This window comes from Simochromis diagramma, unplaced genomic scaffold (assembly GCF_900408965.1).
Source record: "Simochromis diagramma unplaced genomic scaffold, fSimDia1.1 OVJJ01000802.1, whole genome shotgun sequence".
NCBI lineage: Eukaryota > Metazoa > Chordata > Actinopteri > Cichliformes > Cichlidae > Simochromis > Simochromis diagramma.
The window spans coordinates 15,485,240-15,629,418 of record NW_024387492.1 but is presented as its reverse complement, the minus strand read 5'-3'; the positions used below and the strand labels follow the sequence as shown (position 1 = coordinate 15,629,418).

The following is a 144,179-nucleotide window of genomic DNA, read 5'->3' as shown; positions in this document are numbered from 1 at the left end:
TGGCTTTGACCCCTGCAATTGTGTTTTTGTTGTTCTTTTCCTGCATTATGGGTGGTCTCCAGCTGAATACTCTGCGCGGTTCCATCCTGGAAGATGCTGTACCTTCGACGTCCAAGCATGGTCTAGGTCGAGGCCTGCCCCTCAAAGAAGTGCTGGAGTACCTCGTGCCTGAGCTCAATGTTCACTGCTTACGCCTGGCACTCAACACACCCAAGGTCACTGAGCAGCTGATGAAGCTGGACGAGCAGGGGGTAAGGAGATGCAGCGAGCACGTCTTGAGGTTTGATTGTGGGTTATGATGGGCCGGATGAATCTGCTTGATTAATTCCTTTGATTGAGCACATTTGATTACTGCTTTCCATTTAGTGAAAAGACAGTGTCATGCAGACATGGCATCCGCTGAATAGAGTGCGATCCTTTCGTGCATGCATTCGATCGGTCTTTGAGCCGAAGAACTTTTGCAGCTGGTAACCTGTACTATTGACTATGCAAAGCAAACGATTGTCATTTGGCATTTCATGAATTTTTTAGTGTGTGGGTGTTTTTCTGTGAAGGGGATGTATCATTGTTGAACTAAATTCTTTTTATTTATTTTTGCTGTATCTCTTTATTTACTCCCACAGACCGTTATGTGGAATTTATCTGAAGAAACTGTTTATATGCATGCTGTGTCGACGTGTGTCGATGCATGCACACACAACATAACCCTTAAAAAAAAATTATATATATATACTCAAAAGCTGATGCAGTTATCAGAAGCTGAATCTTCTGAAAATGTCAACATGATTTCTTAGGAAAATGGCACAAAATCACTACAGAACAACCCAAGGTTATTCTTAAAATGTCAACATGAGTCCTGCCTCAAATGTCAACATGGTTACTCTGACATGACTTCCACACAGTAATCTCCATTTGTTTCTCCCCTTTTCATTGGAATAATGTTTGTTCTCTCCGCAGCTGAGTTTTCAGCGAAAGGTGGGGGTGATGTACTGCATGGCGGGTCAGAGTAGCGAGGAGGAGATGTACAACAACGAAGCGGCTGGGCCTGCACTAGAGGAGTTCCTCCATCTGCTGGGCGAGAGGGTTCGTCTAAAAGGCTTCACCAAGTATCGAGCTCAGCTGGACACAAAGAGTATGTACATTTGCAAAAAACTGCAAAGTGCCAGTGAGGGTGTGAGGGAACCTTTATATTTGATCTTACGCTGACATTGATCCTGTCTAATCCAGCACAGCAGGTAGTAAATTAGTAAATTGGCACGCAAGAAATAGACGTTCGCATTGATCAAAAAGTGCTGAGTTCAGTTGCCCAGCAAGTATTTGATGGATTGGAGCATGCAGGGGGTCGTCAGAGTCTTTTAGATTATGTGTATACACACATGGGTTCAGTGCCTCAACTTGCATTGCGATAATCACATTAGATCTCATTCACATGTTAAAGGACTGGTCAGTGACTCCCTGGCATCTTCTGATTGCTAGAGAAAAATGTATACTCTCTGACCAGTTGGGGAGTGGTTGCTGCACCAAAAACCTCATTTAGATTGCTTTGGTCACTAACAGATAGAAGATGGCAACTTGCCTCTGAGTGGTAGTAAAACTTGAAAAATGTGTGATCCAAACTGGAAACTGGAGAGGGGAAACAAAAAAGCACAACTTTAACTTTGGAGATGATCAGGCTTTGTTTCTGGTTGCACTTTTTTGACTACTGTTCAGAAAGTAGTTGAAAACCGTTTGCCCTTTGTGTAGCACCGCACACCTTTTCTCATCCAACTTGGCCTAGTGGCTGTGGGCACCTTCTCGTACCAACTTACCAACCAGTCAGGGAACAAACAATTTTATGTAGTGACGTGGGGTTGAGGGGTTATTGACTGGTCAACATCTCAATGATTAGGGTTTTAGCAAATTATTTTATAGTTTGTCATCAATCTCCAGCAGACGCAAATACTCCAGACTGTGTTTTTTTTCAGGAGGAGAGCTGAGTAAAACTGAAGTCTGTCCAAATGTTTCATACAGCCATAGATCGTGCAGTGATGGCTAAATAATAGATTTTCTTCTTTGAGTACTGCACTAGTACTAAATACATTGTTTCCTTATAAAATGTTTATTACACTTTTTATTAGGATGAAGGTATGTAATGTAAGAAGTGAAATTAATTGTTGAGGTTGTAAGTTATTATAGCATTTAACTTGATTTAATTTCCTTGCCTTTGGCACCTAAATTTCTTGCAGTTTTCAAAACATTTAATTATGAGCAGATGGAATACATGTTTTAAAAATTTCTGATCCTGTTCCCCCCGTTTTCAACTCCAGTCCCATTAAATCCCCCTCACTTCCTTGACTTCGTTCACCGATTCTTAAGTTTCCTCAGATGTTTCTTCAGACATTTGACAGATGGCCTTTAGTTTCAGATTACTGTATTTTCTTTTGGACACTGATATTGATCCTCTGTGGTTGTGCCCTTCTCCTTTGCCAGACCACCTGTGTTTGTTCCAAACAGAATTGATGTCCACTTTATTTTTGCTACCTCTGTGACATTTCCAAGCCTGTGTATGATATTATGTTATCCATATTATCCCTGCATGAACTAAGCTATTGCCCAATACCCTGTGAGACAAAAACTGCCCCAATCAATTTTTGCAGGATGTGTAGCCTCTAGCAAATTAAATACAACCATGCAACGCCCTCCTTAATGAATGCGTGTAATTAATTGAGGTAATGTAGCTGTTTAAGTACGGCCTTTAAATACCTTGTGACTGTTTGGTTCTCTAAATGGAACATCAACAGCCTAGTGAGGTAGTGCAGTGGCTCCCTGACTGTAAAGAGGTGAGCGTGTTTTAGGGCCGTCTGAACAGCATATAGTAGAGACAAGCATGCGGGAAGAAGGTTTTAGGGTACTTGAACAAACCTGTCATGGTGTATTTTCCTGAAGTATGAGACATTTACGTGCAGTTTTCTCCTTCTCAGCTGACTCAACTGGCACCCACTCGTTGTATACTACTTACAAGGATTATGAGATCATGTTCCACGTATCCACCATGCTGCCATACACACCCAACAATAAGCAACAGGTATGTTAATTTACAGGGCTCAGAGCTTGGATACACTAAAATACCTTTGGATCCACCAGCAAGTTGTGGCTTTTCATTAGAGAAAGTAGTAATCCATGCTATGCACATTTTTAGAGTTAACATGATCCTGTTCTTTGTGTATATAGATGTAGTCAAGGAGGACATGCAGAGGTTTGGTAAGACAGAGGAGGATGCTAGAGGATGGTGTCAGATAGAGGCAGATAATTCACTGTGGCGACCCTTAAAGGCCGAAACAACAGTGGCTCAAGTGTTGTTGTTTTTTCCTCTAGATGTCTACTTAATTATGTTTTAACTTTAGCTTCTGTCTTTGAAAATGTTTTCCAGTTGCTGCGGAAGCGACATATTGGGAACGATATCGTCACGATTGTGTTCCAGGAACCCGGGGCGCTCCCCTTCACTCCTAAAAACATCCGCTCACACTTTCAGCACGTCTTTGTGATTGTGCGAGCGCATAACCCTTGCTCCGAGAACACCTCCTACAGGTGAGATTCAAGAAGTACACCAGAATAAACTGCGTGTAAATAAAAAATATAGGGCTGTAGAGGTCAGTTGGAACATTCCCTTCTATGTCTTTTCATTACATTAGAGGTTATCTAAGGCCAGTGCTTTACCTGCCTTTTCAAAATGTCTGGAAAAATACTGCATTTGAGGACTTGCATGTGATTTATGATTCACTTTTCATCACAGCAAAAACAATAATGCTCTCATCCTTCTGCTCAGATTGTTGTACGGCTCTCATTGCCTTTGCAGTTTCATCATGGAGTAGGCCGAGAGTGTTGAGAGCCCTCTCTACAACTCGCGATTTATTTCCCCGCTGTGAGAGGGTGTAATATTAAATACAATGTACAAGTCTGAAATAACTTTTAAGTAATTATTTATATTCTGCCTTTGCAGTCTTTCGTGTTCGGCGCTGTTCAGATTTGAAGGGCATTTCATTTAGCTCATTCCTGGCTCTGTCTTTTTATCTCGTTTTCTGTCATTCTCTCTTATCTTGCTCTCTAGGACTCTGCCTCCCTCTTCCACTAATGGCTGTTTTAATTGCTGTCAGAGCACATTGTGTGAGGACTTAATTGTCCGCCATGGGGCTACTTCACTACTAAACAACAGCACCACACATACACAAACACAAAGCAGCCAATAATGAATTGAATAGAAGAAGAGCAAGTACTATTGACATGTGCCTTATGCGACTCACAAACGCAAGTTAAGTTTTTTGAAGTGAAAAGGAGTTTTCTGCACACCATATAAAGGTGAAACATCAGCTTTCAAAAATAAATTATGATTCATAGTCACCACAGGAAATTGACTGAGTTATAAGATATTAAGCAAAGGTGACCTAAATGCTTTGAAGCTTTGGTTTGTTTTCTTAAGGTTTATGAAGACGGGGGCATACACACTTGGTATTGAACTACTTCACTGTTCTGTTCAATTTGTCATTTTGAAAGTGGGAAAATTCTGGGTTCACCTGGCCTTGCACCTGCTTTCAAGCATTTAGAGATCAAAACATAACTATTCTGCTCGCTCAATGTCTGCTCTTAGTGGAAGTGTAAAAAAACAATTTCTTTTGTTTGATATGAATAGAGCAAAGTACAATAAAATAGTGTGTAACCCCATTTAATGTAAACCAGGATGTGTTTTCTGTTCACTGCTCTAATGCTGCTAGTATCTTGTACAGTTAAATGTAATTGCGTGTTAATACAAAATAGGCTACTCTCAAATAATGATATTTTGATGGCTGCAACCCAAACTGAGTTTGTTATAAGACCTAGTGTATGAGCCAAAGGCATTAGTGTGCTGCCGAAAGTGATACTGTACGCGTAACTGAAAACTGATGGAGGATTTCCTTTAAAGGATTCTACTGGCATTTTCACTGTAATCAAGAAATTAGGTAATTTGAGTTCACTCTGTGGAAAAAAAAATAAAAAAATAATGCAGAAATCTACAGATGTCTTCAAGGCTGAAAGCCTCTGTAAAATACAGCTGCAGAGAAATGATGCGTCCTCACTGGAGAAGTGCGATACTTAAGTGCTCGAGTAACAGTTTATTTTAAAGGTGTGAAAAATGGTCTCTTTCCTACACGGGTTAAGGTCAAGTGGGCACAAGTGTATTTACAGTACAGTGCAAAAATCTTGAATCACCCCTCGTTTTTTTTAATATCTTGCTTCTAAGGAATAAGACTTAAGGCACATAACTGATGGGGCTTGACCAGTATTATGTGTGCACATAACATAAATCCTGATACTTGTTTTCACACCACAGTTTGAATGTGATCTGACGTTGCGAGTTTGAGCTAAAAACTTCCCGTAGCCACGTATGCTTTGCATTCTGGGATGCGGTAAGTTACTATAGATGTGTAACGGTCAGCATGGATGGGTGACTGCTCGTGCTCACCAATAGTCCAGAACACAGCACCTTCTTCCTGTATTTACTTTTGTTGCTCCCGCCCCAGACACATCTGGCCAATGAGCGGACTGAATGTTTGTAACGGCGCATTTTGATGCACCCTTTGAAGAAGGCACAGTTTCTCAAGTGCATCATCTTCTCCTGACAGATGTTGCACGCTCACTGAGGCTGTTGACATTCATGCCCCAGCTGGAGCCATGAGGCTGGCAGCCGTCAGTTTCCTCTCGTCTTTAGGTGGTGGTCCGTAGTTGTGTTTTGATCGACACAATAAAATGATTCATTCCACAACTCGCAGCTGTTGTTATCATCCTCACAGTCGAGCGTAAACTTTGATATGTCACACATGCAGGAGCTGCCTGAATGGCTCTTCGATATGTCTCAGCACTCCATTTGGAAACTACTAGTGTGGTTACTTATTTCCTCTTCAATGGTAAATTCATCTGCACCTTAACAATGTTGTTCTTGCGTCAGCATAATGTTGCCATCCTGGACTGTTGGAAATTGCAGCTGACCAATCACATTGTGATGTAATAGCTTTGGAATGCGAAAAAAAAGGTTTTCATAAAACGCATAAAACGGTTAGAATTTCTCAAAAAGGTTTTATCCCCACAAATCTGAATTCTTTTAAACTCTTTGCATGGCTTTTAGCTACAAAGTCACTACATAAACAAAACCTCAAAACTTTTAGATAACAAAAATAGTCCTTGCTTTGAATATTAGTTGCCTAAAGTAGACAAAAACATAATGTATACCTTCCCCATATCCACACTCTCACAATCTCGCACTCCATCAGGTATTGACATGTTCTTTTTCTTGGCCTGGCTCAGTGGGCAGCAGGTCATAGATACTGGAAGAGCAGAACTGCCCACACATTGGATATTTATAAGACCACAAATCAGTGAAAGCCACAGGAATGTGCTCTTTCATTTCTTTTACCAAACCTCCTGCCATAGGGATCACATAGCAGCCTCACAGTGCAGCAATTCCCCAACACTCCTTTTCCTCTCTGTCTTCCTCACTTGCTTTTCTCGTTCCTTCTCCTTATCCCCCCCCCTCCACATTCATTATTTCTTAATGCTCTTTCAGTCTTTTCCTCTTGCTTTCATACCTCTACCTACCTCTCTCCATCACTTTCCTCTGTCCTGCATGAGTCACAGGTCTTTGGTTGACTGACTCACAGGTGTTTGAGATCAGTACAAGTGCTTTTAGAGCTCCAATATAATGCATTGAGTGATGCTGTAGTGATGGAGAAGAATAAGAATAAAAGGTCACATTTTATTGTAACCATTTGTTCTCCCATCGTATAATCACTTTAGCTACCCCACTCTCAAATACCCGGCATGGTTCATTTGTTATCGACAGAAGCCCTGGCTAATAGAGCTATGCCGCTGCCAGTCTCTCATCAGATTTGATGTTATTATTTTTTCAGAGTTGGATTATATGCTAGTAACAGTTTTAATAAGGATGCTACAGGGCAAAATACTTTCATGTAATGCCACTTTATATCTCACTTAAACTCTTTACTGCTGCACTTTATTGAAGGATTAAAATAAACATAGAGAGACATCAGAATTAGGAAGAATTATATTTTTTTAAGATGTTATTTTAAAAAGAACTTTAATTAATTTAATTTAAATTAATGGAATTTTATTTCAAATTACATGTAATTAAATTTACCTACAAATACTTAAAGGTGTACACAGTAGAATGGGAGGTAACAAGTTGTATTATACTATAAATGAATTTAAGTTGTCTGTAAATAAATGTAAGTATTTACATGTAACTAAGTTTATTTAATAACCTTCGGCATATTGCAGGAAAGGACGGATAAATTATTTTGTAGGTAATTTCATGAAAGTCCATAAGTAAGTAACTATGTAATTCCTTGGTAACTTTGTGGCAAAATGAATAGTATTTTCCCAGCTTACATTGCAAGTGCACTGTACTTTTTGGAGTGTGTGCTGTGGACAGTAGTGGCTAAACTTTCCCTAACTTCCAGGTATTTTACAGGGAAAGAGACACTGTGCACTTGTTTGAACAGTTTAAAACAGTGATTTTTAAAGGGTGCTGTCATTATAAGGTCACACAGGTTTGGAGATTTTAATGGCATTTATTTATTTATTTTTAAGTTGGTAAAGGGGATAACATTTCTTATCATATTTATGTTGGTAAAATAAAATAAAGCTTGAATAATAGAATACCCAACATACTTATTGACATAATGAATATTAAATAAAGATGTGAAAAAAGCAATATTAATCCACTCCATAATACGTGCGCTCCAAAAATTACAACACATTTTCAACATTACCATGAAATGAAACACTACTCAAAAGAAATTATTAACGCAACATTTTATTTGCTTACAGTAGAATTATTTTGCTCATTAACCCCTTTTTCTAATCTGCCTACCTTCAAAGTAGTTGTAGGTAAATATATAAATATTGTAATTTCAAATAAAATAATTTAAATTCCGTTTAATCACAGGGGAATTATGTCTTTAGTCAGAGCCATTCATTCGTTTTTTGTTTTGGGTTTTTTTTTTTTTTTGTTGTTGTTTTTTTTTTTAAATAAATGTGGGGAAAAAAATCCTGTGATCATGTTAAACAAGTCAAGCCGTGAACTAACAGTGTGATGTAATTTTCCCTCCATTGTAAGGGTCATATTGAAAACATACACAGTTAAAAGAGTGAAAACTGCTAAACCGCTAACAGCAGAAGGGTCTTTGATGTTAACACGTTTGCATGCCCTGACACCTACGCATGTACACGCTACCTGCTTTCCTTTTCCTTGTTGTTTTCAGCACAAATGCCAGGAAGGAAATGGAGACAATTTTATTTACTCTGTTTTTTTTGGGGTTTTTTTTTTTTATTAATACCTATATTGAATTAAAAACATGCTCTCTGTTGATGGGCAGGGTGTGGTTGACCTTCAAGTTAGATTAGAGAAGCTGTGACAACGTGGGCACGCTGGGTTGATGCGCTGATCTCCTTTTTGGCACAGATGATATGTCTGCTAAAATATGTTGAATTATGTAGTAACATTTAATTATTTCTAATTCACTCTTTCTCATACGAGGGACTTTTCTCTTCTGCACTTGAGGCAGATAAAGGCCCCGTCCCTATTTGTAGAAAAATGGCACTAGAATTCCTGTGAGTATTCCCAGGATGCACTTGCCAGCCTTGCACAATAATAGCTTGTGTTCATTCTCAAAGGCAATTCTGTCTAGAAAACAATGCTTCTTCTCTTACCTCGGCCCACCTTTCCATGTTGCAAACATGGGAGATGAGGTGTCAACGATATGATGGTTAGGTTAATTGAACACCCCATGTCACCCATGAAGATAGGGTGCCTCTGAGGTATGTTTAGAAAGATGTGGGTGGCACAGGTATCGCTAATTAGACAAAGCTATTAATCCTGGTGTCAGCATGTATGTTGACGCATGTCAGCGGGGAAGTGTGTGTGGGATGAGAGCTCCCATTTCTACAGCTACTCTTGTCAGCTGGCAATTATCACCTGTGATTGAGCACATTTGGTTATGAAGAGGTTGAGACGAGGACAGGTGGCCAGCGTGCAGCCACGGAGCTCTGTAGACTGTTTAGAGAACTGTTTCACTCTCAGACATTTTAAAAATAGTTTTTTAAAACTTTTGCCAGTATGCAATAATTTCCTGATGTTTCCCCTGCACAGACCTCTTTTCTTCCTTTCTTAGCCACATATTCCTTTTGTGTCTCACACTGTGTTTTCTGTGGCTTTGGACAGCAGATTTAAAATAGCCGTCTCCCCTCATCCTCCCCATCTTTCCTTGCTTTTCATGGCTGCTCAGCTGAGTTCCTGACATACCAGAGAGAGCAAGTATCCTCAGATGGACATTCCAGGGACTTAATGAAAGGAGGAAGGAAGGAGGGGGGAGGAGGTGTAGGGAAAAAACGCAATCACACAGCTCCTTGATTGAAATGAGGTTTTATTTACACCTTTGATGCAGGTTAGAGGCATTCGGTATTTCACAGGTGACTCGACAACCCGATAAGAAGTCACAAAATTCTATAAAAACTATAAAAATCATTTTAAAATGGCCTGTAAGGACACTAAAGTGTATCAATAATAAGAAACTAAACAAAAGGAATAAAGAAATTATACATTTCTGCTTTTATAGCTTTACTCTAAACTTCTCCATTTCAACATCACAATAACAAATGAAAGAGAGATAGCTTTGTTGCAGTTTGTTGCTTTTAAATCTGACTAGTCTAAAATGGCAAAGAGTTCAAGCTTTTCGTGGGACATATTGTTTTCATTTAAAGTAAAATAATCTGATGTCTGAATAAAACACAGACTCTAAATTGGCCCAGTTCTTGGCCTGGAGTTTTTTTTTTTTTTTTTTTTTTTTATCTGTTCTTTTCTTCTCCCATTTTTATTTCTCTTCTTTCTTTTAATTTCTCTGCCTGGTCTCTTCCTGTCCGTTGTAGTGTGGCCGTCACCCGCTCCAAAGACGTACCCTCTTTCGGCCCCCCTATCCCAGAGGGTGTGACGTTCCCCAAGTCATCGGTGTTCCGGGACTTCCTGCTGGCAAAGGTCATCAATGCGGAAAATGCTGCCCACAAATCACACAAGTTCCGAGCCATGGCCACCCGAACGCGGCAGGAGTATCTGCGCGACCTGGCTGAGCGGCACACCACCAACACCCCGATTGACCCCTCTGGGAAGTTCCCTTTCATCTCGCTTGCCCACAAAAAGAAAGAGAAGACCCGGCCATATGATGGGGCAGAGCTGCGCAGTCTTGGGGCGGTGACTTGGCCAGTCCATGCTGAGGATCATGGGAGTGGAGGAGAAATGGAGGCCCTGCTGGCCATTTCCAATGACTTTTTAATCCTGTTGGACCAGGAGGCCAAGGCTGTGGTGTTTAACTGTGCCACTAAGGATGTGATTGGCTGGACGCTTAGCAGCCCCGCGTCTTTGAAGATTTTCTACGAGCGGGGTGAAAGCGTGTCTCTGAGGAGTATCAGTAATAATACAGAAGACTTCAAAGAGGTGGTCAAACGTCTAGAGGTTAGAACACACACATAATACAATACACATAAGAATGGTGCTTGTTGGTATAAACAACAGTCGATGGAGGGAGTTGCAGTCTGTGTTCTGGATCTTATTGAAATTAAAAATAACTTTTATTTTCATGAGTGACCTGGCCAAGAAGGAAGCCGACATCATTATTATTGTAAATGATAGCTGAAAATATAATTAGGTTTTCAACCTTCCTCTCAGTGGTAATGAACAAGTATTTGTTTGTTACCCTTTCACAATGAGTCATCCATTAACAATTTTTTCCGTCTTCTGCCCTCTGCTCTCATGCCCAAGAGCTACGTATTCTAAATTAAATTAGGTTAATTGGTTTATGCGCCAAGAAAAACTGTGATTTGTTTTTCGAACGTCAAGACGAATATTGTTGTGTCCCTTTTGGACGACACCGCTCATGCTTGCAATGTTAACCGCGCTCTTTGTGTTTGTTGGAAGTCCTGAAGATGGCAGAATTATTTATTCATATTAATAGTAGAACTGTACTGAGAAACCAAACCAATGGAAAAAAACGCCGCTGGCTGCCATTGATCAGTTACCTGGCCCACTCACAGTCTCGCTTACTATTCAGTGTCGGCTGTCAGTCTGCCAGAATGACAACATTTCTGCATCCACATGCCAAAGCTGCTGTCTCATTACTGGTCTCTGCTTATTGAGGGAGTTTCAGAAACACCACTGGACAACATACTCCTTAATGGCTTATACACCTACACATACAGTGAAGTGATGCTAGTTCGTCCTTAGCTGTTTCCATGGAAACTGGTCGGAGGAAAAAAAGGTGTTTTCTTATGTAATCATCAATGCTTTAGAATACATTCATTTCCTCAGCCTCTCTCTGCCTTAAAACTGTGTGTGTGTTTGCATGCGAACATATGTGATGTGTTTCTGTAGCCTGGGTTGAATCTGACATCTTTCATTTGCACACATGCATACAAACATATTTGAACACTTGCACTTCGTTACTTGGCTCGGGACTCAGAAGTTGATCACATGTTGCATTTTATGCATCTGGCTTTAATCTTCAATCGCTTGGACTACCTCAGTGCCAGACCGTGGAAGGGAAGTGGCCTCGGGCCAGCTGCTTTTTGGAGCCCATCTCTTCTACTCTCCCTCTCTTTGTCTCCCTCTCTCTTTCTCCTATCCCCCTATTTTTTCTTCTTCTTGTTTTCTATTTTTCCTTCCCCTTTTTTTTTTCTTTTCTTGTGCTCGCTTCCTCTCCCACACACACGTTCAGAAACATCAGAGGGCAAAATAACAATTCCTGTCAGGTGCCAGTCTGCATCATGATTTATTCACACTTTCTTGTGAAGTTTGACTTCTGCAGAGATTTTTGCTAATACGCTGTTCAGATAGAGAACTGAGAGGCACCCTGAAGCCACCAGGCACATCAGCAGAAGGGCTGTGACTGACCACAACAGGATAAGTTTGTTGGGAATAAGGATTAGTATTACCACATATTTTATCAACTTATTAGTTGACCTTTAGAGTATTATGGGATCCAAACTCTTGTATTTTCACTTTTCCGTAACTGATTTTAGTTCTTCACTGCCAAATGAAAACAGTGACCCAGAAGTTTACCCAGTTGTTCTCATACAGCAGGAGACAAACCTGCTTTTATTCTTGTTGTTTAACAAGTTTGTATATATGAATGCTTGTTTTTATTCATGCAAATAAACATCCTAAGGATCACGCAGGTTGTTTAAAACTGCTTCTTAAGTGGAAGTCCATTATTCGAGTATTTCAAATATCCTGCAAAGTTTTTTCCAAATAATGACTTATTTATGTTGAACCAAAATACACCCCGGGGGATGTTTGGTTCTTTGCTTTAGCTTCTGTCCTCCAGTCGTCCCTGTCCTTTAATGGCTCACATCCACTTTGTGCACCTCTCTGCCCTTCTCTATATCCAGTTCCTGACGAAAGGCTGTGAGACATCAGAGATGACGCTTCGTCGAAATGGCCTGGGACAGCTCGGCTTCCACGTGAACTACGAAGGCATCGTAGCTGAGGTACTTGTCCATTCACAATGAAAATGTGTGTCTGAGAACTGTGAAGCGCATTCGGGGAGAACACTTGCTTATGCGCAGTTTGAGAAGCTCCTAATTTGTAGCCGTAAAATGTTTGCTGGTGATGAAGCAGCCCCAGGGAGATGATTTGCATCACAACATAGCAACTTGTTGTTGTCATGCAACAGATGTTTGCACACATTTCCTTTCTCAGACAACTTGAGATTCAAATACACCTTTATTTTTAGTGACAATGAGTATTTTACCAAAGCGATGTTGTATAATTTAATAGTTTAATGTACACAGATGTGCTTGTCCAGCAGTATGAAACGCCAAGTTATTCAGTTTTTATGCTTTATTTAAAAAATAAATTCTTTAGCGTGATATATACGCTGTAATATACTGTGTAACCCGACGTGCACCTCCCCAAAAATCTAACTACACATGGAATTGATACAGCCCACAACTACTGTGACTGGCCTGTTCAGCATCATCGATTCCTCTTGTGCATTTCTGCTTACTTCTCCAATGCAGTTTTTGTTTTATGAGTGAAATAATAGCAATCATCACCTCATAATCATAGCATCAATATAATGATTCAGAAATAACAGCAATTTCCTGGAATGAGATTGCTGAAACTATTGGGATGGATATGAGGGAGTGTGCAAGAGAGAGAGAAAAAAAGTGGGTACCCACAAAAGGAAAAAAAATCCCAGCATTCTATTTTTCTTTTCTGTCAGCTAAGACTGCATATAAAACACTGAGACATGAGCACACAGGCATAAATGCGGGCAACAATATCAAAGGATCTGCAAAGATTCCCCTGCAGAAGTCAAAATCAGGGATTACTGAAGATAAAGAAAATATTCTGGCATTTTTACTTTTTGTAACTTTATTTTTAGGTGGAGCCATACGGCTACGCTTGGCAGGCAGGACTGCGGCAGGGAAGTCGTTTGGTGGAAATCTGCAAGGTTGCTGTTGCAACTCTGACCCACGAGCAGATGATTGACCTCTTGCGGACTTCGGTGACAGTGCGCGTTGTTATCATCCCGCCACATGATGACGCCACTCCACGCAGGTAAGTGGAAAAGAAAATTATGTGTGTGTCATAGACTTTTCATAGAAGTTGCATGTAGCCACTTTGATGTCACATGTTGGTTTGTGTCCAAACTTGAAACCTTGAGTTTGGTGTTTTGGCCCCCAAATTTTGTGTCTTTGGAGCCAGAGGTGACCAATATTGTTGTCCTAAGTCCTGAATGTTATGCCAACCCTTTTCAATATGGGTTATGCAATATGCAAGCCCTTCTTCCACACAGACACATGTGAACTAAACTTCTTTTCTTTCCCTCCACAGGGGCTGTTCAGAGCTCTATCGGGTGCCTGTGTCAGAGTACAAGGGCAGCAGCAGCGACAGCGGTTCCTTTGAGTACAAATTCCCCTTCCGCAGCAACAATAACAAGTGGCAGAGGACATCAAGCAGCCCTCAGCAATCGCTGACTGCCTCGCCACAGCCCCACACACCCAACCGAGCCATCAGCCTCGGTAGCTCAGTGGGAAAGACGCTGTCAGCCGAGAGGCTGGAGAGGGGTGGTGTCATCCCGCGGAGCGTTAGCAGCGATGGACGACCTCTAGACACTAAGAGGTTAGAGCTTGTTGGCTCTTTAAGTATGTATGATTGAAAAACCGTATTATGTTGAAGGAGACTGGGAAAGGTTTGCTAAAGAGAGAGCAAACTGGAAAATATGTGCTGCGAAAGCCAGAATCCTCCAGCTGTTTAACTGATCAGTTGTATTACAGTCCATATTTTCCTGGGTAATAGATTTTATTTATTTATTTTATTTTTTAACCTTTGCTGAAAATAAACAAAACATTTTTACATATAATGAGCGCTTCTGTGCTTTAGAAGTAGACTTTTTTCCCCCATATTGATTGTTTGGGACAAATAAAATCCATCGAAATTTTCCTGAACTTTGAAAATTGAACTTTTATAGTCTTTTGGCTTAAAAAACAAAAACCTTCATGTTTTCATGAGCAGATAAATTCTTACTGTTTCTCTGTCCTACACCAGGATGTCTCCAGGCAGTGAGAGCTATAGCCTGGCCTCATCTTTGGCGCTAGGCCGTTCCCCTCATAACCGCAGCTCTCCCAGCAACCTGTCCTGTTCCAGCGACGCCTCTGGGAGCTCTGCTCACTGGAGACAGAAGTCCATGCCTGAGCAGTAAGGAAGAATATGTGGTTATGGATGCGATTTATGGATAGTGACTGCATATTTTATGTACAAAAACCCCCAGTTTCTTCTCACTACAAAGTTTTATGCTGCCTTTAGGGATTTGTGATTTCATTCATCAATGATAGAAAGTCCACTGCGCTGTATGTGTACTCTGACATATGGTCAGGTATTTATCGCTTCTCTTCTGTAGATAATAAAATATGTCTTAAACCAACAAAAAGCAACAGGTTGATATACCGTTTTAAACAGATGTTTAAGATGCATTTACATTTAAGAAGCTGATTTATGCATTTATGCATCGTTGTGACATAAATTATTTAAATTTTTTATATATATGTGTATATATTTTTTGCTATATACAAAAAAGTTGGCTTGAAGTATAATCTTTTTACAACCGTAACAGCATATGGCATTACTGTAGGAGAGTGAAATGCTAGCATTTAGGTCTTTGTCTCTGTTAATGCTCTTGACAGCCCCCCTCCCCCACTCCCCCCTTTCAATTTCCAACCACTGTAGGAAAATGTATTCTGTTTCAAACTCTGTTTTTCTATCATTCCTTCCCCTGTATTTTTAATCAGTAAAAACACATTTAAGTAAATTTAAAAAGGGGGGTTTAATTTGGTGCATGTGCGCTCGTTTCCTAGATTTGCAAGCAATCGCCACTCTCCGATGTCTGGGGAGAGACGAGAGGTGGCTGGAGAGAGCGGGTCAGGTGGAAAGTCCTCTTCCAGTTGGTCCAGGATGGATGAAGGGGGAGGAGCCGAACGCGGGTCAACAGGTATGTTGGGATTAAGTGCGCTGTAAAGTCTTGGCAAATTGTGGCGTATTTTAATACTATCAGTAGTGTAAACATAAAACACAGCATAAATGTGAGCCTGTGTTTTTATAGACATCAGGGCAGTTGGCTTTTCAGTTTTGAGGGCGGAGGAGGAGACAGCACTGGAAAGAAATCATCCATATTTATCTGTGGTGGTAAATTTCTTTGAAATGACAGGTATCTTGAAGAGTGTGTGAGTGGTGTTTGTGTGTGTGTGCGCCTCATCTACCTCGTCTGCCGGTGACATTTTTTCTTCTTCTTTGCAGCAGCAGCTTTTTCATAGAGATAAAAACTCTGACAGCAGCCACAGCGCTTCCCTTCCACTCCCCCCTCACTCCACTCCTCTTCCACCTCCTTCGCCTCTGCAAGCTGTGAATTATATTGCCTTCACTATGAAGATCTTAATGTCTCTGCAAACAAAATGGTGGAAACGTAATGAGACAAATGGCGAAGGAAGGGGAGAATTATTGAATAGGGATCAGAAAGGTGTTCAAACGGTGACATTGGGTACAATAAGTGGCTTTTTGTTTGTCACTTTCCTTTCTGTTCTATACGACTTAATACGAAGAGAAAAGGGAGAAATTCCTTTCTTTCCTGTCAACACAGTTGGCCACCCTAGTCACTGTGCGCCTTTCCTTCCCTCCCTCCCTCCCTTCAGTCTGTTCCTCATTCTCCACTGCTGCTTGTTTTTGCCTCTCATTCAAACTTCTTTTTGTTATATTGTACATTCCCTTTCATTTAATTGAAAGTATTCTCCCATGCACTGTTTTTGGGACCTTTCTTTTATTAAAGGTCCAAATCCCACAAAGGCTTCTCTCCCCCCTCCCCCCCCCCCCCCCGCTCCTTTGATTCCCAGCAGGATGTTGCTTTCGTTGATTGTTGACCAGCCTAGTTTCAGTCATGTTCTCAACCTGTTCCTGACCGCCACAATCACAGTTAAAGGCTTTAGTCTTTCATTTTGTGGTTGTTCATAGCACTTATGTCGTTACTGGTCAGGGTGGAACAATGTAAACTGGTCCAGTGCAGCCAGAGTCAGCCAAGTGTCTGGCCCTGCACTGTACAGTCTGCTCTCTCTGTGGTTTAGGGATCTGTCCTTTTCCTCTTCCTTCCATTTTCACCCTTTGACCTGCCAGTCTTCAGCAACGATTATGTGGTCATGTTATGTCCAGAAATAACACGAGTCACGCAGCGGGCAGAATACATACTTTTTTTATTTTTTGTTATGCACACACACAAACAGGACATTTGCTTACCCTTTAGCTTCAAAAAGAGCTTTCCACCAGAGTAATTACATGGTTAATTCATGGAGAAATTACTATTTGTCATGACTTTTCATTTAGCTTAAAAGGGTAACTCTTCAGAAAGTAAACAATACACAAATACCCACATATGCTTGTATATAAACACGTGCACTCCTGAAAAGCAGGCATGCACACGTGCTTACATCCTTTATTAGTGGAGAGCCCCGTGGGCTGTGGTGCAACTTTGCAGATTTATGTGCGACTGAATCTACATTTCTAGATTCATTCCAGCAGATGTTATGATATCTCTCTTTACTCCCTCTGTCATGATGCTGTGGTCATTAGCAGCCTTCTCTGTAGGTCTTGTTGCATAACATCCACAGGATTATACAATAGTCCCAATTATACCCCAAGTTTTGCTTCGGGACACATACACACGTTTTCTCACGCGGCACAGCTTGCCCAGAACAAACAAAGCCAGCAGGGACCATCTGGGGACAAATTTGTGTTTGATGTGCTTGGCTTTTGCTGACAAGTGATGTGGGTTTTTGTTCATGGACATGGCAAAAGCAAAATAAAATCCGTGTCAGTGTCGTGAACCTCTCGGAAGCGCAACTGCTGTAGTAGTAAAATATATGCAAATGAACATAACTTCTGTGTGTATTCATCAACTATGTTTGTGCCACAGGGTGTGCTCTCATGTGTTTGTCACCAACCCCAGCTGTGTGTAATGGTCTATTTATTGCAGAGGCGCCAGTCTCGAAGTCTGGTCAAGGATACTCGGGAGCTCCTCGTATCCAGAGGCAAGAGCAAGTCATCCACCTGTCCCCGAAGAAGGGCAGCCAGGTCAGGCTTTACATGGTTTTTGACATGATGGTGATGTAACATGAACATTTAGGCTTTTTTGTATAACCAGAATATTTTATCATTTTCCCTGTACTCGTCCCTATTATCTGTCGTTATGCAGTCGGATGGCCCTTACTCTGGTCACTCCAGTAGTAACACACTATCCAGCACTACTTCCAGTGGGGGCCACAGCGACAGCGACAAATGGTATGATATGGGGACTGGTGGGGGCTCCAGTGGTGACCAGGGTGACCCAGAACCCAATGGCCTGGGAGGAGGTGGTTACCTCCAGGGCGCCTCGGCCGACAGCGGCATCGACAGCGGCTCTTTTGGAGCCTCTCACCACGCCCACCCCCACTCTCACCACGGCAGCACCACCTCGCTGCTGGCTCCCAGTGGAGGCAGAGACAGCAGGGAGAGGTCAGCGTCCCCATGGCACAGTCCAACCGAGGGAGGCCGCAGGATGCTCGAGAGGTCGCCTGCTGCTGCCGAGTCCCCTGGCCCTCCAGGAGAGAGAAGCATGGATGGAACAGGTCGAAGTCCACCTACTCACCTCCTTGTTAGAGACAGCAGCACCTACAGCCTGAGTGACACTGGATCTCACTCAAGGTGTGTGTGGGTGTGGGTGTAAAACCTAAAGCTTCACTATTAAACTTGTCCTCTAAGGCAGGGAGTGCAGGCTTAAGGGTGGAAGTTTCCAGAAAAATGTTGTAATATGATTAAGACTCCTGACAGAAGAAAAATGTTTTAGCTTCTTCTTAGAAAACGCTGGATGGTTAAAGCTTTTGTAAAACACTGAAGAAAAACAGATTTGAGAAGAGATCCCACTTTTGATTCAATTGCATACAGCTAATGACCACAAACACTGTAATCCATTTGTTGTTTCTCACCTTGAAGCCTAAGAATTGCACCTAGAACGTAACGTGATGACATGATCATACCTGAGGTTGAGGTAAACTGCTTCTAGAAGCAGATGGCGAAAGCATCATCATACTGTTTTCAAATAAACACATTTCACTAAGAAGCAATTGTTTGAAAGACCTGAATTAAATCTATTAAAGTAGAGAGTTTGACAGCAAAGTCCAACAATGGTAGGAAGTAGACCCAAACCCTCCCCTGGAGTCTAAATGCTGGTGGTGGTGGTGGTGGTGATGAAGCATTTTGGAGATTTAGGTGATGATCTCTGATCTGAAATGTTTAAGAGGTGGGTTTGATGAATGAGAGCGTGAAACGATAATTCAGAAGAAAATGATTGGGTCAGAGTGACAATGACACAATTGAGTTTGACAGCTTGGGAAAGCAGAAGTGATGTAATGAATAGACTGAGTAAATATAAATCTACATGATTAAACCTGCATTAACTGTATTTGTGCAGCTCACTCAGCTTTACCACTTTTGTCCTGTCACTCTTACCTTGATAGGATAAGCAACTGATCCCTTAGCCACAATACACTAAAAAAAAAAACTCAAGTTGTTTAACATTGATTGATTGACAATGAATAACATAAATTGGTTCATTCAAAATATGTTTCATCTCACAGCTATAACTAATCGAGCTTCAGTTATGCATTGAGATCTGGCCTCATCCATTTCATAATTTATTATCTCAGTATTTGTCTGATTGCTGCAGTCATTGTAGTGCATGAGATAACAGAAATAATCTTTTAAATGTGGATACAAGCACTGAAGTTTGTGTGTTAGTCCCTCTGTTTGCCATTTCCATCTTAGGAATCAGCTGATTAACTACAGAATTTCAACCACCGGATCGTTTTTGGTGGTTTACCAGTTAACCTGAAAAGCAACTTTAGACTGGTTCAAACCTAGAACCTTTTTTACCCTCACCTAACACTCTCAAGTACTTTTATACTGCAAACTGCATCCACAGACACGTTTTTAAACGTGAAGCCAACCTTAAAGAGTAATTTTAACTCCCTCTACACATGCCAACTTTTTTTTTTTTAAGTTAAGCTAATGTGAAGATCTGAAGGAACTCCAGTGACCTGCTCTTCTCATTTGAAGAGTCTTAAATCACCAGTAATGATAGTTACACCTCATGACCTCGGTATCATGTGTCCAGCATTAAAACTACATTTGTATTCTGTCACAGTGATTGAGGGTAAAAAAAAAAAGGGGAGGGGGGGCAGAATGAGCTTGCCAAGATTGGCTTGACAGCAGGTGATACTTTCATATAGTTTTCCCATTTATAACTGAATAATATATGCCCTACCTCAAAATTCCTTGATAAAAGATGTCTCACTGCTGAATTTTGTATTACTGCTTGACCTAAGACCAAGCTTGACTTCTCTCAACGTAAAAACATTAAGATTCTTGCCTAAATAATGCACAGATCTGGGTTTAAAAGAAAAAGCCTGTCTTTGCTTTAAGATGTATTTTTGTTGTTGTTTTTTTAGTGAGGATATTGATGCAACTTGTGTACATATGTTTCATTACTATTTCCACATCCTGTTTGTTTCCTCTGTCCATCAGTGCTCGCCACTCGGGCCACAGCTCTCCCAGAGAGGAGTCGTCCTCTTCGGCAACCTCCCCTTCATCTCAGTCCTCAGTGTCCCCTGGGCCCAAGAGCTTCTACCCGCGCCAAGGAGCTCAGTCCAAGTACCTGATTGGTTGGAGGAAGCCCGGCTCCACCATCAATTCTGTCGACTTTGGAGACACGCGCAAGTAAGGATGAAAGGACTATACAGAAAGTAGAAGACAACAAAAGTCTTGAATTATTATTCAAACTGTGTATTTGAGGTGTGAAAAGTTACATAAATTATTAAAGTTATATGTTATCAATAATTCCTCTAGAGGTTTTTGAGCTTTAAATGCCTCGGTAAAAGAGAGTTGGATGTTTTTGTGTCAGCTCAGTGTTAACTTTCACAAGAAGTTATTGATCCTGGTGATTTTTTTTTCAGGCTGTTGGTTAATACTGAAGAAACAGAACAAATTAACAGGTGAAAGATGTTCCGGTCGGATTTTTCTAAATTTGGCAGATCCTTCAGATGGTTCATTGGGCATAGTACAGTGCATTAAAATTCACTTTATTCCCAACCACATTAGTGTCTAATGAATGATGCCTAATGTTGCCACTGTGGCTGTCTTTTCCCCCTGCATTACTGCATTTATACTCATCGTTTCAAATTGAACTTTCCTCTGATTTATAGCAGTGCTTTCATTTGGCAGACTGCTTTTAATCCTACTACAACTAGTACTACAATTTTTACATTAACGGTTTGCATGTAATATCATGTGTATTACTTGATTACCCCCTTGTGGCTCAAGAGAGTATTGCATTAAATGCAGGCCCTGAATGTGATTTTTTTTTTTTTTCTTTTCTTTTTTTTTTTTTTCCCCCCCATTGAAAGGCTACATGTCTTTATTTTCTGTGTCATTATATAAAACATTATCAGTGCAACATGATTTTCTCACAACCGCCTTTTTACTGACTGTGTGTGTGTGTGTGTGTTTGTGTCTTAGGAAATCTCCAGGAGAAAGTGGAGTAGACGTGGTTCCAACCCCGGCAGCCAGGCCATCTCTGAGGGACATGCACTCGCCCCAGACTCACGCAAAGTCTACAATGGAGGAAGATGTGAAGAGGCACAGTGCTCCAGACAGTCCCCCGCCACCACGAAAACATAAAGAAAAGGTACGTCTGCCATTAAGACCAAAAGCAGCTACTATAAAGGTTTGCACAGCTTTCAGAGAATTTGTCAGGTGAGTGGAGTGAATTCACTTGGAAAGCTCAATTTGCAGTCTTTGCTTGTTCCGTCCACCTTCGCAGCCACTTCAGCTTTTCGCAGGCAGTGTTACAATTGTAAAAGCAAAGGTCAAATATCAAACATAAAAATCGGGTGTTAATGCTCGTCTGCTTGTAGCTAGAATAGGTCATTCACCTGCACATCGTTGGGGGGAAAAAAATGTATTTGATGTGTGGTGAATGTTTTTTGGCAGCAGATCAAACAGGAGAGAGGCTGTAGCTGATGTAGAGCAGCACTGCAGCCCCTGGTCTCACACAGGTGTCAGAGCAGACTCTGTGCAGTAGTAAATGTGATCATTAAAGTAACACCTGCTCACTTTCACCCTGCGCAGCATAGCCAGAAGTCGCCGCCAGAGCAGCCTCTCAGCCGCCGTCGCTCGCTCCATCGCACTCTATCAGATGAGAGCATTTATCGTGGCCAGCGCCTTCCCTCCCTGAGCGACACCATTCCTGAACCGGCTCTCGCCGCTGACGTTCTCTTCAGCTGCTCCACCCTTCCACGTTCGCCCACCACTCGTGGCGTGCCCCTTAGACGGCCTTCCTATAAGCTGGGAGTCAAACTGCATGGTAAGCTTGAGTAGAAGGCTGGCAGCGCGCTTTATATACTGAAGACATAATTTGTTGCTGATAGTTGTTACTGTTATGCAATGGGAAATAACCAAATGCATTAGAAAATAATTAGCAGGTAAATAAGGGTGCTTTGAATAAATGCAACGCAGCTCATTATGTTTTCTGCAGAACTAAGAGGTGCTTATATTTGCCAAGGACATATTTGGTTACCATATCTCTTAATATTATGTGAAAATGACAGCGAAGGCTAAACCTAAGTTATTTTATTTTTTTCCTGCTGTCCCCTCTTTTCAATAAAAATGCTCAAAAGTGTGGAAAAATCACTTTTCAAAACTTAATTTAACAGGTGACCTTTCGGCATCTGACACATCATTGGTGGATTTGGTGGAGCGTCATCGTGGACCTCTCCCTCAGGAGCTCATGCCCCTCCCCTCTTCAGACAGAGACAGTCCCCTCGAATGGACACACCTGGTGGATGTGGCCAATACCTTTGAGAATGAGCGAAACACACATTATGGTATAGTTCTCCTGCTTTTACTAGTAGTTAAAGCAAACGCTTGGTATTCTTTGCCCTCACGTTTCTGTCTTCTTTTAGTCCAGAGAAGTTTTGTTTTTGGTGACTCAAACCACCGGAGCAGCGGCACCTCCAGTCCACAGCAGTCTCACATAGAGCTGAAGCCTGTTCCACTGTCACGGCCCTCGTCTAGGTACACACAACACACACGCTGTAGTCTGTGTTAAATGTTCACATGGAAGATATGTGCAGCGAACACACATCACCTCAGGACTGCAGACAAAAGATAAAATTACTGTCCTATTTTCCTTCATGAAAAACAAGTTCACAAAGCAAATGAGCCAAAGCCATCCAGCTGCACAGAATGAGAAATTACAAGATCCAGAGGTGCTGAGCAGGTTAACGGAGTACTGCCTACCTGTAATGTTGCATATACTATGTGACAAAGTTGGTTTGGTTTGGGAATTAGACTTTTTAAAATGAAATTGATTAACTATCAGTGCAACAAAAAGAAGTTTCACGTCTAACCAGATAATACAAGAAGCAGATGGTGTGTGTACATATATAGATTAATAACTGAATTCAGTATCGAGTAGAACTGGAATATACAGGGTAAACAAGAGTTTGTTGCTAATAAAATTCCACTTCAAAGATGTATGCAGTGTTTACTCAGGTTGACTTTCTTTTCTTGCCGCAGTGAGGGACATATAGGGCTGGAGAGGAAAGTGACTAAGCTGGAGGCCATGGTGAAGATGCTTCAGGAGGACCTGAAGAAGGTGAGACAGAACCTAAAACATGACACACAGTTTGAATAAATATATACAGTCAAAAAAAAAAAGAAGTCCCAACATTAGGGCAGTGCGATATAACCAAAATCTCATATCCCGATATAAGAATTCTATCGTCCGATAACGATATAAATCACAGAAATGTAACATTTTCTGTAAATTCTGTGAATCTCGGGCAGCTCGACTTGCAGGAAGTGTTTCCAGCTGCGCGTTTATGTGGAACATAAACAAGCGGACATGTGATGGTGTTACCATCATTGTTGCTAACGACAATGCATAAAAACAGGCGCTTGTCCGTCCGTAGTGTGGTTATATTACATATAAGAGAAAGAGAGAACTTTAAGAAATGAATGTAGCCACTACAGTGACCATCAAAACGATGAAAAAATATTGCCGTAAACAGTTTATTTTGCGACACCACGAAACAAACGATAGTGTAAAATGAAACGATAGACGTTTTTATATCGTCATCCGATATATATTGTTATAACAGCCCTACCCAACATGTCCCATTTTATTCTAATCTGTCTGAAGGACATTGTTCCAGGAGTGAAGGCTTTCATTTGGGAACCCTTCCAAACAGCCATAGATGTTGAGTCTTCTTCTAATTGTGCTGTCATGAACTTTATCATTTAACATGCTAATTGAGGCCTGTAGCTCCAGGGTTTTTCTCTGAGCGTTACTCGGTCTGACCTTGAGGTGAATTTGCTGGGACGTTCAGTTCTGGGAAGATTGGCAGCTGTTTTGAATGTTTGCATTTGTGCATAATCTTTCTCACTGTCGAGTGACGGTCTTCAAATTGTTTGCAAATGGCATTGATGGGCAGTAAGAAGTGCTTCTCTAAGATCATTGCTGATGTCTTATCAGTGAAATGTTTGAACGCTCCAACCCAGCAAACTGTCAAAAATCTGCTTTTCTAGAAGAATTTATAGAGATGCTCAAACTGATGATCAGCCAATCAGATTTAGCAGCACCTGGTGACACATTATCCTCTTACTGTAAGGATAAACTCGTTTTTTCAAATGACTGCATTGAGTCCTGTGCAAACTTTTGCTCGGTGCTGCGCTAAAAGAATCATTTTTGGTTCCCCTCTTCTTTTGAAGTGTGAATGAAAGATACAGACTTCAGTTGCCTTTGTATACAGTGGAACGTGGAGCGGGTGGTGTAAATAAATATTTTGTTTTCAAAAGAATATACAAAGTCAGCAGTTGAGCGTTTCTATTGTTCTCTTGGGTCCACTCTGCTGCTTATTGTTGTTGCTAACTGCTGACTCAAGTTTCACTGCGGCCACTAAAATGATAACGTTTAAATCACCTGGAAAAAGTTTCCCATGTTTCCTGTTCACTCGTCCAGTGTTTTCATAGTTCATGTCCAGTAATATTTCAGTTACTGCTGTTTTTGCACACCACACAGGTCAGAACCTTATTCACACCAAATACTAACCATAAAGTCATGATTTGTACTTTTAATGCTTCATGTTTGGTAGTGAGGTTGAAGCGACTGAGAGTTACGAGTATGGTGAAATACCTCAAACGCCAGAGTGTAAGCAAATAGCAAAGAAGCAACAGAATACAAGACACCTCTGCCCATAGGCTGAAAATATGGCTTTTCCCTTAAAATTAGCCGTAAGGTTATTGATGATATGAATAAATCATAGTCCTGTAACTTTCGACTTTATGGAATATAGTATATTAACTTAAACATCACAGCAAAAAGCGACAAACTCTGATAGTCCTGTTAGGATAGGTAGGATAAAAGGTAGGATACCTTTTGCCCTATGAGAGCTCGCTCCAGCCTCCCACCATGCTTAATTGGAAAAGCAGTGAAGAAAAAGGATGGACTATCACTAATCACCCCCTTCTCCAGTGGTACAGTCCACTCAGGCTTTAGAAACGAGTCAGGTGGTTGAATCACCTTATAGCTCCCTCACCATCCCCTCTTTGAGCCTGACCTTTTGTAACGCAATTCTTGGGAAACTTTCAGCTGTCTTGTGAAATGTTGCAAAGCTTTTCTACATTTCTTACTTTTAACATAACAGGAAATCAGTTTGACACCAAGAAAGCTAATACGTACCTCTCTCACCCCAGCAGCAATCGACTGCAGCTGACTGACAGCAGCTCGCTCCAGTTTTATTGTTTCCTTCAGTGTGTTCTTTACCTTCCTAGACTGAGACTCAATATTTATGTTCATGCACCCAACTCGGAGTTTATTTCGTTGTGCTGTCTTCGGGTTTAAAATGTCAGCTGATAATATCTGTTTACAAAATCACAAACTTCTATCTAGCTGCGACTCGCTGTCTGCAGGCCCGAGATTTAGTTTACATAAACACAGCAGAGATTGAATTGATTGCTTAACAAAAACTTTGTCCACTGTTAATTGCTTAATAACGGGTTAATGAAAACGAGTAATTTAACCCCACCTTTCTCCACCTTCCGCAGGAGCGGGAAGAAAAGGTGAGGCTTCAGGCTCAGATCAAGAGACTCTGGGAGGACAACCAGAGACTGCAGGAGGAGTCCCAGACCTCTGCTGCCAAACTCAAGAAGTTCACCGAGTGGGTCTTCAACACCATCGACATGAACTGACTCCCACCTCCACGTTTTAACCTACACACATGCACACAAATGCAAACATGAGCGCACACACACGCACACACACTCTGGATAAAGAGGCAGAGGAGGATCGACACTCACGAGGAAACGGGAGATTGTTGTTGTTGGACTTGAATTATCCTGATGCTGAATACGTCAACCATCTTCCATTGGCTTCAGCCATCAGTGGGTAATGCCGTCAACCAGTCTCGGTCTCTCCTCGCAGACCCTCTGTTAAACTTAGGAAGATGACACTCAAGAAAATGGGTGTCATTCTCACCTATGAGAGCTGTTGAATTTGTCTTTCTCTCGTGCGACAAAATCTCTTTTCTTAAATTGCCGACAAGGAGAAAGCACTTCACACCCTCCACCTTCTAAAGAAGTCGACTTTGCCTCTTGCAGTTGTTCCAGCGGTGCACGCAAAGAAGCTCCGCCTCCTATCTGTAGATTTTGTTCCACATGGATGTGCTTCTCTTTTTAGGACATTTATTCTTGGGTTTTTTTTTTTTGGTTTTTTTAATATTTTTTCCCAGCAAGTCTTTTTAAATGATGCCCAGCTGCTCTAAAAGGGGACTCGAGTCCTTTATGCCAAATCTCAGCTGCCCCAGGATGGGTGGGGTGGGGTTACAGAGACACCAAGGTGATCTGAATGAAAGTCTCTTAAAAATGGTCCCGCAAAGTCAAGACGGGTACGCCATCAATCTGCCGGTCCAGCTACTGGAACACAAACGACCGCATGCAAACACACATACAGAAACGATCAATCTGAAACCACAAGAGCAGAGGACACGTGAGAGGTTTTCACTTCGTTCACACCTGCGTGCCCTCCCCTCGAAGGCTCAAACCACCGGACGGTCGCTCTGGCTGTTCGACCGCAGCCACCCACACGGAAACAGGTCGCTCTGCTTCAGCACAGGAGGGATTTGTACAGTTTCTCTTTTTCTTTCTCTCTCTCGATCTCACTTTCTCTCTTTCGTGTCAGTCAAATCTGGATTACAACATCCTGACAGAGGGGGATATTTAAAAGCCATCGGCAAGCGATGCCACTTAAAAAAAACAACAAAAAAACAAAAAATACAAAAAAACCCAGGACTGATCCGTAGTGCTTTGGTCCCTCCTAATTATATGTGTCTTAAAAGCAATAGGAAGAAGTCAGGACTCTCTTAAGAGACGCTTAAAGTGGGAAAAGATGATTTGGAGCTTACAAGGCTGCCGATTTGTGCTGCACAAGAGCCTTTATCCTTTCCCACTGAACTGTGAGGGGGGGGAAAAGGAAACTGAGAACTCTAAACATCATCCCACTGTCTGCAGAGACAGCTGCTGATTAAAAGTGACAGAGACATTAATGAGATGGAAAAGTGTTGTTTTTTCCTCCCCCAGGTTTATTTATTTCCTTGTATTATAATCCAATAAATACGTTGTTCTATTCGTATAGTACAACTGACATCAGTGTTTAGTTCCTCAAGACAAACGGTCACTAGCTATATTATTTAAATGGCTTTCTTTCTTAATTCTGGCTAAAGCCTGACTTGTATGGTTTTTATTCTGTATTCTGTTGTATTTTGTGGTGCCCAAGCCTGCTGTCGTGTTGCTTACAGTGCCCTCTAGTGGTGACCAGTGGAAATGTCATGATTTGTAAATGTGCTGCCAGTCACTCTGTATTTTTCTAACGCCTCTTCCGCAATCAGTCAGACATCAAACCGTGGAGGCCACACAAACAGGACAGGAGGAATAATCAGAAGCCAGCCTTGAGAGACAATCACAGGTGTATTTTTGATAAAAAAAGGAGCAGACCTAAGGTGTGTGTGTCTGTGTGTGAGTGTGTGTGTGGATGTTGTGTCTGCAGAGCATTTATAGTTTTCCTCAGGTTCAGTTTATGTCAGGAATGTGAGGAATCAACAGAAATTGCATATGTGGCTATCTGTTAGGAGGGGGCTACAGTATCAGCTGTACCCGTGTGTGTGTGTGTGTGTTGTCGTCGTGTGAATGTACATCAGTCAATCCAGCCGTGCCTACAGTCACTTATCTTGGTCATTTACTCCGAGGCAGAGCAGGGACATGCCTTTGAAACAGCACCTGGGGAACAGATAAAAGGGAAAGGCTCTTCTCCTTCATCCTGAAAGATAAGCACACCTGGTACAGTAACACGCACGCACTCACCAGATACGATTTTAATTCGAGTTCACACTCACAGTCGTCGACTCGGCTGAGAGGCTTCATCCTTTCATTTGCTCAAATGCTTATTTCTCCTCTTCAGTCAGTCAGGCCAGCCTCCCGACACAGTGACGAGTATTTGTGGAAGTCTGTCTGCGTGTGTGCCTTTGCATTCAATTACTTGAGCCACTGGCCCCTGTAATACAAGTGTGCCGGAAGACAGGTTTTTTTTTTTTTTCTTCTTCCCCCACATCACAAAGCTGCTTACAACACAAGCAAGAGTCACAGCTGGGTGTTTGACACGACAACAGGGGCGTTGAGGTCGAAGCCTAAGCGTGTCCATTTAAACTTGGCGAAAGCCTTAATTCCCCCGCGCTAAAGTTTTTGACTCGCCCCAAGTAAATTTGCATCTCACATTGATGCAATTAGAAGCCCTGCAGCGCACAGCACAAATGATCTCCCAGTCTGAATGTAAAGAGAATATAAACGAGCCTAAAGAAATATGATGTTTACTATAACCGACATGCTCATTAAGCTCTGCAGTTTCGCAGAGACATGAGTGGACTGTTAGCAAGTTTTGGTTCTGTTTTAGGAATCTCCCGTCAGTCTGCGTGGACGACAGTTACACCAGTAGATAGTCAACACCAGATTTGGTCTTTTTTTTTCTTCCTTTTTTTTTAAATTTAAGTTTTTCAAGCTGGCCAGTTGTGAGAACGAGTCATCCACTAATGTGAAATCCTTGAAATATTAATGAAAAAAGGTGAGTCCTCTGAACGAAATGGGCCCCTATCCGTAAAGTGTTGACTGTAAATTATATACCATGTATGGGTTTCTGTCCAAAACTATATCAATGATTAAAATGATTAAATTAACTAAAAGCAATGTTTATATTTTATTGTAAAAGGAAAGTGGTCAAGGTTAAATTTTTTTTTTTTTTTTGTATTTTAAATGAAGTATGGCCAAATGACAGAACGTACAGTGCAGATGTTTTGCTTGCATCTTTAAAAGTGTGCATCAACTTGGATGTTAGATTCAGTTTATACTAAGTCAGAAACAAACGTAAGCCGGTCTGGGGTTTCACTCGTCTTTGTTACCTTGCAGTGAACGTGGGTTTTCTCTCCTCAGCGTTGTTTTTGCTGCTTCACTGAAGGATATCACAAATTTGAATGTTCAGATGTTCTTTTTCTTTTCTTTTTTTTTTTTTTTTTTTTTTTGCAATATCTTATTTTTGAGATTCTTTGCACAACAATGTGTTTTACATTAAAGAAAAAAAAGCATAGTGTTTACAGGTTTTGGATATAAAAAGGGTGAATTGATGGATTCCTGTGCAACCTTGTCTAGAATGTTGCTCTGTAGTTTTCCCTGCCAGTGCAGCTCCTGACAAACAGGTGCTTTATAACTTTATTCCTCAAGCATCACTGATCAGACGAGAGGAGGTCGTACGTTGTGTAAACTGTAGGGATGCTGGGTTTCAGTGATTGAAGCAGGGGAGGAAGGTTTCCCAGAGCTCGGAGGCGCAGCCCTGCACTGCTGAGTCTTGATCTGTTTTGTTTGCTCCTGCTGGAAGAACAGAGGAAACGGTGAGGTGATCCGCTCTGACTGGAAACAAAGCACACTATTTTAAGAGGACCATACGTTTTAAACAATTGAAAATACTGTTTACATCCCAGATCCATTGTCTTTGTAAAATGTAAAGGTATGAATAAGACATTTGCAGTGATCACAGTATTAAGGTTTCTGAAATAAATAAATAAATAAATGCTGTGTCGATTTTGTGGTGCTGTCAGTTTATTTGTGTATCGTAGATATTGGAATATCCTCACTTGCATTTATCAGTTATCATTTTCCTCACTGATGCATACAGTAAGATGAACTCTAGTCAGCACATATACACTCATGCCACTTTATTAGGTACACCTGTTCACCTGCATGTGAAAGATGTCTAATCAGTGCATTTAGATATGAAGCTTGTGTGTCATTTCGGTAAAGCTGGGTAATCATGGACCTGTGCTTTTCTGGGTGTTTGGCTGCTAGTCTATTCTTTAACTCACTTCCCCACACTTTAAAACCCGATGCTGACATCATTGGTCTAGTCTAGCTGTTTCTTTTCTTTCCCGTTCTCCCGGCTAGTCCTAAGTAAAGCCCCTCCCTCCTGCCCACCTTTGGGATGTGATGGAATCGCTTCAGAGCATGTGGAAATATGTTGCAACTGTGTGATGTCACCTAAATTAGCAAGGCGTCCTCAAGGAAGTGGCCTCTAAGTGTAATGTTGTTTCAGAAACAGGCAGTCCCTCACAAATTCAACAGCTATAGGTACATATATAACTAAGCATCTGACCAGACATCCCCCTTTAGCTCGAATAAATCAGTCTGACTTTTGACAGTTTGAGGGCAGATACCAAAGGAACTTTTTCACTTTTAAAGCGATGACACGTACGCGACCACCTACTGCGGCAGCAGCACATTCCCTCCAACGGATCAGCTGATCTCGGCGCCTTTTGTACCATTTCCCTCTACGTTTTTGGAAAATCAAACATAGTATTAGTTCAAGCAGGGCACAAAGTGCAGCTTAGTCCTTTTCATGCTCTCTTTGAATTAACATCCTCTTTTAACTGCAGGGGTTCTGTGTGTAATTAAGTTTAGCGAATTGCACAAGCCAGTCTTCCTGGGGTCCAACATTAAAAACATACACCGACACATTTTAAAAGGGAATTACAGGCACTTTAATTAAAAGCACCACAAAAACAGTAATATGACAGTCTCATCTAAATTAAGTTCCACAGGTAGTCCGAATGTTTTGTTTATCACAAAAGAAGCGTGGTGCATATTTTACTGTAACAATCTGCATGAAGTGCAAACAACTTGCTTTTTAATTTATCATTAATAGTTCCTTCATGCTGCGTCCAATCAAATAAAACACCTGCAAAGTCTGAAGTTTACTTGTGACCAAAAAAAAAGAAGTATTTTCTGTGTTTCCTGTGAAGCTGCTGTCTGATTGTAGCTTGCAGTGAGTAACTAGAGTGAGGAGATGGTGAGAGGTCTGGGGTTTGACCTGCAGTTGCCTCAGGCTCCTGTTGTTCCCCATCACTGATTCACCTGATTGCATTTTAACCGTTCTCACAGCCAGAGCCAGAAATTGCATCAACTGTGTTTTCTTTTTTTTCCTCATTATGCTGTAGCCACTTCTGAAAGCAGTGAGAGGAAATCATAGTAATACAATTTAAGCCCCCCCCCCCTCTAAGATAACAGGGAATAAAGGTATTTCTGCACAACAGCTGTCCTGATATCCATCTTGGTTACTTTAGTCCATTAGTGCAGTACAGTTTCATAGGAGGATCTATTATATTGAAGGCTGTAATAATACAACATTAAGTGAATTTTCTGTATATGAAATTGCTTGATTTTAGTGGAATAAAGAGGTTAACAGACCTGGTTTCGAGCAGCATGAATGAAACATGAGTTTGTATCCTCGGTACACACTACAACCCTACCATCACCACCAAAAGGTTATCAAATGATTATGACTTCTTTTTTTTTTAAATAAAATAAAATTGCCCTGACATTTCTTTGCCACCGGGTAAGAAAAAGACGTAAACATAAAGCATAACGCACATTAATATACTGCTCAAAAGGCCTGTGGGACATTATGTATAGTATAGGTCTATCTGATGCAACCAAATGGCGCCACAGACTGTCCAGGAGCTCACTGGTCCCCTGATCCGGGACCAGAAGGAGATTGGTCGGGACCAATCCCAGATGTTTTCTCATTCCAACAGCAGTGACTGGGACATGAAAAAGGCAAACTGGAGTAAAATCAATCACCAGTGATCTGTGGCCATCACCTGCAAAAATTCTTACCTCTTTGGAGGCTGTCTTGTCGTTGCCTCTCCAGTGCACCTGTTGTCTGGAATGATTATTATCCTTGAAGTTTAACAAATCCTCTTAAAATAACATATGGATTTTGTTAAAAAAAAAAAAAAACAACCCATCTGTTTTATTGACACATAAGCCGCATCGTTCATTGTCGTGGTTTAACTGTCGGGTTTAGCTCTGTTTCCGTGTCATCACCACACTGATAATATACGTTCACCCTTTCATTCATGGCTTCTGTAGAAATGAGCATTTCATCTGCGCACGGAAGAAGTCACGCAGGTATAAGCAGACTGTGAAGGGCAAACTGCCTCGCTGGTAAATCACCTCTGATCCAAAGCATTTGTTTTCCTCTCTGTCCCCCTGCAGCGATGCTCGGGGCTGTTTGAGACCAGCGAGGCAGTCGCTGCAGTGTCAGAAGCGAAGACAGGCTGAGGAAAGGTATAATGTGGAGGAGGACACCGATTAGTCATCTTTGATAAAAATGTGGGGGCTGAGTCACCTGGACTTACTTTCAGGATTTGTTACTAAGAGAAGTATAGGAGAGCTGAAGTAAAGTCTGATGAGCGAACCCATCTGCTATCATTTGTACTTTTACTGTTGGTACATACAGAGAGAGGTCAGACCATGTTTTCTTTTCTCTTGTTTATAGAGTTCTTATACAAAAAGCTGAATATGAGCTGATATAAAGTCACCCCAAGGCTCTTTATATTGCAAGGTACAGACCGTAATGAGATGACATGCTTTGAGCAAGCGCTTGGCAATAGTGGGAAGGAAAAACTCCCTTTTAACAGGAAAAAGCCTCTAGCTGAACCAGGCTCAGGGAGGAAGGAGAAAAAGAAGAAATACATCCATTGGAGCGGGAGTCTGTGAACGTTAGACTAAAACTGTTTAGGAATAGAAAGAAAAAGCACTTATGTGAATGTGTGAATGCTCCCCCCCCCCCCCCCCCCCCACTCCCCCCACTATTTAACTGTTACCTTTTAATTTATAGCCACATTGTTAAAACTTAAACATTTAGAAATCTCTATTTTATACCACGACTGTAAAAGGAGCTTTAATTATAATGTGTTTGCAATCTCAGTTTCATTTCTCTACCATGTGACCCGACGTAGAAAATGAAACAGTCTCGGTTTACCAGCAGCATGTGCTCATCTCCTGACTTTTTCTTTTTCTTGCAACGTGTACGGACCCTTAATGCTTTTATCCCACACTCTCCAGCGGCCCACACAACGCCTTCATGTCTCCGTAACGCTCTCGGCTCTTATCAGGCGCTCGAGACGAGAGACAGTAGAAAGTAGAGGTGTTTTGTTCTTCAGCAGCGCAGCATTGTTGTTTGCTGTCATTCGAGATACAAACAAGCCCCTCTGTTTGTTGATTTACACAATACCTGTCAGTCTGCGCCGCTGTCTGTGATGGCTCTTGATATTCAGCAGACTGTCCTGGTGACACGCACACACGCATATTTTTCAAATCGTCACTGTTTCTGTTTTGCATCTCTGACACGAAACATAGCGAGGAGCTCTAATTAGTCCGTTTACAAAGACTTGCCTCATGGAAATCATGCCTCTTGGAAAAAGACGTTTAGAAACTTGATACAAAAGTCGCTCAGATGCTTTCTGTAGGTTCGGTATGCTTGTTAGGTTTTTGTTTGATAGATACTGCTTCACCCACCCAGCATGCAAGCTCCCTCCAACTCCCCAGCATCATCCTTTCCACTGAAACCATGAGGTCTGGGTAGCACCTGACAGTGTGAATTAGATACAGTATGAGCAGCTGCAACGAGATTCATCTGCTGCTCCTTTGCATTTGCAAGGTGTCCGTTCAGATGCCTTAGCCACCTGATTTGGATGCTTGCAAAGGTTTTCCGGCACATCCAGCATCAATGGGACACTGAGGAACACGCTGAGCACTTGTACTCCGTATTACATTTGGCCCTGATATCTGCTATGATATCCTCGGAGGAGCTTGATGAAAACACCAGGGAAGAGGGAGTTTGAGCTGCTGTGATCCCAGTGCATCAACCTTTAAAAAAGTGAATTATCAAAGGTTGATGCCTAATTTTTGTAGACTGAAGATTTCAGATTCAGTTTTAGTTTCTAGCTAATACACAGTTAATTTCTTCTGGTGTTTTCATTTACAGACACATAGATTCCCAAATGATCTTCCTATTACATTTTCATGAGAATCACGTTCATGAGAATCACGTTTCGTCTCTTATTGTCATCCAATTGGACGAAAGGACCAATAGCACTGTCGTACCCATCGAACACACCGGGTTCGCCTGATAAAAATAATTTCTGTTAAACTGAGCAAAAGTTAATCTCCAACCATGACTGTTCATACCTGAGACAGTTCACTAGTGTTTTAATATTACTGGGCTTTTGGAATAATAGTGGTGCGCTGTTGAATATAGCAGTAACTTCTGCATATAAAAGATAAACATGGCCTTCAGGTCTGAAAAGTAAAGCCGCGGCGAACCTGGGGTTGCAGTAAGAAGTCTAACTGCATTGGAGACTGTTAGAAAACAACCTTACTTCTCACTGGGATCGTGACCTCAAACGATAATTTCAAGTCTCATTTCATGCAACATGTTTGTTATTTCAAAAATAGTGTCCCACTGAAAAACAACAACGACAACACACAAATAAAGTAGGATATGCTTTACAGTGTGGCAACATTGTGATGGACAAGTTGCTGTGCCTCAACTGTGCCAGAGCCCAGCGTCCTTGTTCAGACTCGCTTCGTGCTTATGTCCTGTTAAATGCTAATGCCAGGCTTGAGCGTTCAAAACACGAGTTCTCAAAACAGTGATGTGGGTCGAACCACTTTTATTTGATTGGTTAGTTGAAGAAGGTACAAGCAGTTAAATTCACCAAGTGGAGAAAGTGGTCAGACAGGTGAGTGGTATTGGCAGGCTGAACGCCCAATTTACAGGTGAAGCTGGGCGTCGAGGATGACGGGTAAACCGTGGGGAGATTCTTCTATATCCAGAATTTGAGAGCCAGGGTGCTTAAAGCAAATATTAAATTACAAGTCAGAGCTGGAGAACAATCTGGTGGAGAATGGACGTGAGAGTCGGTCATTAAATCAACAGCAGTATGAGAAACGAGGAAAAGGTGCGACTGATGAAGCCCGAAGACTGAGCAAAGAAGACCTCAGAACCAGCTCCACCTGTAGGTGAGAAAAGGAGAGATGAGAGAGAAAGCACAGACAGTGTAGGCTGGTAGAGAGAGGAAGAAAGGGGGGTAGAAAAAGACAGTCTGCCCAGACCATGACATGCCTGCTCAAGACCTCCAGGCTACCCTTACCTCCCTGCATGCAGTATTCATAGACTATAAAATATGGAAGTAGCTATTATGGTTTTGAAATTCCTGTGAAAAGCCTCGAGAAGCATTTTTGGCTTTTTGAAACCACTTATCACCATGCTATAATGATCATATGTATTTATGTTTGTATGTTCTCTAGCTCCTCGTAGACGAGTGGACCGCTCTCAGTGAAACATAAACATTGCTTAGGGCTCTGTGAGTGGCAACATCTATATGGAGTATATAAATATTTTATACAAGTCCCATAATCATATGAATTAGGGAAAAGTCATGTCATAGAAAAGAATGGTGTGTCACTATAATAAATAAATAGATAGGATAATAATATCATGATTTTAGTTTATGTATGTTTGTATGTTCCTCATCTGTTACCCACTGGGTTTAGCTAATAAAACACACAATATATAGAACAAAACACTCATTAGAAATTCATAGATTCAGATCAGATTGGATTTAAGGTTATAGATTAAGTGACAGGTGGGGCCATGTTCTCATAGACTACACAACCTGACTTATTTTTGCATCGACAGGAATCGTCCCCTTTTGTAGAAAACGATAGAAAAAGTTTGGGATCATGACTTTTTTTTCTCTCAGAATTCAGATTATTGCTCAGATTTATGACTTTACCATTAATAACAGGAATAATTTGATGTTTTTTTATAACCTTTTTGTGAGAATTCTGAGATTATTCTCAGACTTTTAGAATTTGATTTTGATTTTAAATTCTGAATTTTTTTTCTCGTAAATCTGCTTGGAATTCTCACTAATCTCTCTAATCTCATCACTTTGCCCCTTGAATTCTTTTTTTCGCAGAATTCTCACTATTTTACTTGGAATTCTGCCTAATTCTCAGAATTAAGTTTCTCCTCGTTTCTCCTTGGAGAGAATTTCCTTTTCTTTTTTTAATCCCAGAATTCGATTTTTACCTTATCTTTTAATTTACTTGTGCCTTATTTACAGTGGTTTGCGAAAGTATTCGGCCCCCTTGAACTTTCCCACATTTTGTCACATTACAGCCACAAACATGAATCAATTTTATTGGAATTCCACGTGAAAGAGCAATACAACGTGGTGTACACGTGAGAAGTGGAACGAAAATCATACATGATTCCAAACATTTTTTACAAATAAATAACTGCAAAGTGGGGTGTGCGTAATTATTCAGCCCCCTTTGGTCTGAGTGCAGTCAGTTGCCCATAGACATTGCCTGATGAGTGCTAATGACTAAATAGAGTGCACCTGTGTGTAATCTAATGTCAGTACAAATACAGCTGCTCTATGACGGTGTCAGAGGTTGTCTAAGAGAATATTGGGAGCAATGACAGCATGAAGTCCAAAGAACACACCAGACAGGTCAGGGATAAAGTTATTGAGAAATTTAAAGCAGGCTTAGGCTACAAAAAGATTTCCCAACCTTGAAAATACCACGGAGCACTGTTCAATCAATCATTCAGAAATGAAAGGAGTATGGCACAACTATAAACCTACCAAGACAAGGCCGTCCACCTAAACTCACAGGCCGAACAAGGAGAGCGCTGATCAGAAATGCAGCCAAGAGGCCCATGGTGACTCTGAACGAGCGGCAGAGATCTACAGCTCAGGTGGGGGAATCTGTCCATAGGACAACTATTAGTCGTGCACTGCACAAAGTTGGCCTGTATGGAAGAGTGGCAAGAAGAAAGCCATTGTTAACAGAAAACCATAAGAAGTCCCGTTTGCAGTTTGCCACAAGCCATGTGGGGGACACAGCAAACATGTGGAAGAAGGTGCTCTGGTCAGATGAGACCAAAATGGAACTTTTTGGCCAAAATGCAAAACGCTATGTGTGGCGGAAAACTAACACTGCACATCACTCTGAACACACCATCCCCACTGTCAAATATGGTGGTGGCAGCATCATGCTCTGGGGGTGCTTCTCTTCAGCAGGGACAGGGAAGCTGGTCAGAGTTGATGGGAAGATGGATGGAGCCAAATACAGGGCAATCTTGGAAGAAAACCTCTTGGAGTCTGCAAAAGACTTGAGACTGGGGCGGAGGTTCACCTTCCAGCAGGACAACGACCCTAAACATAAAGCCAGGGTAACAATGGAATGGCTTAAAACAAAACATATCCATGTGTTAGAATGGCCCAGTCAAAGTCCAGATCTAAATCCAATCGAGAATCTGTGGCAAGATCTGAAAACTGCTGTTCACAAACGCTGTCCATCTAATCTGACTGAGCTGGAGCTGTTTTGCAAAGAAGAATGGGCAAGGATTTCAGTCTCTAGATGTGCAAAGCTGGTAGAGACAAACCCTAAAAGACTGGCAGCTGTAATTGCAGCAAAAGGTGGTTCTACAAACTATTGACTCAGGGGGCTGAATAATTACGCACACCCCACTTTTCAGTTATTTATTTGTAAAAATAAATAACTGAATCATGTATGATTTTCGTTCCACTTCTCACGTGTACACCACTTTGTATTGGTCTTTCACGTGGAATTCCAATAAAACTGATTCATGTTTGTGGCTGTAATGTGACAAAATGTGGAAAAGTTCAAGGGGGCCGAATACTTTTGCAAACCACTATATTTAAAACAAAATCACTATAATTTCTGAAGAGTGCACAGAGCACTTATCCAGTTTAAAATAATATCTTGTATTGTATACAGTTACATACTTTTGCCATGGAAAAAATAGAATTTCTGTAAGTTTAGCAGCTTATTGATCAGTGTATACATGGGTATGTATGTGTGTATACACGTGTGTACATGTGACGATGTACTGCAATAAACGAGCACATAAAATAGGGCATCCCTTGCTAAACCACTTATCAGCACACACACAGATATGCTCCAGTGGGATCTTTTCTTCCTGCTTCCTGTTGCTCAATAATTCAGTCGGTCCAGAGTGGAGGCTATAGTTTCCAACCATGAGAAGATGTGTTCGAGTGTGTATCCGCACGAACAGATGGGGCCATTAGTATCAATGCTGTTTTTGACGGCATTTAGCTTGTAAGTGCACGTATTGATTTTACGAGCTTATTGACGTCCATTTTTCCATTTGTACAGTAAACAGCGGATAAAAGCGAGAGAGAAAAAAAAAAGGAGAGGGAAACCGCTGGCTTTTGAAGCATGTGGTCCCCCTCACTCTCTGTCCCAGTAATGGCTTATTGAATTAGGACAGCAAATATTTTTAGTCGCCACCACCGGCTGTGAGAAAACGTAGCCTGAATTACAGTAAATGGTAAACTTGCTGTCTGTTGACACGTTTCATGTGAGACTAGGATGCACACACACACACATGCACACAAAGCGAAGAAACCTCTGCTGGCTGTAGTAAGCACCCAGTTTCCTCCCTTAGTCCATCATTGCATCAGGGCCTTTGATGTGCCTCAGTGCTTGGCCGAGAGTCCCCATCAGCTAAGAGTTTATCTGCTGGGCTTGCAGCTCGCTGGTTTGAAGCTGTTGGCCTTGCATATGTTGAAGATGAGAAATTAGGAGCAATTACACTAAGAAAGATGGGGAACGGGGGTGAGTATGGGGAAGGCTCGAAGAGCAAAAAAAAAAAGAAAAAGACTTAAGAGAGGGAGTGAGTATTTCAGATAATTTCCCATGTAGGGGATATTAGCAAGCTTGTGGGTGCATTTATTTCAGAAAGTGCCTTGCCGTGCATTTAAAATTCAAAGCTACAAAAGCACTGAGAAGAGTTATAAATATCTACCAATCATCTGAAAACTTAAAACTACTGATAACTGAAGAAAATAACAGTGATTATCTCATTATAGTGCAAGGTTACGCTGGGATATATTGGATCCTGGCATCCATGCGGATGTTAATTTGTCACTTGCCACCCCTGCACAATAGCAGCGATCTCCCCAGCAATGCAAAAACTGCTCAGGAACAGCTCAAGGAACCCAGCAAAGAGACCAGGATGTTCAACCAGAATTCCAAATCCACATATTTAAACTGGATTGAGCAACCGTTGGATTACCCATATCTAACAATGCTTTACCTGTGAAACCACAGAATTCAAATGATCTGCTGTCAACGTCTTGGTTGCCCCTCCCCCAGTCCAAACCTTACAGACCACACAAGGTGGGACCTTGGCAAAATTAAGCAGGTGGTTTTTTAAATGTTGTGCCTGATTAGTGCATTTTTCCCTATTCTCTTAGTTGTTTTCCCCATGACAACAGGCTAATTTTCTTATCCAACAAAGCCTCCTTTCTCTTCATTGAACTAATTGTTATCTCGAGACGGCCACTGACAAGGCGATGGCAGCGGCGGTGGAAGAGCGAGCTTCAAAACAGCATAAATAAGCAGAGAAAGCAAGAGAGAAATTGGATGAGGTGGTTCAAATTTAAATATTATTCATCTGGAGAAAGAAATGTGCAAACACACTGGAAGATGATGGTTCTTCATGTCTGGCAAACACCACTCAGGAGTCAGATTAATTCGAAACGTAAACATGACTGTTTTTAGCGGCGCTGAATTCTCCTACAGTCCACAAACATGATTCATGGAGGTCCTGGTGGATCGTTAATCTTTCTGTAAATGTTCAACTAGCTGCCTTCCATTTCCAGGTACAACCTCTAGCATCCATTTTCTTCCATTTATCCAATTCTAATTTGTTTTCATTTTATTTTGAAACTTCTATTCTATCATGCATTTTTTCCATAAAGTTGTGTCCATATTCATTTTATAGTAATTTTCAGGCTGTATTATCAGGATAATTATGAACAGTGTGAGTACAGTTCTTTGTCTGCATGTATGTTGTTTTCTCACATACAATTTCCTGGTTTTGCAGTCAAATCTTCTCATATCCTGTGTGGGCATTATGACATCAATGGATTTTAAGGCAAAGAGGGGAAACAGCAGCACAGGGACCTGTGTCTGCAGACAGAGGGTCAAGTATTATTGTGTAAAACCATAAGACCCTGCAGGGAAAATTCACAACTTATGATAATGGAACATATGAATATGACTAGCTTGACTGGACACTTTATGTGACACCGTGTAAATTATGAATACAAACAGTATACAATACAATAATCTAAAAATTGTTTACAGCCAACATTTATTTGATAACAGTGCAGATAACAGAGCCAGTACGTGAACATATCAAATATTGAGTTAACAGTATTTGTTAATCTTCAGGATAAGTGGTGCCTACACAGATGTAAAGCTGGCTTTTCCTCTATCCTACAAACCCAACCTAACCATGACCATAACCACAACATTCCCCTGACCCTGAAAAAAAAAACAACCACCTAATTTGTTGGTGAACCTTCATCGGAGGGGGGATTGACAATCACACACAATAGAGAGATGCACACTCTGCGTAAACTCCTAAAATCCCAAATTTGTGCAAGTTTGGGATTGCCCTGGAATACCATAGGTGCGATATTAAACGAGTACACCTACTATCTGAACTGTTGCAGTATAATGATTCCCATATTCCAAACACGGTCTCTCTCTCCCTCTCTCTCGCTCTCTCTCTCTCCACTGTGCGGCGGTTTGATGGGTCGGTCGGTGAAGCTGCTTCTTGGCTCCTGAGCTCCAAGAGAGAGATAAGCCGGCTGCAGAGGTAAGGGACGGGGAGAAGGGGGGAGAGGCTGGAGCAGAGGGAATACGAGTGGCGGTATTATTAGTGGTGAAAGATGCATGAAAGAAAACTGAAATGTTGTTGCGTGCGCTTTTAACGCTCCTACTGGTAAAGCCTCTGTTATTTGTCATTGCAACGGTGTTCTCAGTTTGCTGTGCTTGAGGTGTTGCTTGGCTGTTGTTGGAGTAATTAATATTTTGGAGGGTGACACGGAGGATGCAGTTTTCCCCACCTGGGATTAAAGAGACCTCAGGTGATCTGTCGGGGACACTTGAAGTGCACAAGTGCATGTTTGAAATCAATTTGCGCGTTTTCGTCCTCTGTGCATCTGTTGGGATGCGCACGGAAATTTGTGAGGAAGATAGTGAGAGAGGTGTGGTGTGTGTGTGTGTGTAGGGTAAAGTACGCGCGTAAAAATGCGTGCTGCTGGTTGTTGCGGACTGTGTCGTGTAAATTAGGCTGCAGAGTGCAGGGTGTGTGTGTTTGCGGGGGGGTGAAGCGGTTCTGAGAGGATAGAGAGACCACAGAAAGAGGTCGGAGTGAGACCGAGAGAGAGATCTATGTCACTGTTGGTATGCAGACATGCACGACCATCATCCATCAAACTCTGCTCTCCACACATTAAGACAGATGACGATTTGAGCCCGGTTCTGGCTATTAAGCAGTGATACTGATATTTATATTAATGCTGCATAATTACACGTTATCTTGATTTAGTTATCTGTGGACTGTCAGAGCATTGTTTACCTGATTGACTTCATGGTCAAATGTGGATGCACAAGTTTTGACGTCCCCATCATGCAAAAATTTGTTTGGTTGTAGAAGAAAATCAAAGATCTTTGAAGGTCGAGGATGAACTGAAAAAGATAAACAAGTGCCAGCTTTGGCCTTATCGGCCAGCACCAGTGGTTTATATCAGTAAAACGCTTGTGACTGATTTGTCGCAGCCTCACAAAGCATAGAAGTTTTTATATTGTGACCAGGTACTCACTCCTACATTGTTCTAAAAATAAATTCCCAAGTGATAGAAGATTTTGGACGAAGCTCTGGCCTTTCTTTGTGGGGTTTGCATGTTCTCTCGGAGCCTCCAAGATCTTTCTGCCTTCAGTCCAGTGACGGGTTAAATGGTGATTCTAAAGTTGATCCTAGCTGTGGATTTGGGGCTTAATAGTCTAGCCTAGCTTTGTTGTAGCTGCTGAACTCTTATCAAGCACGATCCAGCACTTATATGACCCCCAGTTAGGTTAGCAGTTAAGAAACTGCTGCTCAATGTTACTGAGACCTTGGAACCAACTTTTAATCAACTGCATGGGCAGGTGCTCGATTTCATACAGCTATGGGAATGGAGCTGAAAACACCTGAATTCAGAGATTAAGAGGTGTGGCACAATACTTTATTAGATTCATTTCAATGAACGCTACACTGTAATTTCACCGTTAAAGGTCATTCAGTCTCAAATCACTGTGGGCTCTCTGCTCGCCTATCTCCAATTTGGCTAAAAATTTTATGTCCAAAGTTTGTAGCTTTTTATATAAAATACTTTTTTTTAATATTACCTGCTTTTTTCACATTTTGAAAATCTGAGACAACCCTTGAACATGAATATCTAACAAAAAAAAGTGGGGAAAAAAGAACGAGTGAGCAGAAAATGTTCTAAAAAATGTGAAGATTTGTGTTGGAATGACCCAGTTGGCAGCTGGATTTAAAGTAATTAAGAATACTGTGCTTTAAGCTTTATGACATCATATTGTCAGTAGTGTGGATGAGATTTTACGATCATATTAGTGCTACTACAGTAATATAAAGAGGAACAGTATTAGAGCATAAACAGTTTATTACCCTAAAATTACCTGTGGGTGTCCTCCTCTGTGTACTCTGAATTCAGTTTCCTGTTATGCTTAAACTGTGTTTGCAGCTTGGTATTCACTTCTTGCCTCACAAGGTTACAGTATTCCTGACCTGCTCAAAATTGTATCAACCACCCAAGGTGAAGACTGGCGAATTTCTATGGTAGTCTCACTCATTGCTGTCTAAACCTCAGCACAGCTTTCTGCTACACAAAACCTGGTAACTAGATCACACGTGAAAAAACAATCAAGGATTTGAACTTGAATTTACATGATCACACAAGAAAAAGATACAGTACTGTACCATAAATATACAGAAGCTCTTAATATGTTTCGTATCTTAAACAAGATGTGAATGAACCATTACTGTGTGATATATGCTGTTAAATGCAGTCTGCCTGATAAACCACACACACAACTCCACACATTTGACTCTTTATAAGGTTGAATGGCTTCTAAACTGGTGGTGTCCCTTATATTTGTAGCCAGGCTTTTGTGTAAAATAGCCAGACATCCTCATGCAGCCCTCCCTGGGGTGGTTTTCGATGGAAGCTGAAGCAAACGCTGGGTGTGGGTTGCACTGTGGAGGGTCCAGAGGGAAAAGGATAGCGCAGACTTTAGACACAGCAAGAGATCTCACTCACCGCATCCACTTCCTGTCATCGCAGCGTGTTTTAAAGGAAAGGGGGGTGGTTAAATAAATGTTCACCTCTAAATGTAATCAGAATAATTTAGAGTATTAATCTGCGACAAGTATAAAAATAAATGTCATGTGTTTCTTTCAGTCATTTAATTTCCTGAAACCTGGGGCCTATTTTTATTTTATTTTATTTTTTTCTTCTTCAGTGACTTCAAATTACATCATAACACTTTCACTGTTGTTATTCCTTTGTAGTGCAAAAGAGGAGCGAGCACAAATGTTTTGACTGATGCCTTCCTCAGTGTTCATTTTTCTTGCAATCGAGTATCATTTCTGTGGCAGCGCTTGATTTGTTCCAATTATGTAGAGCTAAACGCTGAGCTGGTGAAGACATCAGCTGAAATTCAAGCGTGCTTGTTAGTCTTTTGCAGTTAAGAAGAAGAAAGATAAAGCTTAAGTGAAGTTTAAAAAACTGTGCTTTACTTGTAATTGTACGTAGCTAACACGAGCGGCGAACAAACAAAGGACTCTACACCTACAGGCTCTCACGAAGACATCACAGCACATCGATTGAAGCCTCGTAAACACCACAGGAAGGAGTTTCCTGAGCTGGCGGTTCTGAAGGAGTTTGAGGGCTTAACATAGGAAGATTTTAATTCTTCTGTAAAAACATGTTGTTTGCGTTTCATAAAATGAGACGCGTGTGGTCCCTTTATATCTTCTTCATCCTCACGTTCATCTAATTTTGGATAAATAGATTAGGCATTACATCAGAGGCTTTCAAGGTGACCAAAGCTGACTCTGGAAGTTCTTTAAAGCAATTAGGCCAACTAAAGCATCTCTATCAACAGGGGTGAGGCTCCCCTGTGAACCATTAATTAAATAACTGTGCGATAGAGGATGATCTCATGTGAATGTTCAACCTGAACATTTCATTTCTTTGCAAAATCCAGAGTTAGAGCGAATGTTGGAGGTATTGATCCCAGCCTACGCAACTTTACGACATTCCAGGAGCAGGATGGAAAGAAGATGGGAGTTTAAACTTGAGCAGTTCAGAGAAACAAACCAGGCATCACTTCTAAGCATTGACTGCTGGTTTGGAGTAGCAGTTAAGCAGACGGTGTCCCTGTCTTTTCTTCAGCACCAGAAAGCTCGTGGCCACATGGACACTTTGTACAGTATATCCTCTCACACATTCAGACACACACAAACAGCTGGTTAATGAGAGCGTCGACTTAAAAAGGACATTAAATTCACTTCAGATGACACAAAACTGCCATTTACTCTTAACCCAGTCAAAACCACTTTCTTAACTTTAGTTCGATTCTTATTATTTAATGTTTAGCTTGCTTGCACGGAAGAAGATGTGCTACCACTATGTGTCTTTGTAAACGGCTTTATGAGTAATACATGAACTAAATATAATACACAACCTAGGTGCACCTGTTTCTGAGATAAGCTAAGCTACACTAGCCTCTGGCTGAAGCTTCGTAGTTTCCATATAGATATGAGAGTGGTATTGATCTTGTCTTCAGATCTGTGGATGTTTCCCAACATGCCAAACCCAATCATCCTACAACCAGTCACGCTCAAGTCTGCTCTCATTTTGCTTCCTTTCTCTTTTCACTCTTTGGGCATGAAGCAGAAATTGCTTTGTGGAAGTTCTTTAACTTCTAATTTTGCTTCAGAATACGAGATTATGCACGATTGAAATAGCATATCAACACATGATGCTCACGATGATGATACTGCGGATGCAGGCACCCACACTGATTCTGTGTCAAATTTCAGCTCTGATACCTTTATTCTTTCAGCTGAAAACATGCTTACACGGTTAATATTTACAAATTGATTAAATTAGATCAATTTGATTTTTTTTTCCTACAGCAGGGGTGTCAAACATGAGGCCCGGGACTAGAATTGGCCCGGCAATGACTCCAGTCTGAGCCTGGACAGTTTTAGAAAATGTGACTTCACTTTTAACTGTATTTTCAAGTTTTGCTAGTTTTCCTCTGCCCATTCATACTGCACCAAAGTAAATAAGCAATAGATAAACATTTAAATGACTAAAAACACTGTTTCTTACAGTGAATTCCCAGGTAAAGAAAAAAGAACTTAGTTTTGCTCTCCTTCTCACCATTCATGCTAGCTTTTGGGAACTACACATGTGAACTACATTTCCCATGTACACATGGTTTATGAAGCACAGGTGGACACTATTAAAAACTATTTGCCAACATTTGGCCGAAGTTCTAGGAAGACATTTAGCTTTGATAACCTGCATCAGGCCTTCATTCACATTTCAGTTCTTTATATTTAGTGGTGAGTGTGATGGTCTTTTTTAAAAGATTTTACTGAGTGGAAACACAAAGTGGAAAATACTACTTTTCTCTGAGCAGAATCATCTTCCAGTCATACACCTAAAGTCTATAATTTCTTCCACAAATATTTTCTCAGATAAATGTTTCCAGGAAACCTCCATCTCACTGAGATTATGTGCAAAGTCTTCTGGTTTGCATTGCAAAAGAAATGAATAAATTAAACTGAAATGAAATAATGGAGTGTGTTTCCATTATCATGAGTGCATATTTGGCAGTTTCCAGGTATATTGTTGTAAGGATTCAGTTATCTGCAACACAAGGAAGAGCTTGCTATCATAACATTTCCTATAGATTAGATTTGTTTTGCATTTTCATTGCGCGGTTTGCAACCAGACTCATTTAATCGAGTGCAGAATTGTTTAGATTTCCAGGCCTGTGTAACGTTATTTTGCACATTCACTGTGTTGCAACCAGCAAAGAGACTAGCTGTCTGCAGATGAATCAGTCAGAAGCTATTATTTCTTTTACAATGGACTAAATGGAAAGGCATCTGGTCCCAGTTACGTTTGGGATAAAATCTTCTGGCACTGATGAGCACAGAGGAAAAGAGGATGCATAGATGGAGCCCTCATATAGAAACCAGGGTGTCAAGTGTGTTTCATTTCTCTTTCCAGCTGTTTGCCCACTATCTGACTTTGAACCTTCTCCTTCTTGCACCTAATCTCAGCTCAAGTGTCACACAACAATATTTTGACAGCTGTCAGAAGAGCACAGACAGGCCTGAGTAATGGGATGTCACAAGTGTGTGTGTGTGTGTGGAGTCACATATATTGCATGTATTGTGCATGATTCGGTGATCGGTTGTTCTGTAGTAAATTAAAGGGCAATTTTATGGGGTTTAAAATCAACCTTTAACCTGCTGCAATTTGTTTCTGTACTTTGTGAGTGGTTTATTGGAATAATGTGCAATCATTTTTGCAACAGTCTCCATGTCCTCCTTCGCTACACCCATGAATCTTATCTGTGCTCTTCCTCTTTTACTCCTGCCTGGCAACTCCATCTTCAGCATCCTCCACAGAGTTTCCACGCCGCTCGACCTGAGTTGTCCCTCTGATATACTCATTTCTAATCCTGTCCATTTTGGTCACATGTAACACAATTCATCTTCAACTCTGTCACCTCCAGCACGGCCTCCTGTCTTTTTGTCACTACTGCTGTCTCCAAACTCTACATCATAGCAGGCCTCACTACCATCTTGTAAACCTTCCCTTTCACTCTTGCTGCTATCCTTCTGCTTCTCTGAATGGAAATGAACGTGCAAATTAGTTTTCAAAATGAGATATTCGTCTGACTGATTTTCATCATTTGAATTAATTCATGCACATGATGCCTAATTTTAACTGAAGAAACAAATTTTTATTCCCCTTGTAAAACAAGACATCACATCCTTTGTGGGAAAGAAGCAAGTGACGCTCTTATATGCCAGGAAATATGATGTCCCACAAACTGAAATGATTGACTGGAATAATCAAGCAAAAACAGAATGTATTTTATTCTCCTTTAACTTCAGTCTCATGTGACGGATCTGGAGGGAGTAGCGTAGAAGGGATAACAGAGAAAAGTAGGAGAATTGATGACGCCTCCATTGCATCCATCCTGTGGCTGCTGATAGAAAACCAGAAAATAGAGAGACATGGGAGACTGGAGCCCAATGCTCAGTTCTATGGTCCAATTTATCACTTTGTTTCTCACTCTCTTTCTTTCCCTAGACTCTGGAGACAGCACAGTTGGAAATAAAGAAGAGAAGACAAAGAAGAGAGGATAATTTAACACACGGGGAAGGCGACTGTAAGGGAGAGATGGCTGAGGCACAGCAGCAGCAGCAGCAACAGCAGGAGGAAGGAGGAGAGAAGGAGAAGGAAGAGGAGCAGCAGCAGTCAAGCCCCGTGGAGAAGACTGAACCTGACGAAGGGGCTGAAGAACCGAAGGAGATCGCCCAGACGACCCCGTCTCGACCTCTGCTCTCCACGAGGTCCATGAGCATCGTGGACCCAGATGATGACACGCCCAACATGATTGTTTACAGAAAGGTAAGAGCAAGTATAATCTCCAGCATCTTTTTGCTGACTCACAGTGGTTTGTGGTTTTGTTAGTCAAATTTTAACCGGTTGCTGCTGGTGGTGCTGCAGACTTGAGAGAGTAGGACGGGGAATGCTTTTTAAGTGCTTCAGTGCAAAATGATTTTTGGGCTTTGCTGTCTGTCAAACTCGAAAGTAAGTTTGAATAAAAAATAAAGCGAACATTCAGCTGATCTGTGAGAGTTTTGGAGCAAATTTTATTAGTTTCAGGTGATTCTGAGATTTCTACGTTTGGCTGGAATCAGTGAGGCCAGTTCTGAAACTAGCTTTATTCTTTTTACATGTATTACATGTATGCATCTTTTACATGTATTTTAATTGGAGGAAGCCAGAGTATCAGCATAAACTCCAACAGGACAAAATTACTTTCTTTTTGATGTCTGTGTCATCAGAGATGGAGATTTACTGTATAGGTGGTATAATTATAGGTGTGATTATAACCCAAAGCTTTAGAGGTTTATTATTATTCCTCTACAGTAGTTACTTTATGCCACACAGAGCTGATTAAAAGACAAATGAATGTATTTCAAAGGCAGTCTTGCTCTCTCTTCTAAATGAATATGAGCTGTGACCGCATTACTTACCAGCAGGCAGCTGGTGCACACATTTAACTAATTATCATGCATAATTAGGATGCTACATACTAAAATTGAAGTTAATTCCTATTGGCTGGTGATGCAGCAATTTCCTCTTGGAGCTGCTGGAGTCATATGTATTTGAAGAGCTGCTGCTCTGATATATGACACTAGAAATGAAGGCTCCTGCTGCGAACTGAGATGGAAAGTTTTTGGACAGGTGGCGAAAAAAGTGAGAGATTGTTTTTCATAAACAAGCTTGCAGTATGTTTCTTTTGATCAGAAAAAACACACATCAAATTTATGGAGAGGATAGTTTCAGAAATAGCAGAGCGTCTTTGTGAGAAATGGGGTTTTAAAAGAAGTGTGAAGTGAAGAGACTACATAAGACGTCAGCTGAGCCACCACTGCAAGTTGACAACTGCATTAAGTACCATAGATAAATAAAGAATAGTGGAAAAAAACACTAACTCCTAAATGCTGGTCCAGAAGGACTAGCTGTCTAGAAGCAGCACACCACAAATGAAACTGTCCATGATAAATTAATGCCCAAATGTTGTACATAAAATATAAGGGAGGAGGCTCGGTTGCCATTTTTTGTAAGTTTCCACCCCGTTTAAAGGCGTGTTTTGTGGCTGACCCTGACATTTGACCTCATTGTGAAAGGGAATGAGAATATACTGTTTCTCTGGATGGAATCAATGCACTATGTCATGTCAGCCCAACCTGAATGAAAGACAAGGGGGAAGGAGATGAATTTACTCTGAGGGCAATCTCGCCTCCTGTGCTAAATGAACGTGTCAGTATTGTTTACCAGCAGGCAGCTAGTGCACATTTTTACTTATTTATCGTGACCACGGAAGTGTGGCTCTATAGGGATGAGGAGATGAAAAAGATGAGAAGAGAGTGATGGAAAATGATCTCTACTAGCCACAGCGTGTCTGTAATGCAAGAATTAATGGGTGAAATTGGCTGAAATAATTTCTCTCTGTCAGTAAGCACTAAATTCTGCGATCAGAGATGTGAAGGATATTTAATGGAGGCTGAGAACTTGTTTAAATGCTGAGTGGGCATTATCAAATTACTTTGCATCCTATTCAGTCTTGATGAAGTCTTGATGAAGCCTGGAAATGAATCACAGTGACAGCACTTGCACTTGACAATATAAAGAAGCAGCACTTGAAGATAAAACTTACTAGTGGCAAACACTATTTTTGCTTTTTGTTTGGACAGATAACCTTTTCTGGTTCAATTAGTTTAACAAGCGCTCAAATGACTCAAATCAAGAGCTAATTTCATATCTGGAGTGTATTCTACTCATTTATTTTTATTCAAGTTTGAATAAAAAGGTGCAGGAAGAAGAAAATGTCATAAATGTGGCCTTTCTAAAATGAATCGTTTACATTGGTAGAACACATACATTTAGTTGCATATTTGTCACACAGTAATTGCCCCCAATATTAACCTATGCATTAACTGCGATTAACCACATTTTTTTGAAAAGCTGAGTTCAGTTAGATCAGCCACACCCAGGCCTCATTGCTACCAAACATGTTAAGGAAAGAAATCACTTAAATGGAACAAAGTTATGTAGGCTAAAAGATCTTTAAAAAATCAACACACCATGTCAAGATCTAAGAAACAAAGTCACTGACATCTATCAGGAAAGGGTTACGAAGCCATTTCTAAGGTTAGGGGACTTGAAACAGTGGAAACCTTACCAGGAATGGCTGGCCTACATCAACAACTCATCCAGAAACAACATCTAAAGAACTGCAGACCTCATTTGAGGTCAGATTTCATGATTCAACAATAAGAAAAAGACCAGGCAAAAATGGCATCCAAGAGTTCCAAGGTGAAAACTACTGCTCACCCAAAAGAACACAAAGATCTCACATTTGCCAAGAAATATCTCGATATACCCCCAAGACTTTTGTTGTTGAACTTTTTGAAAGGTTTGAGTCCCGTGGTAGGTGGCATAAAACTAAACAGCATTTCATAAAAAACATTATCATCAGTCAAACGTGGTGGTGTGATGGTCTGGGACTGCTTTGCTGTTTCAGCACCAGGACGAGTTGCCTTACATGATGGAACCATGAATTCTGCTCTCTTTCAAAAAATCTTAAAAGACAGTACCTGAGCATCAGTTCATGTCCTGAAGCTTAAGCACATTTGGGTTTTACAGCAAGATCATGACCTGAAACACAAAAGCAAGTCCACCTCTAAATGGAAAAAATCAAGCAACTAAAGAAACAAACAAACAATAAAACCCAAATGAAAAAACAACAACCAGGTTTTGGAGCGATCTTGGCTGGACTCAAATCAAACATGAATTTTATGCTTGAAAACCCTCAGACATGGTTGAATTCCAATAATTCTCAAAGAAAAGTGGGGCAAAATTCCTCCAGAGCCATGTAGAGTTGTTCCTAGTAATTGCAAATGTTTGACTGCAGTAGGTTTGGATTTGTTTAATCTGAAACATTCAACAAAAGCAAAACAAATATACAAAAAAAGGAACTTAAGAAGGAAGGAAATACTTTTTCACAGCACTGTACATGCAGACAAATGTAAACATGCAGATGACTGCACAATATGTGTTCACCACCAGAAAAGAAAACAGTGGTATCATCAGGAAAAAGGCCATAGCTGGATATTGTTTTAGATACTACAGTTGGGTAGGTCTGAGTTCTTGCTGTAGGCTATTTAAGAAGAATGGTTTATTGATTTATCCAAGATGCTAAGAAAGTTGGGTTTGAATATCTGTATGAAGGGTCTATGGATGATTTGATGCAGGAGGATATCTACAGTATAGATTTTGTCCCGATTTGGATGAATGCAACTGAAGATGCACGTGTCTTAATATCCTGAAACTGGATAATGAGATTGCATTGTCTGATACAATGTTACTCACTCTGAGTGTCTTATTGTTATATAATAATTATATAATAAAGTATTTACTGGTGATGTTGATGAAGGATCTATAAATGGATATTTCCTGCTAAGAAAAATAATTTTAGTGAGATGAACCTATGTGTATCGATCAGTCTGTGTATTGATTTATGTGTTTTGACTCATCTGACCTACACATTCACCCTCTGTTCTCAGCTGCTTTTTCATTGGATCATTTCTGTGCGGTGTTTTTTAAGTGGATTTGAACCTTCTTTTCTTTTTTTAAACAATTCTTCTTACCTTTCCACGATGACAAGAACAACAATGAGACAGAAAAATCTGAATGTTGATAAGTGGTAGGACTGATGAACTCATGGTAGACTATTTCAGTATCTGTAGTCCATCTGGCTTTGGAAATGTCATTTATCTAAAGATGCTGGAGGTGGAGCTGGAATCGCAGGACTCCAATTGCCAGTAAATGAATAAATAAACGAGTTCCTGATGCAGGATAGAGACGAGAGTTTACAGATAGAAAAAGAAGCTGTGTGGAGAGATTGAAAAACAAGGAAGCAGAAAATAACAGATGGTATAAGTGTCACAGACCCAGTTCCTGGGACTCGGGGTCCGTGAGCAGTGTGGACTATTATTATTATTGTATTGGATGTATGTTTGCTGCACTGTGCTCTTGTGTTCCATGCTGGTGTGTGTATGTGTCTGTGTACATGTGTGTGTCTGCGGGTGTGGCTGGACAGCCACCTGCAGGCCTGATGGGTGTGGCCCTGCCAGCTGCTGATCACGCCGAGGTTCTCACACACCTGCTTCTGATCAAGCTCGTCGGGGGAGCTACTTAACAGAGCGATGGAGCTTCCTCCGGCGCAGGATCGTTGAGTTAGACTCCATGAGGAGAGCGGAACACAGTACAGCAGGACGCACGGAATACCAGCACTTAGGAGAAGGCACAACACAGGAGTTGAGGGAGCACATTGGAGATTTATTGTGTGCGGTACATTACCCCACTGTAAATAAACGCACTGTTCATTGCACTTAGTCCAGCGTTTGGGTCCTTTCTCCAACATCCCCACGGCTTGCCCTGGCAGACCGTGACAATAAGAGTGCAAAAATAGTTTGATAGCAAAGAAAAACAGTAGGCAAAGGGTAAGGAAAAGATAACAGAAAAAATACCAAAAAATATGAATCTGTAGAGTTAAAATGTATCTGAGCAGCAGCCTTACACATGCTAGTTGAAGATAAGAGCACCTGTCATCTAATATAATTTCTCCAGCAAAGAAGTCGTAGTATCACCAAGATATATTTTAAAACCTGCGTTCATCGGAGTGTGAATGTGTGTGAATGTTTATTAGTTTGCACTTGAGTTTAGAAGTGCTTGTGAATGGGTGAATGAGGCATGTTGTATAGAGCGTGGGGAGAGTAGAAAACACTATATAAGAATTAGTCCATTTTCCAAATCATAATATCCTCAGCTAAATTTGAAGTATCTTTTACCGTGGTTGAACCAAAAAAGCGTTTTGTGGAAAAAACAAAAAAAGACAGTCAGGAGAGGTTTTTATTTATCAAAAACATTTCTTCAATTTTTCAGATTTAGTTCAAAAAAATCCTCCAGAAATAGTGAGGTAGTTGTTGAAGGATGGCAATTAAACTACAAAATGACACAGGCACTCAGCAGCCTTACTTTTATGAATAACATAACCAGCTGACAACCAGCTGAGTTGAATCCTCCATTGCAATGAGACAGATTGCAGATGGGTCACAGATAAGTTGATTGGCACAGACTGACTGCAACTGAAATTTATTGACAGATTGTCTGTGTTTATGAATTATATGGTAGTTATGTACAGACCTTCACCAACCTGATCAAATTCAATGCAACCACCAATAAGTAGAGAGGTGGTCGTTCTATTTCTACTGTAGTATGACTGAATCATTAGAAGTATTACAGAAGAACTGGGCCACCTGGCAGGTGTGCTTTCTAATGACAAATAGATCAATTGTGTACAGTAATTAAGTAAATTCATTTTTTTAATAGTTCTAATGAGGAATGTCATGACAAAATTATATTTTTCATCATCATGTTTTTAAAGACGATGTTTGGCGTCCATTTAGAGAGCTGGTTGTGACTTGTTGTGTGTTGTGTTGTGTTGTCGGTGTCTTCACTGGCTGCTATGAAGAAGATGAAACAGACTAATGCACTTACAACCAGCTACATGGGCTGCATTGCATTTATATGCAGACAAAAGCTACTTCAAAATGCCATTCCAGTGAGTTATAGCTTTCACAGTCTCTCTGCATTACAACACTTGCTTATAAGCTGACCTACTGATTTACAATATTGGCCATTACACAAAAGGTTGCTTTGTGATTAAATATGTATTCCCAGGACTGCATTCCCATTAGTCTTTTTAGATGAGTCACCAATCATTATGCATGCAAATTGTGCTTCAAATTCACCGTTTCCAAAGCTCTGAGACCCAAACTATCGAACCACTTCAAATTAATGGTGAATTAAGGTGAATTAAGTTTCTCCTTTTTTTGTCTTATAGATAATTAACTTCCAATTTTATACACCGACTTTTTCCTGCAAGACGATTTTAGTGCTTGGAGAGTTAAATGCGGGTAGAACATGAGAGCTGATACTGGGTCAGTGTTTGAAGAGTAATTAGGATGAGAAGTGATGCCTCTCGCCCACAGGGACCCATTCATCTGCTAGAAAGATGGTGTATGACTTTATTCCATGTCTTCTTCTTTTTTACCCCTCCCCTCACTTTCTTATTCTATCATCTTAATGTCTGCTGTTCTAATTGATTCCTAATCACTTTAATTAATTCTCCCTCTATTTATTTTTAATGATTTTATCCTATTTGGTTTAAAATTATAAATCTATGCGTACAATAGATGTTTGTCTAAGAAACTGAACATTACTCCCCCTCTCCCCACTAGATTATTTTTCGTTGTCAGTATCCAATGCACACACACACAATGGTGTTGACAAGAGCGGAGGGTGTTGACTCACCTTTTCACCAGCACGAATTCAAACCTGTCAGCCAGCATCTGCTCAGAAACACTGTGTGTGTGTGTGTGTGTGTGTGTGTGTGTGTGTGTGTGTGTGTGTGTGTGTGTGTGTGTGTGAGAGAGAGAGAGTGATAAGAAAAGATGGTAGGAAGTGGGATACAGAGCATTTGTGCATGCTGCAGTTTGGGTGTGTCCTTGTGTGTTTGTAGAGCTGTTATTTTAGTGTAACACATCTTTTCCCACCCCCACCCCCCACGATTCTTTAATTTCCAGTCTGACATTAGCAGCTGTTGAAGTGCAGACCTGTTTACTTAACAGGCTGTTTATACAGATGCATTTTTCCCATATTCATCTGGGCCGCTGGAACATGCTTTAAAAGAGAGCTCAGAGGTTGAAAAGCCACCATGAAGCTACTGTTTGAAGAGGTGCATTGATTCAAAAACCATGTTTTTTTAAATGATGGGCCATTTGTTTATCTGTATGTAATCCTACTGAGAAACACACTGTGATAAAACTCTTAATATTCACCAGGTTCCTAGCATTATGGCATGAGTTAGGTTCCATCCATTCTTTCAATTTCAATTTCAATTTTTTTTATTTTTTTTATTTTACAGATTTTTTTCTGCATATGCAAATAGAAATTAAATGTAATATTTTAACAAAAATCTGTTTTTTTTAATGTACAGCCATCCTATGATGAAGTGTTCATTTTTGAGTCTCTCAACTGTTTTCAGCTCTTGCCACAGAACTCAGTCAGAGGCCAAAACATCTCATGATTTCAATGATGCAGACACTACTTTGGGAAATTGCATCACCCGTCTCCTCCCAGGGCCTCCCCTCAAAAGCTAGATATTTCAGCGACTACCTAAAGCTCTATTTGAAGCACCTTCCTCCTGACAAATCCTTATGTTTTTGACCTCATAATGTGCTTTAAAGCAGCTCAGCTGAGAGATTAGAGGAATCAATATCAGTAGTGAACCATATATCGTAACCACAAAGACAATAAATCCCCATGTGTTAATGTAAACCCTTTCTCCATATGCATCATCAGCTCTCTTAATGGAGAAAATATTGAACACAACCAATGAACTGTCAACAATGACTTACTGTAAGAGGAGCAATAAATACCAGAACAATCACTCAATTTAAGATCCCCTGCATCCTATGGCAACTTAAAGGTATAGTCGGTTGGGTTTTTAAAAAATATTAATTTAATAGAAAAACAATATTATAGACATAAATGCACATAGATTACTGTAAAATGATGTCTTCCAACAAGTGATGCATTCTTATAAACTAGGAATTGAGATATGTAAAATGTGGAAGCTGCGATGTTGCCCTGGCAACTTAAATACGGTAGCTAAGATCGCTGTTCTGTCTAATTGTGTGCTAGAAACCAGCCACATATGTACTATAACAAAGATTGAGGAGAAGAGAACTCCTCTGCACCTTCATACCCAAGATATGAGGGATCATACCTATGTTTTATCTATGTTTTTAAAAACACGTAGGAAGGACACAACAAGACAGCCATTTGGATAAAACGTCATCCTCTTCCCCCACACGAGCCTTACTTCCTAAACTGAAGTCGGGGCTCTATCTCATGAAAACTTGCATAACCGTACTTATTGTCAGGAGATTAGACATACAACCCTCCCCTCTCCGGACAACTGGCAATGAGGCGGCTAAATAACAACAACAGCAGCTGGTTATAAGCTAACAATATGCTAATGATAGGCTCAAGTGTTCGTTAGAATAAACCCAAATCACACTTTCCCATTGATAAACAGTTTGATTCCATTCTCACGTTGTATAGGAATTTATTCGGCAAGTGTCTGAATCGAAAAATGTTAGATACACTTCAAAGAAAGTTTCAGTAACGCTGGCTAACGGAGGCTAACAGAGGGTAATGGTGGCTAACAGTAGATAACAGGGACGGACAGCAAAAACAGCAGCACTTACTAACACGAAGGTTTAGGATAATCTCAACAACTCACCTCAGTATCGCTGTCATTGGTCAGAAATGTGTTTCGCTGACTCATTGTCTCATATCAAACCTCTTTCACAAAGTTTTCTAGCATTCTTCAGGGTAAATAGACATGGACACACATTGACAGCGGACTGACAGCCTACACTCACAACAGATGAACACAGAATAGGGAGTTTTTTGTCCTACAGTGGCTACCATAGGTAGAATTACGCACTTGAATTGTTAAAGCTAAGAAAACGGAATTCAGTTATCTGCAATCTGCAATATACTGACATCTAGTGGTGAGATTTTACACACTGTAACTTTAATACATTTTCTCTTGCAGAAGCAATGATTTAATCTGGGCATCAAACTACTGTCAGCTAAGCTTCATTAGACTTTTATTGCTTTCCCAAGATCCTTATTCTTGATCCTTATTCTTGAACCACTTCAGCGTAATGCCCATGTGCCACAAAGCTGGCACTTACTGCTCTCTGTTTAGAAATGGCTGAGTTCAGGGCCTATGGGAGAGGCTGCCACAAAACATTTGCTGCCATGTGGATGAAACATAAGCAATAGCAGTAATAAGTGGCTGTTTGAAAAGTTAACCCAATCTTCTGGTGTTCAACGTTCAGATCTCAAGCCTTTCACAGCAGAGTCCCCCCCCCCCCCCACACACACACACACCACCTAATTTAAGAAAAGGAGTATTTTTGTTGTTTAGTTGTACAGCCCCAGCAGGATGTTGTGCTCATTTTGTTGTTGTTTTGATGTGCCAAACGCCCTGACGAAGGGTTCAGAGCACATCAAAGAAGCGCCAAGAAGAAAATAAAATGTTAATATGCAAATTTTCAGGTATATGCTTACTTTTTCTTTAATGTGAGCATCCTCATCCATTTGAGTCTACGGTGCAGCTTTTAAACTAATAAACGAGTTCTTCTTTTTCTGCTCCACGTATCCTCTGACGGTGCAGGCAAATCACAACAACAGTTTAAATAGATTAAGTGATTTATTAAAACTCCTATAAACAGCATCCCAATTTAATTGCATGCATTTTTTTCAAATGTCCATGCAGCAATAAAAACAATTCAGTGTGATTTAACATTACTATTTAGGAGTTAATAACTATATTGTCTGTTTATAGTGTGAAACGCAGACTGCACAAGGTGATGACTTATTATATGCCTTTGAGCCTTTGAGCCCCTTTATGAACCATAAAATTCCAGTCATGCCTAGTCACCGCTGTCCAGTGCATATTTATTAGGCAATTTCACATGGCAAAGATATTCGCTAGTGAGCAAGAGTATGAATCATAGCTGAACCTTTGCATAGCTCTCTGTTGAACTCCAATGGCATCACGGTATCCAAGCAGATACTGCGGATCAACATTCTCACTTTGGTCACGTTCAATTATTTTTAGATTTTCAATCTGACTTTCTCAGTTTTCATTTATCTTGCTCAAGCATTTAGCAGTGTATTGAATGGTTTGGATGCTAATAATGTGGACAAGCACACAAATATAATTTATCTGTATGACACAAAAATTTAGAAGTATTGCAGGCATAAAATGTGTAAATGTAAAGACTTCCACTGTTGTTGTTCTCATCTAAGCCTTTTTCTGTGAGAAATGCAACTGTGTGTGTGGTGTTGTGTGTTCATGCATGCCTGCTCGTAGGTTTGTGTGCTCCCGCTTGTCACTTAGCAAATGACTAAGCGCGTCTAATCACAGCGCAGCCGCCCGCAGATATCTGAAGAGAGTTCATAATAACAGAGCAGGTAGAGAACAGCAGGCTAATCAAATCAAGGTGGCAGGGAGAGGCTAATTGGGAGAGTTTAAATTGCAAATTTTAAGGTGACAAGGTGATCACTCATCACTTTTTTAATTTTCCATTTTTGCTTGTTGCCACAATCCTGTGAACTTGGAGCATTTCACTCACTTGGAGGGCAGTGAAACTATCTGAAAAATACAACACGGGCATATATGATCGAATATTTTGTTTACACATCCAGGCACAAAGTACCGTAACAGTAACTGTTACAATTTAATTGTACTGGGAAACGCGTCTCTTTACCCTGCATATGGCAGTTAACTTTGAAACTTGAAACCATCACTTTTTTCCTGTTTGACTCATTTCATGAGCTGGTATCTAATGCTTTTCTGTCCCATAACTGAACACTTCTTAACACTTCAAGCCATGCAGCGATTGAATGCTGATTGGTTGATGAATAGGCTGAAACGGGGAAGGGAGAAATGTGGAGCCAGACAGTGGCTGCCATGGACACTGATGTTTCACTTCAGCTCTTTCTGTGTTATACCTTTGTTGTTCTCCACGGCTGACTGATGGACACACAATATAAGAAAAAGAGCATCCCCCAGACTGCTTTTGTACCATGTGTTGAACATTCCCACCCTATGGCAACAGATGCTCTTTGCAGGTAGACAGACAGAGATTAATCTTCCCCTGGCCTGTCAACAGACTGCCCATGCACTAACACCACTGAACTATAATTTCCCCATTACATGGCAAGATAAGGGAATGTTTATACTGAGGCGACTAACTGGCTAATAAAACATAGATAACACTAAAGACTCATAGGAAAAGGTACAAAGGCAAGAAGTAAAAATGGGGGAAAAAGTTAAAATGGAAAGAAAATTCTGAAAAAAAATCCCAAATCATGAGAATCATGTATTTGGGGTCATTTACGGAACAATAATGGACTAAGGCCCAAAAGAACGGTCGACAACTCCCCCGCAACCTCCAGTCAGACAGTTTTCAGGTAGCTGCTGGAGAATCTGTTGAATCGCAGGAACTGCAACACAAAACCTTTAATTGCTAGAGGATTGCCACAGTTGCCTGCAGCTTGCATGGAAGATGCCGAATCGTCTGCAAACAGCCACCATTTAGTATCGCCGCTGCACTGGAATTTGAAAGAAAATGCAATCCAAACTGGAAACGGCAACAAAAATAGAGAAGCTTGTCTTCAAAGTAAAAGTTGTGCTAACGCTAAAACAAGCACATCTCAAAAGGCACAACTTTTTTTTTCAAGGCCAATACCTGTTGTTTCCTGTTTGCGTCAGTTGCAGACAATTTCTATGTGTCTTCTATGAAAACTACCACTGACCTCAGCAATCTGCCTAAAACCAAAGCAATCAAAAAAAAAAAGATTTTGGTGCCGCACCCTAACACAACTTTGGAACTAATTTCACATTAATTATTGCCTGCAGCCCCTCGCAACGATGGTTAGCGCAGGGGTCAACTACCAACCTCTAGGCTTGTGTGACTAGGACAATAGCCATCGAATTTACAGCAAACAATCCCGCAATCACTTGCAACAGGTCGAGTAATACACATTTTTCACCTTTATCTGAGGATTGTTGACAGGTCTTTAACCCTGTGTGACTGAGGGTTAAGATAAATTTACATAAGATTCGGTAAGATGATGCCTTGAAAAAGGAAAAGGCAACAGTGCTGAACTTATAATGCTGTTATTGACTTGACCTGTGACCAAATCACTCACCTTTCCATTCATTAGCTGAAGCTAGATGCTATATTTGAAAATAGTGGGCTTTGTTTTGTTACGGTTTCTCTTGGATGGATATGTCCAAAGTGCTATCCCGCTGAGTTTTGTTGTTGTGACATTCTGCACGCACTCTTAAGTTTTGCACTTGTTCTTTTATGTATTTTTCATTTTTTTTATCTTGTAATTTTTGTTTCCCTATTATTCCTTTCTTATTTACTGTATAGCTTTTACTTCCAGCATTCTTTTACTTTTTACTCTTTTAATTTGAATTGCATTGTTTTGGTTTTTCTGAAGCATTTTGTTACCCTTGTTTTTGAAGAGGCAAACTGCTTTAAGGAGTAAAGCCTTCAAGCTAGTTCTCAAGCTGCACTGCGTCATACACACTAACATGCTTCATTCTCCTCACTTCACGTACCAAACACACTCTCCCAATTTGGCAGTGTATTTATGCTGCAAAGTTTTCCATCTCTCCCTCTGACATGTCAGTCCTGCTGCTCCCCTGCATGACTGCATGCTGTTCCACCACACCGGCGTCCAGCTGTAGCCTCGGGTGGGATAATTACTCATTATTCCCCTCTTTTATATGTATGGGCAGTGATGAACTCAGAGCCTAGACACCAAACTCTAATAAATCAGTCTGACTGAAATAAATGCCGCAACATGACAACGTTGTATAGTGCGGCAGTGTTGCTGATATAATTGTTTTGCTAGGTTTTGTTGGCGTATGACACAAACCAGATCTGTTAAGTTAAAAGAAAAGTTGAACTGCAGTGCTTTTTCCCCTTGTTTTAGAAATTAATATCTTTACTTGTGACAGGAGGGTTTTTGGTTTTTTGTTTTTTACGAGGGGATAAAGTGATCCCTGTTGTTTTCTTCTTGGTAATTATCAAAAGTAAAAGATAAGGGGAACTCGTGACAGCAGGTCTGGCCAGTATTAGCGATAGAATCTGGTTCTGACAGTGAAAAAGTGGCAGCAGTCCTTCAGGGAGCATTCCCTGTGCCGGCAGAAATAATAACATCCTGATTCCCCACTGAGTTCCTGTTTCTCTCACTTCTAATCCAGATTAATCCTCCTCAGTGTGCACTTAACTCCTGCACAGATTCAGTTTTCTTATTCTGTTATTTCTGGCATCAGGAGTGATTCTTTTACCACATCTAAGACAGAACATGAGAGGTTTTGTTTATTTTTAGTCGTAGTCTAAAATATATGACAGTGAATTCTTTGTTTGCCTGTGATTAAAGAGACTGAAGAGTAAAACACTGACTGAGCATTGGATTATTTTTAATTCCCACACCGTTTCATGAGACCTGCTGTGTGCCCGTGTATGTTCAAACATCAAAGCATCAGAGCCGGGGAAAAATGGAGTCAACTTTACAAGCAGATGCCCTTGATTGAGTCTGATCTGGACTAGTCTAAACTCCTTGTAAGGCCATTCACTTGTTTACTCCTATCTGGCAGAAAAGAGCCTGTTGGTTTTGTGAGTCTATTGAGGCATCAGTGTATTTGTCATGCTCTGGTTGTGTCGGACAGCAGGTGTCAGATGAACCCACTTGGCCTTGCTTCTTGTCAGCGTTTCCGATTTTCACTGGTTCATATGAATGTAAAGTGACTGCGACCAGATCTCTAGGTGCATATGTGAATATGCAAGCGTGTGTGTTGTGCTGGTTTTGACTTCAGATCAGTGAGTTTCCTGGCTGTTTTAAAGAGACAGATACAGATTGTGTGGCAGTATGTAAACCATGTTTTAAACCACCTCGTCTGAAATTCCACAGTGTAATCGATCAAAGTACATGAACTGAGGTGTTACATTAACGCAGAATTAACACACACTGACTTATTTGTAAGTCAAAACATTTACCTAATATTTCTATCCTCTGTATTACTATTTATTTGACAGCTCTAAAAACACAACTCACCATTAAAGATAAACCCAGTAGACCAGACGCTGTCTGTGATATGTCAGTTCGTCCTGTTTCAGGTGTTCATTTGGATGTGTTTGAAGCCAAACGACACAAAATCACCTACCATAGCTTCATTTATCATCCATCTCCCATTTCCCAGTGAATTTGTTCTGTCATTATTTATTTATTTCATCAGTATTTTGTGTTATGCTAATCTGCTATCTGTATTTGTATTGAAAATGTGCATTAGGTTAGATGACTCCCCACTGCAGACAAATCTATTTATGGGTAGAGATAAAGTAACCTTAACCTGAATTTGCCAGAGTAATAATTTTTCCTGCTCCCACCATTCAAAGATATATGGAACTTCTAAACACACTGCGTTGCATAGAAAGTGTGTTTTTCGTGAGGGCCATACATTTTTGGACAATGACATACTGTTATTAGTGTAGTGTAGTTTTACTTCCGTACATAATCACGCTGGATTTTAAATCAACCCATCAATATGTGATTGAAGTGCAGACTTTCATCTTTAATTCAAGAGGTGTAACAAAAATATTGTAATAACTGTTTCGGAATTGCAGACATTTCTAACGCAGTCCCTCATTTTCAAAGGCTTAAAATTGGACAATTGACAAGCAGTTTCACAGCCAGCTGAGGCCTGTTCTCTTATCAGCCTATGACAAATTAAACACAAAAAAGATCTGGAGCTGTTGAACTTGCATTTAGTTGCTGTTCACTGAAACTCAAATGTGAGGTCCAAATGACATGTTGCTGCAAGTGAAGGAGGCTATCATTCAAACTAATAACAATAATGAGAATAATAATAAAAAATAAACTTTTCAGAGAGATGGCAAAAACTTTAGAAGAGGCCAAATCAATAATATAGTATGAATATACTAAGAAGAATGAATGCACTCGCCAGCTCAACAACACCAAAAGGCCTGAAATATTATATAAGACAACTATAGGGAATAATCACATAATGATTTTGGGGAGGTAGGTGTATCACTTTCAAAGTCAACAATCAAGAGTTGTCTTCATGAATGTAAATACAGAGGGTTTATAGCAAGGTGGAAACTACTGAGTACACTCACGAAAAGGGGGGAAGATTATGTTCAGGTAAAAAAACATCTCAAACGAATCTTGGAAAAAAAAATCTGAATGATTGGAAGAGAAAACTGACAAAAGACAGAGAGAATTAATGATCCAAAGCATTATGTGTCAGACATGATTGAGGCAATGTTAAAGCATAAGTCTGTATGGCTGCTAGTCGAAATGGGTCATTAGTGTTGAGTGACGATGTGAGTGGTGATAGTAGCGGGATAAAGTGTACAATTTATATTGTAATACATAGTAAAGTCTACAGGGCTATACTCCCTGCTTAGGCTCCCTGCAAAAACTGACCGGAAAGTGTTTCACAGTGCAAATGGGAGCTGAACCGAAGCACACTGCAAAAGCAAGAGTTTCTCAAGAAAGGGGATATTTTCCAATGATGATGTCATTTGTTTGATTTCAACTCAAGAGAGCCTGTTTTTCAGCTACTGCAGTCAAACCTGAATGCAGAAAGATCTACTAACCAGCAGCTACTGAAGGTGGCTGCAGTGAAGGCCTAGCAGAGCATCTCAAGGGAGGAAACATTTGCTGATGTCAATGGGTTGTAGACTTCAAGCAGACAATTGTTTATCCAGTTTTTTTTTTAAAAACAGTCCTTATGATAAAAACCTCTTTTTCCAATTAATTTTGAAGCTCATAAATTGGGTATTGAGTATAAAAATGGCTGTAACCGCTAAATAATTAATGTTCATGAATGTTTATACTTATTTTGTGTGTGTAAAGAGGCAATCGCAAAAAGTGTCCTTGTTCAGTAACTTTTAGACCCAACTGTATTCATTTTTCCATCTCAAGCAGCTACACGCAGTGGCTACTTTTGGTTTTAAGTATATTTCCCTGAATGTTCTTAGCACTGCTTTTTTTTTACTTTATTTTTTGTTTGTTTTATGTTGTCTGTGTAAGTCAGGCTTTCCAGGTTTTCATGCGAGCTACTGATGCAAAACATCTGATTGTTGTCTCTTGTTTGTCCTTTTCTCCATGTTTGTACATACATATTTTCTGTTTATTTGTGGATTTTTGGCTTTTTTATTTGTTTGCCTGGGTTTTGTCAGGCACTTTTTGATTTGCACTTCTTTTTTTTTTTGCACTTGTGATACTTTTTAAACCTGCCTTTGGGTCCTGTTACACTTTCAACACTGCTAAAAATATAATAGAATGTCATGTATCTGTAAGCCTTTGAGACAATGTTTTCACATTGTGAAGTGAACAGCAAAAATTTGCATTTAAACAACGTTTGAAGTGACATCAAAGAACACAGTATCCCATTTCACTGGAAAAATGTCATCTCAACTTGTATTTTGATGCTATATTTGTAATTTCATTAATATTCCATAAGAGATTTGATGTTCAGCCAATGATTAAACACAAATCAGAAAAATGCACCAGTGAGGGAAAAAACACTAATCTGTAGCCAGAAGCATAAACAAGTAATATAAATACAAAACCATCAAGAAATATTAAAGAAACATTGTTAGTATTAGAACAAATATTAGCTATTGCGTAGGCGTACCAGAGTGGAGATTGTGTATGAAAGATATTTATGATGCAGATGGCAATTCATAAGCACGGGTGATATCATTCGATAACTGTGCAGTTTATTGTTTATCTGGGCTCTGTGCTGCCATAATTCTTTGTCGGTTATACAGCGGTCTTGTCCTGTGGGCAAATTGTTTAATCCCTAATTAATCCCACCGATATTCATGCTGTAATAGGGATTACCATATTGTTTTGTTAAGGAAACAATGACAAAAGCCTTTTCTATGCCATAATGAGACATAGTACAACCTCCTGTCGCTTTTTGGCAGAAATTACAAAGGACTGCATATGAAAGGACTACAGCAACACAAAGCTTAAACGTGTACGCACACATTCCCCGCACTGAGACACGATTATGAAAAAAAGAGAGTGTGAGAAAGAGAGAGAGCTCTTCAGTGTGGAAGTGAATATATTCAGAAAGGTGTTAATATTTGGATAGAAGGTTGAGCTCAACTGTGAATAAATACACCTGCAGCCATTATTGTGCTAATGCACTGTGAAGCTGCTTCAGCCCAATGTAGTGACACCTGTTTTGTTAATTCGTGGCAGCCAGGCAAGCAGATCGAGCCAAAATAATGAAGCAGCACAGCCCATTGAACGCAGTCTCTCTTATCCCCCTCCAGCTGGGACGGGATAGTCCCGACTACAGAGGTACAAAAATATTAAATATTTCAAATGAATAGGAAGTGGTTACTTGCAGGATTTGAACATGAATGAATCATCTCCACATTTACAAGGAGACATTATCATAAAGAATCTGAGCAACCACTTCTATTTCTAGGAAGACGAGCCTCATTTAGAGTGTTTTAGTAAACACACGGTGGCACGGTGGTTAGCATTGTTGCCTGAGTTCAATTCCACCATCAGGCCGGGGTCATTTCTGTGTGGCTACTTCGGCTTCCTCCCACTGTCCAAAGACATGCAGCTTGTGGGGATAGGTTAATTGGATAATCCAAACTGCCACTAGGTGTGAATGTGCAAGTGAATGTGAGTGCGAATGGTTGTCTGTCCCCGTGTATTGGCCCTGCGACAGACTGGCGACCTGTCCAGGGTGTACCCTGCCTCTCGCCCTATGACAGCTGGGATAGGCTCCAGCGCCCCCCGCGACCCTGAAAAGGATAAGCAGAAGCGAATGGATGGATGGATGGATAGTAAACACCTTTGACAGGGTTGCTTTAAGAGAATAGTACCAGTGGATTACTGGACTGCACATTTTAAGTTCTGATAATTTCCTAATTTGACCCAATCGGTTTCTGTCTATATGTCAGAATCCTTGGATTCAGCTCCCCAGGAGCCTTAAGGTTCCTCGAGAGCTCTAAAATTTAACACGTCAAAGAATTATGACAAACTTTTAATCAATCAATAGTTAAATGATCCATTTTTCCCAAGTTCTGGCAGCAAGATTTACTAGTATAAAACTGTTGTTTTACAATGCAGCTACAATTTCTAACTGTAACAAAAGTGAAGGCTTTCCTGTGTATGTGCTCTACAGTAATTCTGTACACTTAACTAGAAATATTATGTAACATTGCACAGATTTATCGCTCCAAAGTAAACCTTACTAGAACCAGGTTGCCTTTTGCCTGCAGTACAGCCTTATTTTTTTATGACACAGTTTCAACAAGGAAACGTTCCTGAGAGATGTTGATCCATGTTGACATGATAGTGTCATACAGCTGCATTATTTGTATCATTTATCAGCTGGACATCTGTGATGTCTCTGTTGTACTGAGATCTTGTGGCTTGTGGGAGCTATTTTAGTGCAGTGAACCCGTGAGTCATGTTCAAGAAACCAGTTTGATATGATTTCAGCTTTGTGACATGGTGTTATCCTGCTGTAAGCAGCCATCAGAAGATGTAGACTGTGGTCATAAAGGGATGGACATGGTCATCAACAATACTCTGGCAGGCTGGGGCATTTAAACCATGCTCAGTTTATATTAAGGGGTCCAAAGTGTGCCAAGAAAATACCTCATACCATTACGCTATGACCACCAACCTGAACCATGTTGTCTCAACCACATTCTGACCCAACCATTGAAAATTCAAGAAAATCAGAAATCAAGAATCACCAAGCCAGAGATGCTTTTACACTCTTACGTTGTTTAATTTTGATGAGCCTGTGTGAACTGTATCCTCAGTTTCCTGTTCTTAGCTAACAGGAATGGCACCTATTGTGGTCTTCTGCTGTTGTAATCCATTGACTTCAGTGTTTGACATGTTGTGCATTCAGACATACTTTCTGTGTGGCTAGTCTCCCCCGATCTCTGGCATCAACAAGGCGATTTCACCCAGGAAACTGCCGCTCACTGTCTTCTCACTTTCAGACTCATCTGCTCTAAGTATCCATACTAGAAGGCGGCACCATGAGGGTTTGTGTTGCTATAGACAAAGCGAGAGGCTAGGGCTGTGTGGATCTGGGCCATTATAGTATGTTGGACGAGGTGTAATGATACTTGAGTTTATCTGAGGAGCTCCAGGATGGCAGAAACCAAAGCAGCACAGGCTGCAGCACCAAGTGGCAGGTTATGATTAATGAATGTGATTTTTTTTTTTTTTTTTTTTTTTTTTGCTAGGTACACTCAGCATGTATCCCCAAGTCCATTAGAAAACTTAGATGGATAAACAAAAACCAGACATAAACAAAGGAAAAAGACAACCCACACTTTATATGGATGATATGAAAGTAAGACTGCACATTTTCTTCCCATGTTGCAATCAGTCCTTTCTTCACTTTATTTGTTCTCTTTGCCATCATCACAAAACAGCAACTTCTTTCATTGTCTCTTAAACTGATCTTTAAAAATATAGATTTTGTACTTTTACTAATTTGCTTCTCTCACACTGAGGGAAACTGCATTGGCCTGAATATACAGAGAGCTGAGCTTATCCTAGCCAGCACAGTTTGTATTTGATATTGGCATTGATGGGTACAATTATTTTAGTTTTCCCTGGTTTGGGTTTCTCTCAGCAGTTGTCAATTCCTGTGCAGACAAGTTACAACTATTTTCCAACTTTTATCATTCAAATATTCCAAGACGGACACTGTATGTGGTTTGACAAAAGCATCATGAGTCGAATGGGACCACCAACAATGTGTGACACTGAAGATGCTGAGATGTCATAAAAATGTTCGATTTGTATCGTAGTCTCACTTCATGACATCAGAAAGTCTTTTTGCATGTAGCTGATGTTATGTTTGTCATTAATTTCATTAAATAGTCTGAATATGCTACAACTAGAATTAGAAACATGCTTGACAGTCCCTCAGATTCCTGGATCTTATACCTGTCGGCAGGTATGGTCTGTTGATAGCATGATATTATCCACTCACACGACTTTCTTGTTTATCCTTGCTTGTCTTTTGCACCACACCCTATTATTTTCTTCTTCTCTCTCTTCTCCCCCGTCTCCTCTCTCTGTCTCTCTCTCGCTTCCCTCTAGGCTATCTGTGTCTTTACTGTGCGGTTTAGTTTCAGTGTTGGCTGAGAATAATACTTGAGCAAAGTGAGAAGTAGGCCAGACAATGTCTCAGCTCCACTTGGAAAAGAGCCAAGGGACACTTAGCAGCTCAGTGCGTGTGGACTTATTGGGGTTAAAACCAGTGTGTGAAGCACCCCATGGCTATTGGGGCATGTGATGGACAGTACAGTCCATAACAGAAACCCAGTATAGGCACACATTAGCCAACACACTAGCTCTTGTTATATAAGAACAACAGCTAGTGCCTTTTCTATTTTTTTTTTTTTTTTTTGAGTTATCATTTTATTCTGTGGTCCAAGGCCTGCTAAGGTAAGAGGGAACAGAAGTAAACACATTCTTTAAGAGAAATCAAGACCTTTTGTTTTGTAATGTGAATTACAGTAAGTAGATAAGCAGCATGAAGATCAGATGCATTAATTACCATGTACTCACACATTACAGAAATTTGAGGATTTTGTTTGTTTGTTTGATATCAAATTGGAACAGCATTATAAAATGATATCACAAAGCTATGGCATTTTATTAGTTCTCTTGTTGCGCTTTCCACAATAATTTCTTTGCTATTATTGCCATCCAGGCATAATATTACACATTTTACAGCTAATACACAGGCTAACCTTAAAAGATATGGACAAGAGAAGTCTCGGTCTGATTAACTCTGCTGATTTAGAAGAGATAACAATAATTGGTGAGCCATGGTGTGTCTCTTCTGCTTTCCACTTTCAATAGCAAAACATATTGATACTTCTGCCTGTTGTATAACTGCTTTCGAACTTAATTTTCATTCTCCCTTTCCATAGGGTTGGACATTTAAAGTAAAGTGCTTGCTATAGAGCTCTTCAGCTGCACCTGGTGCAGTGTTTCTCCCCAGACGTTGTTGTCTAGAGGACCCTGCTGTGGGAGCTGGCAGCTGAAGCACCAGCATAAGTTTTATTAGCTGCCTGTTGATTGTTGTTGGTATTTTCAGTGCTGCTCTTAAATTTTCTTTGGCTGTGAAACCAAAACTTGCTAAGAGTGTTTTCACTCAAAGCTGCAAGCTCACATTGCATTGGTTTCAATAATGGACAGTACTTGTGTTTTCTAATTAAGCAGCACTTACCTTGAACAAGTAGTGCCAAGTGAGGCTGTGCAACAGTGGGCATCTTGTAAAGCATATTCTTCTGTTAAACAAGAAAGTAAAGTAAATTGCTTCAAAGGCTGTGGATGCTTGCATGTGAAAACAGACCATGTGAGATCTCACGATCTCATGGTTTGCACACTAGTTAAAATTCTAGCCTAATCTCAGACAAGGAGAGAGCAGATACCCATGGGTGCAAGGACAATTTGTAAATGTGTTGGAGCAATAGGTTAGCTTAAAACTACTAAATGAAAGGTTAGGTTCATTCACACATCTATGAATGAACCCATCTCCCGAAGCTTTAATTTTTGCAAAAACACTCGTGGCATGATGCTACTTTTACACATACTCCCTGCTGCTTCAAAACAAGAATATCCTCTTTAGAAAACAAGCAGGGAGCAGTGCAATTAAATCCCCCCAAGGGAAACCTTTTAGAAATAAAGACCGCCCAGGGTGCATGAAAAGAAAACGGAATCAAAGCAGGTAGAGGTTGAAGAGGTCCTCGCTAACAGAAGAAGCGGCAAAACATTTGTCAAAATACAGAGTGAATACGAGTGAGGGTAATACTGTAATGAGGCTGAAGCCCGGAAGTGATATGTCATGGCTGTGACACTGAGTTTTGGTCTCGCAGTCATACAATGTTGTTTTAAATGCAACTTAGAGGATATGAAAAAGCATCTGCATCATTTTCCATCTCATTACTTTATATGGTAACTTAAGGGTAAAGTTTAAGTCATTTACTTGAATTTAGGCCAAAAAATAAATGTTCATGCATAAACTGTATAAAGTATTTAGAAGCATGTGTGACTCAAAAGCATCAGTGTTTGAAAAAGTCATAAAGGAGACGCGTGTCACCAAAGAAATGAAACATAACATTACTAAAGCCAAACACATTTACTTAGAGGCAACCAAAACCTCTGCAAGTCAAAAGCTTACATGAGTCTTTTGTCAAACTAGCTGTTCAAGAAACTTGTAGAAAATGTGTATACGTGGAGAGTATTAGGTGTGAAAGTAGGATTATTAAATAAGGTTGTTATTAATAAAAACAGATATCATGTTAGGTAAGATGAAGTTTGGAGCTTGGGTGTCAATTTGGTTGTAAATGAATTTAGATGAAGTGGATCAGGATGGTGTAGCCTGCTGATCTCAAACTTTTTAGTCCACAGTTTGAGATGATGTAATGCCAGAGGAGGTTAGGAGTTCTGCAGTTACCAATTCAGCATCGTAGTGGTAACGTTTACGCTACAATTTTACGACATCTGCCACATCACGATTAAGTTGCTGCGGTTCCTAAATGCTTCTGCTTTACAATAATACAGATTAGAGTTGATGTCGTAGGACATCTAGGAGGAAAAAGTTTCATAATATCACTCTTTGCAATGTCGCGTCCCATTATAGTACCACACTTGAACTCTTTGAGCTCTGAAGAGCGACATCATATTGTAATATAAAAAAGCCTGATTCCAGCATGTTGTGATTTAAAAACATCATAAAAGATCAAAGCTTTGGTACAGCCTCTGGCATTCAGGGGGAGTTGCACCATCTCGGTGCTGTTGTTATCCTGTTGCTGTGGGAAACAAATCATAAAATACAAAGAATTAATTTGTACTGTAAGTGAGGTTTTTAAAAGAAGACTATCCACTGTAGTTTGATCTGTGCTTCTGTGCACGTTGGTTTGTTTTTCCCTTTTTTGTTCAAACTAACAAATGAACACAAGTGTGTTACCATGAATTTCACTTTAAGCTGATCTGTCTGGAATGTGAAAAAGCCTGACGGATCAGTTTGGCATTAAACTGTTGTTTTTAATCTGACTAGATTGCGCTTGTTCGGCTAAAGGGAAATATGAAAAGCTAAAATAAAGGCTTTCTCTATGTAATCTGCTGTATTTGCTAATATCTTCAAATTTGATTAATTCCTACAAACTTAGCTTCACTCTGAGAGATCAGCTGACCTCTTTCCTACCTGTCAGCATTTCCTTCAGGGGAATCCACATCAACAACAGAGGAAGCGCAGGGAAATTTCACTAACATTACTGTTAACTCATGTGCTTCTAATCATTTTGATCTGAGAAAAACATGCACGACACTGCATGACTGACAGTTTTCATTACAGTTAGCTGTAGTCTGTAAAAGCTGACTGCCTAGCTGTACATTTGTCTTCTTTACAAAATAATTTAATGTGCAATTTTGTTTACATGCTGAACTGTGACCACACACATTTGATGTATGAGCTGCCATGCTCACATCTACACGTGCCTCCATCACTCAGTGGCAGAAAGTTGCAATATGTTTAATGGCTTTCATTGGTTCCCCTTTGCCGACTTGTTTTGCTGACCTTCTAGCAGGAGCACAAGTTGTGATGAAATAGCGAGCTGTACCTGTGAGCTTTTTATGACTGACAGCAAGAAAAAGCAGTGTTTAGGGATGCCTATAATAGAGGTGACACAATGGGAGATTAAAAAAAAAAACCCATCCCTGTCTGCATGTGTTCGGAATTTAATAGAAACCTTTCAATCTTCCACATCTTCTCTACATTTCAATTAGCTGGACTCGTGCCTGACAATATACATATTAAAAAAGCATTAAAATCTAGTTTTCCTCTTCGAGACACGTCATTAGATAAGATGTCTGCTGGCTTTACATCTGCGATTATTTAAACTGTCCATTTGTAGCAAGTGCTCCAATCTGAGCTGTCACATGTGAATGTGGGCTTCTATTGTTAAAAGTGACAGTGTGGAAAATGGCTACTTTCAGAGCAGTGACACTTTGAAATGATGTTTTTCTTTTAAAATTGCATTAGAAAAACAGCATCCTTTGAAATCCACTAATACAAATACAGAAACTCACTGACTAAAAACAAACTCTTATTAAACTGACAACAAATGGGAAAGATTGAAGTGCCAGTGGAAAACTTACAAAAATAACCCAAATATCACGCTGTCTTCTAATGCCTACATATGCCACTGGTTATTTTAAGATATCACCATGTGTTAAAAAACAGACCTTGCCATGAATATTCAGTTGGTTTGTAATGCAGTTCTGGCTCTGACCCTGTGTTTAAGTTTATTTAAGAAACTCTCAGCTCGTTAATTATTTTGCAAATGTTTTCATTCACTTGTAAAAGGTCATTTAATCAGCACTCAAAGTTGCTGATGAATAAATCCATATTTTTATAAAACCTGTCCAGCTCAGTCCTGTTTTTAAACAAAGCCTTGTAAAAGAAATGGCTCAGCAGAAAGGAACAGAAGAGACACTAATCTTGTGACAAATTTCTAGTTTTACTCAAGATGGAGAAAAACTTAAGGCTTTGTAAAAGCTTGTGAGCAAGGATAAGGACTACCAAAATCCTTCGCGCACACACTAAACTGTCTGAATAAGGAAAGATTAAACCTGAATACAGTTTTCTGTGCTTCTCCTCTCCCCCTTCTCCTCTATCTCTTCCTGTCAATATCCTCGTGCCTCTTCGAGCTGCCACACATCAGATTCCTGCTTCACTCTGCATCGTGTCCTATCTGTATGCTGTGTATTTCCGAGAGTGTCCTCACAGTTACCTTTCCATCTGTAGGTGGAGTAAAAGTAAGATTTTCTGCAAGAGTAAGAGAGGTCTTGGACAAGGCAATCCAGTGTGTGTAAAAATGCAGTAAAAATATAATCTGAATCTAAATATGAATGAAGTACAAATAAAATACTAACCTAAAGTAAACTGAAATGAAATAAAAGTATAAAATAAAACTATTGCAAACAATAAAATATACACTTAAAGTATATTTTACAACAACTACTAAGATGACAGCTTGGACTGTTAAAGTTTATAGTTTTCATAAAATCCGACAGGTTTTAGCTTTCACTTATATGTAACGGAGTTTGAGTGCTATCTAACATCTGGGTGACTGATTCAGGTCTGTGCTGTCTCATGTTGGCTCTGACACAGCCTCTGGTGACTCAAAAGGAGGTTAGGGTTAATATAGCACAAGCATGTCAGACATATGTGGGGCCCAGAACAACCGATTTGTAGACTCGTGGTAAGATATTAAAATTAATTATCCAAGCGACTGGTGGTTGGAAGACTTGGTATTGTATGATTGTGTTTCCTAGTTTTAGTTAGGACCCCTAAAGGTCTATGGAGTAAGTAAAATGTTATTTATATAGAACCTTTAAAGATAAATATTGCAGAGTGCTTCACAACAAAAATACTACAACATCAAAACGCACGCACACACACACACACACACACAGACCCAAAGTAGAGTTAAAAAGAAGAGTTTTAGCTGCATTTTAAATGAGATCAGAGTCCACAGATCTCAGGCTCAGAGGGGGAGAGTTCCAGACTTTGGGGGCCACTGGTGCAAAAGCTCTCTCTTTAGTTCTTTTTTTTTGCAGTTAAAAATGATAATCAGATGAAGGAGTTGCTGATTAGATATAGCTGATAAAATGAACTCTAAATAGAGCAAACTAAGTAAACTGTTGTCTAAATTTGAGACAACACCAAGATCGCTGGATGGATTGTTTGTCTCTCTATCTGTGCTCCAACGATATCTCTGCTTAGCAGGATTTTGCAGCACCTACTCATTGATTTGTTGAATGCAGTGCCACTGAGATTCAGCAGGAAGCATAAAAAGATTGAACAAGATGGGTCCTTAATGGCCCCGTGGAACCCCACAGGCTATAGCCATCTGTGCAGTGGCACAGTTTCCACTGCAGATAAAGGACTTTCTCTTCAATTAATATATAATTTGGTCCTTAGAGCTTTGCCTGAGTTGCTTTTAAGGTGAATCATTTAGTATCTTTATGAGTGCAGTGTCACTGCAGTTATTAAAGCATTTGTTCATCAATAAAAAGTTTCGCACCTGTTGGTAAACAACTTTTTCAGCACCTTTGCTTACAGCTGCAGTCTTGATATAGGCTGGTAGTTACTCCATATGGCCGAGTATCACTGGGGGCCTCAATCAATACATGTGCAAAACATAGCTCAAAAACAGGGATGTTGCTGTAATGGCTTGCTCAGCAACAAGAAAGCCATTACTTGTGCTGGTAGAGAGTGATGATGGTGATATGCATCATCAGTAATGGTAACATGATCAGCCAAGTAGCAGTGTGATTGGTAAGCAGCTGATATGCTGTAAGATGAACAATATGAGCTGATGACGAGCACGATTTACGCTGCCTGCTTAAAAGGAAGGATTTTAAGCCAAACCTTGGACCTTTTTTGCGAAATCAAATATTCAGAGTTCTTGTCTAACACCTGGTCTGTATGCTACAGCTCACTGTTGTTGCTTTTTTGAGGAACAGGATCACCATTTCATTCTACAAGCCACATACAGTGGTACATAACAATTCAAACTGCCTTCCAGCATTTTTAAAAAAAAGTTCTGATAGACTCTTTGTGGCTGTGGTTAATTTTGCAGTACAAGTGTGTCCCCCTTAAATAGAAAACGATTTCTGTAATGAAACCATTTTATTGGGCTGTATTATTTAAGATCTGGTTGGAAAGCTGATGTAGAATAAGCATTACAGTGGGGCAAAAAAAGTATTTAGTCAGCCACCGATTGTGCAAGTTCCCCCACTTAAAATGATGACAGAGGTCAGTAATTTGCACCAGAGGTACACTTCAACTGTGAGAGACAGAATGTGAAAAAAAATCCATGAATTCACATGGTAGGATTTGTAAAGAATTTATTCGTAAATTAGGGTGGAAAATAAGTATTTGGTCACCTCAAACAAGGAAAATCTCTGGCTCTCACAGACCTGTAACGTCTTCAGAAGCTTTTCTGTCCCCCACTCGTTACCTGTATGAATGGCACCTGTTTGAACTCATCATCTGTATAAAAGACACCTGTCCACAGCCTCAAACAGTCAGACTCCAAACTCCGCCATGGCCAAGACCAAAGAGCTTTCGAAGGACACCAGGAAAAGTATTGTAGACCTGCACCAGACTGGGAAGAGTGAATCTACAATAGGCAAGCAGCTTGGTGTGAAAAAATCAACTGTGGGAGCAATCATCAGAAAATGGAAGACATACAAGACCACTGATAATCTCCCTCGATCTGGGGCTCCACGCAAGATCTCATCCCGTGGGGTCAAAATGATCATGAGAACGGTGAGCAAAGATCCCAGAACCACACGGGGGGACCTGGTGAATGACCTGCAGAGAGCTGGGACCAAAGTAACAAAGGTCACCATCAGTAACACACTACAACGGCAGGGAATCAAATCCCGCAGTGCCAGACGTGTTCCGCTGCTGAAGCCAGTGCATGTCCAGGCCCGTCTGAAGTTTGCCAGAGAGCACATGGATGATACAGCAGAGGATTGGGAGAATGTCATGTGGTCAGATGAAACCAAAGTAGAACTTTTTGGTATAAACTCAACTCGTCGTGTTTGGAGGAAGAAGAATACTGAGTTGCATCCCAAGAACACCATACCTACTGTGAAGCATGGGGGTGGAAACATCATGCTATGGGGCTGTTTTTCTGCCAAGGGGACAGGACGACTGATCCGTGTTAAGGACAGAATGAATGGGGCCATGTATCGTGAGATTTTGAGCCAAAACCTCCTTCCATCAGTGAGAACTTTGAAGATGAAACGAGGCTGGGTCTTCCAACATGACAATGATCCAAAACACACCGCCCGGGCAACAAAGGAGTGGCTCCGTAAGAAGCATTTGAAAGTCCTGGAGTGGCCTAGCCAGTCTCCAGACCTCAACCCCATAGAAAATCTGTGGCGGGAGTTGAAAGTCCGTGTTGCTCGGCGACAGCCCCAAAACATCACTGCTCTCGAGAAGATCTGCATGGAGGACTGGGCCAAAATACCAGCTACTGTGTGTGCAAACCTGGTAAAGACCTATAGTAAACGTTTGACCTCTGTTATTGCCAACAAAGGTTATGTTACAAAGTATTGAGTTGTATTTTTGTTATTGACCAAATACTTATTTTCCACCCTAATTTACGAATAAATTCTTTACAAATCCTACCATGTGGATTCATGGATTTTTTTTTTTCACATTCTGTCTCTCACAGTTGAAGTGTACCTCTGGTGCAAATTACTGACCTCTGTCATCATTTTAGGTGGGGGAACTTGCACAATCGGTGGCTGACTAAATACTTTTTTGCCCCACTGTATATAGACAAAAAAGAAACTCTAGCAACGGTGTTGTATAATAGTTCCAGAGAAGGAAGTATAGAAAGAGCCTTCGAGACAGCAGCTCAAGGACAAAAATGATTGAAGAGTATGATAAATAAAAGACTGGGATCCAGAATAAATCTGCCAGGATAGATAGACAGGAGCTATATTCCTCACATGGCATTCCCCCATATTCTGAAAAAAGAAGATAAAGGTGTTTACCAAATCCAGATTAGTATAGATTTTATAGATCTCTGTCTCCCTTGGCTCGCCTATCAACGGAGTCCATTAAGATATAGACATCAAGCCATCCATCAATGGAAAACCTTCCTGATCTATAATGGCATGACTCTCTATTACATGAACCCAGTCTCTCTTTTGTCTCCCTTTTTTTCCCTACATATCTCTGTTTATCTGTTTTTCCATTTTGATCTGCTTATTATTTTTTTCTTTTCTGTGCTTCACAGCTTTATCACTCGCTCTCTGCCGTGCAAATCATACTCTCAGAGAGGAGTCAACAATTTCCTTAATTTACCTCCTGTGTAATCCTTTCTGTATCACGTTTCCTGAATGCCTTCAGGCAAACTCCTGTTACTTTGTAGTGAATCTGTTAATTTGTTGCCCCCATCCAAACAGCAAATTGAGACAAATTGCATCTACTTTTTTCATTCTTTTGAAACTTCCTATTTCAGGAAAAATGGTTGTAAAACAATCACAAGAAGCCTTTGTGTAGCTAAAAGTGAAAATCTGCTCTTTCTCCTGAGATAAACTTATTGTTTGTTTCATGGCTCAGCCTTTTCTCCTCTAGTCTTCAGTGACATGGGTGATTAAACTCTTTGCTTCAATTCCTCTCTTTGAAAAACCACAACCAAGCGCATGAAGGGATAATTCAGTATGCAGCTGTGTAACAGTTATTGTCTGCAACAAAATAACACCTTTAAGACTTTAATAAAACGCTTACTTGGATTTGAAGAAAGCCAAAAATTCAGATTCCCTCTCTTCAAAGTTTGTAGCACTTCACTCACCAAGAGGCATTGATCCATGAGATTGGCCTTTGCTAGCTGGTATTAATATTTAATAGGGTTAGGGTGGTGCAGTGCTTCAGATGGTTAGACTGACAGACAGAGCTTAAAGAAAGCAAGTGATCAATATCCATCAGGACTGCTGGGTGGAGAAGGACTGGCAACAAAGTACAGAGAGCTGACAGACATGCAGCAGTAGAGACCTGCAGGGCTTAGGAAGAGGAGGCACATTGTAATTCTCAACACATGGCCAGTCTTATGAGCCAACTGTACCTTGCGGCAAGCCGCAATATTGAATGCATTTACGTCATTAGAATGTTTGAAGTGGTTGGAAAGGATTCGGGAATTTGGTAGAACCTTTCATTCGGTTGCTGTACGAACCTGGTAGTCCTCTGTCTTCTGCTATTCTGCTGTTCAATAGTCTATTCTGTGCTTTGGCACAACTCTGTTACACAGAAAATTAACTTGTGACGAGGGAAAAGAATCCCTCGTCTGAATGTCAGAATCCCTCATCTGAACGAGGCTGAATGTTAAAAAATCTGTAATTTCATAGGTTGGGTAGTTACATTTAATTGATCAAAAAGGACAGACTTTAAGCTGAACGTTTGCTTTAGGGGGTTTTGCAAAACAATTATTCTAATTTGGCACTCATCACAAGTCTTTCAAAGATGGTTACCCCATTTGAATTATACCTTGTTGCATATAGAGTGGTTTGTTAATATGTGAAAAGAGATTCACACATGTTGTCTATGCCTGAGTTGATATGAGGGTTAATTAGGGTTGGCTAATATGCAATGCTGGGCACAGTTGCACTTTGTAAGAAGTTCACATTCATATAGCAGTTCCCTATTTTGAACTAACTTCCACAGTATGTCTGAAAAATGAACTACTTGATATTCATTTTTAAGTTTTTAAAGAGCAGTTCTGAACTATTTTCTTTTACTCACGCCCTTCTGCCACCCATGCAGCCCCCAGTTATCCAACTTCCCAAATTAACTGTCATTTAGCTCTGTAGAGAAGCTTGTAGCTGTTTGCTCAGTCTCACCCTTCAATAATGATTTCCTATTACAAGTCGACATTTGCAGATTTCACAGTACTGGTCAGTGGTGTGATGTTTCCCCAACGAACTGTCCCCAATGATCACTGGTAGCTGTGTTGTGTGAACTATTCCCGCTATTTTTGTTCTTTCTAGTATTCGTTCACTCTCAGAGGGAGCATCTTTTACTCCAGTGATACCTTCTTTACCTCAAAGGACCATTCATACAGTTTACCATTAACTGAAAACGTAACCACCTCACGCATCAACATGTTCATGCACCACAACACATATCTACATACTCTTCAGTCATCATTACTTACATTTGTGGGCTAACAAGAAAGTAGGTTATCCCACAGCCACAGGAGCCTAGAGACCGGTTGATGGCTCCTTATCAAACACCTGCCACTAGAAAAATAAGTGTTCCCTGACCAACTAGTGAGTGATGATTGCTGAATGTTGCTGCTGATACTTGGTATCAAAGAGGTATATAGGAAAACCGCCGTATGATTCTTTTGGTTCCTGGGAGTTGCTTCGGTCATCCATAGGTTGCATGGGAGGCCCCAACTTGTCTGAAGAAACGTGTCAACTAGCTGAGTGGTAGTGAGAGTTCCCTTTTAAAGTAAAAGTCATAACATTTGAAAATGCCTTGATGTATGCTCAATCATCCAGGTGAGGAAATCCCAGAAAGTTGTTTTTGTTCATCTGGACGTAACGTTTTCAGTGCGAGAAATGTTTTGTTACTCATCCAGGTGACTTCTTCAATGTCAGCTGACTGCAGGTTTCCCCAACCTTATAAACAGTACATTTGCATAATGAAAATATGCTGGTTTCACCAATAAGGTACTCCTTTTTTTCTTTAAAACATAGCTTTTTTTTGTTTGTTTTGCTACTGAGTGTTTGCAGACAAGTTGCCATCTTCCAAGTAATCTGCTAGCAACCAAAGCAATCACAATAAGGTTTTTGTTGTAACTCTACCTCTGGGCCAGTTTCCCATAGTGGCAGTCACAAACCTTCAACACTTTTACTCACCAAGCAGTCAGCAAATACACATTTTCACAGACTGGTTTCTAAACCTGTGCGACTGAGTAAGAACAGTAAACACGCAAACCTGCCTGAAAAGTAAGTGCAAGTGCTCAGCTTATTTCACTTTATTAATTTCTGTTGTGGTCCAACACATTGTTTTAGTTGGCACTGAAAGGCTCAGATCCCAACTTAAGTGGAGATATCATCTGAATTTCAGGAGCGGGACCACTCCTCCTTCACGACCCCTCCGGCCCCCCTTCATCAATACCTGCTGTTCTGATTTTCATGCCCCACCCTTCCCCCCCATTTTCCCTCTCTTCTCCTCTCTTCCTTCCTTCATTCACATCTCGTTAGTACATGGGGATCTGCCCGTCCTGAGAGTCGTCGCCAGTCCCCTTCGAGGCCTTCCCCAAACTGCAGCACCAGTTCACACTTCCTCATCCCTCATCGTTACCGAGGATGTGGTCCCAGCTAGTGAAATATCTTTCAAAAATGAGGCCAAATGATAGCCAAAATACAGCGAAAAAATAAACAAGCGTTAAACAGTACAAAGAGTTCAAAGATGAAATCTGTACAATAGCTTTGGCTAATGGAGACCCCTCAGTGGACCCTTAATGTTGAGATGTTCATCTGTCCGAGAGACATTTGTAAATATTGCTTTAGTTGCGGATTATTACTCCACTCTCTCAAGAGAGAGGTGTGCTTTATGTAAGGCTGACTCAGCCAAACACTTTCAGCCCTTGGGTTTGCTGGGAAAATGAAAATGTTCTTTTAGCCATAGTTTCACTTGTTAGTGTTGAGTCTTGTACCACTAGTTGACATTAAGCTGGCACCAAAGCATGAAAACAAGAAGACTTTCTGTTAAATAATGAATTATTTATGGGTATAAGGTCCTTGGAGCCAGTCTTCCTCCACAAAACACAAAGTTGATTAACTGGAGAGGGTCTTTCAGCTGGTTAGAAGGAGCTGCTGTTTGGGGCATATGGGACTTTACTCTCCTTTGTTGTGGAAATAAGATGTTATGGTCTGTACATCAGTGCGTGGCTGTATTTACATTTCCGTGCTCAAAATTGATAGTAAAGTTGTATAACCTAATTTCTGTGATGGTGTTTTTAGTCACTTGAAGCTATGAGTAATAAGCTGGTTACAGTTACTCTTTGAATACTCTTTAGGCAATGCTAGCGCAGAATAAAAAACAGCCACCTTCTTCCTCTTGGGGTTTACATCATGATCATGACTGAAGCATTACACTTATCAAACGTACCAGAGTCACAGTGCGGTGATTTGGGTAAATGAAATGCATACAAAGTGCAGCACTGTGACATCCAGGATTCACATCCTGAATATATTCCCTGAAGTTTAGTCAAAGACTCTGGTTTACCTTAAATGTAAATTACTGTGTATTTTTCTGTATTAAGCCTTATTTGGAGAGGCTTAGTATTAATGGAGGACCTCGTGTGTGTTAGAATTAATTGCGTTGTTTGTCCGAAAACAAATGTGCTGAAAATGAAAATTTTACTGTCATCTTAAACATATATTTACCAGCTGATTAACAATATTTTCTTGTTATGTTAAAGTGCCAATGTGCACTTGCAGAAGTTTCATTAGTGTGCAGTTGGCTGTAGCTATAACTAATTGTGTTTTTGTTGGCTTAGAATTAAGTCCTCTCATGCTGCACTCCCAAAGGCCTTTTGTGTTTTTTACACTAATAGTGACTGTTTTTATACAAGCTTGAGGAAGGAAAGGTAAGAAGGAATAGGTCTAATATTGTTGGTAACTTTTGATCAATCCGTTTTTGGGGGGAGGGGAGCTGTGGGCTTTGCCACTGTCTTGCATCATGACCGTCTTCGTCTTGTGCTTAACATTCAGGAGTTATTGCTCCATCAATCATGTCCCTGATAATTAGAATACGCCTAAACCATAACACTACCACCCTGTTTTTTTCCCTTACATGGCAGGCTTTTATGCCTGTCCAGCTGCTATTCATCAAACTGCAGATGAGGAACAAGGAGTTTTTTGGAGAACAAAAGCTTTCTATTTGCAATACTATCATACACATCCATGTTCAACAGTGGATGGCAGACTGATGTACATGGACGGGTCAGTGTCAGAGATGTCTTTAGGTGTGCGGAAGTTACTGCGTTGTGACCTCTCATCTTGGTCGACTGCCCCTGGCGTATCCAAACCTTTTCCATTCTGTTAAGCATCAAAGTATTTTTTGAAAGGCCATAGAGCCCTTTTAAGAAGATCATACTTTGATATGCTGCTTTTCTTTAAATAATGAAACAGAGTGCTGCAACGCCATTGATAGGAAATCCATCAATACAACTTTACTCATTCATGAATGCAACTCTAAATTAACAACTAATCCCAGAGGATTAGTAGTTAACTTTACTGATATTACTACTTACAGTGCTACTATACACTACAGTGAAAAAGTCTTGAGCCACCTCATTTCTTATTATTTTGCTCTCAAGGAACTTTATCATTGTTTCTTAAAGTGGTTTGAACAGTAGCTCCCCAGGTTTTCTGAAAGTCTCTTCAAGTTTTTCTTTAGATTCATTTCTTTGGACAATCCATGTACCTGACCATTTCAGTCAAATAGTTTTGTTTTAGTTAAGCCACTTATCACTGACCTATGAATCATTCGCGCATTAAAAAAAAAAAATCACCTAACTTAAGTGATGAACCAGTGTTGTGTCTACAAATAACAGACAGTTATGTGTTTGCTACAGAGCAGCCTATTGCAAAAACACATCCTTTGGATCTGGTGATTCATCTACTGCTTGCCAAAGTTTCATGAGAAATGGTTTAAGTGGAGCGGTGGCTGTCCATATTCATCCTCAAAGAGGAGAAATGGGGAGAAAAAGTCGAGGTACGCCAAATAAAACAAGAGCTCGGTTAAAAAGCTAAAGTTCTAATGGAATAATGAATTCATATTAGAAATGTTTGGTTTAAATTGTCATAAACATGAACTGAGGAGATCAGGAGAATGAGTGTCTACAGCCATCTGAAATCTCAGTGGAGGTTCTGTCTGTGGTTTGTGGTTGTGTGGATTTCAGCCAGTGGTGTTGGGGAAGCTTGATGGAATTATGAACGCAGAAAAGATCTACCACTATTTAAAGACTAACATGCAGCCATCACTGAGCTATCAGTCATGCACGGGCCTCCCCAGAGCCTGGGCCTCAACATTATTGAGGCAGCGTGGGATCATCTTGACAGAGAACAGAACAAAAGGCAGCCAACATCCAAAGAAGAGCTTTGAATGTCCTTCAAGAAGCCAGGAGATCTATTCTTGAAGTCTATTTAAAGAAATTACAAGAAAGCATAGCTAAGAGAGTTCAGACTATGTTCAAGAGTAAAGGTGGTCATACTAAATACTGAATTCCTAGCTCATTAGAATTGTACAAGAAAATTTAACTTACTGCATTTCCATGTATGTTTGCATATATTTGAGTATATAGGCTTGCAGCACAATGAACTACAGGAATTGTCTCCCTCAGTACATCTGCTCATGCTGCCTATGACAACGTGATAATACATCTATTCCCTGAACATTAAGTAAGAGAAAAATTCTCAGCGATATCCGCATGTTGCTCTTTAAAGCCCTGTGAGGCATAGCAGATTTCATGGACAGCACGCTGCCACAGCAATTCGTCCGGGGAATCGGCTCAGAGAGAATCAATGCTGAATAAAGATTGAATTCATCCAGCATTTCGTGGCAATTGACATGTGCTTTTGACAAACCGAGTAATCCTATTACAGTGTTAAACCTTGCAACAGCTCCCGCATGAGGGAAAAGAATGAACATATAGTTGTTTATACTGTAGTGTGAAGGTGCGCACATCCATGGATTCAAGACCTTTTCCTGTGGCACAGAGAGTAAATTGACCTGTCACTTCCTTTTAAGCACAGGCTGAATGTTTAGCTGTAATGAGACTGTCAATTTCCTTCTTCCCCAGCAGAACTGTGTCCTCCTATCCTGCTCTGAGTCACATGGGTCACTGCTGTAGAAACACTGTGTAGACATACTAATAAGAAGATCTGTTTCATTTTACTGATACCACCGGGAAACGACAAGCCTCTATCCAGCCTCTGCCTCATTTTTAAAACCTCATTTCAAAGCCTCCTCCCAAGTTGCACTCATTCCTCTCCCTCGGTGAAAGGCTGTTTTCATGTTGAGAAAAAATTCTGCTTGTAAGAGAGAAATGGAAACACACCAGAGGGAGTTGAATACGAGGGGCACTGTGGGTGAATAAACTGCAAGCAGGAATTAGGACATTTCACTAGATTGGAGAGGTGATTTGATAAACTGTGATGGGGACTTTTAAATAGCAAATTGGGATCTGTTGTAAATCACTTTAAGGAAGCTTCTCTAGTAGTTTAGAAATTATTTTTCTTCTTTAATTAGCTGATTTTACATTGTGTTATATTCTGAATATTTCACAAATGTAACACAGGCTAGAAATGTGTGCTTTTAGCCTCTCAGACAGATTCACACCAAACCCTGCCCACTCCAGGTGGAAAGAGCAGAAAGCGCTGTTCATAATCTTTCACACACTCCTGTAATTTGTTTAAACTGGTAGCTGGTTGAATTGCACTTACAGCTACATTAGGTCTCAGAGTTTGGAAAGAGCTCCAGAGAGCTGTTTCAGTAATTGGAGCTCTTACTCCTACATGTATGGTTTGTTATGTCTCAGGCTGCACACACACATTGCTCTGAGTCATGGTAAACTCGCTCCCTAAATTACAGTATGAAAATGGAAAAAAAGGAATGAGTAAGAAAGCATCGGGGGACTCTAATACTGTAGCTGACATTTGCTATTTCTCCATAACTCAGTGTAGAGCGAACTTCAATAACAAATTCTAGACAGCTGACACAAGTTCCTCAAGGCTTAAATTTATTTTTTGGGTTGAAGCTCTTTGCAGGTTTGGCACAGAAAGAGTGGGGGGAAAAAATCAAGTGATCAACTCTCATTTTGGTTGCTTGTTCCTTCATCTAACCCTATAAGACTTATAACCCTATAAAAACATACAGAACTAATTCTACATTAAAACAGCAACAAAGTCTGCAATATAGTATTGGGGATAATTCAAAATACAGTGTTACTCTCTTCCATTGCATAACTGAATGTGAGTTTATACAAATGCAATTAAAAAGGACAAAAATGATATATATCTATTTGCTGTTTGACTGACATAATAAGAAAGCTGGATATGATGACAACCTGTTACAATTTGTTTCACAGAGGTATTATCTTTGTCGTTATCAGTGTTGTGTAATTACACTGCATAGACCTGGATGACTGCAATGAATAGGCTACAAAACAGGCTACAGCTAAGGGTTGCATCTTAACACAGTAGCTTCCACTTTGTTAGGTGTGGCTGTGTGCAGACAGGAAAAGGACCCAAGGTGCAGACTCCGGAGACAGAACTTAAACAAAAACAGCTTTAATGCTGAACGCAAACATGGCATAACTGGAAAATGTCAAAAATAAACTAACACCGGTGGACAGGCAAAACACACAGCAAAATAAACGGTAGATCACAACACAGACACAGAGAAACACTGGGCTTAAATACACAGAAGGAGCAATCAGGGAATGGGTAACAGGAGGGAAACACAGCTGGGACAAATCAGAACTGACGAGACCAAAGAAGCGTAACCTGAACACATTGAGATAAGACACAGACCTTCAAAGTAAAACAGGAAACGCATAACACAGACTGAACAAAGACACAGACTCACATGCAGGCACTACAAAGGGAACAGAGACGTGGGAACAGGGCAGACACAAAACACTGACTGAACACGGGGATATAGGAACTAAAGATACACATAGACGCGAACTAGACAAGGGGATGCAGGTGATAGGGGAGACAGAGCAACTAAAGAAGACAGAGACCTAAGCCATAAGACAGAACTCAAAGAAACCAAAAACTAGACAGTATAAATAATATCATAAACTCAAAAACCCTGGGTCGACGACCCAGGCATCCTAACACACTTGGGTTTAAATCAGTATCATGAATCGAGCATTGAACCTTCCCACTTGGAAGTCCACCAGACTCCTAGTTATGCCATCGTCAACAGGTAAACAAGTTTCAGTGCATATAACAGTGTACCTTCAATGTTTTGTAATCATGCAGACTTGTTTACACATCAAACACATCCATATCCAAGCATGCTTCCTTCAGCAGAAAGGGCTGGACTTTTCTGAAAAGGAGACTGAGGCTGTCCACATGTACAATGTTTTTTTTTTAAAAACAAGTTTGTAAATATATCTGTCCACATGGTGATGCAAAAACTGATCTGAAGGTCTGTCAAGAGTATGCCAAAGCAACACGTGGCACTGTGACTTGAACCGTGAAGAAACGATGGCCAATCAAAAGCCAACAGACAATAATGATGCCAAAAAAGGCACACAACTTTGATGTTGTGAAACAAAATGTAAATGCAGAAATAGGGTTTTTGAAAATCTTTACTGTGGCAGGAGTTTTTAAAAAGCTCAATTTTCAGAAATCCAAAATTGCATTTATGTGAAAATTTAAATTCACAGTCAGTGCACATGTCCAAAATTAGTATATCCCCAGTTTTATGAGATAAGATGGAGTCATCACAAAAACACCACACGTTTTAGTTTTCCCTTCACTTGACTTTCACTTCGACTCTCACTGGCTGTTAAGTTAGATTTAGGTGCCCTCATTGTTTGCATAGGCTTATAATGTTTGGGGTTTGCAATGTGAAAGAAAGCTTAATATTAATGGAAACAAGCTCAATATCCAAGAGCTATAGGTGGGTCATAACAGCTTGTGAAAAAACAGCCTATGAAGTCATTTGGTGGAGGAAGAATAGTTAAAGGATTTTACACCCTTTCATATAAAATCTCAAACCTCAAGTGGTTAACCTTCAGCTGCTCAAAGGGTGATACACTGCAGGTCAACCTCGGCTCTGGCTTTTCTGAAGAAATATTGTACTGTTCTGTAGGAGGCAGTAAATGTTTGTGCTTTTAACATGAAATAATGAAAAACATTTCAAAGGAGAAAATCTTTTTATTTCTATATTCAATACCCTAACTCTGCTAATGTGGGATTTACTATATCGATTCCCTAGATGATGAAATACTATCTGGTGATTCACTTCGCAGCAGTCAAATAATTGCTCATTTTGTCTGAGTCTGAGAGCAATTTGGATGCAGGGAGTGAATTTGTGTTTTTCATTAGACTCCATTTTCAGCTCCCAGTTAAAAAGCAGTTCTTAGACTTGACTGTCTCACATTTGGTGATTCTTTGAAGAAAGTAAGTTGCTGTAGAGCTTGGTTAACCCCTTCTCATAAACAGGGTCATGGTTGGTAGCTTTCAGTAGATGGGCAGTGTCGTTGTTTTGGGCCTTTGACTGTCGTATTTGAGTTTTTGTGGACTTTGAATTAATATTTAATGCAAATATTTTGTTTTATCTTGGTTAGGGTTCCTATAATATGCAGTCATGTTTGTTAGTGTTTTCCAGTGTCAAGTTCCCAGTATGTCAGTGTCTTATTAGTGTTCAGTTAGTTACTTCCTGTTTTACTTTCTTTTGTTATCATTGATTAGTTTCACCTACTTTTTGTTACCCACCCTTCAGTGTGTGTGTGTGTGTGTGTGTGTGTGTGTGGGTGGCTGTCTGTCTTTCAGCTGAGCCTTGCCAGGTCATACTGTGTCCTTGCCTGTCTGTATCCCTGTACCTCATAGATTTTATTACTTTTTTATGCTGGATTCTTTTTTGCTTTCAGTTCTGGATTTATGTTTTGGACTTTATTAGCCTAAAAAATGGCTTGCTTAGTTTTTTTCTCAGCGCCTTGCAGTTGGGTCCTCATTTCTGCACACACCACACCATTACAGGCAGTTCCAAGTTGGTTTTGATCCAATGCCAAGTAAAATACTTTGCCAGATTCACAAATATTAAAACAAACATTGAAAGGTTTCTGTGCATGTAGACTCAACAGCAAAGAAGCAAAGAGTGCTCCTCATAGAAATCCATCACTTCATTTCTATCTGTACTTTTATATGCAGATTTGGTCCTGAAACACCTTCAGTTTTTGACATCAACAGTCCATCATCCCTTTAATGCTAAGTGTTTTATATTTCATGCGTACAGCTTTTCAGACAACCAAAAAAAAAAAAAAATGCTGGACATAGCAAATAAGCTAAAAACTCATATGATCTGTGATAAACACTGCAGGATGCTCCTATCAAGCAAGGCAAAAGCTTCAGTCTGCTCTCATCACTCAGTTTCTAATAAATCATTTTTCACTTGTGATTTTTTTTATCATATCTGGGAGAGTTGTAATTGCTAATATAGTCATTTTTGCCATCAAATGTTAGCTGTGAGCACGTAAGCATTACCTAAATGCTATCCAAACTATTGTATCCAAGGGGGCAGCCAATCAGGAGTAATTTGACTTGAAAGTCGAGGAGCTTAAGCACACACAGTGCATTTTGATGCTTGGAAGATAATGTAAATATTAAATTTTAATTCAATTTAAATCATAAATAAATAGTTGTCTCAAGGTGCTTTGTATTATTGTATTGTATTTACCTTACAATATAAAGAAAACAGAAAAAAAAACATATCAGTCACATGACCTCCTTTGAGCAAGCACTTTAGCAACAGTGGGGAAAAACTCTCACTTAACAGGAAGAAACATCCAGCAGAACCAGGCCCAGGAAGGGCCAGCCATCTGCCTCTAGCAGTTGGGGGTGAGTGGATGAAGACAGGACAAAGACATGCTGTGGAAGACAGTCAGAGATTAATAATAACAAATAATTAAATGCAGAGAGGTGTACTGCATAAACACATAGTGAGTGAAAAAGGTGACTTTTTCATTGTGAAGATTTTTCTGTATCTCACTGATATTCAATCCCACTATTAAGCGTGGCTGTGGTCAGTCTGGTGAGAAACAGCAGAGGTTAGTCACGGATGAAGCAGATGGTAGATCAGTGACATGCTTAATTAAAGTGAAACTGAGCAAGGATTTCATGCCCCACTATGTAACAACATGGTGTTGATGGTCTTGTTGATCAATAAAAGTAATAAAAATGACCAAAAGTAAACCAAGACAGGTTAAGGTTACAACAATAGGTATTATACTTACATTCCAACCAACTTCAGCATTGACGAGTGTTTCAAGTGTGCTATTATAGGGGAAACCAGGTAACAAGGCGCCGACTCCACCCAGTAGAAAAGGAACGCCATCTTTGAAACAAAGCCACCCGAAAACTCACCAGAGCCATCTTCCCCAAAAACACCTAGTTGTCCCTCATGTGCCTGGAGTTTGATGATAGTTTCTTTCATTCCCCCCCCCCCCAAGAGTTGTATCATTCCCTTGGTGAGGGATTTCACTGACTCTTTGAGGGTGGCATTTTCAGCTGCTGCTGACTGAACTCTTTAAAAAATCTTTATGGAGGATTTCCAGGAAGGCAGGTATGTGTCAAAGCTGGACAGTTTATTATCTATGGATGCCAACCTGTCCACAATATCACTGTTTTGTTGGAATACCAGAGAAGGTTGAAGAAGACCTGGAAAAACCATGATTAATTTCATCCAGACTCACCTGAAATAGAAGATGTAGTTAAAAATATCTGCTTCCATCAGGTTTAGTAAATGGTAAATGGCCTGTATTTGTATAGCGCTTTTCTAGTCCCTAAGGACCCCCAAAGCGCTTTACACATCCAGTCATCCACCCATTCACACACTGGTGATGGGTAGCTACATTGTAGCCATAGCCACCCTGGGGCGCACTGACAGAGGTTTAATCAGCAAAGCCTGGTTTGTTTGTTTTTTGGTTTTTTTAGGTTTTTTGTTTTTTAGGTCACTCAAGATTCTTGGGTTCTTGTGTGGCTTCACTGGGTCGGCTGTTCTCGTACTAGGTCCCTCATTGCACGGAGTCGGTCTGCACAGTTTTCTTTCGAAAATCATAAACTGAACATGAAAGCAGGTTACTGAACATACACAAACTGGCCAGTTCCTTAGTTGCACTTTCTAGTACAGGCTTTGGCCTTTGGCCATAAAACTTCTGGAACAATCCTCAGAGATCTTGTTCCATATTGACATAATAGCATCACAGCATTTGTTGGCTGTACATCTGTGATGTGACTCTCCTATTCCTCCACAGTAGAACAAAGGTGTTCTACTGGATTGAGATCTGTCGACTGTGAATCCCCGTCCAATACAGTGAATGAATTCCCATGTTCAGGAAACCAGTTTGACCTTTGTGAAGTTGTGCGTTATCCTGTTGGAAGCAGCCATTAGAAGATGGTCAGGTGGTACTAAGGGGGCAAAAGTGTGTCAAGATTATATCTTCTACATGTTTTGCATTCAGAGATGCACTTCTGCATACCTTCATTGTAATATGTGATTTTTTAAAAATTACTGTTGCGCTCCTATCAACTCAAAACAGTCTGGATTGTTTACCACGGTCAATTTTAATCCTAGTTTTATAGCAGCTAATTACTGTCATTACCAGGATAACTCTTACGGATATGGATCTTTTCATTCTTTTTCATAATCACTTTACTTTTAGGCAAAAGAAAGAATCTGTCTGAGGCTGTTTAGAAATTGTTTTTAATGGGAAATAATTGAGCCAAACTTTCTTGAGAGGCACATTTCCTCAATGATTGAGCACACGTTGTTAAGGACACTAAAGCCTTTGACAGGCCATTCTGCAGCACATCTGCAATTAAACATTATTTCCTTGCTCTGGAAAAAAAGAAACGGATTGTCATCATTTTGCATACACTTCTCCTTTAGTGTGTTTCATCCTAATTTAGCCACTGCCTGCTGAGATGGAGATGGAGTGGCCCCAGTTTATTTCTTTTCTTTTCTTCACCGAGAAGCCAGGAGCAATTGGCAGATTGAGATTTTGACAAAGAAACAAAAGGGGCAAAAATTCATTGTCTGCCATCATACTGAACTGGCTGGGGTTTGAAAGTGGTTCTGAAAAACTCACTTTGACTTTGGGGTACTGTCAGTTTTTAATGCAATAACAAAAGAGGGGAAAAAATGTGAGGAGAGTTCATCTCATATGAACCCTTTATGCCAAAGTATTAGTTGCAAGACATGTGAACAAATAATTGGTTTGTATAATTGGATGGTTGTGCTGTTAGTCTAGCACATTAGGGAAAAAGAGAATTGATGTTATGAATCTATTAGTAGTTCACATGCTAATTGGCGAACGATGCACACTGAGTTCCTTAAAACTCATTTACACTTGGTGGTCTTTTGACAACCTTCAGTCAGGATTTAAAGGATAGCTAAAAAAAAAAAAAAAGAAGTAGTAAAGACATGGCTCCAAAATGAAAGTTATGAGCTTGGCATGCTTCTTCTGGATGTCCTTATTAGATTTGTTTTTAAAAGAAAAGGAAAAGGAAAAAAACTTCAGGGCCCATTTCTCATACTGCTGAGCTAATCAGCATTACATTAAAAAAATTCCCATCACAGTGTTTGTGTGCGGCCAGCAGGGTCAGAGATAAGGTGACTGTAACAGTCTGACATCTTAAGCTCACCGATCAGCAATTGAAATGGATTTTATATGACCATAAACATCATTTGCTTAAAATTTAATGACTTATATTAAAAAATAGGCCACATTAAAGTTGGTCTGTGTATGTGTAGAAGCTGCTGTGTAGCCATTCACATTCTTGTTTAAAAAAAAACGGCAAAGATGGATGCATTTAATTCCTTCACTGCAATAATCTGATTTTTCTCAGTCTTTCTATAGTTTAGTTTCTGTCGTTGTGCCACAACTAGTTTTGTAGAGATTGGCTTCCTGTCTCATGTGTTTGAATGATTTGCTTTCAGAGCAATGAGGTTTTCTTTTCTTTTTTGCCAACTATACCGATTCTCAATTTCACTGCTGCTAATAGGGGTTTCAGTGTGGTTAGATGTTATATGTTATTTTGCTCTAGTTGTGGTTTATTGAAGTTGCCGACTTCAATAAAACACCTGACTCATCAGGGAGATGATTCAACCCACTCTCATGCAAAACATGTAATAGACACACTGGTCCACCGTGTCCAGTTCATCCTTTGCTTTTCCAAAGTGTGAAATGTACACACATGGAGAGATTGCATTACTGCATGCAGAAGTTGCATTACCAGCATGGAGCGATGATATATTTAAAGCCAAGAAGTCATGTTAGTGCGTGTTAATGTGTTAATGATATCTGTTTAAGCGCTTTCCCGTGATTATTTTCATATTGGCTTGCAATGAAATTGTAGCTTACTGCAATTTCTGCATGCATGTACATCTCGAAATATATATGGTCTACCAGCCAAGCCTATTGCACGCATTGCCACGATATCAGGTTGGATGATTTCAGGATCTTAACCATGTTTGCTGGGATATAATTTTTTTTATATCATTACATTGTGTGGCAAAAAATATTGTCAGGTAGTGATGGTTTCATCAGTGAGCTTGCCCTTAATCCAAGTGATCCTTAACAGTAATCTGTGTCAGAAAAAATAATGAGACCAGTTTCAGTCATAAGTCTAGTATTACACTGTGAACAGTTATAACTTTGTAACCACTTGGCTATTGGGGGGAAAACAAACTTATAGGCTAAAATTTAATGAACTACTATTAACTTTCAATCTTTTAAAAAAAATGTAAAGGATTTTAAGGTGAATACTTATCTTTCTATCTTCAGGCTATCTTGGGATGTTATCTGTATCTCCTTTCTGGGTATATCAATGCATCTACCCCCTAATGGTCACCTTTGCCCTCATTTATTTGCACCTTTTTGTACCTGTGTTGGTCTGATTCTCACAGTATGCATAAGTCAGTTTTTTTCATATATTATGTGTCAGTTTTTGTGTATCTGTTAAGAACTGCTAATCAGTGGAGACGGAGCGATTTTACAATGGAGCAGCCTCATCTGCAGGGTTCACACCAGTCTAATTAACCCAAAGGAACAAACAGCACCTTCACACTTATTCCCTGGTAATTTAATGGACTTCATTGTGTACCACACTACCTGTTATGCAGATAACTAATCAGCAGCCTGGTAACATCATCTGGATGTTTGTTATCTAGTCCATAATGTCAGCTGATGAAGACAGTGGTAATGGTAGAAGAAGTAGCACGTGTAGGGAGTTTTAAAACTCAACCAAATTTTCACTTGTATCAGTGTGAAAATAATTATCTGTAATTAACAGACTGCTTTGTATGTGATACTCCAAGGAAACACTGAGAGTTGGACCATCTGCATAGAAAGTTAGCAGTCACCTCGCTTCCAATGATATATTTCTATCTTCCTGGGAGAATTTGTGCTGCACTTTCAAGTCTATCAGTCAATGGTTTTGCAACTAATTATAACAATCTCAGTTTAAGGCTTAGGCTAATTTTATTACTGATTTAATTACTGCTTTAGAAAATTGGGGGGGGGGGGGGAGAGAACCAATTGTGCTTGTACATAAAAATCAAGAGAAAAATCTGGCTTTGGCGTCTTTTATTCAAATGTGATTTCAAGAAACTTGTAAGATGAGTCTGAAATCCCTCCATGTCAGATTGAACCACATCATGCTGAAATCACTGAATGGTTTAAAACATTAATATCTGAGTTTAAAACTTAATCCATACACCGACATATTAATGCTACCAAGATAAGGCATTTTACTGATTGCATCTTACAGTTAAATAAGCAGAAACTGGTTTCATGTTGGTGTCACAACCCTGTATGTTGTTTTAAAGGCAATTTAACAGGGCTACAGGTTCGGTTTTCTGACATTAACGGAATCACAGTGGCCTTTTACCATCCTGAGAAGTGACTACAGCTCTCCTGCTGCTCTGGTTTATCACTTTGACACCTTTAAATATCATCACAGACTAATGGGCCCCCTGCTCAGTGGCCAAGGATGTGTTTCATGGCTGCACATTTTATTATACCAGATGGTAACAGATTCATGTGTGGAAAAATTTAATTTTTAATTGTTTTCAAATGATTTCTGCATTTTTTTATTATTAATTATTACCCGGTGACCTTTAAAAAACAACTGTGTGAATTCTGTTATGATAAAAATAAAAATTGTTAATATTCATGTTTTGTCTCCCAGATAACTCTTTCTGGGTGTAAATTATACATAGTTGGGAAGAATGCGTGAAATAAGCTTTTTTCTTCGCTTCACTCTGTTTCACCTTCCAGTCCTGCATACAGTTTCATTCATGTCTTTATTGTATTTGACGCTGTCATTCTGTCAGAAACTGCTTTACACAGCAACAAATGGACGTGTGTGCACATGTGTGCCAGAATGATGGAAAGGGAGAGAGTGTGTGTTATCTCCCCACGGCTGCCCCAAAGAATAACTGTCCAGAGAGTTCCTTTTGCCTGGTAATAGTCTGCTCCTATCTGCCTTCATGCCGCACTGAAAAGAAATGACTTTCCAACATTATGCTTTCCTTGACTGCTCAAGCCTGAATCAGCAGCAACAAATGGAGCCTCGCCTTTGGACCCATCGCTGTTTTCATTAAAAGTAATTTTTTGTGACTTTTTTTCCCTCTTTATTTAGTTCGGTGCATTAAAGAGTCCCAGGCATCAGGAAAGCCACAGAAAGGGCAAAAAGCTTGGCGATTCTACTGGACTTCCTCATCCTGTAAATATGGAAATTACACTAGTTTGACTCTTTATACTCCCCCAAATTTCCCAGCTCTCGTTATAATAAGTGCTCTCTTTGAGTGGCGTATAGAGGCAGTTTTCCACTTTGAGTATAGCATAATGACTACATTATCATTTCACCACAGTTCATTAATTGGAGCATTACTTGTTTATGAGTGGCTAACGGCTTACCAGGCCCACTTTGAAGCTGAACTACAGCAAAGTGTCACTGCAGTTTGAACTTCTGAGGAGAGAGTGCTGGGTTAAAAAATGTCAGCGTCGTCTTGCACACTGCTTTTTAAAATGAGCCGACGCGATGAGCTCTTTTTTTGACCCATGTGCACTTCCTGTCTGCACATCCCCAGGCCCCACTCGTTCACTGGCAGAGTGCACTCGCTGCCATTGCTCCTGCAGAGTGTTTTCTTCATCGTTCGTTGACAAAGCCTCCACTTGTACACTATGGTGTCTTGCCTCAGGGCTCTCAAGTATGGCTTAAAAGGAGTGGCAGCTCTCCACAAAGGCAAAACCAGTGGGCATATTCATCTCCTGGTCATGACAGAAAAAAGCTAAAGATGTAGCTGTGAGATGGGGCCAGGATGAATAAGTGAACCCCGGGGCAATAAAGAAGGCTCGATGAGCAATGTCTGACTACATCACTATCTATCAGGCCATCAGCTCCCAGGGGCTATCACAGCAATCAATGACAGTCCTCAGTGCAATATAGAGAAGGTCTCAGCAGTGATAGAAGAAACCTGTCTGCTGCTGTTGCAGCTTGAATACTAATGCCAATAAATGGATTGCTCCTTTGTTCATTTGTTCCCTCCTTCTTTCGTCTCCTGTATACACGGGTCCATTTTCTGCTTTGGGATGAAAGGCTATGACCCCGTTTCTCCTTTTGTAGCTAATCACCAGAGCATCACATGGATTCACAGATTCAAGTAAACCCTAGAAATGAATCTGTAAATAATGGCAAAATAAAACTGTTATTTGGTTCAGTTGCTTTTTACAGGGACTAATTGAGGCTGTTCAGTATTTTATTCAAGATGACTGTTTAATAGCCCCGTTAGATGGACTGCCCCTTTGGTCTTGCTAATAAACCCTGTTGGTTTATTGAAAGGGACAGCTGAAATGCTGAGCCAGTATATCTGTAGCAGATCTTATTCACAAATAAACTACTACCCCTGCTAACATTTATTATTCTCAGTCTTTGCTCAGGGATTTCACACTAGCAGCCGTAAATGCTCCAGAGAAATGAGCCCAGTTTGGTAAGACACACAAATGTGATTTATAGCAGGTGATGGGAAATATCCACGTGGAACGTCATAAGAATATGGATTGCATCTTCTCCACAACTTGAATATCACTGGCTCAATTGTTCAGTTTTTATTTTGTTTTTTTAATCATAAACCTTTGTCAGCTTAAAATGTTTTTCCTACCCAGAGCTGTTTTTCTTTCCTACTGACCACCTGCAAACATCTGCAAAACTGTGACACAACTGTTAACCTGAGTGTGTACTGTGTACTTTTAGCTAATGTCAGTCATCTCAGTAACTATCAGCATGCAAGCATAGTCACTGTGAGCACATTAGCATACTGTGCCTCATTGAGTTGCAGCTTTGGCCATACTCAATGCCCCTAATGTTAAAATGCACACCATTTTACAAGTGCTCCAAAGAACCAGCATTCCCCTCAGACCATATCAGACAGCACTGCCAAAGAGAATACATTTAAGCAATTTAGCTGCAGTTAAGGCCCAAGTCACACAGGCATTAACCCTGCAACCATGAGTCACCTGGAGAAAGGTTTTGAAGAAATACTAAACGTGCAGCTGATGAAAGACGGGTCCTTGATGTGATAATTCCTCCCTATGTGCATATTTAAAACTTTAAATCATGAAAGAGAAATAAAGAAAAGTTTGCAGTGATTCAGCAGTGATATAAAATTGAAATTCTAAATCATTTTCAGTCACATCTTGAAGGAATTTTTTAGCTATGTGCATTAATAAATTACAGCTCTGAGAGAAAATTCCTTCTTTGGTACCCTTGATTGCCTTATAGCACCAGTTCATAAGTACACTGCAAAGCTGAAAATTGGCACTCAAAAGAATTTACAGCCAGTGCAATGGAAAGATTTTTTTTAGAGATTTTTGATTAGACCTATCTTTATCTCAAGATCTACAGAGACTATGGAAAGAATGAGGCTGAAATGCCAAAGAGATGCACAGTCCAGCATTTGTTGCGAATGGTATCTAACAGATGGTGTGAAGACAGACTGTTCACACCAAATTCCCACCAGCTGTTTTGCTCCACTGTCTAATGTATTTTTTCCAGTAAGAGATAGCTTGGGGCACTCAAACCAGCGCTGATTAAGACTTTAATCTTTTGCTGTTTCTTCGCTGATCTGCCTAGTGCTTTAAAAGAAAAGCATCACAGGGATAAACCATGAGAATAAAGAAAAGAAATAAACAGACGTAAAAGAAAACAGCCAGAGTAAAGATGATACTTTAGAGCTATTGAAGTCTCAGCCTTGATTCCCAGAAAGAGCTGGACCCTTAGCCTGTTTCTTAGATCTTGGTCTGCTCCGTTACGCTTAAAAGCAGCCTATGATCTCTTCCGCAGGGTGGTGGTGAGGGGACCTGAAGTCATGGCCACTGACACTTGCATATTTCTTTCTTTTTAAGCCTGCAAATGAGTTCCGATCAGGCCCAATCTGCATCACTTCCAACAGAACAGAGGCAAAGACATCTGTCCCCCACCGCTCTACCACCCACTGATCAATGGGAATGTGAAATGGTGCATGTTCTGCACAGCGCTCACAGCCAGCATTTTAGTTTTCTGTGTATTTGATTTAAGTCTGACAGTTTCAAACAAAAAGCAAAGTTTTAACTGCGAATGTCTATTCCTGTCGGCCAGATCTGACAGATTGTTTTATCAAGAGACAGAGAAAAGAAGAAAAGAAATATGTGTGGGTTTATGTGTATTTGTGCAGAAGATTTATGCAATTCTTCAAGATTTCTTTCACATTAAAAAAGAAACTAAACAAAACAAAAAAACTCTTCTGTTTTAGCTTTCTAGGTGTGCATATGTGGGTATGTACTGTAAGGTAATTAAGGCTTATTGTTTTCTTTATCACTCAAAGTTTTACTTATTAAAATTAAGTTTTATTGTTTGTTTGTTTTTTGCTTTTTGTGAATCTGTTGGCAGTTTAACGGTTCTGTGCTCTTCATTAAATCTTCAAAAATAACTACAGACCATTTCCAGCACCCACACATTTCTTCCTAAACTTGCAGGCAGTCCAAGATTTTAACAATTGTAATTTCTACTGAAGCAGCTCCTTTAAAATCGTACTTGCAACAGCATTGCTTGTAAAAATTATATCCCTACATAGCACGTTTAAACACAGCAGACATTTACCAAAATGCTCCACAGCAGTCAATTAAGATATGATTTAAATCAATTAAAATATTAAACTTTCAAATAACTAAAAATAAAAAAACTGTGAACAAATGCTTTGCACAGAATGGGGGATAAAACATCAAAGTAATTATTTGAATGCTCGTTGTGATAATTAACAATGTCCACTGCACAAACATCTTTCACCTGTCTTTCAACATAGGTTGATTTACTCACTTTTATTGCAGTCCTTGTATCTGACTATGTTCGGAGGCTTTTTGTTGTTAGCTACTGAACCATGACCTATAAACAACTCAAGTATTAAAAAAGACACCAGGCAACTTGGTAAACAACCAATTTTAAACTGTGTCTTTAGGTACTTTATTGGCAGCTTGTTCCAAAAACATGTCATTGTTCCCCGTTCCTATTAAAAATCTGGCAAGATTTTTCCAAGACTGGACAAATGGAGAGCAAAAGAGGAAGTGGCAGGCCTAAGAAACTAGCTTTGAAAGTCATGTCCTTAAAAAACAGGAAAAACTCCAACAAAGACCAGCATTGTTAAATCTGGTTCTTCAGTTAATCCATCTACTGTTCACTGAAGTCCCATCAGAAATGGTCTCAGTGGATGAGTGTCTGTCATGAAGCCTATGCCAAATTACACAAGAACTGGACTAAAAATCAGTGGTGAGGTCTGATGGAGTGATGAATCAAAATTTGACATTTTTGGTTCAAATTGTCAGTATGTACAGAGGAGGTCAGGACAGGCCTCTAACAGTAAATCTCTACAGCAATCTGTAAAACATGATGGAGGCTCTGTCGTGGTTTGGGCTGCATTTCAATCAATGGTGTTGGAAATCTTGTCAAAATTGAGAGAATTGTGAATATAGAAAAGTACCATCAGATTTTGATCCACCATGCAGTACCATTCATTTTTCAACATGAAAATGATCCCAAAAACATAATGTAAAAACGCATAATGTCATGGATTGGCCTCCCCAAAGCCCAGATTACAACATTATGGAAGCAGTGTGGGATAATCTTGGTAGAGATGGAACAAATGCAACCCAAATCCAAAGAAGAGCTTTGAATGTCCTTCATCAAGTCTGCAAAACTAAATACTCGAAGACTACTTAAAGAAATTATAAGTGCCTAAGAGAATTCAGTTAATGTTGAAGGATAAAGGAGGTCATACCAAATATTGACTTTCAAGTTTGTTAGAATTAGACAAACTCTGTTTTTGCCTTATACACTGCATTTCCATGCATGTTTGCACGTTTCAATAAATCACTGCACCCTTTTCCTATTTTCCTAACAAAATACAAATAAATGAGAGGTGACTAGAGAGTTTTGCCCAGCACTGTATGTCCTCTGTCGACATTTCAATACTGTTAGAAAGGTAGATGATCTAATCAGGAAATAACCAAAGTCATTAGGATTCATCCTGTAGAAAACATCTGTGTCAGATTTTATGGCTACTGATCCACGACTTTGGTGTTGCTCTTAGTAAAGGGTAGCCTTCTATGAGGTGTGATGAGGAACTAAAGGGAGAGCTCCGCTATTGGACACTGATAATGTTGTTGTGAAAGACTTCAAAGCTTGGATTCCCAAATGCTTTGGAAAGAGTCCTGGCATGCCCCATAAGAGCGGAACAATCTTCTGTTTCCTCTGTCAGTGTTATTTCATGTTGAATTCTGAAGTGTTAGGTAGATAAAAGGATTTTAATGAGTACTGTTCCAGAGACACCCACGTACCCTTCCCTGTTCCCTCTGACAGTGCAGCAGGAGAGCATTAAATTGTAGGCTAATGGATTTCTCTGACAAACCAAGAATGAAGTTGAAATTGGCACAAGCTCATCTATGAAAGGAAATGCCAAGTGCTTTTTCCCTTGCACCCTTTGACTTTTACCCCCCTAAATAACTAACGTAAATGTGTTTTCTTTATATAATACACAGCTCAAACGCCCCAAAGAAAAATTTAAATGGCAATCACTGGTATTAATTATTGAAGGCATAAGCAGTTTGAAATCATTAAGGGTATGTGACACTGTTAGCATTGTTTTTGTGTGTACTTACAGTCACTAAGTGATAATCACAGCTGATTAGGGCTGTGTGGGTGCAAAGCTTTTATAAAGGCTGCAAATGCAGGAATTTCCCTGTGGTATGGATCATTTTAATCTTTGTAGTGTGAGAATACATAAAACCTTTGAAGTCATATATAATATCTGGCTGTCATTGCCAGGTGTGATAATGGTGACAGTAATAAAATGACCATTCTTATTTCTATTTATGTTTCATGGGAAAAACTTTGGATAAATTATTTCATATACAGTAATAACAAGATGTGCTGCAGGCAGACTTGGACTCCCATGGGCGAACAGGAAGAATGGAAAATAATCAGCCTCCCCCTCTGATGATTACTCACTCTCTGCCAGGTATGGATGCGTCTGGCTTTGAGACACGAGGTCAGCTCTGTTGGTGTCCCTCACTAGGAGCAATGAAAACTTGTCTGGATTGATTATTGCCCAGGGAGTGTTTGGCCTCAGTTCACTTTCTGCTGTCTGGCTGGCGGCTCTCTGCCAGACAGGAAACTCAAACACCGAGATTTTATGAGAACTTTGGCCTGTCGACTTCTTCCTCAGCGGTTAGTCACTTTCTCTTCGAACCCTGTGGTGAAATAGCATTTAGAAAGAAATCCTAATGATGCTTTGGAAATCAAATTCTAGCCTCAGTTTATTTAATATATTCTGGCACAGCTTCAAACTCTAATCTATATAGACAAGTAACCAGCTGAGAATTCCAAGGAATTATTAACAAGACAGTTAATAATGTACCCGTATGAAATATCTGCTTCTGGATGGTAGTGACATACGGCTATAGTTGCCAAAAACAAATATGCTGTAAGACCTTGAATGTTAGCAAAGGATGTTTGCTAACGTGTTAGTGACTATATCCCTTTTGTTCTTCATGGCTTGTTTGTGCTTCTCTTTGTTCTTCATGCTCATTTATTCTCAAATATTTCACTTAAGAGGGAAAATTAGTTTTGCCAATCTGTAATGCTTTTGGCATAAGACAGTAGTCGCTTTTGAGCTCTATCATGTGCTGCCCAGACAAATTTCACAGCAAATAAAAGAAGGCCTCCAAGGCTTTCTTTGCTCACAGGACAAAGTGAGGGTTTTGTTTCTTCTGTTTAGAGCACATGTTTCTGCCCATTTGGTAAATTCTCTTTGATACAATTTTAGGAAAATTTACAGTGACCTTGCATAATGAACATTCATATTCCTTCTTTAGACTAAAGGCAAATGATCAGACAAGTGAGGAGACCTGGACAGGACACTCAAAGCCAACTGCTTTCTAATCAGCCGATCACATGGCAGCAATCGAATGCATTTAGGAATGCAAAAATGGTCAAACTGAGTCATCGGCATAACTTTGTGCTGAACATTGGGGGGACTGAAATGAGTCAAGAAAATCAACAGCCTATTTATGCAAGATAATTCATAGTTTTATGGGGGGGGGGGTATATTGGTTGGGTCTGATTATTGGAGGGGTCATAACCCCCTTAACCCCCCTGGAAATTACGCCCCTGAACTGAGTGCCAGAATTTGGAAAACATTTTAAGTGATTTTGAACACGGCATGGTTGTTGTTGTCCAAATGTTTCAGAAACAACTGATCTTCTGGGATTTTCCCGCAATGCCATCTCCACGATTTACAGAGAATGGTCTGAAAATAATCCTATGAGCAGCAATTCTCTGATTGAAAATGCCTTGTTGATGGTGCAGGTCAGAAAAATATGGCTGGGCTGCTTGGAGTGATAAGAAAGCAACAGTACCTTAAATAACCACTCATTACAGCTAAGAGGAAGCAACTGTGAATTCACAACATGTTGAAGTGCCACTCCTGTCAGCTAGGAACAGGAAACTGAGGCTACAATTCGCATGGGCTCACCAAAATTGGACAACGGAAAACTGGAAAAACATATCCTGGTCTGATGAGTCCTGATTTGCGCTGCCACACTCAGATGATTCATTGTGCCTTGTATCAGCAGTTCAGGCTACTGCTGCTGATATGTGGGATATTTTCTTGGAATGTTTTAGGCTTTATAATACCACATGATCATTGTTTCCACAAAAAAAAAAAAGAAGAAAAAGAAAGAAAGAAAGAAAGAAAGAAAGAAAAGAATTTGACATTTCTGAAGGCAAAAATGTGTCCAACCCAGCAAAGTGTACCAAATAAATTGGTTAGCACGTGTATGTATATAATGAAAATGTACTTCCTGTTTCGCCATTAGAATCAAAAACTGGGTGGAAGCAAATCACATCAACGCGTGTATTGATTGAAATGTCCTTAAAAATATAACCTCAGTGCAATAAAGTCAGTGTAAGGAAGATAATGAAACATATGAATAATAAATATAATCTTTGCTTTGACAGAGCGTTAATGGGAGCTGAAGTTCTTAACTGCTTACAGCTGTTTGTTGGAGTTTATTAAATTTTTGCAGCCACAGCAGGAGGCGGACACCCTCAGCACAGATGAGAGAGACTCTGTTTTTATGGACATGGCACAAAAAGCACTAACTTCATGAACTTATTGAAATCACAGTTTATCTTTGGTATTGACAGTTTTAACAGCAGGGGTGGGCAGTTCATTAACACGAGAAACTGGGACTGGGCTGCATTGATACGTTGAACTCAGTCCTGCTCAGTTTTAATTTAAACTTTTTATAAGCTTATTATAAAATCCCCTCCACAACAGTCCTAGTTTTTCCATGTGGGCCCCTGGGTAAATAAATTGCCCACCCCTGCCTAACAGGCTCTAACACCAAATGACATTCAGACAGTAGATCTGCTACAGAGAGATTATAGTAGTAAGCTATAGTCATATTACTTGTTATGCAACTGATGTCCTTGGGTTGAGTACTCTGGTGAGTCACAACTGTCTGGAGTTATTTAACTTGGTCATTTATTTTTCGGTTGGATTTGCAGCATTTTGGGTGCTTTTTTTTCTTTAGTGTTACTATTTTAATTTTGTGAAAATAGAAATATTATGCTCTGTAAGATTTCCAAATGGAATATTACTTCCCATTTTTTTGTTAAAACACTGCCATCAAGCTTAAATAAAAGTTTATATAATGCATTTTGTAGGAGTGTCAGAAAGGGAATTATAGTGATTACCCCTGCAGCCCGACATTGTTTACTTAAACTCGCATAGTGGATGTTTTAAGTGAGTTTTCATCACTGAGGTCCTAACAGAGTTAGGGCAATAAAAAGGAGCTTTGACTTTAACGTGACAGCATGTCACAAGGCTGCAAACGTTCTCTGTTGAATGACATTTGATTTGTGCCTGTAAGAGCTGACACAGAAAAATGAGAGGAGAGAAAACACATGTAATGCGCTCAGCACAATCAGATTCAATATGTGAAGCAGCCCATCTATGCAGATTTCAGTATGTGGTTAAGCTTTTACTTAATCCAGTTTGTGAGCAGAGAGCCAGTGTGTGATTGTCCTTCAAGGGAATAAAGCAATCAGCAGAAAAACTAACCAAAGTCACTGCTTTAAAGCAGTCCTGCACCCTATCACCCATCTCCCAGTAACAAGGGGAATTGTTCTCAGCATATGAGAAACAACTAGAAAAGGACTTAAAGCTCTCCTGAGGAATGGCTAAATATATGCTTTGACACTTGGAATGAAAATGGGTGTCCTTATGGGACTCCAACAGGGACACATTTCCCACTTTGTTTCCAGTGGCAAAGACTGCCCTTTCTTATGTTACCTATTGAATTTCAAAAGCCATGCTCTTTTGAGGCAATGAGACGTCCTCTACATATAACATATAATATGAAATATTGCATCTAAAATCACTGAAAAGCTGAATAGTTTAAATCGTGCCAATTGCTGAAGTCAATTTGTAGAAGAATATGATACTAAGTAGCATACAGAGGCCTGGCTCTTAGATATGGATAAACTCCAAGATTTATATTCTTAAGTGAAATCGGACTGAAATTAGGTGCGACAACAAAGCAAAGATATTTTAGCCCATACCTAGGAGATGAAAAGAGGTACGTTTTGGTATGGGAGTATTTTGAAAAGTCTAATCAAAAAAGCAGTACATCACATACACATACACATACACATTGTGGCTGTGTATGTGAGGTGCCTTCTGTACCATAAGTTTCTGTATTTGTTCCTCCACTTCGCCTTTTTTCTAGATCTTCCTTATTAGTACTATATTTTTTCATGAGGTAGAGCAAATAAAAGTACACAGTCAAAAAACCCTTTCATGCCTAAACCCATATCCTTGTAATCGGAAGGTTGCCGGTTCGAGCCCCGGCTTGGACAGTCTCGGCTCGGTCGTTGTGTCCTTGGGCAAGACACTTCACCCGTTGCCTACTGGTGGTGGTCAGAGGGCCCGGTGGCGCCAGTGTCCGGCAGCCTCGCCTCTGTCAGTGCGCCCCAGGGCAGCTGTGGCTACAATGTAGCTTGCCATCACCAGTGTGTGAATGTGTGGATGACTAGTTGTGTAAAGCACTTTGGGGTCCTTAGGGACTAGTAAAGCGCTATACAAATACAGACCATTTACCATATCGTTTCCCTGTTTCTGCTACAGTCAGGTAGACGACTTGTTGCGTCGTTGTCGCCAAGGGCACCTTACCCTCAGTGCAGTAGGTGTCGTGTTCCAGAGAGGTTAACTATGCAGAGGAAGGCTGAGGCTGTAGGTCTGTACACCTCCTGTAGCCGGAGAAACAGCAGTCTGTTCAAACATTTTCTTGTGCACTTAATTTTTGCAGCATTTGTTTCTTTTTCAACTGAAATTATGTTTCATGGAAATTAGATTTGTAGCTCTTTCTTGTTTTTTTTCCTACCTGACTAAAGCACTATAGTTAACACCTGGACTCTGAAATGATTAGTTGATTAGATCAGTTTCCAAAAAATATTTTTCAGTTTCGTCCCAGACTGCAGTTTAGATGGATAGCATTCTATTGCATTTACTTTGATGTACGGTGCCCTTTCTAATCTGATGGACAGTTTAGCTCATTTTATCATAGTCTTTCCTTTTTCTCAAAATTAGAAAGTGAAAGTGATGGACAGATCAGTAAATCGCAAGCAGAGTCGTGTTAACATAAAGCACTAGGAAAAATCCCTCGGCATGTGAGCTTAAATATTAATCTCTTTGAAAAGGAGTGCACATACAGTACAAGGCAAGTTATGCCATGTCATGTCATTTTTAAAAAATATATTTTTGCTATATAATTGATAGGAATTGTATTGTTTCTCTGGCTTTTAGATCACCTCTCGTTATATCCATAGAGCGTTGTTCATATCTGAACATGCCCATGATGGGTTAGCATAAAATGTCAATATAAATGTGGTTTTTCACAGTTATAGGAAAAATAAATAAATTTGTATCTGGTGCTCTGACCTTTCCCCTATTGGCTGTAAACAACTGGATGGATTGCCATGAAATATGATTCATTCATAAATAATTAATGAATTCTGTAGCTTTGGTGATTTTTTTTTAAACATGTAACTTAACCTTGTTAAAAATATTTGTTAGTTCAGATCCTTCTTACGTGACCAAATTTTTGCAAAGCTTTGCATTGTTATCTGCCTCATCTGTTCTTTGTGTCTCTAACATACTAACATGCTCAATCAATAGTGGCTCTGCAAAACTTCCTTATTGTTACGTCTTCATGATCTGTTTTTTCCATGCTTCCCATTAAATGTCATTAAATGTTGCCAGCCCTGCAGTTAGTTCATGGAGTCATGTAGTGTTTTAATTGATGGGGTGTTGAGTTCCTTGCTCATTGCTTGCAGAAAACCCTTGATATCTAGTCTACCTTCCACACATTAGGGGTGTCATAACTCAGGAAACCATAAAATGAAGCATTGCCCACCTAGAATGAAGACATATTTAGCAACTGCATGAATTATTCTCACCTCAGATGTTTTCCAGAAACAACAACCAGCTTTTAACTTAGATGCCTCGTGAGCTTCTGTTTTAAAATTTGGGCGCAGACAGGATTCAGGTGCAGCTCAGTGTCTGACTACTGCTTTGCAGTTAATCCTCCATTACTGGCAAACAGTACATCTCTCCTGTGCAGAAATGTCCTTTTATACACCAACCATAACAGCATCTTGGTTTAAAGAAGCAGAGTACCTGAGTTTGGCCTCACAGAATTCCCTACAGCAAACACACATTTAATATCTTCTAACTGAAAAAGCCCAACTATATTATAATTTAAGTCTTAATTAATTTGTCAGCAGTACTATATTATCCAGCTGGCTGTCTATTCATTATGAACAGTGGGGCTAAACATGGGTAAGCAACTATGGGGGAATGATTGGAGATTATCTTTTCAGCAGTTATTGTTGTAAAAGAAACAAACGAAATGACATTTTCATTTTGTGATCCAGAATCCCGACCAGCCTCATATTTCCCTGGGATGGTATCAGCTGTCAGGCAGAGATGCATCGGCAGTCAACTGTGGCAAAGCCATCCTGTTGTCATTACACTTCCATTAACAGTCATGTAACCCTGCTGCCAAATGCACTGGGCTGAAACCAGTAAGGCTCATCATCACTGTCACCGAGCCATCGAATCTGACCTTCAGACATAAACCCCGTACACTGTGCACACTGTGCACAAGCAGGTTCACCATCTCTGCTATGAGTCATTACACCCACTCTGGGAGAACGGTAATTCATTTAATGTGTACTTCTGTGTGAGAAGTGTGTGTTAAATGCACACACGCATTTTGATCGAAGTCACTACATTTAATATATTTGACGAAACTACTTTGACCTTTGCCAGGTTGGGATGGTGATTATCTTCTGGAATGAAGAAAGACGCTAATATCTTGCGTGAGATTTTAGATTGAATGTGGGATTACCCAAGTTCTCTCATTTTAGTTCTCGCATACAAGAGCTTGATCATTAACTGTATGTGCTCAGACTTTATTATGCAATTTCCATCACAGTGGAGATTTATTATCAGTACATTATTTCACTCTTAAGCAAAAGGTCGACAATCATAATTATCCTCTTCACTGACCTGGGAGCTTGTGCAAATTATGCATTTCCTTTTTATAGCAAAGAACTCATCAAGCTACTCAAGTCAGTGATGGGGTACTTGACAGGTGCCACATTACCACAGGTGTTGATGCTAGTCTAGTCTAGCATTATAGAAATTTAAATAGATATATAAAAATACATTTACGGTGTTTAAACTTGCATTTTTTTTTTTTTTTTCAAAACAAACTAGTGGCAGCACGGTGTTGTGGTTTCACGTTGCGCACAGCAAGAGGCCTGAGAATCCAACATCAGTGGGTTTTGTGTTGGGTTTGTGGGGTGGTCCTCCGGTATACGGCTTTCCCCGTCCTTGCGCTTATGGGAAGTTTATTGGATATCAATGCCACTAGGTGAGATGTGAGTGCAATGGTGTTCTGCGCTGTGTGTTGGCTGTGACGACTGCGACTGTGGTGTGTACCCGCCGTCTCGCCCTATGACAGCTGGGCTGGCTCCAGGCCCCCGCACCCTGAAAGGATAAGCGGACCCATGGTATGATGGGAACTATTTTGGTTTTGGGTTGTAAAGTGAGGAAGCATAAGTTTTCCTGTGATGAATTTGTTAATGAATGATCTAGCTTCGTGGTCGCCTATCTGCTGGAACAACCATAGAACATGGGTACATTGAGGTAATAAAATGATGACGGGTAAACAATAGCATGTCTTTTAAAGCTGCTCAAAGTGTTCCACTACAATTTTACACCACAACTGCCAGCCTTACTGGTGATACAAGATAGGATGGATCCATGCTTTCATGTTGTTTACACCAAATTCTGGCACTAGCATTCAAATGTGGCAGCAGAAAACTATGGCGTTATTTTTGTGCCTCTATTCTGAGCGTAAGGGGAAAAAAACAAATTGCAAGCGCAAATGTTGCATTTTGAGGAGAAAAATATTTTGAGCGAAGTAAAGCTTAATTTGAGCAAACAAAATTCATTGTTGCGTGCAAGAAATGTATTTCAGTGTTTGCTATTATCCACATACACACACAATAACAGCCCCTCTTGCTCAGTGGTTGGTATTTTCTCTTGCTCAGATCTCTGCTGACCTGCTCTCAGTGTGTCGTTTGCGCTCACACCATCCCTGCTTCGTGCACACTCAACTCTCTGTACACCATTAAGTCTGCCACAAAATCAATCAATCACAGACTTGGATGCAAAAATTCTGATTGGCTGTTACAGTGTCAGTCTAAATCCATTTTCGGTTAGTATGTTTAATTATTTTATTTTAAAACATATAATTTTTTAAGACCATTGTTGGTTTTAATCTACATTAAGCTACATTCTGGACCCTGTTTCCGGAATGCAGTAGCTAGCAAGCTGATTGGAGACTGTAACAACCAATCAGAATTTTTGCATCCAAGTCTGTGATTGGTTGGTTTTGTGGCCAACAACTGAGCGAGAGCAGCTATTATTGTGTGTGTATATGGATAATAGCAAACACTGAAATACATTTCTTGCAGGCAACAATGAATTTTCTGCTCAAATTAAACTTTTCGTTGCTCAAAATAATTTTCTCCTCAAAATGCAACATTTGCGCTTGCAATTTTTTCTTACATGCGCTCAGAATAGAGGCACAAAAATAACGCCATAGAAAACGTTTCCGCAATCGTCTCTTGTTAGTTTTGGAGAACCTGCGCAAACTATAGCCTCAGTTTCCTGTTCTCAACTGACAGCAGTGGCACCTGGTGTGGTCTTCTGCTGCTATAGCCCATTTGATTCAAGGATCCATGTATTGTAACAAGTGGTTATTTGAGCCACTCTTGCCCTCCTTTTAGCTCAAAGAAGTCTGGCCATTCTCCTCTGACATCTGGCAACAAAAAGGCACAACCAGAGAACTGCTGCTCACTGGATATTTTCTCTTTTTTTTAGACCATCCTCTGTAAACCCTCAAGGTATCTGTATAGGAAAATCCCAGTGGATCAGCAGTTTCTGAAATACTCAACACATGCCACTTAAATTATCTTCGCCATTCTAATGTTCAGTTTGAACTTCAGCAAGTCATCTTGAGCATGTTAGCAAAACTAAAGCATACCATGTTTTCATTTAGGACTGGTCGGTCTCAATCTAACCTATTGATTGCATTTTGTATTACATAACTTACAATTAATATTAATTTTGGTTTATTTGTACACACACACACACACACACACACACACACACACACACACTGCACAGTGACAGCCCTTGATAATGTCTTGTGTGGCCTGAACAAGAGAATAAATGCACCACTATGCATTTCACTCAGTAGATAAAACTTTCATAACACTAACAAATACAGCTGTACAGGTGTCAACCTAACCTAACTGTAAACTCATCGTATCATAAGCTTTCTTTGTAGCTCTTTGCCTTATTCACATTTGATATTTTAGTGCCTGCTGGCAAGCGGGGCAGTCGTTCACAAAAACAATTTCCTAATAAATATTTATATTTATTATTATCTGTGAATTTAGTCCAGGTCTTCAGGGGCTAACGTTATTCCAGCTAGATCATCCAAGTTAACAGAGTTGGCTTATGTAACTTTAACAGGCTTTTGGGGAATCTGGACCCTCTGTAAAAGTTAATAAGATATGGTATTACTTTTAAAAAATAATTATACCTAAAAATGCACTTTTAAATTCCTTACAAAGTAATATAAGTCTAGCTCGAATTGTAAAATTATTCATTCGCTGGATGTTGCTGTTCCAGTGTATTCCAATGTATAATGTATTCACATTGTAATATAACACTAGAAGACTGTGAGACTGTATATTACACTCCAAAAGTAACAGTGGAGGATTCATATTCTTTTACTGTATATTCATAATCTCATAAAAGCATTTCATAAAGTGTTATCACCCCATTGCTAAAAATATAATTCTTGAGAGGAAGTCAGACAGCCCTCTATTCTTAGTGGACTTACCGTAGAGCCTTGGGTATTATTCATAGGGACACAAAGGGAAAAAAGAGCACCGTTCTACCATCAACTATATCAATACAAAAACTGACAAAAAGTTCACATTGAAACAATAAAAATGACCCCCCCAGCAGTCAAATCTTAAAATTAAGACTGATTGTAATCTTCTCTACAGGAAAATCATGTGATATCTGCAGCAGTGCAGTGCAGAGATCTCTGAGCGTTAGCAGTGGGATGCAAGAAACTGCAGGGGAGGCAAGGTGCTCTAGTAAAAGAAAAACTGGTCTCAGAAGGAACTGTTACCTTGGATGACACTTATACTTACACCTACACATATCCAAGCACACACTAAAGCATGGCTTCACACACTACTTCATCTCCAACCCTAGAGTGCCTGGAGTATAACTATAGATACAGTATATTCCCTCCACATAGTTACTATACTTACAGTATATGGAAGTGTTAAAGCAACTTTGTAATGTAGTTCTAGTGAAACGATTGCTTGGCTTTGACCTAAGCACAGGCTCACTGCAGGTTGATTAGAGTCTTGTAGTTATTTTTTAGGCGGTGGCTCCGACATTGCCTCTTCTTTTTACCCCAAGACAGTGACCGGCTATTTTGGCACCATGGCGAGTTCTTTGATTGCTTTGATTGCCTTCCTAGAGCCCCCTCTGAAGCCTTACAGCTAAACTGACTACAAAGCCCTTACACCCCATTTCCACTGGATATACCTTTTAGTTTCCAACTGTGCACTTGTTCTTCAGCTGAAACGCAAGTAGCTTTCTCCATTTGTATGGCTGATTGTCAGCATCTAGAAGACCTTCAGCGTAATGACCAAGACACTTTACAGGTGTTACTTGCCAAAGATCCGGGTCTGGTTGCAAGTTGTTTGTTGGGATTTTTGGCTGGGAAACGAATTGTTGCCTGGTTTGGCATGCATTTCCCAGTCCAGGACTGCAGAAAGAGCTTGTTAGAGCTTTTAAATGTCCTAGTAGTTAGCTTCTTGCCTAGCACCACAGCACTTGATGTACCACCTAGTTGTTTTAAGCTCAAAACAAGAGGTTGTGATTTTTCTTACTAAAATAAGACTGAACACTGAACCTTTTTTGGACTAATCTGGAATTAAAACTCCAGTCAGTATCAGTCTAGACCCGACATGAACAGCTGTAAATAGCAAACTTCATATCTGCCTAATTCAGAATGGGGAAAAAAAGATGCGTAATTTGTTAAAATATTTGGAGTGTTACGGGTAATATGACCCATTAGCATTTTAGAGAGAGAATTTTGAAATATGCTGTAGCGTTTTAGTTTCTTATAGAGATTTCTGTCTTTGCCCAGTAGCATTAATGGAGAAGGTAAGATGTTTAATTACCACCTGTGTGAGCCGATGTATCCGATGTATGTAGGATATGTAATTATATCTTGATTGGTTTGTGCTGTTTCCAAGGTAATCTTTCTTCATCAGATCTCTCTGTACTATTTTTACACAATTTCAGTGCTTTATTTGTTTCTGTCACATGTCGCATTATTACCAGTTCTCGCTAGATTTTGTAATTACTTTGAATTGCTGTTAGGAACATAACATGTGTCAACCACCCATAACGGCATGCTACAAGGGATGAATTATAAAAACAGCTGCTTTTCATAATATTTCTTTATAGTGAGATATTAAATGTTGAGTTTGCGGATAAACTTTCTAATATACAGACTATACTGGCTGGCTCTGTGTCACATTCTGGCTGGCAGACCGTGGGGATATGGAGAATGAGGACCCATAACGCAGGTTTCTGCGATGCAAACAGTGCACTTTATTTACAGTGAAAGCTGTAAACACAATAAATCCCCGTTGCTCCCTTGACTCCCGTGTGTGTGCTCAGGTGTGACAGGAACTTCAGGTGTGGCCAGTCCTCCCACAGGGCCACACCCATCAGGCCTGCAGGTGGCTGTGCTCCATCCTCCAGCCACACCCGCAGACACACACACACGTACACACCCACACCCTGCCTATACATATAATGAGTGGAACACAGAATAACACAGCATTGTGCAGAAAAACACACGCATCACCAAATAATAACGATAATAATAATAATAACAATCAGTCAAAAAAAACAGTCAAAACTGCTCACGGACCCCCGAGTCCTCCAGAGCTGGGTCCGTGACACTCTGACTTTTGCATGATGAATTACTTCACGCGTTTTGTGTCAAATTGGGGACAAATCTCTAACATAAACATGCTATATGAAGCATGTATGCATGACATTAAGCCAAAAAGCAGACTAAGTTACTATGACTATCATAAAAACCAGAAATTGAAGAAAATGCTTGCTAGGCTGCTGGTGACAGTCTTGAACACATGGAAATTGAGCCTTTTTTGTTGCATTGCCAACATGATTCTTGAGTCCATTGCACTGTGTTGAATATTTTAAGCTCATAGTCTATTATGCTGCATTTTTTGACAAATTGTATCTGCTCGCGCGGCTCTCGGTAAGCGCTTTCACAGAATCTCTAATCCCTTTTTTCCTGTGCTTGGCTCTTGACTTTCTTTCCGAGTTTCTTGTCAGTATGCAAGTGCCACTCAAAGCACAGAGGAATGTGTTGCAATCAGTTGATTGTGAACGGTCTTAGGAAGGTAATATGCAATCTACTGAAGTAGATCCGGAAGGAGCCAAATCAGCCAATGGTCTCCTGTTCATACTATGTTTGCCTCCCCGAAAATTCAAATTAATAAATTCATGGCATTCAATCCTCCCAAGGTACATTTAGATTTGATTGGTGTTAGTACATGAGTTACAAAAATAACTCATGAGCCCTAGAATGGATGAAAATAGTCTTACAGTACTAAAGGAACTGTAAATAATCTGTCTGGAAAGATCAAGATGAGTGAGACCATTAAATGATCAAAACTGCAGTCAAACAAACAAACAGCGAGGATATTCAACTCAAGATTGTTGACTTGAAGTCATCTATCTGCTTGTTGTCCAGCTGGCCTTCGGCCAGGCTGTTATCAATCTAGCAGCATGTTAACTTTCACTGTGGGGATGGCTTGGGAACTGCACGGTTCAGAGGAGGTAATTTTCTTTCTTTTCTCTCAAAATGTGTTGCCCAGGTATCACTGCACAAAAATTCCCATTCTTCAAGTCTGTGGCTGACATTTTCTCTCTCAGCAGGATGTATCCCTGCTCCATTATAACCATAGTAATGGCCTTGTCAGTCTTCTCTCCCACGTAATTCGCTTTTTGCTATGAAAGGCTAATTGCAGCTGTTTCAGGGACAGGAATTCAAAAGGGGGCTATTTTACAATAAAATGTACTTTGTGTTAGCCTCCTCTGCGTGTTTAGGTGTGCATGCCAGGTTGTTGAGCTTTGAATTATTGTGCCCTCGTCCTGACTCATGCTTCAGCCCGTTTGCATTTGGGGGGAAAAAAGAAACTCTTGAGGAAATAATTTTACCATCATTAGTCACAGTGCTGGATGTTAAATAAATGTTCTCAACTGATAACTGGTTTTATGATGCAACGACCAATGAAATAGTCTGTATGGTTGTATCATTGAGGGAGAAATTCTAGGTGTGCAGTACCTTTCTTTTACCTTGTGTTGGATGGATGGATAGGATAGCATGTCTGTTATGCAACTAATGCTTCACAATACCTGCTGAAATAAGTTAATTTGGAAAGAAAAGTGTAGAAATATGTTTTGTACTTTTTTATACAGATATATTATGTTCATGTTTATCTTTGCCTCTCTCCATCTAGCGCTTTTCCATCTAGCGCACATGTGTCAAAGTCAAGGCCCGTGGACCACATCCGGCCCGGCGTACATTTATATCCGGCCCGAGATCATTTTATATAGATGTACTATTATTGTTATGCACGGCCCGGCGATATGAGGCGCTAATAATATACAAACTACAGATCCCATAATGCAGCGCTGCAGCCTCCTTGCTGAACGCTAGGCTAACTGGGAACATTCCCGCTTCAATCAAGTCAAACTTCTGTTTGAAGCTAGCCGCTCACAATGGTGGAGAGACAAGTTGATTCTGAAAGCAGAGCCAGTTGTGTGAAAGAAGCAAAAACTTTATTGCATACTCTCTTGCTGTGGATGAAAGTACAGACATGATGGACATTGCACAGCTGGCCATCTTCATCCGTGGAGAGTAAATATTGAACATTAAATCGATGCACGGGACAGCGACAGGAAAATACATTTTTAAAACGTATGTCAAAGTGTAACCGACATGAAACTGCCCTGGGACAAACTTGTTGGACTTACAACAGATAGTCACCGTAACGCAAACCGTAAACTTTATCTGAGCTAAAAGTTTAAATCACCGTCAATTTCAGTCTTTTATGTTGGAAATAGATTCAGAGTTTGCCGACATTCCTCATCATACAGAGGTCCGTTGGCTGAGTTGGGGAAAAGTTCTCAATAGAGTTTTTGAGCTCACCAAGGAAATCTGTCAGTTCATGGACATGGCATGTATGATGTGGTGAAGGCATTTCAAGTGAAGCTGTCACAAATGCACCAGTGCAACCTGCCTCACTTGAACCAAGTCAGCGGACTTTTCTGAACTGCACCTGTGCAGATTCAGATGGAGCTGCAGTGTAATGGGACACTCAGGGCAAAGTACGACACTGAATGGCCCGCACAGTTTATTAGTTCCATTCCTGCAGCAATGCCCAGCTCCGTCTACAGGCGGCTCCAACCTTGTGTATGCTTTCATTTATTTTTTTCTGGGGTTTTTGGCAGCATGTTCATATGTCTAACTTGCATAATTTTGACAGGATATATTTTTATGAGGAGCAAAATATTTAAAGTAAAAGGTTTTTTTTTTTTTAGTTTATTTAATCTGGAATAATATTCCTGTCTGTTTTCCTTCATATTTGTGTTTAAAAAACATTGTTTTAGTGTGTTCAATAAATCTTTATCTTGTTTGGCCCGCGACCTAAAGTGTGCCTTGAGTTTTGGCCCCCTGTGCAATTGAGTTTGACACCCCTCTAGCGTAACAGTCAAGTAAGTACGATACCCAATCAGACAATTAATGGCTTAGTGAGGGACCATGACGTACAAATGGATAGACATTCTTTTTTCTTTCTCATTTTTTGCCCAAAGAGATCATTAAACTACAGTCAGTAGCACAGCCCTTTTCTCCCTGTAACCAACCTGTCTGCCAAGATGCCTGCCAGCCCGCTAGCTGGTCCATGCTAAGTGTGTGGTGATAACACTGTAATCAGGCGTGTTAAATAGACCGGCTTGCAATAAGTCTGATGAAATCTGTTCCCGCTGGGCTGCACTACAAGCCAAGACACAAACAAGCAGGCGCATTCATACAGCACACAACCCCAAAACTATATACACATGCACATATGTTTGTATGGACTTGTGAGGACCTACACTGACACAATACATACAGTAATTATAACTACCAATCTAATCAACCAGTAATCTGAACAGAACAGTCATCTTGAACTAATCTAGTTTTAAAATGTTATGTTAGGGCACCAGGATTGTGCTTTAAAAGGAAGTCTTCAGTTATGGGGGTAAAAGATCGCAATGTCATTGCATCAGGGTTCCAGTACAGGGTTTGCAAGAAAAAAACACATTAAACCTGGCTTAATGTCATATTGCAAAGTGCTATGACTAACCTGTGGACGTTCCTCTCAATGCAGCAAGTTTCTTCTTCAGTAGTCATAATATTTTTAGCTAAGAGACAGCTGAAAACAAATGATTCACAGGCACAGAAATAGAGAGTTAAATAAGTAATTGTTTGCTTGAGTCCATTAGATATTTGAGTCCATACTTGTGTGATGAGGTGCTGAAGTCTTATTGATCTAAGGATCGTATTTGAATTTGTATCAAATCTCCAGTTTTTAATCTGCGGAGTGGACCAAGAGTATTTTGGGGGAATTTTGATGACCAGTTATTCAAGTGCGTTTTTGATTTGCAGCATCTGGCTGCTTCCAAAACTTTCTTTTCCACAGCTGTACTTAAATTCCTATGTTTTGGGCAGCAACCTTTCCTCAGCCATTTCCATTTTCCAGCTCAGAGTCATGGCCTCAGATTTGGGAGAGCTTCACACCTAATGGAGTCTAACTCCAAAACCAAAAACTGCAAACCAAACGCTACAGGCAGTAAGTCAGACCACATACAGCAAATCGGTATTAATAATTATGATACTTATGTAACTTATGTAATGCAACAGCGACTCAACTTGGTCACGTGTAACGATAAATATTATAAAATACACAGAAAATTGTTTTTTAATGTTCCTCCTTTTTGTTTCAAAAATACCATTTTCGTGTTTCATCGTCACAGATATACAAAGTAGTGTTGGGCAATTTTAGATTCAGTGGGTGACAGCTGTTGTAGCATGAAGTAAACGTGTTGTGAATGCCTATTTTCATTAATGGAGCAGGAGTAGATTGTTCATGATAGTGGAAGCCATTAAAGTCATTTGAGCAGCTACCTCCACACTATCAACATCTTATTACAATCATATTAGTTGTATTGATTTGGAAGTGTAGCCCGGAGCTCTCTATGTCTTTGCTTTTGGCAGACAGCCAGGATCTATAGAGAGGAACAGGGTGACAGCAGTCTGATGGCCAGAGGCGTAAAAGCAGGAAGCTTGTCAGTTTGAATTTCCAGACTGGTTGGAAGCATCTGTGCTGGAAAGTGAGAAAGATGTGTTTCAGTCATTTCTTTTTTTTGAATGTTTGCAGGCCCTTCGACGACACAAATACTGCGTTTTCACGTCACCTGTCTACTTGCAACAGGACAGGAGGGTTATGATAGGAGATAGTGGTAAATTTACCTAATTACTTTCAGGTGTAAGCAGCTTAAATGCCTTTCATATAGCATAAACTATAGCTTCTGTTTAGTCCTCAGTCACCAGTTTTCTATCTGCCTGTGTTTATCCAGTTAATAGGTGGTGGACTCTAGAAGAGTACTGCATTTTATTTGTATAGCAATCACATTGGGGTATTGTCAATAAAAACAAACCAAAACCAGCTGTGATATTTTTAAAAACTGCTGGTAGTCATGCAGTGGAAAATTGTGTGGCGAAAACAGCACTTTTACCCAGCTGAGTTATTCAAAGAGACACAGAGCAGAGCCAATATGTTGCTTTTGCTCCTTTTGTTCTTATGAAAGGGATGAATTTCTCTTCTCTTGCAGATTTAAAGCCAGCTTTAACCTCTCTCACCCTGCGTTTGTATGCTTGCTTGTTTTTAGCAAAAATTCTAATGCTTCTAAAGACGGAGGCCATTGAAGAGGTGATTTTATGCATCCACGGGATTCTGCTATTCATACAAGTAAAAAAAAGCACACCAGCAAAGCAATGTTGTTAAATTATTTTGGATATTGTGCAATGTTTTTTTTTTAAAAAAAAGAAATATTGAAAAACTGTGTGGATGAATATGTTCAGTCTTAAACAGACTGTACATTGAGTCTGCATGAGTGTTGTGGAAGTCACCAGCTTTAACCCAGCGTGGGTGGCTCCTAGAACTATACTCCACTGACAGCTGCACATTATAAATATACTCATAAGGGTCGCAAAATTGCACAAACTGAGGACATATTTGCAGTAAAATAAACTATGGGCACTACAGGTAGGAAGTAGAATGTGTTTTTCTCAAAACTGGTGAAATGCACTTCTTTTCTGTGATCACTTTAATTGTCTAGATGTAAAAAGCATATGTGGTTATCTCTGCCTCTCTGCCGTTGCTCTGGGTTCCATTCAGGGTTTATATATAGCTGCCGGGTTGTGCGTTAGTGTGCGATAGCTGTCTCCAAAGCGACCAGCTTCTCACTTCCCACTCCCTGACGCAAACAAAAAAAGCATCTGTGAAGAGAGAGGGGGTGTCAACCTTGCAATCAAAACCAGATAATCAAATACTAATCTGATTACTTAAGTGCAAAGTGGGTGACGTGTTTCGTTTAACATCTGTGCAATTGTAATTAAGGGCCACAGATATGTGCTGTCCTGCTGAACCTCAACTCCTGCTTAGATTAGACTCAGTTATCATGTGACTCAGTCTTGTGGTTAAAACAACATTACAGCGAGAGGTGAAGTGTATAGTTAAACCTATAAAAAGTGAAAAAGGAGAAGAGCTTTTGTTTTTCACGAACTACCTGTGTTTTTTCACTGGTATCAATTTCCATGAAGCATTTATAAACAGTTGAATTTTAAAGTCAATGTAATTAACTGGTTTGTTAGACCATATAATAAATGATATCATTTTTCTTTCTTTCAAGACATATTTTATTCTACAGTAGAAATTGTAGCAGCATCTTTGCAGCTAACGATAGTCTTGTCTTCATAAATTGAAGTGAGCTGATCCTGCATTTTCTTTGTGATGGCATAAATATGAATCATAGCGCTTGCCATTGTCTTGGTTTGAAGTAATGCAGCACTTCAACTTAAAGATTAACTGTTTAAATATCTTAAGAAAAATCCAAATAAAGTACATTTAACTAATACTTGTCTCACATGGATAAAAGTTTCCGTTTGTTCAAACTTTTAAACTCTGTCTTCTGCCTTATTCTACAGATTGAAGACATTATCACTCGCATCCAGGACGAGACGGACGGTGTACCCATCAGAACTGTCAAAAGTTTCATGACGAAAATCCCCAGTGTCGTTACGGGTAAGAAATCAAAAGAGACAGATGTCAAGCAAAAAGTGACCTAACCTGCACTGTACAAACATTAACTATAGAAGTGCATCACTGATGGACATTAAGTGCCCAGAGAACAAAATGAGACGATGGAAAATGCTGATGTCTGTTGGGCCTCTTGTTTTAGTGAGGCTGAAAAATGACAGTTCAATCAGCTATTCCAGGATAATTTAATCAACGTACTTTAATTTGATATTTTGAGATATATACTTATTCAGCTTCTTTTTAAGGTTGTATGTGAAGAATTATTCCTGAAAAAAGGAAATATGGAAATATTAACAATCTGGGTAGACTTTATAAAAAGGTGAACTGTCTGTTAATTGCAGACTTATGATACACTATACACATAGGTATGAGCAGGATATCAATTTCCTGCCTGTCATCTAGACAGAGCATTAGTTTATTTCACAACACAAGGGTAGGCATCCAAAAAATCCATCTTGCAAGGTATTTTGTGAAACACTATACAGTACATCCTAGCTCTCCAGCTTGGTCACACATTTGTATTCAAATAATCATCTGCTTGGTGGCTGCATTTCAGTCTGTTGAGGCACAGAAAAGCTGAATAGCTGGAGGTAAAAGTGGGAAGACAACATATGATTAAACGTTTGAAAAAGTGTGTAAGTGCATAAACAGAATGACTAATGCTGTCCTACTATCAAGGTGCCCTTAAGTGAAGCAGTCAACCCCTGACTTCTCCTGTAGAGCTGCGACTGTGGGGATCTGTGCGTCAAGCTGTCCAACTTCAGAATAAACTTTGAATTTAAATGAAGTAAAAACAACAAAAGAAAACATTATTTGTTAGTTGAACCTGATGGGTAGGGATGAATGTTAGCCCCCTTGCCAGCTGGCTGTAATCACTTTCACTGACAGCATAAATCATTCCAACAGGCTGGTGCTGCAGTGGGAGGCTTTCACAGCAAACGAATGAAACAAATGATGAAAACAAAAACATAGACTATTAACACCCCCCCCCCCCCCCCCCCACCACCACCACCACCACCACCACACCACCACCACTACCCCAGTCTTTGCATTAATGGAGGATGCATACCCAATATGCAATAAGCAGAGCATATCAATAAACATAATTACCCCAGCGGCTGATTGATATGCAGAACAGTATCTCTCAAATGTTTGCAGCTGAGTGCTGAAGGCTAAGAAACTAATAACTGCTGAAGAAATTAAACATCACCTCACTAAGGAAAGTAGAAGATATTCTAATTCCACTCTAATAGAGTTTTAAAGTCTCTAAATATTGATCTTTTGAGGTATGGGATCACATTTAAAATCTTTTATATTTATATTCAAACGAATACCACTGTTTTGGGTGAAATAGTTGAAACATTTGAGATTTTGTTTTCTGTTAGAGGGAAAAATACTGATAAGCTAACCTAGTTTTTAGCATGCAGAAAGCCTTTGATTATGCATTATGTCTTATGCATTTTATTATCATCATTCTATTATCTTTAGGTTTTGTTTTGGAAGTGTAAATTGGGGCACTTGTATATTTACACTCATTGGCCACTTTGTTAGTTACACCTGTTCAGTGCATTTAGGCATGTAGGTTGGAGGTTCAAACCAAGCATCCAAATAGGGAAGAAAGATTATTTAAGTGGCCTTGAACATGGTGGTTGGTGTCAGATGGGCTGCTCTGAGTATTTTGGAAACTGATTTACTGGGATTTCCCCATTCAAACATCTATGAGTTTTATATTGAGTGGTCCAAACCTAAGAATGGCCAGATTGCTTCAAGCTGACATAAAGGCAGCCATAACTCAAATAACCACTTTTTCCATGACCAGCGTATGAAGCAGATGAGCTACAGCAGCAGAAGACCATACTGAATGGCACTACTGCCAGCTAAAAACAGGAAATTGAGGCTACAATTGATGCAGGGTTTGACAACAGAAGATGAAAGAAATGTTGCCTGATCTGATATTTTTTTTGGCTCACTATGGTCCATTACTACCAAGCGAGCATTGCATTGTTACTGTCAACATCCATCCCTGTATTTCCACACAGTACCCATGTTCTTTCAGTTGGATAATATACCATAGTACAAAGCTCAAATCTCTCAAACTGGTTTCTTGGTCATGGTTAACATTACATTTTACTTAAATGGCCTACAGTTGCCAATTCTCTATCTAAAAGATCTGGATGTGTAGCTGACAAATCTGCAGCAATTGCAAAATGTTATCGTGACTTTATTGGACCACGATCTCTGAGGAATGTTTCCCACACCTTGTTACATCTATGGCACTAAAAATCAAGGCAGTTCTGAAGGTGAAAGCTACTCCAACCAGTTACTAGCAAGGGGTAACTACTAAAATGACTGTTGAGTGTATATTTTGCCCCAACAATGGAAGCCCCCTTGTTTTGTTTTTTGTGTCCTTCTATCCTGCCCCCCCCCCCCCCCCCCCGGGCTGCTGTATGTTTAATCCCAAATCTATATCTTTCAGTACATTATTGTAAACACACCATGTATTGCAGCTATTTATCTATCCTCATCTTATCTGATACAGGTGCAGATATTGTACAGTGGCTGATGAAGAATCTGTCCATTGAGGATCCAGGTATGTTTTTAAAATGGGAAAGCAGAGTGTACTCTGCTGAATGAATTCTAAATGCCACAACCTCCCATGATAGCAGAGCAGCAGGATTTATTTATAAAAAGAATGCACACTATATAATAAGAAATACAGGGGTGTGTCTATCTTTATGATAGGTTTTTGAACAATTGCCTGCAATAAATGCTTACAATGAAGAGATGTTTATAGTGAGCAGGTGCATTGTTGTTCAGAAGACCTAACTACAAAAACTTGGCAATTATCTGTAGAAATCATTTACAAGTTAATACTATAGAGAAAACATACCAAACAGGAAAAGAGGCAACTAGGTTGTTTTTTTAACAAACAGAATTTGTTTTATATTTGTTGTTTCGTTGGCCTGACCTAAAGCCTGGTGGTGGGAGAGCAGTGTTTATTGTTGGTACAATAGCCCACGGCCTGGACAGTGAATCAGTCACTGAGTCATCCATGTACATCCCAACCACCTCTGATTCCCATAGTCCTAGCAGAAAGCCACTTTAAACAGACAAACAAACAAAACAAAGGTTCAACAAGCTGTGTTGATATATTTGCATTTCTTAAAATGCTCCACTTCAAAAAATATTCCAGGGATGGTATATTTGGCAGGTGATTCATAGTTTTGTATTAATGTAATGTTACAAAATATCAGTTCCATGATTGTCATATTTGATCTCATTGTCTAGATGTTGTTTCAACCAACTTAATTCTATCCATACTGCAATGTAAATACTGTCTGCAATGCTGAGGAATCTACTGTAATCTATTTATCTCTTTATTCTGCTCCTTTTACAGCTGAGGCGATGCACATTGGGAGTTTAATTGCAGCTCAGGGGTACTTTTTCCCAATCTCAGACCATGTCCTTACCCTGAAAGACGATGGAACTTTCTACCGCTTCCAGGTGAGCGGACACACCAAGTGGTTAAAAACACAGAGAAGGCTATAGGAGGTATGGCCACATTTAATTATTAGCAAACTCAAGATTTATACCTGATGTGAAGCTTAATGAGAAACGTGACAATCAGCATTTAGATACTTCATGGTTAATTCTAGGTTAGTGTCTTGTTTTGATAAATATCGTAAAATTATTTTCTGTATAGACGGGTGAAAAATTCAAGTGAGTAAGTAAGGGATTGAACCACTATATGAAACTGGATAGCTAATGATTACCTGAAACTCTGGATGTGATGTGTGATGTGATTAAAACAGATTACAGTTTGAAGAAATAGCTTAGAAACTTTACAGATACCTAATACTCTTGGAATAGAAAAGCAGTTAAGGGAAAGCTACTTGGTAACAACAATAGTCATAAAACAGTCCTAAAACAGGGCTCTGTCCCTGTGACTGTTACTCTTGAGCAGTGTAGGGACTAACGCGTTATAAAGTAACGCATTACAGTAACTATGTTATTATTGTGGTAACGAGCACGGTAACTAGTTATTATGCCAAAATCAGGGACGCGTTAATCGTTACTGGGGTTTAGATAGGGTCGTTATTCGTTACTTCGTGTGGTGGCTGTTGCGGAGCTTCCGACAGATTAGCAATTGGTGGAGGCCAGCAGGTGGATAAGGGAAAGGGCGAGGCGGTATTTGGCCCGAGGGGGCCGCCGGTCCGAGTGTCGGGTGAACTGAACGTCAGGTAAGAAGTTATGACCTGTAGTCTATCTGGGTCAGATAGACTGCAGGTTTAGGTGGAGTTTATTTTAGTTATGCTGACTTTTTCGTACTGGGTACTAGCTAGCATGACAGAGTTTCTATAAAGCTGGCAAAAAATAAAGCAAAAAAGAGCCGTCAGGGGCTAAAAAATAAACCTTAGACTCAAACATTAGAACAGGCTTTTCCCTGCAGCACGCCGCAAAGAAAACGGCGGCCGTTACAACCTATGTCTAAAAACGTGTAGTTTCATGCATCGGTAAAACACTCGACTCCAGATACACGACGCCCAGCTGGAAACACTTCAGCTACCCGAGATTCACAGAATTTACAGAAAATGTTAAATTTTTGTGAAACATCTATCGTCCGATAACGATACAGTTATCGGACGATAGATGTTTTATATCGGGATATGAGGTTTTGGTCATATCGCACAGCCCTACATAGCCGCTGGGATCCCTGGGTCGCGCAAACCCGTCCACCACAATAAGGTAGCGACTCGCGGAGGAGGACCCGGGGCAAACCCAGGACACATTGGAGAGATTATATCTCTTGGCTGGCCTGGGAATGCCTTGGTGTTCCCCCGGACAAGCTGGAGGAGGTGGCTGGGGAGAGGGAGGTCTGGGCTTCTCTGCTTGGGCTGCTGCCCCCACGAACCAGCCCTGGATAAGCGGAAGAAAATGGATGGATGGATGTTACTTTTGATAGCTATTCTTAACATGGTGGAAAAATTGTGGTTGACTCAGCACATTCAGATAGCTTTTGAAATGTAGATATAGTAAGTTTCGAGTACCGGCTCTTTATTGTCAATAGATGAAAATAGTTTTTCTTTAATGTTCCCTTTTATGTTCCCTTTTATGTTCCCTTTTGTGCCAGACATGACTCTCACACTAATGCCTTCTTCATTCTGTGTAATTGTAAGAAATAATAAAAAACCTCCAGCAAGTTTAATCTAGCTGTGGGGTCGCCTACAATATCCCAATCAGCCACTGATGATTACTTGCTTTGTTATAGAAGCACTGGGGCCCTGTCCACTACAGTTTCTTCAGTACTATGTTGGGATCCTGTGACCCTATTAAAAATGGATGGTGAGCTGTTAAAATATTCATCAAGAGCTCAGAGGAAGCAGGTCTGGGTCCAGGCCAAATAGGCAGCTACCAGAATCTTTACAGGGACATGTAGTGTAGCAGCCCACACTACAATTAGAGACTCATATCAAAGAACAAAAAAAATAAAGTAAGGCTGACATTTTGTGCCTCCTTCACTGTTCACAGATAAGGCAGTGGCATTAAGCTTGCATATTAATTATGCCAGACTGAATTCTCTAATTAAAGAAAGGAAACCATGTTTTCAAATTCCTCATTTGTGAATGCAAAAGCAGCATGTGGTGTGATTAGAATGATTTCTATGTAGCATCTTCTTCCTATACATACTGCAGTTACAGGATTGAATCTCCAGTGAAGCCAGAAGAGCAGTTTAATTAAACCAACAGTGCACATTAGGTTATTTGACCTTGGTTCTCCTCCTTCAAAGTGAAGTGGAATAAAAGAGGGGAGGAGGAGGAGGTCTATTTGCTGTAGCCGAAAGAGCTTCATAAAGATAATCACCACTCATTAGCATTTCCTTTTGGAGGCAAATCAAGTGCAAGATAAAGAGAAACACAGGGCAGAAAAATCACAATTATGTAATATCTCTTCTCAATGAAAATACTACAGATGGTTTGGACTCGTTTAACAGTTTTACGTAGTTTTTTGTCAAATACAGAACCTGTCCTGTCTGTTCTTTGCCTGGCGGCTTATTGTTCTGTTTTCTGACTGTTTACTTCCCAGCTGTCATTCTTTTATTGTTTTCTGCAATACTTTTCCATGAGTAATAGCCCCCTGGGGTGTTGCAGAGGTGTGAAAAGTTTTAGAAGTTGGCTGTTCTGAATCTCTCCTGCCCTGATAATAAAAAATATTTTGATTGGTGAAGCAAGACAATCATGTGCTCCACTGTGTCTCAGAGGCAAACAGCTATCTTGTAAAGGTCATCATCATCACTCCAGTTTTGTCAAATAGTTTTGACTCATAAATCGTGACCTGGGAGGTTCAGGGAACAATCAGCAGCAATTCAGCATCACTTTTGATTTTCACATTTCTACTTTGTTTTGTCCTCAGGCGCCATATTTCTGGCCGTCCAACTGCTGGGAGCCTGAGAACACAGACTATGGTGAGAAACTTCAAGGAATATCTTGACATTTTGTGGTTTTTGATTGTCCTTTAAGTTTTAAAGAGCAATGCTTTAGTCATAAGATTAATTAAATGGATTAGAAATAGTATACATGGGCTGGAAACAGTAATATAGCATCACTGCATGGAACGAAACCTGCTAGTGTTATACTGAATTTAAGGTGAAACTAATGCTTTCTGTGGTCCCGGTCTCTAATCTAATTTACAACAGCTGCTTCTGAGGTATTATGTAAAGTGCAAACTACACCTCCAACATCAGCAGGGTATGAATAACCATCAGTAATAGCTGAGGGATAAGATATGGATCTTATCAATCTACATCTGATCTTGTGGCAAAACCTTTGGAAAAACATGTTTTCTGACTGCCTTTTTATTAGCAGCAGAAAGATTATAACTGGATAATTTATCTAACTTTTGTCTGTCAGCTCAACTCTGAACAAGCTTTATGCAGCAAAAGCTAGACTGCGTAGCTTAAAAAGTGATTATAACAAGCAGACACCAATTAAATATTCCACTGTAGGGAAGTATTAATAAGTAACTAATTGGGGATGCCTGCAGTCAGCTGATCCTGACCAAGTAACATGGATGAGTGACAAATCGTTTCTTCCACAGAAAACGCTGCATCCAGATAAAGAGAATCAACTTTATGCATTAACTTCATCCATCCATCCATCTTCATCCGCTTTATCCGAGGCCGGGTCGCGGGGGAAGCAGCCTAAGCAAAGAGGCCCAGATCTCCCTCTCCTCAGCCACCTCCTCCAGCTTATCCGGGGGAACACCAAGGCGTTCCCAGGCCAGCCGAGAGATATAATCTCTCCAGCGTGTCCTGGGTCTGCCCTGGGGCCTCCTCCCGCTGGGACATGCCTGGAACACCTCACCCAGGAGGCGCCCAGGGGGCATCCTTGTCAGGTGCCCGAACCACCTCAGCTGGCTCCTTTCGATGTGGAGCAGCAGCGGCTCTACTCTGCGCCCCTCCCGGATGGCCGAACTTCTCATCCTATCTCTAAGGGAGAGGCCAGCCACCCTTCGGAGGAAACCCATTTCCACCGCTTGTATTCGCAATCTCGTTCTTTTGGTCACTACCTACAGCTCGTGGCCATAGGTGAGGGTAGGGACGTAGATCGACCGGTAAATTGAGAGCTTCGCTTTTACACTCAGCTCCCTCTTCACCACAACGGACCGGTGCAGCGTCTGCATTACTGCAGCTGCAGCACCAATCCATCTGTCGATCTCCGGCTCCCTTCTCCCATCACTCACGAACAAGACCCCGAGATACTTGAACTCCTCCACTTGGGGCAGGAACTCATCCCCGACCCGGAGTGGGCACTCCACCCTTTTCCGGCTGAGAACCATGGCCTCAGATTTGGAGGTGCTGATCCTCATTCCCGCTGCTTCACACTCGGCTGCGAACCGTTCCAGTGCGAGCTGGAGGCCCTCACCCGATGAAGCCAACAGAACGACATCATCCGCAAAAATCAGAGATGAGATTCTGAGGCCACCAAAGCGAAAGCCCTCCGCCACTTGGCTGCGCCTAGAAATCCTTGTCCATAAAAATTATGAACAGAACCAGAGACAAAGGGCAGCCCTGGCGGAGCCCATCACCCACCGGGAACGAGTCCGACTTATTGCCGGCAATGCGAACAAAGCTCTTACAACGGTTGTATAGGGATCGAATGGCCCGTAGCAATGGGCCAGACACCCCATACTCCCGCAACACCTCCCACAGGACACCCCGAGGGACACGGTCGAATGCCTTCTCCAAGTCCACAAAACACATGTAGACTGGTTGGGCAAACTCCCATGCACCCTCAAGTATCCTTGAGAGGATAAAGAGCTGGTCCAGTGTTCCGCGACCAGGACGAAAACCGCATTGTTCTTCCTGTATCCGAGGTTCGACTAGTGGACGAACTCTCCTTTCCAGCACCCTGGCATAGACTTTCCCAGGAAGGCTGAGGAGTGTGATCCCCCTATAGTTGGAACACACCCTCCGGTCCCCCTTCTTAAAGATGGGGACCACCACCCCGGTCTGCCAGTCCACGGGTACTGTCCCTGATATCCATGCAACATTGCAGAGGCGTGTCAACCAGGACAGCCCTACAACATCCAGGGCCTTCAGGAACTCGGGGCGGACCTCATCAACACCAGGGGCTCTGCCACCAAGGAGTTGTTTAACTGCCTCAGTGACCTCGCCTCCGGAAATTGGCGGGTCATTCCCCTCATCCCCAAACTCTGCTTCCTCCTCGGAAGACGTGTCAGTGGGATTAAGGAGGTCCTCGAAGTATTCCTTCCACCGCCTGACAATTTTCTCAGTCGACGTCAGCAGCGCTCCGCCAGCACTGTACACAGTGCAGGTAGAGCACCGCTTTCCCCTCCTGAGACGCCTGACGGTTTGCCAGAATCTCTTCGAGGCAGTCCGAAAGTCTTTTTCCATAGCCTCTCCGAACTCCTCCCACACCCGAGTTTTTGCTTCAGCCACTGCCCGAGCCACATTCCGCTTGGCCTGTCGATACCTGTCGGCTGCCTCCGGAGTCCCACAGGCTAACCAAGCCCGATAGGACTCCTTCTTCAGCCTGGTGGCTCCCTTCACCTCTGGTGTCCACCATTTGGTTCGGGGATACCACCACGGCAGGCACCAACCACCTTGCGGCCGCAGCTCAATGCAGCAGCTTCGGCAATGGAGACGCTGAACATGGTCCATTCGGACTCAATGTCCCCAGTCTCCCTCGGAATGCTGTTGAAGCTCTGCCGGAGGTGTGCGTTGAAGATCTCGCGGACTGGGGCCTCTGCTAGACGTTCCCAGCACACCCTCACTACGCGTTTAGGTGCACCAGGTCTGTCCAGCGTCCTCCCCCGCCACCTGATCCAACTCACCACCAGGTGGTGATCAGTTGACAGCTCAGCCCCTCTCTTTACCCGAGAGGGGCATTAACTTCAATATGTCATAATATTCTTATTAATTGATGAAAACTACATATTTTCATGTCATAATATCTCACCAAAACACAGAGTTTTAACCTTTATTTATTTATTTTTATTGAGGTGATATAACCGTGCTATTCTTTTATTAATACAATGTTTCATTTCAAGTCTTGACTATGTAGATGTTTTTCTGATTTGAAGAAAGATGATGCAACCGTAAACAGATGAGAAGGCATAAGCCTGCAATTTATAACTAAAGCTCAACAAACTCCCACTGAGCAAAGCACTGAAGCCCAGTAAGCACTGTACTTTTAGTTGAGGAGGCGAACAGCTGACATGATTAGTCAATCACTGTTCCACTTCCTGCCCTTCATCCTTTCAGACACAGCCACGACTGGAGTTTTTGGTTTGGGAGTTCAGGGACTCTTAAAACTGCCTCATAATCCCAATGGTGGGCAGGCAGCTTGAGAGGGATTGTAGTCCATGTAAAATGGGTGGTGAGGAGAGGTGAGGTGGGTTGCACAGAGAGTGAGAGATGAGCACAGATGAGTGAAAAGGAGGAACAGGGATGTCTCTGTGATTAATTCTTTCTCTCTCTTTCTCCTTCAGCTATTTACCTGTGCAAGCGGACCATGCAGAACAAGACGAGGCTGGAGCTGGCAGATTATGAGGCTGTGAGTGTTGAACTGTTGCTCTAAGCTATTAGTCCAAGTATTGATCAGTGCGTCAAGCTCTGGGACCAAAAAAATACAGCCTCTTAAAGGTCAGACAGGCGTGTGTCTGTGATGGCATGAAATCTAAATTACTTCTTGGAGCAGACTCAAACTTTAAAACTGTCAAATGTATTTAACAGTATTTTTTTCCAACTATTGTTTTTCCTTGTTGACTTTTGATAATGTTTCTCTCTCATTTCTAACAGGAGAACCTGGCCAGGCTGCAGCGAGCTTTTGCCAGGAAGTGGGAGTTTATCTACATGCAGGCTGAGGCCCAGGTCAAGTAAGTGTGATCTGTTACCAAGGCAACACATGAAACTGCAGTGCATGCACTGATGTCATTCACACTCAAGGTAAAAGACAATCAATCATGAGAAGTGAGCATTTGTACGTGTGGTTTTGTGTAAGATTACCACTGTGAGATTAGGATTGACGTGTCTACAGGTGTGTTTCACATCAGATGCTCTTTAAACCAACAAACATAGGCAATACTTACTTGGAACACATGGAAATTCGAAAATGGAAGAAGAGTGGAGACTGTACACACTGCTCTGTTTTCCACCATCCTTTGCCAGCCTTCTTTTGATTATGAATCCACAGTTGCATCAGTCTGAGGGATGTTAAAGGGAAAGCTGTAATTTCCAAAATGTTCCCAAGATCTTTGTGAAATAAAGAGAACTGTTATTATTACATTTGCTTCCATGTTTTGGTTCCAGGTATATATGACCAGCATTTCTAATCTGATCATGATTCACGAAACTAGTATTAAAATGTTTTCTAATTCTTCTTCTTCTTCTAAATAAGTAACAATGTGGAAGTCTAGCACATAAACAAACATAATGCACATTGCCAGGGGTCAAAGACTTTAAATACTAGTATGCAAAGTAGCAATTCCTTAAAATTATTAAGTTAAAAGTTAAAGTCATAACCTATTAAACATTATGAAGATCAACAAATTATACAATTGTTCTTATTATTATTCTTGAAGCCTGTTAGACAATTTTAAATGCTTTTTTAACTCACGGTGAATATTCTTAATTTTTAAATTCATTTCTTTTTGAAAAAAATGAAATGTAGGTATCAAAAAACTGGAAGTACCCAAGTACCTGGAATAACACAGAGTTACACAGTATGTGGATGCAGACAGTGTGTATGAAGCCACAGAGTACACTGTAGACTGAGTCTGTTCTGAGCCTCATTATTGTTAAAAAAAACACTGCACTATTCTGCAGGATTGACAGGAAAAAGGATAAAATTGAAAGGAAGATCCTGGACAGCCAAGAGAGAGCTTTCTGGGATGTCCACAGACCTGTGGTAAGTCTCACATACACACTTCCTGTCTATGTGAGATTATAGCCACCCACCTAATCCGCATTCTCAAATAGTGCTGATGCAATGACATTGTTTTCCTTGGGGTGTTTTTTTCTGCAGCCTGGATGTGTTAACACCACAGAGATGGACATCAGGAAATGTAGACGCATGAAGAATCCTCACAGAGTTAAGAAGGTAAAACCTTAGCTGTCAACTTTGTGACAGGAATCTTTTTAAAGAGATTTTTTAAAATATACCCCATGCAACAAGTTTATTCCTTTTTTGTTAATTTTTCGTAAGTTGTGTTAAAATACATGTCCCCTGCATTTTTTTAAACAACATAACATATCATTTCCCACACTGCAAGAAAATAAGTGTACCTTCTAATACTTACCCACTTCTCCTCTCTCATCATGGTTGAATGGCCCAGTCGGTGTATGGTGTGATAGAGGAGGGAACACAGTCTCAGAGTCCCATACACACTCCTTTACACCACTGCAGGAAAGGCACCAAGGAGGATGTAGAAAAGGAGGTAAAAATCAGTTCAAATGTTGACAAAATTATAAGCCATCATTAGAGAAGATGTCAGTGTTTTGTGCTCTTTCTGCTTTTAACGCCACAAGCACTGGATTTCACAGCCGCAGGCCAATTACAGAGAAGATTGGCAGACATTGTAACGCATTTTGTGCGGTGCCCACCTTGTCAAATCTTTTCAAATCTGCTGGATTGTTTTCTCGCACAAACAGTAATTATGAGAAATGGTAGCACTAACAGTATTGCCGATTGACATAGACACTGCCAGCTGACTCAACAAGCTCCTTTTCATTTATTTCTGTTACAGGTATTTGCTAGCTCTAGTTGAGATCATGCAATCAGATTCAAAAACCTTTATATAAAAAGATTTTTTGGTATAGTTTATTGCTCATTGTCTTTTTCAGATCGTATTCCTGAATACCCAGCTAGATCGTCACTGCATGAAGATGTCCAAAGTTGCTGAAAGGTACAGGAAACTTACTTCACATACACATTTAAAATGGAGCACAGCATCATGTCCAATCTCTATCTTGTCAATCTTGTGAGGCACTCTTTGTCGCTAAGGTGCTCCGTTCCCATCTCCTGTACTCTCTGACCATCCATAATCAGACAAAGCTCTGTGCTACTGGCCTACCTTTTACTGTAACTCTCCTAGAGGAGTGGCAGACAGGGGATAATAGGTTTCTTGACACCTTATTTGGACCTGTGGAGGATTCAGTTTGACATTCAGAAGTGGAGCCTACCAGTAAGTGTGACAAAGCTTTGAGTCCAGAGTGCTGCTTTTGCTGTTTGGGTATGAAGTGGTTCAGTAAGGCTGTATTTTGTCCCTGGATTTTCATGCTCAGTGTGACTATTAGATATACAGGTCTAAAGACAATGTGACATTTGGGCTCAACATGCATTTTCATTACTTTCATTCTCTTGAATTTATCAATATGATGTCACATTTTCAAAATTTGAATAAGTATTGACCTAATAATACCATAGGATCAAGGGTTCTAGAGAGGATTGATTGATTGGTAATTTTATTTCAACATGTGAACAATATACAAGTACATTTAGAAAAGAAATAAGAGAGAAAAAAAAATACTATACAAATTACATACAAAAAAACATTCTGATTAATTTACATGTTGAAAGGGAGTGGGAAGAAGTATACACTTATTTAATCCCACCCCTTTGCCATAAATTATCAGTGAATATTTAGTCAGCTTCCTTACTGATATAATTTGTAATAAAAATAGTGAACAGATTTCTGATATACTATATACTATAATATCACATCATGAATTTTTTGTTTGTTTGTTTGTTTTTAAATAGAGACATTCACTTAATTTAAATATTTTCCTTTTCTTTATAGATCGAGAAGATCATATTTTTATAACTCTTTTTGAACAGTTTTATGTTTGGACATTGCTTTAATTCCATATTCAGTTTGTTCCATAGTTTCACTCCATGAACAGAAACACAAAAGCCTTTTCTTGTAGTACGTACCTTCATTGTTTTGAAGTTACAAAAACCCCTTAAATTATAACTTCCTTCTTTCAAAAAAAACATACTCTGAATATTACCTGGCAGTTCTTTATTTTTTGCTTTGAATAGAATTTGTGCTGTTTGGAATTTCACTATATCGTCAATTTTCAATATTTCAGACTGCAAAAATAGTGAGTTTGTATGTTCCCTATAACCTGCATTGTGGATGATTCGAATTGCTTTTTTTTGAAGAGTAAAAAGTGAATGTAATGTGGTTTTATAGTTATTGCCCCAGACCTCTGCACAATAGCTTAAGTATGGTGAAACCAGTGAACAGTAGAGAATATGAAGTGATGTTCTGTCGAATACCTGTTTTGCCTTGTTTAGTATTGCAATGCTTCGTGATACTTTGGAATGAATATATCTTACGTGAGCTCTCCAGTTAAGTTTTTCATCTATTATTACCCCCAGAAATTTATTTTCACTGACTCTTTCAATATCAACACCATTTATTTGAATCTTTGCATTTGTATTTAAACTACTATTTCCAAATAACATCAGTTTAGATTTATTCAAATTTAATGATAATTTGTTTTTATCAAGCCAGAACTTCACTTTACTTATTTCATTAGTCATATCCTCCAATAAATTCTGCAGATCATCACCAGAGCAAAAAATGTTTGTATCGTCAGCAAAGAGAACCATTTTTAATACTTTGGACACTTTACAGATGTCGTTAATGTACAAGTTGAAGAATTTTGGACCCAAAACTGACCCTTGGGGTACACCACAAGCAATGTCCATACATAAGGAGCAACCACCATTTATTTTCACAAACTGCTTTCTGTCACTTAAATAACTCCGGACCCAATCTAAAACTACCCCTCTGACACCATAACGTTCCAGTTTTCTTATTAATATATCATGATCTATAGTGTCAAATGCCTTTGTCAAGTCTATGAATAACCCAGCCACATATTGCTTTTTGTCTATGGAATTTGTGATGTATTCTATTGAATCTAATGTGCCGATGATGTTGATCTGTTTGATCTGAATCCGTACTGACTTTCAGTGAGTAGTTTATGTTTATCTATAAATTTTTCCAGTCTGTTTTTAAACAGTTTTTCAAGAACTTTTGAGAATTGAGGTAGTAAAGAGACAGGCCTGTAGTTTGTGAAATGGTGTTTGTTCCCAGATTTGTATAGAGGTATAACTTTTGCTATTTTCATTCTGTCTGGAAATCGACCAGTTTGAAATGATAAATTACAGATGTATGTGAATGGTTTTATAATAGCCTCAATGACTCTTTTAACCACTATCATATCAATATCATTACAATCCAAAGATTTGTGATTTTTACATTTTTTGACAATTTCAAGAACTTCATTTTCATCAACAGCTGTGAGAAACATAGAATATGGATTTCTGTCAATCAGTGTATCGGGTTTTTCCTGTGCTTTCCCAGGATCAGTGATTGTTCTTGCTAAATTTGGTCCAGCAGTTACAAAGAATTCATTGAGACTATTTGCCACAACATCCATATTGTATTCTTCATGGTCATTACAAATGAAATACTTGGGATAGTTCTTTTGTCCAGTCCCACATTTTATAACAAAGGATGTTTGGGATGTGATGTGAAACTGCACAATTTTCATTTTAAATAATTTTTGTAGAATACTCCAGCCCCATAAAGTCTATGCTTTTTCCTTTAACACATTAAGAACAAAACATTGTGTTTTTGTAGTCTTTTAAAAAACTGCTCACTGTACAGTTTCAACCGTCTTGCCCTGTTTAACGATTTGAACTTCAACTGAGAACAAGTCTTTAACTACACTGTGTGGACATAAGCACTGGGCCACACACAGCATTATTGTTTTCAGTCCCATTGCCAAAGCTTATAATATCCTTCCAAACATTTGCAAAAGAATGGGTCACTCTCACAGAGTCACTCAATGAATTATCAAGTCAGCTCAAGAAATTCCTTTCAAAATCAACTTTATGTAGTATTATTGCAAAAGGGAAGAGTTTAATTACAGATTAGGGTCGCCAAGTGCTGAGGTATTTGGTGTGTAAAAGTCACCAGTGCTCTGCTTCTAAACTTCCCCTGGCATTAACAACAGCACTAAACTGTGCAGGAGAGCTTTGATTTTCATGGCTGGGCAGCTCTTGTAGGTGTCATCCTCAGGTGGACATCAAGTTTCTACTACGTTGTTGCTCATTCAGAGAACTCTGCACAGGAACATCCAAACAAACTCTGGGCCTGGGACTGCTGTCTCTGTCCGTGGTCCTGATACCCTACCCTGCTGTGTCTATGATTTTTATGGATCCTGGTATCTTGGTATCTGGAATTGCATTTATTTGTTAGTCAATTTAAAACTTTCTGGAATCAGCATCAAAAATAAAAGGTCTGGAAACACATAAGTAAATGGAGTTTCTGCAGTTTTTTTGTAATTTTTGTATTTTTGTTTTTCTTTTTATGTATATAGCTCATATTTTCACGTGTTGTAATATGTAAATCAAAAAGTCATATCTAGATATAATGAAGCTTTTGTACTGTAGGGTTAGAAGGATATTACTGCTGTAAAGAGAAGTTGTGTGTTTTTCCTCGCCTTTGTACAGCGTGAGGTCATCCGTTGGCAGTGCAGCGAAGTTGTAGTACATACATTTGTATGTTATTGGGGATTCTTGCATTATTGTTTAATCTGTGAGAAGGAAAATATTTTCTGCAGTGTTGCTGTTGTTGTGAAGGACATTCTGCTTCACTCTGTCTCTCACTTACCGTTTGTCTCAGACTACTCAAGACATCAGTTTCTTAATTTTACTGCAGAAAAACATGCGGTTCACTATTAACATTTACCTCAAATCATCAGCATGTCACTGCTGTCTCTAAACATATGACAAGCTAATGCCTCCTTTCCTTTGTCATGTGTGTCCATGTGTGTTGTTGCTGTTGTGTGTCAGTCTGATAGCCTACACTGAGCAGTACTTGGAGTATGACCCATTTGTGACATCACCTGAACCATCCAACCCCTGGACCAGCGATGACCCCACTTTCTGGGATTTGGAGGCTAGGTACGATCACTGTCAGTGGATATTTCAAGATATGTCTCTGCATGCTGTTTTGTTGTTGTTGTTGTTTTCATAATCATGGTATTTTTAGAGGAAACTGTTTGCACTGATTATTTTAAAAATAATTTCCAAACAACTTTCTCTGTTGTTGGGCTCTGTAACCTATAACCTTCCTTTTTGCCTTTTGGTGTGTAAATCTCAAAACCAATTTCACATAGAGCCCATAGGGGAAGGGAAATCTTTTCAAGGACACCTATTCAACGCTTTTTTAGGTGTGTGCAGTGTGAAAGCTCACACCGCACCCCCCTTTGCAAGTAAATATTAAACAGACCGAAACCAATCTCACAAAAGGCAAATTCAAGTGTGAACGCACTCCATGTGCTGCCCTTGATCATATAGTTGCTGACAGCAGGCAAGTCCTGACAAAGTCGTTGAAGAAACGATTGTTGATGATCGACTTTCATTCCAAAGTATTTCTTTTTGCTACTTATCAGCTTATTTTTAACCCTGATTTGCAACTCAAAAATTTAAACGATCTGGATAATCAGAAATTTCACTGCACAATTCTCCTAACTTAAATGCTAAATGGTCTTTGAAAACTCGAAGCACCATCTTACTGCTGTAACAAGCCTCATTCACATACACATAAATACAAGTGCTTTTTCCCGACATTCAAACACACTTTGTTGCACCAGGGGGCAACTTCAGTATCTTGGATAAGTTTGTAAGAATTTTTTTTGTTTTATATATAAAATAACATTTTAAAATTCCCCTCTCACCCCTGCGGGCGGTCTATCCTTCAAGCTCGGATCCTCTACCAGAGGTGCAGTAACTTAACTGTTCCTAGGACTGCGCTCTTCTAGGGCAGAGTTCTCCGATGTTGTTCCTGAGCAATGTTCCATCTAAGCTGCGCGCGTGCGCAATTGCGCACTGCTGGCACAGTCTCTGCGCACAAAAAATCTGCGTTGGGCACAAAAAAAAAAAAAAATCTAACCTGAATTGGAATTAAAGTAAATACTTCTGTTTTGCAGTGTTAGTCAGTAAGTGACTGGCTGCTCCCTTATGGGATTAGAACAATGCCTCCTTATCCCCAGTCCAGCCAATAATACGATTCACATTCGTATATACGCAGCTGATCAACATCGTTGACAGGCTATGAAAACCCTCCTTGCTTGGAGCTTCCTTGTCTTGATGTCAGTGGCTTCTATCTCCTCTTTTGGCCATCTTATTAGTTTGGTAGCTCAGTCCCCTCAGTTCTGACCACCTTCATCTCTAGCCCGAATGACATTCCGATGCCATTGCTGCTGGTGTGGATCAGTGAATCGATGTCCCGTTCTTAGCATACAACTTGATGAAATCCACAGGAGGATGGCTGACAACTCAATTCCGTATCCATAGTGGGTTCAGACATATGCAGAACAGCAGTGGTCCTCCTCATGTATTGATCCATCTTAGCACACAGTCAGGTCAAGCTTCACCATGATCCTATCTTTCAGGACTCTCGCACTCAAGGAGACGGATACGTGCTTGGGTGGGGGGGTCATGATATCTACCCCCTGACCTGTCGTCCTGGCTCCCTGTTGCCATAACATGTGTGTTGTACCTCGTCAGTCTCTAGCTTTGAGAACAGTCCTTTCTTCTAAATGTTGGAACACTGAGCTACTAGTTGTTTCGCTGTCAATGTGGATGTTGGGTATCGGCATGACTTCATATAGTATGGAGGGTCAAGCCTAAGACCCTTACTGGATACAGACGCCCCAGGTAGGAATCAAACTTGCGACTCACGCTCTAGAGGCGTGTAGCTGCTATACAAGCATGATTTTTTTCTTGTAAAGCCAAAGTGTGACTGACCGAGTACTGATCAAGCACTAATTGCTTTGGCAGAGAACTTTTGAACTAGTGACGGACATTTACAGATCACTCAGCCCAAATCAAAGAAAACACATATAAGACCAATCAAACAAATGAACTGCCTTGCTACCAAATTATTAAACATAAAGAAAAGTAGTGCTCTCAACAAGGTGCACTATGCTTGGAACTCCTGAATATGCAGGAATTCATTAGATCAGACACATAATCACTGTGCCTAATGTAGCTTAATAATTCATCTGAATTGATTAATTGCAGGATAAGAGAACATATTCCCTGCAGAGATTGTAATGATTGGATTTCAGATGAGCACTGTCATAATGTGCAGCTTTTCATAAACCAGTATCACATCCACATCAGACCCTTTCGTGAGTCCCAAAGATCAGGAGGATTTTGCAGTTTTAATGTCTCATCTCTATCTTCATCTTTCCTCTGTTTTCACTTTTTAGATCTTTCCACACTTTCCCAGCTGTAATTAAGTCTCAGACACTAGTTTCATTCTTTATTTTTTAAAGGACATTGTAACTATTGTCAAAAACATATTGAAAGTAGAGTTTTGTGAATACTACAGATTTTTCAGCTTAATTTGAGGGGAACACAAATATATTGCAATGATAATTTTGGAACCACAGATATTTTTATAGAGGGGCTGCAATATACATATATATATAAAACAATAAACTGCCAATCCCTATCTCCATCTTTCCCAGTAAGGAGCCCAGTCAGCAGAGGGTGAAGAAGTGGGGCTTCTCTTTGGAGGACGCCTTGAAAGATCCAGCAGGGCAGGAGCTTTTCCTCAAGTTTCTAGAATCAGAGTTTAGCTCAGAGAATCTCAGGTGAGCAAAATATATTTCAGTCATCATTGTTGTATGTTGAAGTGATATTTTCCTGCTCTTTTTAACCATGCTGTACTGAACTCAATTAATGAAGAAAGGCAAGTGGTGCACAAGCACAGATTTTGTGGTGAATTTTTAAAGGTAGCTTATTCTGCATTATAACAAATCCTCTGTGCTTCATAGGATAACATTTAAGACATTCAGTTGGGCATTTGTGCAGCTCCCCTTTAACAACGTGAGGAGAGTATAAGAATCGATCAAAAGCTTTCACTTCCATGAAAATAGGCAGAAATTATTTCTTCTTGGCAACCTCATTGTTCCAACCTACCATTTCAACCCACTTGGAACATGGAAGAGCAATCAAGTGAAGGTTTGCCAGTTTTTAGATACCTAGAACACTTAAAGAGAAGCGCACAAACCACACTAAAATTCTGCTCATCGAAATTTCAGGAAAAGAAAAGAGTATTAGAAAGGAGCAATACTGAGCTACAATGTTATGCAGATGTATCTCTTCTAGTATTTTTTTTTTACTCTGTTGGATAAATCTAAGATAAAAACAGTTTTTGAAAGGTCTTATCACCATAAACAACAATGTTGTATCGAAGAGAAGAAAAAGATGCAGCCTTACAACTCTGATAAAAATAACAAGACTGAGATAATGAGGTACATATCAATTTTCTTAACTGCTTATTCAATTAAAAGTCATAGCAGCAGCAGTAGAGCCTGTCCCAGCTGGCTCTGCTGGGTGAGGTGCAGAGTACACAACGCGCCCTACCACAGGGCCTCTTTAAACAGACAACCACACTCCTCCTATGCATTTAAGACATAATTTAAGTTGTCGTGCCTTAAAGGAAAGATTTAAAGGGAAATAAGATTTCACAGAACTACTTTACTTCTGTCTGCACATCAAAAACAGAGTTGTAGAGCACCGGCAGTAAGCATACTAAGAGAAACTGCTAGCCTGACGATCCAACACACGTCACAAAACATTTCAAATCTCGTGGTTTTAGGCTCGTGGCAACTTTTCCTCAATCTGTCTGTTTAAGTTTTAGGTCCATGAATGTTTTTGATTTCTTTGACTTGTTCTTGTAATGGTTTACAGCTCACATTAAATACAAATTTACACACTAGGCACTGTCATATTTAGTCCCTTATGCACCTATGCAGCAATAAGTGGGTGTTTTATAGTGTGTGGGTGGGAGAGGGAGATGAGGCATCTCTGAAATCTAGTGAGAGAGACAGAAACGTGTTAGGAATGAGAGTCTGGGGATGAACTGATAGTATGGAGGTTGTTGATACTTCTGAGCCAGGGGGAGATCCACTACAGAGAAAAAACACACACACATAAGCAGGGTGAGATGCAGAGCGGGAGGGCATACACTCACATCGCTGTTCACCCTTCAGCTATGCCACCAGTCTCCTCACCTCCATCTATTGTTCTCTTCTTCTGGACCCTTAATTGCTTTTGGTTTTATGAGGGAGCTTTTGGAGGAGTGGCACAGAAAGAGAGAGTGTCAGTTATTGAGAAATAGAGAGTGAGTGAGCAAAGCACACCCCAGAGGTGCTTCGCTCTATATTGCTAAACCAGTCCACAGATCAATATAGATAGAAACTAATATTGGAGGCAGTCTGCTTCTCTGCTGCCCCTGGTATTTAACACAGTTTAAGTTTTTTCTCTGTGTCAATATTTAAAAGAAAATTATTCTCATGTGTCGTCGAGGAAAGGAGGAGAACGTTTTAAGAGCATTTTAGAAAGAAAGAAATCAAATACATGTAAGACAATGTTCTGGATACTGACATGTTTCGAGAAAACTATGTTTGCTTTGCAGGAAGGTTTTTAATTTTACCGCCCTAATCATACAGAAAGCTTTCACTGTCCTAAACTCGCTAATCTATCTAAAGATAAGTTATCACCAGTTACATGTTTAGCATGCAGATTTAAAGGTCTATGCCACTGATGTGTGTTTCTGTTTGTGCTGTTGCAGGTTCTGGCTGGCTGTACAGGAATTAAAGAGGATACCTCAGCACGAAGTTGCACAGAGGGCACAGGACATCTGGGCAGAGTTCCTGGCAGAGGGAGCGCCCAGCTCTATTAACCTGGACTCCCACAGTTACGAACGCACCAGCCAAAACCTGAAAGACCCTGGACGATACAGCTACGAAGATGCACAGGTGAGAAGCAGAGGAGCATGCAGTGCATTTGAGCTCAAGTAAAATTATTTGAACTTGAAAATTATAAAACCAGTCGGACTTCACAGGGTTTTAAAGTGGAGCTGATGTAACAATATATCAACCTCTTTAAACCTACATATAGAAATTATATGACTGGGAAAAAAAAGAACCTGTTCTTAAAATCCTGTCCAGATTTATGCAACTTTTTGGCAAATGCCAGCTGAAATTTGTCTGGCTGAACTGAGATTTAGTGGTACTCATAAATAATAAAAGGTGAACTACAATACTAAGTGAATCCTAGAAAAGGAGTCATTTAGCAAATTGCATTTATTTCAGTTAGCCTCATTCTGTTCTCTCACTACTGAGAAAAATGTCCCTACTTTTGATCAGTGATTGCAACACATTTACACTGCAAATACACACCTCATATCCTTTGGAGTGACTTTTGAAAAAGTAAAGCAGACAGGCAAACTTACATAGCAAGGCCCCAGCCAGTCAGCAGATTTGAACCCAGGACCTTTTTGCTGGGAAACAACAATGCTAACTAATGCACCGCCATGCTTCTGAAGTTTAATTCTAAATGACCTAATTGTGTGACTGGTTGTCTGTCTCTGTGTTAGACCTGCAATAGACTGTTGACCTATACTATGACAGCTGGGATAAGCTTCAGTCATTCCTGTGTATCAGGATTCCCCAGTTATGTGACTGACTCCAAATAGGCCTGCTTGAGGTCAAGAGTATTACCACAAGGCTCTATTCTACATTCCAACTTAAGTTGGTTATATCTCTGTGGGTTTTCTGTGCTTCTCTCAGAAGCTCTGTCCCACACTATTGTCTGCTCCATTTGTCTTTCTTACATGCTTCACCAGTATCAACTAATGGGTTTATATTGTGGAGTGATTTCCAGAGAATACGTCTCATTGGGAGACAGATGGGCATGGGGGGGGGGGGGGGGGGGGGGGGGAGTACTGGGCGCTGCGTAGCATCTATTAAATTTCGTCTCGTGTCACAGGCTTAAATGGGACGAGTTAAACAAAGAAAAGATTTCTCCTGTCAGTTACCTGGCAGTGTGCCTCAATCATCCTCTCCCACTGAGAGGGTCTTGTTCAGTTTACTCTGCTTGACTTGGCAAGTTTTGTACATCATCGACACATAGTTATATATAAACATAGCAGAATTGCACCGCCATCCTTCCGACGCAAACTTCTCCTTCTTACTTGCCGTGTATCCCATCTTTCTGACCTCTAAGGACCACATCTACAAGCTGATGAAAAGTGACAGCTATTCACGTTTCCTGCGCTCCAACCTGTACCAGGACCTTCTGATGGCGAGGAAGAAAGTAAGTGACTCTGTCATCTATTTATGAATTACTCTCTGTGGACATACAGAAGCTGTATCATTGAACATTAGCATCAGTGAAGCCGAGACTAAGGCAGGCTCCCCGACTTTACTTGGTAGAGATAAGTGGACCAGTCTTTATGACTTAATGACTGCTCAAAGTGCACACATAGCACTGTAACAGTCACACACCATGAGATACAGTATAATTTGTGAATATGTCAAAGGGCATTTTGACACGTTTGACACTGGATTGATGGGCAACCTGCCTCTAGCAGGGCCAGCTATGAGGCATGAGGGGTGCACCGCATTCAGTCAGCTAAATTGCTGAGACGACCACTAACAGCCCTTTTTAGAAAAGAAAGTGGAATACGGCATAGTATTTTCCAGCAATTACTGTAATATCAGTAATGTTTAAAAAATATGCCTGCAATCTTGTGCAATTTTTGCGAACTGACTCTTAATGTGAAAGATGCAATTTTGGCTTCAAAAGATTTCAACTCTCACACTCTTTACTTTTTGCTCGACTCTAGCCTGAAACGGAGCAGGGCCGACGCACCTCCCTGGAGAAGTTCACTCGCAGTGTGGTGAGTGTCCCGCTGCGTCTGGTTTTAATTATTACAGCTACTTTATCAAACTTTTTTTTAATTGTACATCTGTGCTAAAGTATTTTTTGTAGTCATTAGATACTTTTGCAGCTACAAAGGACATTTACTTTTTTAAAACAATGGTTTAAAAGAATGGCGTATTGAGTAATAAATGACTGTCCATTATAGAAATTAGTTTGCCTAACTGCGTGACTGCAAATGAGGGAAGAGGCAGGATGCAGGCAAAACAATTACAATGTAAAATTACAGCTAAGCGGTTTGAGTGATTTCTGTATTCTTCAGTGTTCCCTTTGGGGTGCCATTTGCCATGTGTTGCCATGTTTGTTTTTGCTTTATGAAATGCATTATTTCTTTCAGTTCAATAGATGAAGCCTTTGGTTTGCAAAGACATGGAACTGTGACCAAACTATGCATTTCTCTGCAGACACATTATGAGCTTGATATCAAAGAAGAAGAAAAAAACGTTATTTAAGTCTTATTGGACTTCATATGGCAAGCTTGGAGCTCCCTAAGGCACCTCTCATTGCATTACTGTTTTTCCCCCCCTTTTTTCAGGGCTAATATAATGTATTCTCACCTTGAGATTTAATATATTTTTGCAGACAAAGCTCTATGTGCATGCAGGTCATCCTTCTTCTTTTTCTCCTTAGCTCCTTAGAAATCTTGAGAATAAAACTTTAAACTATGACTCTTCTTTTCCAGGGCAAGTCATTGACAGGCAAACGACTGACGGGCCTCATGCAGTCGTCCTGACAAGGCCTGGATGAAGAATAGGTGGAACCATACCCAGAAGAGCTGCTTACCTATGGGAAGCAGGTGGAAAAGGACCCTGGGGTGTGCTTGTGTAGCTATGGGAGGTGGATAAGGGCGCCAAACAAGCTTACACCACTGGATTGGACTACTACCACATGTGAAACTCACCTCAGATCAGTTCAAGCGGACCGACAGCATGCAATAAGTCACCAGACCTGACACCAGTGCTGTCACAGTGTAGATGATAAACAATGCTACTCCTCTTAGGAAGTTTCTACAAAAATCAGCTGTACTAAGGAAAGCCGGGCTCAGTTGTTTCTCTCTATCTACTCTCATGTTAATATAGTAGCTGAAGAGGCTATTGCTTTTACTTTCAGTGATATAAACACGGAATGCTTGAATGCCTTGACAGATGTCAAACGAGACTTAGATTAAATGCTGTAGCTAGCTGTTTTATCTCATCATTCACTACAATGATATAAGGGAATGAAACACTGGGAGCAGTTTACAGATGCTTGACTTCCAGGTGGTGTAGTACACTGAACTTATGATTGACTAAAGCTTTTAGATCAACTTACTATTGTATGACACAAGATATGCCTCTGTATGTCCAATGCCGGTTTACTTGGTTACAGTGCGCGCTCACATTTAAATCAGCACACTTGCTGCTTTTGTCTGTCTCCCTGCACTTATAGCTGTGTAATGTAGTACTGTAGTTGGTACAATAGTATGTGTTAGTATGTGCAACAGTAGCTACTAATACTGAAGTTAGTACAAGCACAAGCTGAAATGTCTGCTTTTAAATTCAAGTAAAGGGCACCAAACACTAAGGCCACACGTATCCTGGAAAGCTAACCAAAATCAGTGTTGACCTGATCATTTGGACATATTCTTAATCTACACATCAATAATTACTTTGCCCTAAACATATGTTGTGGACACCCAGAGGTGAACATCTTGTCATAAAAAGGTGAGTTGGTAGGTTTACAAACAGTTGTATTGCTTTAAACGGGTGGGTGGATAAAGGTTAGGCTTTACTCTATCTTCTAAACATTCCACTGCAGGCGGCCACAGTAATGTTTATTTGGCTGACTTCTTACCATTCTTCACTTTGTGTAAAGATGACAATAAAAGAGGAATGCACAATAAAGACGGAGTTTTGGACCCTTATGTCAGCATGTCCATTTCTTCTACAGGGAAAATGCATCAGATGACACTTTCAATAAAATCCCAGAATAAATGCATGTAACATGTAACAGGTGCATCTTTGCACTTTGTAGTTACATACTGCCCCCTAGTGTCCATTGGGTAGTAAGTACTGGTTAAACGTCTCACTTTCTGTCATTTGCTGGCACGTGGAGCAAAACCATTACAGCTGGGCAACAAGTACGCTTTAGAAATGTACTATTAAAACCTAAATGTTAAACAGTACAGCTTTAAAGTGTTGTCGCTCTTGAATTTGATGCTTGGGAAATAAAGACTGATTATTACATCTAATGCTACAAAGAGCTTTTAGTATCTTCCATCTTAGTAATAGCTGTGAAGTGCAATAGCTCCATCTGGTGGATATTTTATTAAGAAACGGTACATTTTTTTTCTCTTTTCTATTATTATCTTCCTCCTGTAAGTCAGTCTTATATTAATCTTCATCAAACAAGTATGACTACTGTTTTATTCCGATAGTCTCCATGTTTTATTTGAATAAGGCATATCTTTTTTAGATTTCCCTCTATACACCACTACAGTGGGTTTCAAATCCAGCAATATGTGATTCAAGTGCAGACTTTCAGCTTTAATTCATGAGGTTCAGCAAAAGTATTAGAAATATTTTGAGAGGCTCAAAAGTATTTTGACAATTGACAAGAAGTTTGAGACTGTTGCCTCGTTATTCCATGACAAACTTAGCACTCGACCCACCTCTGGTTAATTCCAAATGTTGAACTTCATTTTGGTAACTGAGACTGTCAATATGACACCCAAACAGATGTCAGTGCAGGTAAAGGAGGCTGAAAAAACAAAATAAATCCACGAGAGAGAGTAAAAGCTTTAGGAGTGGCCAAATAACTGAAAAGACCTTGAGGTCAAAGTCACTGATATTCATAACTTGTCTGAGATTTTTACTAGATGCACCTGTAGTATTGATTTAGACATCGTACAACTGCCTCAATCTCAAGTTATTGTGTTCACAAAGTTAACGGCAATACCCTATCAGCCTTTTACAGTCAAGAGGTAAAAATGAGTGACTGGCCAAATTATTATGGATCTAACTGTACACTTCCTGGATAAAACCATTTTGTCCTGAGTATCAAATTTTTTATTTTACTTTTATATTTTAGTGATTCGTT

At 40.2% G+C, this 144,179-nt stretch overlaps 2 protein-coding genes and 1 long non-coding RNA gene across 10 annotated transcripts in view; 2 read left to right on the top strand and 1 right to left on the bottom strand.

The window, feature by feature from the left end:
- The window catches only part of LOC120724604, a 22,908-nt gene extending 17,347 nt beyond the window's left edge, over positions 1 to 5,561 (bottom strand). Inside the window, exon 1 of the long non-coding RNA XR_005693961.1 lies at positions 5,477 to 5,561. This is a non-coding gene — a long non-coding RNA (uncharacterized LOC120724604). The remainder of the gene's footprint in view (positions 1 to 5,476) is intronic.
- sipa1l1 (signal-induced proliferation-associated 1 like 1) overlaps positions 1 to 27,993 on the top strand; it is a 78,948-nt gene extending 50,955 nt beyond the window's left edge. For 6 of the 7 annotated variants that reach the window (XM_040016883.1, XM_040016879.1, XM_040016878.1 and 3 more), the window contains 20 exons: positions 63 to 251; positions 958 to 1,132; positions 2,961 to 3,064; positions 3,410 to 3,567; positions 9,955 to 10,534; positions 12,466 to 12,564; positions 13,464 to 13,639; positions 13,916 to 14,203; positions 14,630 to 14,779; positions 15,436 to 15,569; positions 17,598 to 17,695; positions 17,817 to 18,304; positions 20,183 to 20,374; positions 20,611 to 20,649; positions 21,173 to 21,341; positions 21,785 to 22,019; positions 22,369 to 22,539; positions 22,618 to 22,729; positions 23,234 to 23,312; positions 25,763 to 27,993. In XM_040016883.1, coding sequence (XP_039872817.1) covers positions 63 to 251; positions 958 to 1,132; positions 2,961 to 3,064; positions 3,410 to 3,567; positions 9,955 to 10,534; positions 12,466 to 12,564; positions 13,464 to 13,639; positions 13,916 to 14,203; positions 14,630 to 14,779; positions 15,436 to 15,569; positions 17,598 to 17,695; positions 17,817 to 18,304; positions 20,183 to 20,374; positions 20,611 to 20,649; positions 21,173 to 21,341; positions 21,785 to 22,019; positions 22,369 to 22,539; positions 22,618 to 22,729; positions 23,234 to 23,312; positions 25,763 to 25,906 — 3,780 coding nt within the window. In that variant the 3' untranslated portion in view covers positions 25,907 to 27,993. The remainder of the gene's footprint in view (positions 1 to 62; positions 252 to 957; positions 1,133 to 2,960; positions 3,065 to 3,409; positions 3,568 to 9,954; positions 10,535 to 12,465; positions 12,565 to 13,463; positions 13,640 to 13,915; positions 14,204 to 14,629; positions 14,780 to 15,435; positions 15,570 to 17,597; positions 17,696 to 17,816; positions 18,305 to 20,182; positions 20,375 to 20,610; positions 20,650 to 21,172; positions 21,342 to 21,784; positions 22,020 to 22,368; positions 22,540 to 22,617; positions 22,730 to 23,233; positions 23,313 to 25,762) is intronic. The other variant, XM_040016884.1, reaches the window with a different exon arrangement.
- Positions 27,994 to 40,676: 12,683 nt separating this feature from the next.
- Positions 40,677 to 143,004, top strand: LOC120725533 (regulator of G-protein signaling 6-like). 2 transcript variants are annotated; one of them, XM_040018537.1, is made up of 18 exons: positions 40,677 to 40,826; positions 47,422 to 47,742; positions 117,645 to 117,741; positions 120,296 to 120,346; positions 121,154 to 121,260; positions 124,168 to 124,219; positions 127,768 to 127,832; positions 128,078 to 128,154; positions 129,104 to 129,185; positions 129,303 to 129,377; positions 129,613 to 129,714; positions 130,121 to 130,182; positions 134,151 to 134,261; positions 136,838 to 136,963; positions 138,949 to 139,135; positions 140,385 to 140,474; positions 141,007 to 141,060; positions 141,784 to 143,004. In XM_040018537.1, exons 2-18 carry the CDS (start codon positions 47,512 to 47,514, stop codon positions 141,832 to 141,834), a joined length of 1,620 nt encoding a protein of 539 aa, XP_039874471.1. In that variant the 5' UTR covers positions 40,677 to 40,826; positions 47,422 to 47,511; the 3' UTR covers positions 141,835 to 143,004. The 2 variants fall into 2 exon arrangements, with proteins under 2 accessions (XP_039874471.1, XP_039874472.1); XM_040018538.1 differs by lacking the exon at positions 40,677 to 40,826 and adding an exon at positions 45,299 to 45,653.
- Positions 143,005 to 144,179: the final 1,175 nt, after the last annotated feature.

Excerpts from the sequence above, each read along its gene's own strand:
- LOC120725533 (XM_040018537.1), top strand. The coding sequence starts at position 47,512 with ATGGCTGAGGCACAGCAGCAGCAGCAGCAACAGCAGGAGGAAGGAGGA. Across the intron at positions 129,186-129,302 it reads GGGATGTCCACAGACCTGTG|CCTGGATGTGTTAACACCAC; the intron begins GTAAGTCTCACA and ends TTTTTTCTGCAG. Across the intron at positions 140,475-141,006 it reads TTCTGATGGCGAGGAAGAAA|CCTGAAACGGAGCAGGGCCG; the intron begins GTAAGTGACTCT and ends GCTCGACTCTAG.